A 120,175-nucleotide genomic window follows, 5' to 3' on the forward strand; every position below is an offset into this window, starting at 1 on the left:
AGCTTTGCTTCTCCCGCTGTCCCTTTCGGTCATGTGTATGAATATAAATGATGATGTATGCAGATGTTGATTACTTGTCATGCCCGAAATAAACGATTCATTCATTCAAACTCACTCTAATGTTCATAATATTTACTCTAAAAACACCAAAAAATACTCACACATTCAGGAAGTACTCTGCTCCCTTTTAGTCAGCTTCATTTTCTGATAGAAACTGTTTTTTCACCAAACATTGATTTGAGGTAAAGAAGAAAGGGGGATGCAGACAGAATCCACTGCGATGTTGATAATTAATAGTAAAATCTAAGCACTTAAAATCACCATGGCAACACCAGGTGTTTTATATCAGATCATTAGGGATATAGATTAGACTTGTTTGCCTTCCAAGGTCTACTTTAAATCTATTTTCAGCTATTGCTTCACCTATGTTAGCATCGCTACATCAATTTTCTTTAGCTGGCAGTTTACAGTTGATTGCAGCACATTTCAATTCTTCAACTGTTACACTTAAACGTGCAGGATTTTCAACATTTAACTTTTGAACATTTTAACTGCTTTTAACACTTTACAAGCCATTCCTTTCTCAGCTTATGAGTTATACTTTTCAGCATTGCTGCAGCAGTGGTGTTCAGCCTTCAGCATTCACACACATTTTCTACAGGAGATGCTCTTTCTAGTTCACATTCAAACTCAAAGAACTTTTGAAGTATTTGCAATTATTTAATTCTCCCGTCTTTGTCCATAGCCTATGACCAAGTCAGTTGAGAGACTTGTAGTCTTTCAAAAGGTAATTATAGTTAATTTATAGTTTTTATGATAATTTGTCTTGGTCTCATGTGTAAAAGTGGCTAAGAGGTGGATGAAACAAATTGCAGTCGAGTTTACGTAGGATGTAATGTTATTTTCTGACTTACTACTGTGTTTAATGTCCTTGTGTCAACCCCAGTCTTGCTGCAGTTTGGAAGAGCATCTTAGGAATCAGCAGAGCCAGCAGCCGTACCTCCTGGCTGTTGGGCGCCAGAAGAGGAAGATCGACAGCTTCTATGTCTCCATGGACAAGCGTCTCATCCCCTGCCAGGCCAACCGCTCCCTTGGGGCATTTGATGAGCTTTGTGAATTTTTACATTTTTCTGCAGACAACAGTCTACAATATCGATATGGGAAAAATGAAGGAGTCACCAAGAGTTCGAGACATGAGAGCCAAACTCCTTAACCAGGAAATACTTGTCACAACCTGAGTAAAAGTCAAGGCAATCTCTAAGAGGCATTGTGATCAAAATGCTTACATGTTTTATGTGTAAGAAAGTTTATCCCACCAGTCAGGAGTTGATTTCACATTTAAGAGGTGAACACGGTTATTATCCTGGACCTAAGTTTAAGCTGTTTTGTTGTCAGCCAAGCTGCAGGCTTATTTCCAAACTTATGCCGGCTTTAGGAAGCACCTCAATATTGTCCACAGCAATGTTGAGCAAATTGCTCAAACTTCAGCTGTTGCTTGTTCTTCTAGTGATCCAGTTTCACATGCTTTGGAGGACCAATTTAACTCCTGAAATTTTTCTCAGAGTTCTTCCAGTGTTCTTTCGGTGTCTAGATCGTCCAGTGTTCCAGAGAGCAGTGATTCAGGACTTACCAGGGACTTATCCAAAGAAATGTGTGCATCCATCATGGCCAAACTGCAGGGTAGTGGCATTTCAAACAGTTTGGTGTCCTCACTTGTAGGAGATTTTAAGGAATTAACAAGTGAGCTTCGCTCAGAAGCAAAGCAGGCCATTATTTCTGCTTTACCCATAGCTGATCCCAACATATCTGTAGTAAATGAATGTTTTGAAAAATTTAAAAACACTTTCACTCATCTTAATACAGAATGGAAACGAAATAAATATTTCAACCTAAAATGGGGAATTGTAGAGCCTAGAGAAATAACACTTGGATTGAGATATGACACCAGGCGCAATCAGAAATCTGGTACTTATGATCAAGTACCTGTGAAGGATACTTTTATATATGTACCTATTTTGGAATCCTTGAAGTTCATGTGTAGAAATCCAGAGATTTGTGATTTGCTAAAGACAGAGTGTAGCTCAGAGCCTGACACTTATCATGATTTTTGTGATGGAAGTAACTTTAAAACTCATCCCTTGTTTTCAGCCAAAACACTTGCATTACAAATTGAGCTATACTATGATGATTTTGAAACAGCCAATCCTCTTGGCTTAAAACGCAGAATTCACAAAATTGGTTGCATTTATTTCATTATCAGAAACCTGCCTCCAAAATTTAATTCGATTTTGATGAACATGCATTTAGTATCACCTTTTCACACATCAGATCTGCAAAAGTATGGTTTTGATGTTATACTGGAACCGCTCATGAATGATGTGAAACAACTGGAAAGCCAAGGGCTAAGTCTTCCATTTTCTGATGAGCAGGTATATGGTACACTCACAGATCACTGGAGCTAATCTAGGGATGCACTCAATTCTTGGTTTTAACGAGTCTTTCAGTAGCCGTCATTTCTGTCCCCTTTGTTTGATTGAGAAAAATTATTGTCAAACGGTGTACACTGATGATCCTAAAGTAATTTTTCGTGGGAAAGAAATGTTTGATATGCATTGCCAGTCTCTTCAGGAAAATTTTCAGTTGAAGTCACTGTATGGTTTGAAAAGAAATTCTGCACTTAGTTCATTGCAGTATTTCCATGTTTGCAATAACTACTCATTTGATATAATGCACGACCTTCTTGAAGGTGTGGCTCAGTATGAGATCAAATTGCTTTTTGAATATCTCACACGCCACTTCATATCAGAACAGAACTTGTTTCTAGGATTTATTTATATTATTTAGGATTATCGATTTTTAGAACGAAAGAACCGCCCCACGAAAATCATATTGGATAGTGCTGGCAATGGCATTGGCTTGAACGCAATACAGACATTCTGTCTCGTGAAAAACATCACACTTTTGTTTGGTGACATTATTACTGCGGAGAACAGACACTGGACTTTGTTACTTTTGTTACTTCAAATAATGAATATAGTTTTTTCACCTTCTATCACTCTGGGTATGACTGTATATTTAAAGAATTTGATTGTTGACCACCACAAACTATTTAAGTGCTTGTATCTACACAGAAACCTGATACCCAAGCATCATTTTATGCTCCATTATCCATCCTCTATTAGGAAAATTGGTCCTTTGTTGTATGTCTGGAGTATGAGGTTCGAGGCTAAGCATAAGTTGTTTAAAGATTATTTCAAAAATGGCCATTGCTTATCACTGGGAAACCTTCACTCTTAAACAGAAGGAATATGGGCCAATTAAAAAAATTTCTGTAAGAGATGAAAATGTGGTCAACAGTGAAATACTTGAAATGATGATGTCAAAAGTTGTTTTCTCGACAAGTTGGGTTAAAGTTGATGGTGTCGAGTACAAAGGTGGACTTGTTGTTCGCAGTTTAATGGAGGATGACATGCCAGTCTTTTTTCAAATAGTTGATAAACTTCTGGTTGAAGATGACATTTTTTTATTGACACAAAAGCTATTTACAGAGAACTTTGATGAATATCACCATGCCTTCAAAGTATTGCCAACTGAAGAAAGGTGTGTCATAAAAATAACTGAACTAAAATGTCACAAACTATTTGATATTCAAAGCTCATATGGTGCTGCAGATGAAAGTTTGTACATTGTACCTTCATTTATTATGTTTTAATTGACTGCATGGGGAAAAAAGGCCTCAAAATAAAAATGTATTGTTTCTTGGAATTAATTATTCTGTCATTTTAATTATTGTTGTATTATAAAGTTATTATTGTTCACACTATGTAGTGTTAATTGAACCTAGTTTAAAGAGTTAAAAATTCACTCTGACGTAGTGTTAATGTTAATCGCAAAGTGTTAATTTAACCCAGTTTAGTGAGTTAAAAAAGAACTCTGACATAGAGTTAATGTAAATCGCTCAGTGTTAATTTAACTCAGTTTAGTGAGTTACCCAAGGTAAATTTAGAACGTCCAATTACCTAATCCCCATGTTGCATGTTTTTGGACTGTGGTAGAACATGTCAACTATATGCAGTAAGGCCCTTGTTCTGACTGGGTCGCGAACCGGGGTCTTCTTGCTGCAAAGACAAGAGTTCTAACCACTACAACAACCATGTGGCCCTAAGCTATACAAAACTGTTTAAGTGGACCAGTTTGTTAATCAGAGTTCATGGATCTGTGCCAGAGACTACATGGGGGCATCGTTAGCTCAGTGGTAGAAGGAGTTGTCTTTAAACTTGAAAGTTGTGGGCTGGATTCCCAGCTCTGCTAGTCTACATGCCAATGTATCCTTGGGTAAGACACTTAACCCCACGTTGCTTGCTTAAAGCAGCTTTGAGTGGCCATCAAGATAAGCAAAGTGCTATATAAATACAGACCATTACAGACAGTTTATTTTTGGAGACAATTATGTGAAGCATCTAATGTGGATACACATCTGTTGAACACCTAAGTCACTGATATGACAGAATATAATCAAGAGGCGTTACACCAGATTTTACTGAGGCAACACCAATGTAATGATATAACATCAGGGTTGGAGATGGGAAATGTGAAACTAATTTTAAAAAGGTGAGATGTTGATGTGGAAAGATTTCATAAAGTGGAAGTCAAGTTATATACGTATATATATATATTTTTTTTTTTCATGACGTCAAAACGGTATTGTGTTTAAGCCATTATTAGTGTGTAAATGTTTATTGTTTTTGTTTTAATAAACAGGGAAGACATTTTTGGAAAGAAACGGGGCTTTAATGCAGACAGATGTGGTGAAACAGGTTTATAGCAAAGAGCCACTCCGGTTTCATATTTGTCCTGAAGATATGAATGGAAATATTCTCATTTAATTCCCTCTGAGATGAGACAGCTTTAACTTTCCAAAAGTCAAACTTTTTGTTTCAGAACACATCCCCCAGTAGACACACCAGCACCTTCAGCTGTTTTCTGATGCCAAGATTATTGTCCCACAGTTCTCTTGGACTCGATTGACAGTAGAACGTATGCACACATTTGCCTGGCCCTTGCAACAAAGTCTCAGATAGAATCCTGCAATAACTGGGTCTAGAAACCAATAAAGGAGTCTGAAAAACATAACTTAAATCAAAACCTCTTCACCTTCAGGACACTGGAGCATCGGCACAGCACTTTCACAAAATAAAACAAAATCAACAAAGAAGCATAAACACGTCTCTCTGTGTCTTTAAAAGAAACACACAAGTCTGCCACGAGACACCAAAACATCTCAGACTTCTACTTGAGAAATCTCAGTTCCTGAATTACATCACCTGACAAGAAAATGAGCTTAAGTTGAACACAAATCTGACACCGATCATATAGACTATAAGACACATTATCATTATTTTTCTGTGTATTACATAAAAACCAGTGATGATAAAAACAGCAGTTTCTTCACACATGAATGTGTATTTCCAAATACAACCAATTCAATTCCACGAGTCCAAATATCCCCGGCCTACATACACGAGTGCACCTTTAATCCAACAGCTTCCTCCACCGACACATGACAGCTGAACTTACAGGAAACACACCTGAGAAACCACAAATGGATATGAAAGCTATGTGGATTAACTGTTTGTTGATAGGATGGTTTTCACAACAAATTGATGACAGCTATCGCCGTTAGCTAATGATGATCCCAACTAACATGCAGTCACACTCTCCGTTATAAGGAGGAAATTAGACAGTAAGCGTAGCTTTTGTGTTTCTGTATGTGTAACTACCACAAGAAAAGAGGGGAGCTGCATGCTGAGATGTTTCCACATGACAAATAATCAATCTGGTCTATCTGCTCTTCTTGATCACCTTCTTACTTCATCACAGTGTTCACCACTGCCTCCACATTTTTAGAACAATTGTTACCTCTGTCCTGTTTCTGGTTTGCTCGTAGAGTGCCATTTAAAGGCCAACTGACCTTTTTGAGAATATGATGGATTTGCTGCCAGGGGTGACGGGAGGTGTGAGATGAAATCATTACTACAAGTAATTGCAGCGAGAGAGTGGCAGAAGATTTTGTCTCAGGGTGGTGTAGCAGACGGATGGTCACAGGCAGAAAAGGCGAGAGCCCTCCCTCCCCTCCTCTCCCTCTGCCTGGGGGATACGAGGAAGCATAGCAGACCGGGTCAGACCCCAGAAACGAGGTGGAGACAAGTTCTTCTGGGTGGCTGTGAACTTCCAACCCATGTGTGATCTGCAGTTTCGGCACTGAGCGATTGTCCAGGCGTACCTGAGCAAAGAGCAAAGCTTTGTTTTTTACAATCACTACCAAACACATTCAGGAAACTATAAAAATTCCTGTATCATCTAATATTATTTTATGTCAGCTAGCCATTACTAAGAGATATGCTGTCATAAATGTATTTCGAGTTTAAAGCCGAGTCCACAATGTGCACTTGTTTCTCATAATCATGAATTTAATCTGTTTCTTTTTATTTGTCTTCAGCTTGTGTTTTAACTGTGTAAATGTGTTACTGTGTCAAGTATGTTCTCCCTTGAAAAAGAGGTTCTTAATCTCTTTAATCTGGTTAAATAAAAATAAAAAAAAATAAAAAAGCATAGCACATGATGTTCTCAAAGCAACGCATCAAAATCTCCCCATCAAATTAATTTTTGGGAGGTGAAGAACTGCAGGTTGTTTTGGATCCTGCTCTTAGACGCCAAATCAAACAAAGGAGCAAACACAGTGAAATGCAATCTTCACAACTTCCTAATCATCTCTGACTGAATGTGCTTCTATAATGTTTCCGCATTGATATTATATGGATTATTGAATAGCAAGGAACATCGACACTAAAGCCTATCAAGTCTCTTCACTGGAAACCTATGAAAATGTTGAACAAGAAACTCCTTCTCCTTCCACCACTGTAACAGTGATTCTTTTAAATATCAATTGCTAAGCTTTTACGGTAGATGTGTAATGTATAAAACCGTACATGGCACCACCTACACTGAATGAATGCCCTCTAACAACAAGAGACATTGTAATACAATTTTCACCAGTCTATAAAGGTGCTTTAGAAATCAATAATGTGCAATAACAAACATTGCAATCTACACTGCACTATGGAGGGCAATGTTCAGTCCTTCCTGGTATTTTATAGTTGTTTATACTTTGTTTTATGGCTGTACTGTATACACATGGTAATGTGTAACTACTGTAGATGTATTTATTTTTATTTATTATAGTATTTTATTCAACGTGACAGGCACATTCAGATCAAACGAGTGTACAGTTACAATATGCCTCATCTTTATGTGATCGAAGTGTAAATAAAAGATGGATACTCTTCAGTTGTGATTTCTAAAAGCATTGAACGGCACAGTCTTTGGTCTAAGTCAGAGTCTATTTACTGAGTGTGTTGCTGTGTTGCATCATTAAAAGAGTTACCCGGGAAACCAGCTGTGCAGTGTGGATGGTCTGCCGAGCAGGTTGAGATTGTTGGCTTTGTAGACGGTCAGGGTTTCATGGACGTAACCATGAGGGTTGACATATGCTGCCATGGGGCCGTACAGAGACAAGCTGCAGAGAAAGACTGTATTTAAGACGCCATTAAGAGGTATAACATTTCCTAACAAAAGGCAAATACACTACCGGTCAAAAGTTTGGGGTCCCCTATACAATATTTTTTGTGTTTTCCATTAAAAGTCACACTTTTATTCATCAAAAGAGTTGCAAAATGAATAGAAAATATAGTTAAGACATTGACAAGATTAGAAATGATGATTTTTTATTGAAAATAACAATTTTGCCCTTCAAACTTTGCTTTCACCAAAGAACAGCTGTGCTAACATCATTGCACAAGAGTTTTCAAGGGCTTTCTAATCATCAATAGCCTTCTAACACAATTAGCAAACACAATGTACTATTAGAACACTGGAAATGGGCCTCTATACACCTATGCACATATTCCAATAAAAACCAGACGTTTGCAGCTTAACAATGTACAGAGTGTATTTCTGATGAATCTAATGTTATAGTCATTGAAAAAAAAAAATGCTTTTCCTTCAAAAATAAGGACATTTCCTAGTGACCCCAAACTTTTGAACAGTAGTGTAAATGATTTCAACTTAAGTTCCAGTGTGTAACTTCTATTACTATCAATAACTCATTTGTGTTACTTGTTGCTGAGATAATCTGGAAGTCCTCAAACAAAACTTAATCCACGTCTGTCATACATGTAAAGTGAGTCTCTGGACAGTTTTAAATGTGTTAAGGGTTTTGCAGTGAGTGTGGGACAAATGCATTACTCAGCACAGGTCACATATTACATTACAGTACAGTTTGTGAGTCTGTGTGCTGAGATGCAGCGCAGAGACACTTATGCTCATGCAGTTTTGTTGCTCATAGAATACAGGGGCTGCTCAGCTTCTCAACGATAAAAACAAACAAAAAACAAGAAAAATCAATGCAACCCAACATTAAATGATTTTCGTCCTTCGGTAAATAAAATAAACAGACTCTGTGTTGCAATAACATTTAAAGGGAGATCAATATCTCAGACAGGGAAATTAGTCATAAAATTAAAAATTGGATTCAGCTACATTCGTGACATTACTACCAAATCAAATGATTAATTGTGTGATGTGCTGCTTATTATGCGGAATGCAGCTCTCAGCTCTCTGTTTTAGTTACCTACCAGATGCAGGAGCAAATTTATGTGTCACTGTAAAAGGAATCAGTTTATGGAACTATAAACAGAACAGCCGAGCAGCCAGAACATTGACAGAACAGCCAAATAATCTAAATCACCTATTTTCCCCTCTCTGCTTTTCCCTCTCTCTGGGTCACCACAGCGGAACGGCCGCATGTTTGATTTGAGAGACACCGGATGTCCTTCCTGACACAATGTGCATAAATGCTTTATGGTTTTCACCGTCTTTTTTATGGAATTTATATGAGACATCACTAACCTGAAGATCTCGTTCTTCGTGGTGATTTCTGTGTCCTGGCACTGCTTACAGCACAGCGACGTGCACTGAGGAGGAAAGATGATAAGTGTAAACAGGTTACTGCATCTCATTGAAGATGCTATAATCACCCAAGAGTCACTCACACAGACATGAGATCAGATATTCAGTGTGAAATGGTAAGACTCTAAGGATTATGTTCCTAAAACTAGGTCATGTGCACTTCAAACATCCAGTGCAGCCTTGTTTATTTTTAGCTTAATGTGTGTGATGAGGTCAAAGTGACATTGGCCTGATGTTGTGGTTTCAGGACATAGGCTGAGCCCACAGCTCTAAAGCTGAGGACACACTACACAACTTTCAGTATTTACAGATTTTGAGAAGACTTGGAGTTCATACTAACTAACTGGTTTCAGTACGACTGAGAGACTGGGGATCACACATTTAACGACTAAACCCGAGTCTTGCACAAACTCACGTGAGAGTCTACAAGAGCAACGAAGGGTAAACATACATGGACAACAAGCAGGTCTGAGAAATCAAAGAAGAGTATGGGTGAAGTCATTGAGTCATGGAGGAGTCGACATTGGCATCATTGTTTAGATTTTCCCACTACTTCCTGTCGTCTTCTGATGCTATTTCCTGTGTCCCACTAACTCTCTTTCATTAGCCATTGGCAGCGTGTGTTTACAGTTGGGTCAGTAATCAGTACACACTACCCGATTGCGTCTAGAGTTGGCTCAAAAAAAGCAAACATGTTTGATTGACTGCGACTGAGGTCGGGCCTTTTACCCTCACACACTTGCAGAATTGAGTCTTTAACCAATCACACGCTAACAGATTTCTGTGCCAACTAGCCATACCCACTGTCCCCAACTAGTGCTGACTGGAGGAGACTCTGCCCAACTGTGAATTGTGGTAAAAAATCGGGGGACAGATCTGTAATTCCTTCAGGTTTAATTAAAGAACTCCGTGCTCACAATTGTTGTTTGTTATGGGTAATAACGTTTGAAACTAACCAGAGAGAATGAGCTTCCTGTTTCCCTTAATAGTCACATGATATAGGTTTTGAGGTGTGTTAAAGGCCCCATAATATACAAAATAAACTTTTTAAACATTTAAATCCTTATATTTGGGACTCTGGAGGTCCTATCAGTCGACAAAGTGTGAAAAAAGATAACTCACTTATGTTTTTGTGGTCCTCCTCAGTCTAAGTACAGGAAATAAATCACACGATGTTGACACTCATCGGGACGTCACAATGAGCTAAATTCCTGGAATTGTTGTCTCGCAGAAAACCGGAAGTCTGCGAAACGTTCTATTCTTGGCTCCACAGTGCAGCACAGAGTTCTACACCAGCCTCAGAGGATTTATCTGTCCAGTGGATACATGTTATATATGACAGCAATGTGCCTGCTAGAGCCTGCAAATGATCACTTTTCCAAATGCTAACTACTGTTAGCTCACAGTAGCCTCTGTGACTGAAGTCATTTTCCTGTTTCGTTTTACTTTTTTTTTTTTAAGATACTAAACCGAGCGTTCTGAACAGGGCTGTTTTGGCAGGGTGATTGAACTGCTATGGTGCTTCATCCTTCAACCAAAGCATGTCACAGACATTAGGACACCAGGGAACTAGGTTAACTTGGAGAAATAGGATATAATATGAGACCTTTAACATTGTCACAGAATAATTCTGATATGGATCTGGATGCAGATCGAGATTGTTTTTATCTTCAAATGAAGATGTAGTGCTATGAATGCAGCCAAAGACGACTAAAATGCAAGTGTGGTGGAGACGAGAGGTGGAGTGACTGGGAGATCTTTCTTTACCCGGTCCATGATGTCCAGTTCACAGCGGAGTCTCTGGATGGCACTGCCTATTTTCAGCAGCTGAAGGCGCAGAGTGTTGTCTATAGGCAGACAGGCCGCCACTCTGTAGGAAAAGTCTGACGATAACCAGATAAGAAAAAGGAGGGATGAAAGGAAGGAAGTACTAGGAACACAAACAAAGAGGTGAACATGTACGTGTGTGCATATGCGTCTGTGATCCATCCGTAATAAACTGAACAGAGGCTGACCTACGACGTTTGTAGGAAGAGAGTCATCCCTCAGATTCTCGTCCCATTCGTGGAGCTGTTTCTTCACTCTGTTCATGAGCGACTCCTGTGAGGTGGAACAAAGGAGGAGGGAATGGTTTACATTCACTTCTGTGCTGTGTTTATGTATAAAGGAAATTCCAGGCATCGCACACACACAGGCTGATGATTTACTCACAGAGTCATAGAGCGCATAGACCCAGGGTGGCCATGATGTCAGACTGGCACAGTGAAACTTCCTCTGTGATGAACATCAGTCAAGCCATCAGTGAATTAAATCCAACCTTAATGTGATCATTAATAAAACTACATGTACAATTACACCACATGTAATTTTACACCACATCTGTCCACAGCATGTGGACAGATGTGAGTAAAAGTAGCCCTAAGCAATATGGTCAAAAACTTTACCACAATGAAGATAATCAACTCTGTCGATTTTGATCATTATCGTGATGAATAACAGATACTTAAAAATAAATTTTTGCTCCTGAGAGAAAGGTAAAGAAACATGTTAATTTTGTTCATAAACATAAACGTTTTACACATCTGATGTAAAATATTCACAATAATTATGTATACATATATATATATATATATATAAATATAAATATATATATAAAAAAATATATATATATATAAATATAAATATATATATATATATATATATATATATCATTGTGCTGTATAGAGTTATTGAATTATTGCCCAGCCCGACGTCATCATCTGTATCAGTAAAGGCTTTTCCCTTGTTGCTGATTATCACTGTAGCTGCAAACATACCTTTTACAACATATACATTTTTACTTTGTTTGACAGTTCTGACAAATTACTCCTGTGTTTTTAGTTGCTCACTATGTAAATTAGGTTAAAAGGGCTATACGTAAGATATGAAACTGGAGTTGTAAAACAGGTATTACAATCCAGACCAAACAATCCTCCACAAACCAAATGATGTCATACACATGATGCAGGTCCCGCACGAGTATTTGAAACTGGGAATAAACTGAGTGCACTACTGGTGTCAATGAAGCCAGTCTTTGAATAAGACATGACTCCTTTATCTCTCATGACATATCATGTTAATTTTTACATATAGCTCCTTTAACTTTTAAATCTTTGATAAAGATGTTATTGTTTTCATTGGTAGAGCTGCATTAATTCATCGTGCATTTGTTTGATTCATTGTGATGTGAACATACTGTATATGGGCTTTACAATGATGTTGAAAAACACTGTCACATCAAGCTAGACCTTTCTTATGAAAATTGTGGAAAGACATATAAAGACATAATTTGATAAATAGAAAATAATAGTTGGAAATTGAATTTTTTTTTACATTGTGTGAACAAATACAAGTCTCCTATTCTGAAGTAGATAATGTTGCTCAGTGCTGTGTTTTCAGTGTTTAAGGAGTCTGACCTGTTGGTAGTTATTCCACCAGCACTGTGCCTGTTTGCAGGTCTGTGTCGGGGGTTTGGAGGACGGGTGCATGTGGAGCCTGGACAGAGGCGTTAGCTGCACGGCAGAGAGGGGATCTGGAAGGATTCTTTCTGGAAGGATCTGTACTTTGGCTTGTCTGATCCTGGAAGAGAACAACAATAATATTATGAGATTAATAAACAAACGGTGTGCTGGCTGAATGTGTTCAGGTGTATGACACAATAATTGTAAGATGCACATAAAAAGATGCAGTATTATAAATAAAATATTTTCCTATATCTGATTGGATGTTTTCATTTGAATGCAGTCAGCTGAGCATGGCTCCAGCTCCCTCTGACTCTTAAAGGATAAGCAGTAGACGTAGATGTTGTGATGCATCATCCTCCAGATAATTTCAATACGTGGGTAACTTTAAATAAGTGCACCACCAGATCAGAAATTCCAGCTAGCATTGGTAGTGAGCAGTATTTAATTCAACACATTCCACCCCACTCAATTATTTCTGTCTCAAAAATAATATTTTATACTCATTTGTATGGTATTGTATGTAAAAACAATATTTAATTTAATCTTTTTTTGCCTTAAAATGTCCTTCAGTGACAGTAGGTGTGTGACACAAAAAATAGCATCATTTCCCAACATGAAAATGTTGGTAAATGTGGAATTGCCAAGTTTTTAATCAGGATATGGTCACAATGGACACAGACAATGTATGGAAGAATTATGTGGTATTTATCTGCATTATTATTGTTTCTTTTATTCTATAATTCACTGAAACATGTATAACAACAATCACACCCTTGAACAACTTGCAATGAGTAAGCGTTTTTGGCAACAGGAAAAATGTGAAACAATTTACTGCATTTTAAATGTTGACAACAACATACAATAGCTGACTTCAGTTTTTGTGTTTTACAGTTACACCGCCATGTCACATCAAAAAACATTTAGACAATATTTCTGGGTAGCACCTGATTCCATTTGACTGAGTGGTAATTTGAGTGGTATCCTAAAAGCTACATTTATCAAGTCCAGGACAAGATCATTATGTCCAGCAATTTGTGTGCACCATATAATAACTTAATGTCAACTCACTTTTATAGACAATACAACCAAACCATTTCCTGAGCAACTGTTAATGTCGACTGATATGATCTATAACATGAGTTCAACAATTAGATCAGCAGCAATTTTGCTTCACATTTAATAGTAAAATGTATTTATTTAAGTTAAAAAAAAAACTTCTGCATAAACTTGCAACCATAAATCAATATAAACTTAAATGTATGTGTTTGTTGGAATAGCAGCTGCACTCCACAATAAATTATTTATTTTAGGAGTATTAACTCTATATTTTCAGTTCAGTCTCTGAAGTTGACCGTGTGAAGAGTTAGTCTGCCCTCTAGCTGTGATCTATGACCAATACCAGTACTGGTTTTTGAGCCATCTTGACCAACATCCAGACTTTATAATGGTCTCCAAGAAATGGCTGATGAGAAACAGGATCTAGTACAAAAGTATAGTACAAAAACATTATGCTAAAACTTACATCATATAACACAACACCTGAATTATCACATTGGTATCACATTGATCAAATTCTTGTTTGAATCAGTCCTTGAAGTGATAATGGAGGTGAAAACCTACACAACTCACATGAGTCATAATGTTTGGTTCACTAGTATGAGCTAATTTCTACTTACCCATCTGCTTGAGTTCTTATCTCGTGGACCTTGAATCTCTGCCTCCCCACAGCTTTCACTTTGACTGTTTCAATGCCGTACTCATGTTCTTCCCGGTATGCATAGATTTCAGCTGTCGTCCCAAACTCTGCCTCTGTCTCACCTGCATCACTGCAGATACAGATGTCACACCAAGCTATAAAAATTACACTTCAACATTTAAAAGCATACTCTGGTGGTTAAACACTGTAATTTCATGAGGTTATGGACTCACAGAAGACTTTAAACACAATATATATACATGCATACCAATATGTATTTCTGTGCCCGCATTGAAAGTACTGGATCTCACCACGGATTCCCGACCACACCAAGTGACAACCTCCGCACATACATATACATGGATGCGCGAATACACAGACATACAGATACACACACAGACACACTCTGGTTCATGATAGAACCAATATAAACTGATACAGCCGTTATAAACAAGATCACCTTCTCTATATGTGGTTGTTAACAAATTCCAATGGTACTGTACTTATGCAAATGCATATCAGTGTTGTTTATGTTGTGATGTTATCATTATTGCCTTAGTGTGTTGTGCTACTAACTTCTATCTAGTGTCTCTCTCTCTCCCTCCCTCTCTCTCGCTCTTTCCCCCCCCATCTCTCTCACACCTCCCTTGTCTGTCTAGTGCAGGGGTGGGCAACCCGCGGCTCCGGAGCCGCATGCGCTCTTCAGCCCCTCTGCAGTGGCTCCTTGGAGCTTTGAAAAAAAAAAATTGCTCACTAGAAAATAATTATTTATATCAGCGTCCGGGCGTCCTGGGGACATTAGACGCCCTACTTTTAGGCAGGAAGCCCTAAAGACGCCCTATTGTTCCCCCGGTAACCACCAAAACGATGTTGTGATGACGCGTGGGTATAGACAGACGAGTGCTGGATGTAGTTTTTGCCAGCACGCGCCTGTCTATACCCGCTTAGCCTTAACCCTATTTAAATTTTGGGGTCTGTGTTATCTTCATTTTAAGGGTCAAATAGGTTTTGCGGCTCCAGATGAATTTTATTTCGGGGAGAGGGGCCAAAAATGGCTCCTTTGATAGTAAAGGTTGCCGACCCCTGGTCTAGTGTCTAGCATCCTCGGATGTGAGGATGCAGGGCTCGGTCAGAAAGGATGTTAATACCAGGCAGGAATGTTATCAAAGAAGCTCCCTCAAGTGTCATGAAAGATAGGGATGGCTCTGCTACTACAGGCTGAGTAGAGGCCATCGTGATTAGAATAGATAAATGCATGTCTCTATTTAACAGATGCAATGTTTGCCATTCATTACATTAGTGCATGTTTTGATCAACATCTTCTACAGAGGTTATTTGCAACATGGCGGCTTACCTGTGTGCGAGCACTGCAAAGGTGCGGTCCCTCTGGATGACGCTCCTCATCATGCTAACCTCTTGTGGCATGAAGAGCTGTAGAGGAAGTGTCTGGCCTGGCACCAGCATCACCGCCGTGAGCGGCAGCACAGGAATTGTCTGACAACTGTCATCGTCATGGACTGTTCGGCCATGAAATTCCTCCATGTCTGAACCTAAGTACTGCAGAGGTCGTATTTGGCCAGAGGTTAATACAGCAGAATCACAAGCAGATTCATTGCCAAGTAGGTACGTACAGGGAATTTGCTTTGGTATGTTGGTGCAGAGCAAAGACAGATAGAAAATATAGACTAAAAATATTCAGGAACAATAGAAGTTAAAGCAGATTTCGGAAACAAGTTACATTTCAAGAATTAGAGAAATGACAATCCAATATAAAATGAAAACTTAAATATGTAAAAATAAGATTAGAATGTACAGAATCTGCTAAATGAACATCTCTGCAGGATATGCACATACTGTATGTACGGCAGTTGCAGTGCAGAACAGTTATGCACCGCATTAATGTCTATGAGGAGGATCTGAGTCAGTGGGGGACTCTGGTCTTGTTGATGAGCAGCAGAGGGGGAGAGACTATAACACAACATGACTATAGTTGCTGCACAAGACTCAGTGATACATTAACACACAACACAGCTAAATACACACACACACATTCTAGAACAGCATCCTTAGTGAAGGGTAAGACAGAGAAGAACTGAACTTTAATATCACACTTATATGTAACACACGTTACTTCACTTTACTGACCCCAAAACCAAGCCTGAACCCTCAGAGCCCTTTAAAGTTGTGTGCACCAGTCAGGATGTCCTCAAACAGATGATGGATGTTTGAATTAAAGTCTGTCTCACGCGCTCAGACACAAAGTGAGTGGTATTAAATGTGCAGAAAGCTATTATTACTCACAGCATGTGATGTGGGAAGACTGGGGTCAAAGGTAATTATGTTGGGCTTGTCTGCCTCGTCACTATCTCGGTCTTCAGTCTCCATGTCATTTTCCTCCTCCTCTTCCACATTATCTGTCATGGCACAAGCACAGAAAGGGCACTCAGAGAGGCCAGTTAGCCCCGCAGGCGTTCACTAACCAAAGCTAAACAAGTCACTCGAATACTAAAACGAAAAGAAAGGAAAAGAAAGCGAAACAACCAGGTTAAAAATGTGCCAGTCAGGACTATTGTTGACAGTGACTGGCCTGTGGTTTAGCCGTGTTAGCTGCCTGTGAAGCGGAGAAAGAGATAAACTCTCCGCTGGTGAAACTCGGGTTATGCTGCGTTGGTTAATTAAATTGATACCTGGTAAAACTTGTAACTGGTTCCCCATGTTATCGTTAATATTGTCCTCGCCTCCACCCCTGTCGTCAGCCATATCCCTGTGTTTACAATTCTGACTCTTCCTCTTCTTCTACACTGTATTCAGTGTTTGACGCTAAAGCGGCCCACAGCACCCCCTCTCTGTAACAAGCGTCAACTGCACAAACTACGGATTATTCGGTTATTAAAGAAATCCGCACTGTCAAAAAATGTACCAATGGAAATAATAATATAATACCCATAATAATCATGTAGTCCAAATTTGGAAAAAAAAAAATCATAGTTTAGAAAGACGTCTAAATAAAATAAAAATAATAAAATTCATAGTTTAGTCATCCATAATTTCACCTCATCAGGGTGACATTTGACATCACAGCCTCACACACACAAGTCTTACTCTAACAGAAGGAGCCACTGTGTGGCATAAAAACACTTTCTTCGATTAGAACTCATACCCTCAGAGAAAGTCATCTTCTGGTGGACTGAGATACTTCATAACCTTTGTCCCTGTTGTTGACTAATGTCAGCAAAGACAATGTGACAAGACAAAAAATAGTTTAGTATGTCGTCCAAAATGAGACAAAAAAGTCACACAATGTTTGTTCATTGTTTTCCATGCATCAGCACCTGTACTGGGTGTGTGTAACAAAGGACTCATGGTTTTGAATATGGAGTAAAAAAAAAAAAATAATGACCACATTAGAGCTAGCAGTGTTGACTGGTGTTTGCTGGTCAAATTGTTAAATCACACACAACTGGCATTTGAAATATTGTACAATATATGCAAAACGGCAGAAGATACATTTTATTGAGCTTTACACTGACTTCAAAAGCAAGGAATTCTATCTCATTAGTAAGGTTTGTTGGGTATGTATCATATGCATGGTGACTTTAGATATCAGAGATCTCTGAACTTATCAGGCTTATCGTTTTTTTTTGCCTAAGATGACAAAAACATTTTTTTATACATAGCTGTTTTTTTTATTCAAAATAATTTTGGGAGTTGGCAGTAAAAGTAAAATGACATTTCTATCATAAGCCTGGTGATGATGAACAGTATTGTATTGTCCTGTTAAAAAGGGAATTTGGTAAGCTGGAAGTGGCAGAGGAAATCTTGCACAACTTGGTGAGTGCTAGGGTAAACAGCCAGAAATGCTGAAGGAATAAGGATTTCCACAGTGACAATGCAAATAGGCAAACTTTTCACTAAACATTTAGCATAGTGACACCACTGGGGCACTTGCATGGGAGCCTCTAACTGCTCAGGTTCTTCGATGAGTGCCTCAAGCTGCTCATGCTCTTCATCAGGAGCCTCCAGTTGCTCATGCTCTTCAGCATGTGACTTAAGCTGGTCAAGCTCTGGCTCTACATTAGGTGCCTCAACCTGGTCAGGTTCTTCAGCAGGATCCTCCAGTTGCTCAGGCTCTGGCTCTTCAGTGAGTGCCTTAACTTCTTCAGCAGGAACCCTCAGCTGCTCAGGCCCAGGCTCCTCAGTGAGTGCCTCAGGCTGCTCAGGCTCTTCCACTGGAGCCTCCAGCTGCTGATGATCTTGTACCTGATGAGCAAGTACTTCTGTGTGTAATGGTTCCAACATCTCTACTCCCTGTTTAAGCTCTTGCTGGTTCTTCAAATCAGAAAGGCTTTTTAAAAATCACTTATAATTTCAATATGCTCAATATACATATTTATAACATGATCACAACCAATTTTACAATGCTTGGTGAGCAATGATTTAAAGAAAACGATTTAAAAGTACATTTCAGTGTGTCTGAAGAAACATTGTTAAAATACAGCAGTTAAGGTGAACAACAAAGGGGAACAGTGAGTATTTACCTAAGCAGACTTTTGAGTTGCTTGTATGTTTCAAATGTTCTTCATATAATTTCAGAGGCATATATTGTATTTTTCTTCCCCAAAGATTAATCTCTGACATAATAGTTACATGTGTGACGATGACACCCATGATGTCATCACATGGGTGATGACGTCACCGTGTAGATATATCGCAACTGTGTGGCTGTGTGTCAATAATTAGTATATATTAAAGTAAGGGCTCTTGACAAAATATTTGAAATAAAGACAGAAATGTTCAATACCTATGCATTTCTGTAATTTCAACAAAGTAATTGTTTGTCAGACCCAGATGAAAACATTTGAAATTCTTAACCACAAGTCAAAGTTCTTGGTTTCAACCGTTCTTCTTTTTCTGATAAATTCTTCAACGCAGATCCAAAGGGGGTCGTGCCTATGTTCCCGTACCTATGTTCCCCTGTTTTTTTAAAAAAGGGTCCGATGTTCACCGTTTTTCCCAATTAAATGTCCTATGTTCCCCACTTTGTATGTGACAGGGGAACATATTCCCCGCTTTTCTTTAACGGGTCGAAACGCAGACGGCGCAGTGATAGTTTGGCTGACCGGTGTGCAGTGCGCACGTCACCAAACCTCACAGGCAGGTTTCCAGACACATTTAACTGCAATTCAAAATCACAACAGCCACTATTTATTGTAACTATCTGAATTAGCACATAGATTTACATCTATATCGATTGTCCCGTCGCATCTGATGTCAGATCAAAGGCTGTGGGCACGCGTAATGGCACGCGAAATGGATACTCGGCCTGACTGGATTAACACAGATGAACCCAGGGACGGACTGGGACTAAAAAGCAGCCACCGCTGCCGTTACATTGTGATGATCCGCTTTCTTTCTTTCTTTCTTTCTTTCTTTCTTTCTTTCTTTCTTTCTTTCTTTCTTTCTTTCTTTCTTTCTTTCTTTCTTTACTTATTAAATTGCGGGGACCCTATAATCTCTCTCTCAGCCATGATTATAGCAGGTTTACGGTAACAACGTCTCAGAACTGGTTTCAAAATAAAAGCATCCGTCGGGTACATAGCGAAAGACCGTCAACGGAAATGTACGGACGTTGTGATATGTACTTTCAAAATAAAAACTCAAATAATTGACAATTGTAAGCTGTTGTGAAAACTCAAATAATTGTCAATTGTCAGCTTAAGCCAATAGTTTTTTTGTTTTTTGGGGGGGGGGGGGTGATAGTACATGACCCCCATAGTGTGACCCAGTAAGTATCAAGACATTAAATACGACACAAATTACAACTCCTGGTGGGGTGAAATGGTTTCTGCAAAGATGGGGCTGGACTGTAGAGTAATGGAGCTCAGGTGAGCCAGAACTTTGTCTTAGTCATCAAAATTATGATTCCTATACTCGCAAGACCGTATTATTGTCCTACACAAAACAAATGTGAAAAACAAAAAAAGGAATAACTACTTGTAATGATTTTAATCCAGTGATAGAATTTTGAAATTGCTTTAAAAAGGACTGCAAAAGATAAGTATTTATAATTTCATGTCACTACAAGAATTCTTATTAATACATAGAACATGTTGTACATCAGAAGTCTTTACATGGAGAGGGTTTAAAAAATAAACATGTATCAGAATGTCTTGATACTAACTGTGACACACTATAGGGTTCTATACTATAACCCTGAAGTGGAATTAGTCTGTGATAACTGGGTGTTTCCTCTGAAATTGGATCCAAAATCATATGTAATTTGTGTCATATTTGACGGGCTTTTATTCTGAAACTATACATCAGAATGTCTTGAAACTAACTGGGTCACACTATCAGGTCATATACTATCACCCTGAAGTGGAATTATTCTTTGATAACAAGGCGTTTCCTTTCAATTTGAATCCAAAATCATAATTAATTTGTGTCATATTCGACACTTTGACGGGCTTTTATTCTGAAACTATACATCAGAATGTCTTAAAACTAAGTGGGTCACACTATCAGGTCATATACTATCACCCTGGAGTGGAATTATTCTTTGATAACAGGGCGTTTCCTTTTAATTTGAATCCAAAATCATATGTAATTTGTGTCATATTCGACAGTTTGACAGGCTTTTATTCTGAAACTACACATCAGAATGTCTTTAAACTTAATGGGTCACACTACGGGGTCATGTACTATCACCCTGAAGTGGAATTAGTCTGTGATAACAGGGCGTTTCCTTTTAAATTGAATCCAAAATCATGTGCAATTTGTGTCATATTCGACAGTTTGACGGGCCTTTATTCTGAAACTATACATGAATACCCTGAAATTGAATTAGTCTGTGATAACAGGGCGTATTCCAATAAAAAAAGTAATGGCTTAAGCTTACAATTGTCAATTATATGAGCTTTTATTTTGAAAGTACATTTCTCAACGTTCGTACATTTCCGTTGCTAGTATTTGCTTTAGATGACAGTCTTTCGCTACGTACCCGAGGGATGCTTTTATTTTGAAAACAGTTCTGAGACGTTGTTACCGTAAACCTGCTATAATCACCCACAGCAAAAAACTGGGTTGGCTGGCTTGACTGTCGTGTTAATTTGGTGATGACAAAAAGTGTTGAGGACATGTCACACATCTATTGAAAAATCACTTGGCACACTTTCTTTCAAAAACATTATTTTAATGGTGAACTTGTAAAGAACCTCAGGAGGGGAACATCCTGCAAAATAATAGTAATAATAATACAAGTACGGGTCAAAAACTGAAAACTCGACTTAAAGCTCTCAATGAGCTGCAGGTGAGTCAGGAGGAGAGCAGCACTTTTTATTTTATTTTTTACGGCAACATCCATTGTCCATAGTTTTCTTTGTTTGATATGTCATTTAATGATGGAGCTGTCCATCATACTGACGCAGGATTGCAGGATTGGAGGATTGCCGACGCATGCTCACTTCGGTACTTTACATGAACAGCACAGTTATGTTACGTTTCCCTTTAAAGGGAAACGGTGAGAATGTAAGAGGAGTACCCGGATGCAGACAGGACAAAGGTAGGTATGTAAAAAGATGTTTATTAGCTACCAGGATACAAGCGCTAGCAGGAAATGAGCGTACGACAAAAAGAGAAAGTGAACGGACAGCAGCTGAGCCAGGATCCACAGCGACTCCTCCGTGGCAACACAGTTTGTATAAGCGTTCCTGACGGAACTCACTCACTCAGGGTGTAGTTGAGGAGTGTAGGTGTTCCCAGAGAGTCTGTCTGGTGGTGAAGTGGCTGCTTCGAAGGAGTGGAGATGACGAGGAGCTGGAGAACGACAGGAAGTGTGGAAATCCACAGGAGACTCCGTGTCTTTCTCTGCAGCAGGAGACGTGGTGACCTGAGAGGAAATTCAGGTGAGTGTTTGTCTTGAGTCAAAGTTTCAAGGAGCAAGGTAAGTGGAGACTTTACCAGCTGAGCGAAAACAAGGAACTGACGTCGGTGAGGAGCGCAACTCCGCCTTAAGAGACCTCGTGATCGCTGATCAGGAGCAGCTGGGGAGGAGCTGCGCAGGTGGAAGCAATCACCGACGTCATCGAAGCAGAGATGAGGGAATTATGGGCATTTTCGATCCATGGTAAAAAAGGAATTCCTCTGGATGGTGGGCGGCGACGCATCGGAGAGCCACCTCCATGTTCTGATTGGCCCGTTCTTTTTGTCCGTTAGATTGGGGAAGATAGCCGGAAGACAGGCTGGCAGAGGCCCCAAAGCTGAGCAGAATGCTTTCCATACCTGTGAGGCAAATTGTGGTCCACGGTCTGACACAATGTCTGTAGGAAAGCCGTGGATGCGAAAAACGTGTTGGACCAAAAGTTCGGCTGTCTCCATGGCAGAGGGAAGTCCAGGTAGGGAATGTAATGGACGGACTTGGAAAAACGGTCAATCACAGTTAGGGCGGTTGTATTATTATTGGAGGGGGGAAGTCTGGGTGTAGGAGACCAGAAGGAGGGCGATTGGAGGTCTTGCCCCTGGAGCAGGTGGGACAGGCAAAGACGAAGGTCACTGCTTCTTGGGACATGGTGGGCCACCAGAAACGCTGTTTAAGGAACTGGAGAGTACGAGCGGTCCCAGGATGACATGCCAACTTGGAAGAGTGACCCAATTTGAGAAGCTCAGAGCGTACAGCCGTAGGGACGAATAGGCGGTCGGGTGGTCCTCCTCCAGGGTCTGGGTCGGTTACCTGGGCCTGACGAACTCTCATCTCTACCGGCCATGTAGTTGCGCCAAGGATGCAGGAAGACGGCAGGATGGTTCCGGGTTCCGGCTCTGGGGGGTCGGGAAAGTAGAGTCGGGAGAGGGCATCAGGCTTCACGTTCCGGGTCCCAGGGCGAAACGTCAGGGTGAATTTAAAATGCCCCAGGAAGAGAGCCCACCGCGCCTGCCTTGAGTTGAGCCTCCTGGCGTTCTGCATATAGGCCAGATTTTGGTGGTCAGTCCAAACGATAAAAGGCTGGGTGGTCCCCTCTAGCCAGTGTCTCTCCATTCCTGGAGGGCCAAGACGACAGCCAGGAGCTCCTTATTACCGACGTCGTAATTTCTTTCGGCAGGAGAGACGACGGCTGAAGAAGGCGCAGGGATGGAGTTTCTGGTCGTCGAGGCTGCGCTGTGAGAGGACCGCCCCCACCCCGGTGTCTGAAGCGTCGACCTCAACCACAAATTGCAGTTCGGGATCAGGATGGGACAGGATAGGCGCAGAGGTGAACATCTCTTTGAGTCGGAGGAATGCAGACTCTGCGTCGCAGGACCACAGGAACGTCTGTTTTGGAGAGGTAAGTTTGGTGAGAGGTTCAACAATACGACTATAGTTCTTAATGAATCGTCTGTAAAAGTTAGCGAAACCCAAGAAGCTCTGTAACTGCTTCCGGGTGGTAGGAGTAGGCCAGTCCTTTACAGCGGAAATCTTAGACGGGTCGGGAGCGAGACTCCCCTGTTCGACAATGAATCCCAGGCAGGGAACAGACTAAGCGTGGAAGGAGCACTTCTCTGCTTTAACGAAAAGTTTGTTTTCTAAAAGTCTTTGTAACACAAGACGGACATGCTGGACATGTTCCTCCTCGGTCTCGGAAAATATGAGAATATCGTCCAAGTACACGAAGAGGAACCTGTCCAGCATGTCAGGTAGAACGTCATTCGCCAAGTGCTGGAAGACAGCAGGGGCGTTAGTGAGGCCGAAGGGCATGACCAAGTACTCAAAGTGGCCTATGGGTGCGTTGAATGCCGTCTACCACCGCCGGAACGCCAGTGAGGTCCGGAGGTTCGGGGTTGACATCGGGGGACTTCGACGGAGAAGGTCTAGCAGATCTGAGGCAGTGAGAGTGGCAGTGGACACTCTAACTGGAGAGTTGACCCATGGACCAATTGAAGACCGGGTTGTGACGAGCTAGCCAGGGTAGACCCAAAACGATCTACGCGGAGGAGGCAGGAATGAGGAACAGCTGGACCTCTTCCACGTGGTTGCCTGATAGGATCATGGTGATGGGGACGGCGCGATGAGTGACCTCAGCTAGAAGATTCCAGTTGATGAGAGTCAATGAAAATTGTCGTCGGCCCCCGAGTCAACTAGACAGGTGAGGGAGATCTTCTCTTGTAAGATAAGATAAGATAAGATAGTCCTTTATTAGTCCCGCAGTGGGGAAATTTCCAGTGTTACAACAGCAAGACAATAAAGATAAGGATAATAAATAATAAACATGCATTACCAAAAATAAATAGAATATATAAAGTACAATATATAAATATATTAAGGATGAATCCCAATTCCACCCCTTAGCCCTCCCCCTTCCCCCTACCCCTTTGTCGGAGTTCCCCTTGACCCTCAAAACAGAGTTGAGGGAGCTAGGGGTACGAACGTTCCCCTAAGAAATGAGACACACCTCCATTACGTCATCACGTCGTCTGGACTTGACGCTCGCGGACTGCTACATCAACAAGCCGATGCGATGCTTGTTGATGTAATAATCCAAAAATGCCGTCCTCACAAGTAATGTCTGTTGCCTGGGCTATTTTTAATTTTTTACGACTGTCAGCTGCTAACCAACAACATCGGTGGCGACGATGTGAGGAGTGTTCACACACACAGTTACAGCGACTGCAGACCCGCTGCATTACCATAGCCACACACACACACACGGTGCACAGGGAGAAAGCTGCTCGCAGACAGAGCGGAGGAGAGCGGGGACAGAATCTACTGTTCTGTCCTGAAGACGTAACTGTGCACTCCGGCACAATTTGTTAATGTTAAAAAAATAGCGATAGCAGCTAGCTAACCACTTACGAAAGGAACGCCGGGATAGCATCAGCTACGACTAGCTAGTAATTCAAAACAAACTTGACTAGTGATTCAGAAACACCGTTGACAATTGAAGAAGACCACAATACAATCATTACACATGACTGTCGTAATTAAAATACTGAAAATACATTTGTGCGAGTCTTTAACGGCCGGCTTTCAAACTTCGCTGACAGGTGACGCAGCGGAAGCTGGGAAATTCCTCAAAGCCCTCCGTTTCAAGTGTGGTCCTGAGGAAGCTTCGTTTCAAGGGCTACGTAGCCCTTCCGCTTGGCCCTACCCCTTATATTAACCCTTATGAGAAATGAGACAGCCCTACCCCTCACATGAACGCGCAAAAACAAGGGGTAGGGGGAAGGGGGAGGGCTAAGGGGTGGAATTGGGATTCAGCCTAACACTGACTATAAAAATAGGTTTAAAAATAGAATGTAGAATGTACATTATAACCGGTCTGCAGAATATACACAGTATGCACATGGTATTTACAGTGTAAGGAAACAAGGTTGAGCTATTAAATAAGGATATTAAATAAGGATAAGGATATTGCACTGATGAGAAAACTACAGTATAAAAAATTTGACAGTATGAAAAATGACAATATATTGCACTTAAAAAAACTTTACATTATGAAAAAATATATACAGTATATTACAGCAATGAAAAATTAACAGTATATTGCACATGGAGAGTGGAGTGTGTGTGTGTGGTCTACTTAGAGCAGTACTTGTTGTACAGTCTAACAGCTGCAGGGAGGAACGACCTGCGATAACGCTCCTTCAGACATTTTGGATGTTTTAGTCTGTGACTGAAGGAGCTGCCCAGTGCTGCGATGGTGTTCTGCAGGGGTCGGGAGAGATTGTCCATCAGAGATGATAGTTTGTTAGCCATTCTCCTCTCTCCCACCACCTCCACTGGTTCCAGGGGACATCCAAGGACAGAGCTGGCTTTTTTAATCAGCCTCTCCAGCCTCTTCCTGTCTGCGGCTGTGATGCCACTGCCCCAGCAGACCACTGTGTAAAAAATGGCTACCGAGTCATAGAAGGTCTTCAGGAGTGCTCCCTGCACTCCAAAGGACCTTAGTCTCCTCAACAGGTAGAGTCTGCTCTGACCCTTCCTGTAGAGCGCAGCAGCATGATCAGACCAGTCCAGTTTATTGTTTAGGTGAACACCCAGGTATTTGTAAGATGTCACCATCTCTATGTCCATTTCCTGGATGTTCACCGGTGTTGGAGGAGAGTGTCGTCTTCTGCGGAAATCCACCACCAGCTCCTTAGTTTTCCCCGCGTTGAGCTGGAGGCGGTTCCGCAGGGACCAGTCCACAAAATCCTGAACAAGTTCTCTGTACTCTCTGTCGTCATCGTCTGTGATGAGGCCGACAATGGCAGAGTCGTCAGAGAACTTCTGCAGGTGACAAGAGGGGGAGCTTTAGGAGAAGTCTGCAGTGTACAGGGAGAAGAGGAACAGAGCCAGAACTGTTCCCTGTGGTGCCCCTGTACTGCAGACAGCCATGTCAGACACCCAATCCCGAGTCCTCACATACTGGGGTCGATCAGTCAAATAATCCACAATCCAGGATGTGAGGTGAGGATCAACTCGTGCATGCTCCAGCTTGTCCTTCAGAAATGCTGGCTGGATGGTGTTGAAAGCACTGGAGAAATCAAAAAACATGATCCTCACAGTGCTCCCCGACTTCTCCAGTTGAGAAAGAGCCTGATCAAACCTATTAAAGAATAAGTTCAAGTCGTTAGCCCACCTCTGGTCCCCTACAGTCTGGGAGTCCAGCTTCTTGTGGCCGGAGATGGTTTTCAGGCCTCTCCAGACTCCGCTGACTCTGCTGCAGCTGCTCCTCCATCTTCCTCCTGTAACTGTCCTTCCCCTCCCTGATCTTTCTCCTCAGCTCCCTCTGAACAGTCTTCAGCTCCTCCTTGTTTCCTGACCTAAAAGCTCTCTTTTTCTCCTTAAGGAGAGCATTTATGTCAGGATTAATCCAGGGTTTGTTGTTAGAGAAACACCGTACTGTCCTGGTGCGTACAGTGCTCTCTACACAGAAGTTTATGTAGTCCGTAACGGTGTTTGTGAGACTGTTGATGTCCTCCCCATGTCCCTCACAGAGTTCGTCCCACACAGTAGACTCAAAACAGTCCATCAGAGCCTCATCGGTCTCCTCAGACGATACTTTCACTGTGCGGGTCACAGCTGGACCTTCGTCTTTTTTGAAAAAGGTCCTATGTTCCCCGGGTCCTTTTGGGTGAAAGCAGGGAACATAGGACCCTTTTTCTAAAAAAGGGTCCTATGTTCCCTGGTCACATACAAAGCGGGGAACATAGGTACGGCCCCATTCAAAGTCTCCCTTCACAGACCAACGTCTGTTTCTGTTGCTCGCTATTCTTACATCTAAACCAGTTACACGAAGAAATGGCCAAACTGCCTTAATGTCAAGGTGAAGATTCCTCTCAATATTGAACATTGATTTCAAGGAAAAACATAAAAGCCCTAGCTCAGCCAGTTCAATACATTGTTGCCATTCCACTTTGAATTGACCACAATAAAGAATGTCGAATTGTCTCTGGATGAGATTATCTGTGTATTTTTTTTCCCAAGATTTTCAGATAGCTGGCTAATCCACGAAGTCCCAACCTCATCCCTTCTTTCTTACTTTATTGAAAGCGACTTATTTCTAACAGAAAGTTGCACAGTGAGACTTCTGCCACTGTCTCACTGAATCCTTTCCTTGACAAATTTTCTAATTTCCTCCAACTCTTGAATGCCCATGGAACCACATAAATATTAGGCTACAACCAATTTTCTTAACCTTGTAATTGTTAAGTTTCCCTTTAAGGGGAAACGCCTGAGAGAGAAAATGGAGGACTCGAATGCAGACAAGACAAGGTAAGTATAATAAAACAACGGTTTTATTAGCTCTAGGGTACAACGAGCTAGGAGGAACGTAAGTGTGACAGAGATAGGTATGTGATGGGCAGCAGCGGGGTTGGAAGGCGTCAGCGACTCCATAGTGGCACAAAGTTCGTATTGTAGTTCCAGAGGAACGAACTCACTCGGGATGTTGAGAGAGGAGAAACAGGAGTTCCAGAGGAAGTGGCAGTGTGAGGAGTAGCGGCAGCTACGCTGGCGTAGAGGAGACGAGACGAGACGAGACAAGAGAAACAGCAGGAGGAAGTGATTCCGGAAGTGTTGGAATCCACGGGAGCCTCCGTGTCTTCTCGGCACAGGAGACGTGGCGACCGGCTAAGCGAAACAACGAACTAACGCTGGTGACGAGCGCAGCTCCGCCTTAAGAGTACTCTTGATCGCTGATCAGAAGCAGCTGGGGTGGAGCTGCGCAGGTGGAGGCAATCACCAGTGTCAGGGAAAGTGGGTCAACCACGCCTCCTGCAGGGAGAGAGAGAGACAGACACGGAGCAGCAGAGAACAACAACAAGATACTGGAAGAATGTGAGAATGTGGATCGTGACAGTACCTCCCCCTCAACGGGCGCCACCTGGCGCCAAGACGGTAGCCTCAGGATGGTCACGGTCGAAGTCCTGGATCAGAGTCTGGTCCAGGATGAAGCGATGGGGAATCCATGACCTCTCCTCCGGGCCATATCCCTCCCAGTCGACCAAATATTGGTACCCACGGCCACGTCGATGGATGTTAAGGATACGGTTTACGGTGAAAGCCGTGCCGCCATCGATGATCCTGGGGGGAGGAGGGGGTTCGGAGGGAGGGACCAGGTCAGATTCTACTACAGATTTGAGGAGGGATACATGGAAGGTGGGGTGAATGTTAAGGGATCGTGGGAGTTTGAGGTGAACGGAGGTGGGGTTGATGATCTTGTCAATGGGGAAAGGGCCGATAAATTTGGGTGCCAGCTTGCGGGATTCTACTTGGAGTGGGAGGTCCTTGGTCGAGAGCCAAACCTTTTGGCCAGGTAAGTAATCAGGATCGGGGGTTCGGTGACGATTAGCCTGCTTCTGGGATTGTTGGGAGGCTTTCAGGAGGGACGTTCGAACCTGCTGCCATACTGCTTGGCAGCGTTCCAGGTTGGCTTGTACGGAGGGAACTGCTACTTCTCTCTCCTGAAAGTTGAATAATGGGGGTTGGTAGCCCATGAATGCCATGAAGGGGGAGACGCCGGTGGAAGCAGATATGAGCGAGTTATGAGCATACTCTATCCAGGGGAGGAAGTAGCTCCATTTGGCTGGATGGCGAGCGGTGACACAACGGAGAGCCACCTCCATGCTCTGATTGGATCGTTCTGTTTGGCCATTGGACTGCGGATGGTAGCCAGACGAGAGGCTGGCAGAGGCCCCCAGAGCCGAACAGAACGCCTTCCAGACTTGAGAGGCGAATTCTGGTCCACGGTCTGAGACGATGTCTGCAGGGAAGCCGTGGAGGCGAAAAACGTGTTGGACTAGGAGTTTGGCGGTCTCCATGACTGAGGGCAGTTTAGGGAGTGGGATGTAGTGGACTGTCTTGAAAACCTGTCCACTACCGTCAGGACGGTGGTGTTGTTATTGGAAGGGGGAGACCAGTGACGAAGTCGACAGCGATGTGTGACCAAGGGCGGTGGGGGATGGATAGGGGGTGCAGGAGACCAGCCGGGGGACGGTTGGAGGATTTTCCTCGGGAGCAGGTGGGACAGGCAGAGACGAACGTGGCTCAGTCCTGGGCCATGGTTGGCCACCAAAAACGCTGTCTGAGGAAGTGGAGAGTGCGGGCGGCTCCAGGGTGACAAGCGAGTTTAGAAGAATGCTCCCACTGAAGAACCTCTGAGCGCATGGCAGCAGGCACAAACAGGCGGTCGGGAGGTCCCCCTCCAGGATCGGGTTCAGCCCGTTGAGCCTGGTGGACCCTTGTCTCCAGGCCAGGACGCCGCGCCCAGGATACAGGAAGGAGACAGGATGGATCCAGACTCTTGATCTGGAGTGTCGGGCGAGTAGAGTCGGGAGAGGGCGTCTGGTTTCACATTCCGAGTGCCTGGACGAAAAGTCAGGGTGAACTTGAAACGGCCCAGGAAAAGGGCCCATCGAGCCTGTTTCGAATTTAGTCTCTTAGCGTTTTGTAGATACGCCATTCTTGTGGTCGGTCCAGACGATGAATGGCTGGGTGGTCCCCTCCAGCCAATGCCTCCACTCTTCGAGCGCCAAGACGACTGCCAGGAGCTCCTTATTTCCAATGTCTTAGTTCTTTTCAGCGCAGGGATGGAGCTTCTGTTCATCGAGGTTACGCTGGGAGAGGACCGCCTCGACCCCGGTGTCCGATGCATCGACCTCCACGACGAACTGGCGTTCCAGATCAGGGTGAGAGAGGATAGGAGCAGAGGTGAACATCTCCTTAAGCTGCAGGAAGGCAGCTTCAGCATCACTGGACCAGAGGAACGTCTGTTTAGGAGAGGTAAGTTTAGTGAGGGGTTCTGCAATGCAACTATAGTTTTAAATAAAACGACTGTAGAAATTTGCAAATCCCAGGAAGCGTTGGAGCTGCTTCCGGGTGGTGGGGGTAGGCCAGTCTTTTACTGCAGAGATTTTGGTGGGGTCAGGGGCCAGGCTGCCTTGTTCCACGTTGAACCCCAAAAAGGGGACGGACTGCGTGTGAGCACTTTTCTGCCTTAACAAACAACTTGTTCTCTCAGAGCCTCTGCAGCACCAGGCGGACATGCTGGACATGTTCCTCTTCTGTCTCAGAGAATATCAGGATGTCATCCAGATAGACGAAGAGGAACCTGTCCAGCATGTCGCGCAGAATGTCATTAGCTAGATGCTGGAAGACGGCAGGGGCGTTGGTGAGGCCAAAGGGCATAACTAAATACTCGAAATGTCCACTTGGAGTATTAAAGGCTGTCTTCCATTCATCACCTTCTCTAATGCGGACAAGATGGTAAGCATTCTGCAGATCCAACTTGGAAAAAACACGTGGTCCCCTAAGTAAAGTGTTGGAATCCACAGGAGCCTCCGTGTCTTCTCGGCGCAGGAGACGTGGCGACCGGCTAAGCGAAACAACGAACTGACGCTGGTGACGAGCGCAGCTCCGCCTTAAGAGTCCTCTTGATCGCTGACCAGAAGCAGCTGGGGTGGAGCTGTGCCGGTGGAGGCAATCACCAGCGTCAGTGGGTCAACCACGCCTCCTGCAGGGAAAAAGAGAGACACGGAGCAGCAGAGAACAACAACAAGATACTGGAAGAATGTGAGAATGTGAATCGTGACGATTCACATTCAATGAAGTAAGATTTCAGAATCAGTAAGATTTCAATAACCAGGCCCTTGATTTCACATCCCTCAATGTCACATGTTTGTTTGCCTATGTGCCTGGAAATAAAACTCATTATTCATGATTTAAACAAAGGTCTAACACGTCTTTAATGACTTTTATTATCTGTGGTCTTTAAATCTTAACCCTAACCCCAACAGAAGATAAAACATAAAGAAGAAGAATGTGGACTTAGTCAGTGAATTTCACAGCCATACAGAAAGAAAATGTGTGTACAGGTGATTACAGATGGATTAAAAGACCACCGTGGTGGAAACTGCTTACCGATGGTTCAGCAAGTAGTGGTGTTCCTGTGAACTCCAGCTCATATGGGTACAGTGGGTAATGAACGAGGGGATAAACTGGCCAAACAAGCTGCCGAAACAGTAATTGTGCCATAGATGGCACAATTAGACTGTCCAAATCAGAGGGGGAACTGTTGTGTTGAAGGAAATTATGGACAGTGACAGACAGCAACTTTGGAATAGGGGGCTGAAAGGATGACATCTTAATGCAAACCAAAACAGTGTGGATTGATCCATCTACAGAGGATATAATATAACATGAACATGTCTTCATCAACAGATTAAGAATCAGACCCAGCAATTTCAAAGGAACAGGTAATGAATGAACAATGTGAATCTGAGAGAAAGGACATGCTAAAGGGACTAAGTTGAGTAGGGATGACAGAAAGAGATGTTATGTCTGTGCTAGAGTGTGGTCGGAATGGGCAACGTAGAAAGTGACAGTTTAACTGTCTTAGGTAACAAGACTGACAATAGAAAATAATATAATGGACTGGGTTGATTAGGAGATATATAACTCCAGAAGATGGCAGTGATGCAAAACCATGTGTGGCAAAACCAACGAGGCAAGCGAATCGAGTTGCTAAACAACGCCACCTGGGGAATTACACCCCAGGAAATACGATCACCACTCTTATTAGGAAGTTACACACAGATTCATAACACCGCTTAATTTAAAGAGGACATGAGAGACAGACTTCCAAGTACACAAATTTTATTAAATTTAAAACCAATATACTAGAGTTAAAAGAGCAGAAGGATGTCAATTACCCAATCAGAGTGCCAAAATAATAAAGCACTATAAATTGTGGTAACAAAAGGATAAATAAATGACAGGACCAGGGCTAAGGCTTTGCTTGGCGGACAGACAAAAAAACAAAAGAAATACAACTCAAAACCAAAAGAAAACCACTACCAACCACCACGTGCCACACCAACTTCAGGGAAGTGAAAGGGGAACCACCACCAGGGGAGTCTGCCACCCGCTGTACCCGCTCCTGTCCTGCACAAGAAAACAAAGAAAAAGAAAATACTGCTTTTAGTGGGACACTCAGGCAATTGGATCATGCAGTTAAAACAAGAGTCATACAAAACCACACACAGCAACAGACAACGAAATGAACCTAATAACTAATTATATAATAAAACCCAAATACAAATATATCAAGAAACAAAATAACATAACAAACACAAGACAACAACACTCAGCTGTGGACAAGGGCCAGCTTAAGATTCCCTTCGGCTAAATAAACAAACGACAGCTGAGTAAACTAAATAAACAAACAAAAATATTCAACCCAAAAGAATAAACCAAATAAGTCAACAGAGACAAAAAAAGAGAAAATTAATCAAGTAATAAGAGTTGTGGCGGTATTGAAAATCCGAAGCTGCGCGGGCGCACAGCAGGACTATAGTGTCCACTTTAATGGAGATGTTGAACCCGCAGCAGCAGAGGAAACGGTGGCGGAGACGAAGCGACCGCAGCAGGGCTGGGGACTGGGACAGCTTTACGATGCCCAGGCTGGCAGCCCGCGTCAGAGCCGTGCAGCGCAGCCCCACACCGAGTGCATGGCCAAATCAGTAGAATAGAAAGAATAGTAGTACTCACGCCGATCGTACAAATCCCAGCTCGGTGCAAACCACCGTAACACACCAGAATGAGCCCTCTCCTGCTGAACGCCAGGCAATAGTGTGCGCACCCGCCGAAGCCCGACCACTTAACAGGTGGCACCATTGCGCAATCAGGCACAGGTGACATCAACTGCGTAGAGGTGGAGCTACCCTCAACCTGCCACACATGGATGCAATCTGCAGTTAAACTCAGCTGAGGAAGCAGATGCGTCCCTTATCACAACTATAGCTGTGTTTCCATTTTGGTACAGTTCGATTTGGTACAGTAATATCGGTTTGGTAAAGCTCTGGGTCAGGGTTGCATTTCAACAAAGAATTGTACCTTTACTGGTAGGCGAGGTGAGGGCAGTGTCTGACGGGCGCATAACGTGATGTCGCACCGGGACAACGACAACAAACGACAGCAACACACAGTGATATTGAATGTGACACGAGACAACAATGGAAGACATCCAGCACACTTTTTCTTTCCTGTTCAGTCTGTGGCCGTTTGCTTTGACTTGGGATGTTTATACTGAATATTCTGTATTATAATGTACTGTCACCCAACCAATCAGTTGATTGTCATGGGTAGCGCTACCCTGAGCATACCATACCGTTTTACTTGTGTAACCCAAGGGAAGGGTACCAAAGAAGGGAATGTTTGGGCAGTTATTTGGTAATATTCCTAATGGAAACTGGAAAAAAATATGTACCACATTGTACCAAACCTTACCATTCCACTTGGTGGACACGGCTTAGATGATATGTTGACCTAAAAATGCACAATCGGCCACAAGAAGCATTTTGGGAAATTAATTGCGTAAAAAAGTACAATAATCAGGCAGCAGTATCCAAAGCACTGATCAAAGGCTTACTAATATGTAAAGAAAACCAGAACAAGCACTGGAATACTACATGAAAGTAAGGTGATCTGAGAACACAGGAAAAACTAAGTATACTGTATATGCATATATTGGGGAAGGGGAGACAATTAGACACAAGTGATCAAAGATCAAAGGGTGAGTATCAAAATAAAGTGAGTGACAGGAAATCGTTAGTCCAGTATAATATTCAAGGGATATTTATTACCTTGTCCAATTGATTAGACTAAACACTAGTCATTAGTCATTGCCAGAGGTTGGGACCTACAGATGGGTTGTGTAAAATTGTCTAAAGGGGGGCTGCTGAAGGCACTGGTGAGTCATCAATCGATGTTTTTAAAAATGCCGGGGAAAAAAATTCTGAACAGAACACAGGAAAGAAAGTGTTTTCATTCTTTATTCCATAATTCCTTACTCCAGTTGTATTTTTTTTTCTCTGTGTGCAGTACACTAGGCAGTGGCCAGAGATCCCCCAACATGTCCCCAGCATTTCACAGGTGTGAGAGAATGTTGCTGAATTTTATATGATTTGAAACCTACTACAAACAGCAAACTTAATCATTGAAATTTGGCTTAAAACACCTTTTCCCATGGGGTGACAGCAAAGTCAGAAGAGACATTGTATATAGATTTACAATGACTTTAAAGCAAGGAATCCTAACTCATTAGCACGATTTATTGTAAGTATCATATGCATGGTGCCTATAAACAATCAGATATCTTTAAACTCCACTTAAATGCATTTATTAGGTCTTGCAAGGTGCAGTTGTAGTTGTGATTCATTCACAGACCTCTTATGCATGGCTGGTTTTCTTATTCAAAATAATATTAGGAGTTGGCAGGAAAAATATACTGAAGCCTGGAGATGATGAACAGTATTAAAAAGGGAATTGGATTAGCTGGAAGTGGCAGAGGAAATCTCGCACAACTGGGTGAGTGCTGGGGTAAACAGCCAGGAATGCTGAAGGAATAAGGATTCCCACAGTGACAATGCAAATAGGCAAACCTTTATGGAGACATTTAGCATAGCGACACCACCGGGGCACTTGAATGGGAGCCTCAAGCTGCTCAGGCTCTTCAGCAAATGTATCAAGGTGCTCAGGCTTTTCAGTCACAAGCTGCTCAGGATCTTCAGCAGGTGCCTCAAGCTGCGTAGGACCTTCAGCAGGAGCTTCTAGCTGCTCAGGGTCTTCAGCAGGAGCTTCAAGGTGTTCAGGCTCTTCAGCAAATGGTTCAAGGTGCTCAGGCTCTTCAGTCACAAGCTGCTCGGGATCTTCAGCAGGTGCCTCAAGCTGCTTAGGGCCTTCAGCAGGAGCTTCAAGGTGTTCAGGCTCTTCAGCAAATGTTTCAAGGTGCTCAGGCTCTTCAGTCACAAGCTGCTCAGGATCCTCAGCAGGTGCTTCAAGCTGCTTAGGACCTTCGGCAGGATCTTCTAGCTGCTCAGGATCCTCAGCAGTTGCCTCAAGCTGCTTAGGACCTTCAGCAGGATCTTCTCGCTGATCAGGATCCTCAGCAGGTGCCTCAAGCTGCTTAGGACCTTCAGCAGGAGCTTCTAGCTGCTCAGGATCCTCAGCAGTTGCCTCAAGCTGCTTAGGACCTTCAGCAGGAGCTTCTAGCTGTTCAGGATCCTCAGCAGGTGCCTCAAGCTGCTTAGGACCTTCAGCAGGAGCTTCTAGCTGCTCAGGATCCTCAGCAGTTGCCTCAAGCTGCTTAGGACCTTCAGCAGGAGCTTCTAGCTGCTCAGGATCCTCAGCAGTTGCCTCAAGCTGCTTAGGACCTTCAGCAGGAGCTTCTAGCTGCTCAGGATCCTCAGCAGGTGCCTCAAGCTGCTTGGGACCTTCAGCAGGAGCTTCTAGCTGCTCAGGATCCTCAGCAGGTGCCTCAAGCTGCTTGGGACCTTCAGCAGGAGCTTCTAGCTGCTCAAGATCCTCAGCAGGTGCCTCAAGCTGCTTGGGACCTTCAGCAGGAGCTTCTAGCTGCTCAGGATCTTCAGCAGGTGCCTCAAGCTGCTTAGGACCTTCAGCAGGATCTTCTAGCTGCTCAGGATCTTCAGCAGGAGCTTTAAGGTGTTCAGGCTCTGATACTGGAGCCTCCACCTGCTGATGATCATGTGCATTACTGGTAAGTATTTTTGTGTGTAATGATTCCAACATCTCTTCCTCCTGCTTAATCTCTTGCTGGTTCAAATCAGAAAGTGTTTTTTTAAAATCACTTATAATTTCAACATGCTCCTCTATATTTTGCCATTTCTTAGCAATTTCAACAGTTATAGTTTCCAGAGCTTTGATGGCTTGGTCTTGAAGATCATGCATAGTTGCCAACAGCAAGTTGTTGTTCTCAGCTATACCCTCCTCAAGAGTACGGATCTCTGCCTGTGACTGATTTTTAAGCTCCTTTATCTCCTCAACTTTATGTGTGTGTGCTTCATAAGCCTCATCCAATTGTCCTCTCAAATCTTCAATCTCTCTTTGAACCACCAGTGTATGATGCTCTTGTGCATTGCTTATTTCTGTCCTTATTGATTCCTTCATCTCCTCCTGTTTTATGTCCTGGTTACTATTAAGAGTTTCGACAATTTCAATAGTTTTCTGCTTTATAATTTCAACATCTTTCATTACTTGGTCCTGAAGGACCTGCACAGCTGCCCTCAGGTCCTTGTTGTCCTGGAGGCTCTGGCCCTGAAGATGTTCCATAGCTACCCTCAGATTGTGATTGTCTTTGTACAGTTTCTCTAAGACATGCTTTACTTCAGTCAGATCTGCTGTGAGCACATTTTTTTGCTCATTCAGAACCTCTTCATGTTTCTGAAGATAAATCAGTGCTTCACTTAAGGACCTGATCTCTGTGTTTGACTGGTCGATTGGCTTCTGTATTTCCTCATCTTCGTGCGCAAGCGCTTCATGAGACTTGTCCACTTCAGACTTAAGAAAACACACTTGTGCTCTCAGACTTTCAATCTCACTTTGAGCCTCAAACTGCTGAGGTTCTTGTGCATGGGTTTTACGTATTTCTGCTTGTATTAATTCCCGCATCTCCTCCAGGTTTATCTCCTGTTGGCCTGTAAGTTCAGTCAGTGAATTTTTCAAATCTTTAATGATTTCATAATGCTCCTCTGTAAATTGTCTTTTCTCAGCAATTTCAGTGGTTTTCTGCATTATAATTTCAACATCTTGAATTACTTGATCTTGAAGAGTCTGCACAACTGCCCTCAGGTCCTTGTTGACCTGATGGCAATCTGTCTGCGATTGATTAATCAATTTCTGTATTTCCTCATCTTTATGTGCAAGTGCGTCATGAGCCTCGTTGACTTCAGACTGAAGACGAGACACTTGTGCTCTCCAATTGTCAATCTCTCTCTCAGCCTCCAATGGCTGATGCTCATGTGCATAGTTTCTACACATTTCTGTCTGTATTGATTCCAGCATCTTCTCCTGCTTTATCTCTTGCTGGCTCATAAAAACAGTAAATGATTCTTTCAAAGCACTTGTAATTTCATAAATTTCCTGTGTAATTTGCCTTTTCTCAGCAACTTCCATGGTTTTCTGCTTTATATTTTCCAGAGCTTTTATCTCTTGGTCTTGATGAACCTGCACAGCCATCAGGTCGTTGATGACCTGAAGGCTCTGGCCCTGAAGATCTTGCACAGCTTCCCTCAGGTTGTTAATGTGCTTAAGGCTCTGGTCCTGAAGAACTTGCACAGCTGCCCTCAGGTCCTTGTTTTCCTGAAGATCTTGCACAGCTGCTCTCAAGTCATTGTTGTCTTTGTACAGTTTATCTAGGACATTCTTTACTTCAGTCAGATCTGCCATGAGAATTGTTTTCTGTTCATTCAGAACTTCTTCATGTTTCTGACAACCAATCGGTTCTTCAGTCAAGGTGATCTCTGAATGCGATTGGGTGATCAGTTTCTGTATTTCCTCATCTTTATGTGCAAGTGTGTCATGTGCCTCGTTGACTTCAGACTGAAGACAAGACACTTGTGCTCTCCAATTGTCAATCTCTCTCTCAGCCTCCAATTGCTGATGATCTTGCGTATGAGTTTTACATAATTCTGTCTGTATTGATTCCAGCATCTTCTCCTGCTTTATCTCTTGCTGGGTCATAAAATCAGTAAATGATTCTTTCAAAGCACTTGTAATTTCATAAAGCTCATCTGTAATTTGCCTTTTCTCACCAATTTCGATGGTTTTCTGCTTTATAATTTCCAGAGCTTTTATCTCTTGGTCTTGATGAGCCTTCATGTCTGCCATCAGGTCATTGATGACCTGAAGGCTCTGGCCCTGAAGATCGTGCACAGCTTCCCTCAGGTTGTTAATGTCCTTAAGGCTCTGGTCCTGAAGAACTTGCACAGCTGCTCTCAGGTCTTTGTTTTCCTGAAGATCTTGCACAGCTGCTCTCAGGTCCTTGTTGTCTTTGTACAGTTGATCTAAGACTTTCTTTACTTCAGTCAGATCCGCAGTACAAATTGTTTTCTGCTCATTCAGACCTTCTTCGTGAGCTTCGTTCACTTGAGACTGAAGACATGGCACTTGTGCTCTCCAATCATCAATCCCTCTCTCAGTCTCCAATTGCTGATGCTCTTGTGTATGAGTTTTACATAGTTCTGTCTGTATTGATTCCAGCATCTTATCCTGCTTTATCTCCTGTTGAGTCGTAAAAACAGTAAATGATTCTTTCAGAGTACTTGTTATTTCATAAAGCTCCTCTGTAATTTTCCTTTTCTCAGCAACTTCCATGGTTTTCTGCTTTATAATTTCCAGAGTGTTTATCTCTTGATCTTGATGAACCTGCACAGCCACCCTCAGGTCATTGATGACACGAAGACTCTGGTCCTGAAGATCTTGCACAGCTTCCCTCAGGTTGTTAATGTCTTTAAGGCTCTGGTCCTGAAGATGTTGCACAGCTTCCCTCAAGTTGTTAATGTCTTTAAGGCTCTGGTCCTGAAGATCTTGCACATCTTCCCTCAGGTTGTTAATGTCCTTACGGCTCTGGTCCTGAAGAACTTGCACAGCTGCTCTCATGTCATTGTTGTCTTTGTTCTGTTTGTGTAAGACACTCTTTACGTTGGTCAATTCCACTATAAGCATGTTTTTTTGCTCGTTCCACTCCGGTATTTTGTCATCTTCAGACAAGAGCACGCTGTGAGCCTCGTTCTGTTGAGACTGAAGACAACACACTTGTGCTCTCAGATTTTCAATCTCGCTTTGAGCCTCTAATTGTTGTGCATGAGTTTTACATATTTCTGCCTGTAATGATGCTAGCATGTCCTCCTGCATTGTCTCCTGTTGGCTCTTAAGCTCAGTAAGGGACTTTTTCAAATCACTTATAATTTCATAATGCTCCTCCGGAGATTGCCTTTTCTCATCAATTTTGATGGTTTTCTCCATTATAATTTCCAGAGCTTTCATCACTTGGTCTTGAAGATCCTGTACAGCTGCCCTCAGTTCATTGTTGTCCTGAAGGCTCAGACACCGAAGATCCTGCACAGATGCCCTCAGGTCATTGTTGTCCTGAAGCCTCTGGTCATGGAGATCTTGCACAGATGCCCTTAGGTCATTTTTGCTCAGCTTCTGTAAAACAGTCTTTATTTCAGTCAGATCTGCCACAAGCATAATATTCTGCTCATTCAGAATCTCTACGTGTTTCTGATGTTCAGTCAGTGCTTCAGTCAAGGTCCTGATATCTGCCTGTGATTGATTTTTAAGCTCCTGTATTTCCTCATCTTTAAATGTGAGTGCTTTATGACCCTCGTCCACCTGGGAATGAAGACAATACACTTGTGCTCTCAGAGTTTCAATCTCTCTTAGTTTTTCCTCTGACAGATTTTCAAGCCTGCATACGTTTGGTAAACGATCATCATAGCCTGGCTCCGAATGACTGAGAGTTCTCTCTGTGTGTTCTAAGCTATATCTTAGCAACGTCTCAGAGTGCTGCAGTTGCTTTACTGTGTCCTTCAGTTCATCATTCTTTCGTTGCAGATTATAATTTTTTTGATGCAGTGTCTCGATCTCGTCTTTCAGTTTGTTGTTTTTCTGGTAACTATAATGAATGTTTTCCTCTTTATGGTTTTCCGATGAGGTGTCAGAGTCAGTATATTCCCTGACATTGTAGTCCTCAGGACTACTGTCACCGGAATCAAACACACCAAATCTACGCATAATCTCTCTTTTAAAACTAACGTGCAGTTTTTTTTTCTGATCTGCTATACTATGTCTTCAGTGTATCTGTGCATCCTGGAGATTTTGCAAAAGAGACAGGACAGATAAATGGATGGACAGGTTGGAGAAACTCCATTTTCTGGACATCTGACATCACCTTACAGCCAGGAAAACTTCCTTTGATGTTGCCTAGTTACAGGTTAGGCAAAATAGGCCAGATGAGCTTCAGCCTATTACGTTTTCGATCATTGATGTTGGGGAGGAAAAAGAATTAAAAACAAAACACTGATTCATTCATTCAGCTACATGTTACCATACACAATGTTATTTTACAGATTTTATATTTTAAATATACAGTATGTCTCAGATTTGTTTTTCTTATTTGTTTATTATTTCCTTCCCTTTTCTGCTTTTGGGGCAAGAAAACTCATGGAAATTCTGCTCAAAATTCAGAACCCCTATGAATTCATCAATTTTTTTTTTCCGTGCCATTCACCTTTTTTCTGCTTCCATTTTGCCCTATCCCTTGTGCCATCTTCATATCAAGCCAGATCAAATTTTGATCTGGCAAATGTTTTTTATGCCAGGAAGCAGCAGGCAATATCAAATGTTCTTTAATTTCTGCAGGACCTTTTTAGATGTGTGATTATCTCCATATCCTTTTACCTCAGAGGGTAGGCCTGTAATATCTAGATCTCTCAACACAGTTTTTCAATCTTGATTGAATATGTGCCACATAACTATATTTCAGTGATTTCACCAATTCCATTCAACTAAAGATCTCAAGACATTTATAACCTTTTAATATTCATCAATAATACTTTTAATGTGTTCAAATTAGTATTTAATGTCACTTGTGAAAAACATTAGTCTTTTCAACTCAAACCCCACTTATATACATTATGGTCAAACTCGTGTTTACTAGAAAACACAGTTTTACATGGATAGTTATTTTACCTAGTTTGATAATTTGGCCCCCAAACCCTGGCCTGGTCTTCCAAAGCATCTAATATAGAAAAAAAATATCACTACCATCTCAAAGAAGCAGCTAGTATTTCTTTATTCATTTGCGCTTTTCTCACTTCATTCTCCAAACATAATGTTGAATCCATACCTCTTCCTTTCCCAAACCCACTTTCCTGTTTCTCCAAAAGGTACATCAATATTTCATTAACTATCCATTCCATTAGTTTGCATGTGTGATATTAAGGCAACTGATGAATACTGTCCAGGGTAACTTGCATTTTGCATCTGTTAGAAACATTAGACAGTACAGCGCCTACTTACTTGAGTGTAAAAAAAAAAAAATGATTCAGAAAGAAAGGACATGTGGTGGAAATGGGCAGGGTAGAAAGTGGCTGTTCATCTTTCGTAGGGGAACAAGGCTGATAAGAATATCACAGACTGGGTTGTGTAGGAGTGTCTTAACTCCAGGGGAAAGCAGTAATACAACATCATGGATGCAAGCTGCCATTAAAGCTCACAGAAGTAATAACCATGATATGGAGGTAAAACAGTACAAACGATGATGTAAAGTTGTAGTTGTGCCTTAACTTCTGTCAACAGCAACATTTTTAAAGCAGATCAAACCTGGTTGTTTGGAAATTGTGCTTACTGACAATTGACATCCATAATGTCGCATTATGGATTCTTTTTTTATTCATGGAAGTTTCCATCCATGATGTTGCATTACTGCCATCTTCTGGAGTTAGGAAGCTCCTACACTACTCATCCTCGTCCTCCACGTTTTCCCCTATGGGATTCAATGTCTACAATCTTCTGGGGTTAGATATCTCCCACAATACCCAGTCCACTACATTCCAGTCACCAACTACGGAGGAAAACGTTTGTGACATCATCACACTGTCAAAAGAGCTTTCCTTTGTTGTGTCAAGTGATGTCAAAACTATGTCACATTCCACGATTGAGTAAGAGGTTCTTTTTATCCATCCAATAATCTGTACATCTTTTTTTCCAACAAATGAATAGAAAGTTTATACAAAGAACTAATGTGTCTGAAATCAGTGACAGTAATTCAAATGACGACGACAACATGGGGGAATTAACTGACACTAACACCTCTTTAGGAAACCTAAACAGGATTGAGACTCTGCAAAAAGAGAGCGATGATCTGAGGGATACAATAAATCAACTGCAGCATTCTGAGAAATTAATCAAATATAATTTAGAACAGACGCAGTGTGCCCTCCTCCAGTCTGAGACGGACTATTATGATCTACTACCAAAGGTACGCAAGCGGGAAAATCTGTTAAAAGAAAAGCTGAGACAGATTGAAAATCTGACAGCTCAAGTGTGTGATCTTCGGTCTCAAGTGGACAAGGCTCATGAAGCATACATAGGTAAAGATGAGGAAATGCAGGAGCTGACCAATCAATCACAGGCAGAGATCAGGACCTTGAATGAAGCACTGATTTTCCTTCAAAAACATGAAGACGTTCTGAATGAGCAGAAAGACATGCTTATGGCTGAGCTGACCAAAGTAAATAATGTCTTACAGGAACTCTACAAAGACAACGATGACCTGAGGGCAGTTGTGCAAGATCTTCAGGACCAAGTGATGAAAGATCACGAAATTATATCTCATCAAAACACTGAAATTGCTGCTAATCTGGGAATTATGGGTGAGATGAATGAAATGATAAGTGATTTAAAAAGGTCTCTCACTGACCTCAAGAGCCAGCAGGAGATAAAGCAGGAGGGGGAAATAATGGAATCAATACATGCAGAAATTCTTAAAAATCATGCACAGGAGCATCAGCAACTGGAAACTCATGGTGAGATTGAAAACCTGAAATCTCAAGTGTGTGATCTTCAATCACAAGTGAATGAGGCTCACCAAGTGCTCATACATAAAGTCAAGACCTTGAAAATAGAACTGACTGATCTTCAGAAACATGAAGAGGTTCAGAAAGAGAGGACTTACATGCTTCTGACTCAGCTGACCAAAGAAAACAATGTCTCACAGGAACTGTGCAAAGATGTCGAAGACCTGACGGCAGCTGTGCAAGATCTTCAAGACCAAGTGATGAGGAATCAGGAAACTATTATGCATCAAAGCGTTAAAATTGCTGGCAATCTTGGAATTATGGAGGTTAATGAAATGATTAGTGAATTTAAAAAGTCACTCTCTGACCTTAAGAGCCAACAGGAGATGAAGCAGCAGGAGGAGATGCTGGAATCGTTACAGACAGAAATGTTCAAAAGTCATGCACAGGAACATCAACAACTGGAGTTTCAAAGACAGATTGACAACCTCATAGCTCAAGTGTGTCATCTTCAGTCTCAAGGTAATGAGGCTCATAAAGCACTCATACATAAAGTCAAGACCTTAAAAACGGAACTGACTGATCTTCAGAAACAAGAAGAGGTTCAGAAAGAGAGGACTTGCATGCTTCTGACTGAGCTGACCAAAGAAAAAAGTGTCTCCCAGGAACTGTACAAAGATATCAAAGACCTGAGAGCAGCTGTGCAGGACCTCCAGGACCAAGTGACAAAAGATCAGGAGATTATAAAGCACCAAAGCTTTAAGATCTCTGCCAATCTGCAAATTATGGAGGGAATGTATGAAATTATTTATGATTTTAAAAAGTCACTTTCTGACCTCAAGAGCCAGCATGAAATGAAGCAGGAGGACGAGATACTGGAATCAATACATGCAGAAATTCTCAAAAGTCGTGCACAGGAGCATCAGCAACTGGAAGCTCAAAGAGAAATGAAGCACCTGAAAGCTCGACTGTGTGATCTTCAGTCTCAGGGTAATGAGGCCCATCAAGCACTCATACATAAAGTCAAGACCTTAAAAACAGAACTGATTGATCTTCAGAAACAAGAGCAGGTTCAGAGAGAGAGGACTTACACGCTTTTGGCTCAGTTGACCAATGAAAAAAATGTCTCACAGGAACTGTACAAAGAAATCAAAGACCTGAGGGCAGCTGTGCAATATCTTCAGGACCAAGTGACGAAAGATCAGGACATTGTAACGCAGCAAAGCATCAAAATTGCTGACAGTCAACAAATTATGATTTTTTCACAATGCTCCACCGTACGAGACGTGAAAAAGTCACTTACCAATCATACGATAGATCAGGAGATAAAGCAGGAGGTGGTTGAATCGTTACAGTCTGTACTAATGCAGACATTTTACAAAGACAAGAAGACATCTGTGCAGATTCTTCAAGACCCAGTGATAAAAGCTCCAGAAATGATTGTGCAGCAAGCCATTGAAATAGTCGAGAAAAGACAAATTACAGATGAACATTGTAAAGTGACTGTAAGTGATTTTCATACTGATCTAAAGATGCTGCAGGAGACAAAACAGGAGGAGATGCTGGAATCAATCCAGACAGAAATACTTCAAAATTATTTACAAGAGCAGCAGCAGCTTGAGGCACCTGCAAAACAACAGCAGCAGCTGGAAGTGCCTGCAAAACAGCAGCAGCAGCTAGAGGCTCAGGCAGACGAGTGTCAGCAGCTGGAGGCTCCCACACAAGCGCCCTGGTGGCGTCGCTATGCCAAATGTCTCCTTAAAGGTTTGCCTGCTGTGGGTATCCTGATTCCCTCAGCATTGCTGTCTGCTGACCCCAGCTTTCTCTATGTGCTGCTAGAGTTCCTCTGCCACTTCAACCAAATACCAGTCCCTTTTTAACAGGAAAGGCTGCTGAAGTCGTTTTTTATGTTGTGAAGTACCAGCTGTTGTCACAGGTCTGTACGAAGAAGTCAATTCAAGTGTCAGGGATATTCTGATGGAGAACAGAAAGAAAGACACAGACACTGATCAACAGTGAAGAATACGAATGAAGTAATTGTTCATCAATAAGAAGACAGGACTCGTGCAAAGATTCCGAGCAGAATCAAGATACAAAAGATACAGCCTTTGTAGGAAATGGAGTTTATCGACAAAACAACTTGAAGAAAAAGAACAGAGAAGTTGACCGAGCATGACATAAAACAAGGGTAAACAGTGGAGTGGCTTTTCAGAGATGCAGTCTCATTTCTGCAGGACCTGTTTTTGATTCATGTTTGTTTTAATCTCATACTTTCAAAACCTATAAACCTGTGGGTAACTATCATTTACATTCAGCGGGTTATGTCACGTTCCTTTGGTGTAGCAGTAATAAGAAGGCTAACGTGACAAGTTTACCCCTGTGTGATTACAGAGTTGTCAAGCACAGGTTTGCTGCACAGCATGAGTGGTTACTACAATTACACAGTGTTGTAATAAGATCAGGCCTTGCAGAAATGTTGAGCTGTCCGGGCAGTCATGTTGTTGGATCACTGTTTATCATCATATTTCAGTTTCCATAAGCTCTCAAACACTAACATTGTGCACAGCTTAGTGCTATTCACTGAATGTTTTGGTCTACCTTAATGGCGAAAAGGATCGCTGCAGCTCGATCAACAGGGGTTGTGTCCATCAGAGACTGCCGTGTTTTAATTATTCATAACCTATGCACAAATCATAGTGATCAAAATCAAGTTTATGAATAAAGCCATTAACAAGCATATGACTTTTACACATCATTGGTATGAAACAAAACTGTGTAGTATATGTATATTTATATTATTTCAATATAAAATCCACACACGTTTTTTGTTACTAATGGAGTCTGCATGTTCTCCCCGTCTCCGGGAACTCTGGTTTCATCCCACAGTCCAAAATCATGGAGGATGAAGCTGTAGAATGGATAGATGGATAAAGTAATTTTATTTTATTCCATGATAAAATTAAAGCAGTCTTTGTTTAACTTAACATTTATTTTTCTAGATTAATCACAACTGTAATCAAAAACTCTTAAAGATTAGTGCAAAAGATTAGGTTTTTGTTTTTTTAATATTGTGCCTTGGAGGAGAGCAGATGAAAACAGTGAGTCATGGAAGGGTTAATGCTTAGTTGGGAATCATACTTGGGGACCTCTGGCTTATAGATATCTACAAGAATTTGTTGAAATTTGAACACATAGAGTTTCAACATCTTAAGATCAGTATGTGACTTTTGAAAATCAGTTGTAATCACTTCATAAGTGGCTCACTGCATAATCATTTCTGGAGCTTTCATCACTTGTTGTTGAAGAATCTGCTCATTGTTATCTTTGTACAGGGTCTGCACTAACACAAACTGCAATGATTCATCCATCTCCTGCTCCCCGAGTATGGAGCTGCAAGGCACGAGGAAAAGAGGACTACAGAGAAGGATCATTGAAGTTGTGAAGTATGAGGACCGTTGGTGTAAATGAAGACACAGGGGATAGGGCAAGATGGGGGCAGATGATCCACTGTGACGACCCCTGAAGGGAGAAGCTGATAGACGAGGAAGAAGTCTGAAGAAGGGCACGCTGTCTGATCAAAATGATATATTATATTATATATTAATTATACTTTTCAGAATGATGCATTTGCTTTATTGTTACTCTCAGATCATCATTCTCTTTCTGCTGTCTCAATCCTGTCTTCAAATGTATCCATGCACTGTTAAATCCTATTGTCCAACCCCAAAAGTAAATGTTCCTCTTAGGTTTCCTAAAAGGGGTCATGGTCAAGTTATTCCCCACATCTTTTAGTCTTTTGGGTCATGAGCACACTCACACACAGCCCAAACATCTTTGTTCAAAGATCACCATCACAGATCAATGTCATCCTGCTGGGGGAAAAAGTTCTTATTTTACATATAGACCAGATTTGGTTGGATGAGAATTACACTACACACAATAAGTTAGGGGTATTGTGAGAGACTCAGTGGAGTTCATACATACAGTGTTTGATTCACTTCAGAGATTTTTGGCTGGTATTTGTCAGTAAGTCATTTCCAGTTCATCATTCAAACAGCACACAACGTCACTTAACGGACGAGCAGCGCCACCTAGCCGTAGCGAGCCTTCGGGTCGGTGGCAGGCAGTCAGATGCTGCTCGTGAACTTGGTGCGTCTCAAAGTGTCATCAGCAGACTTGCATCAAGACACAGAACAACTGGCAGAGTTTGTAACAGACCCAGGAGTGGAGCCCCACGAGTGACAGACCGCAACGATGACCAGTACCTAAGGACCTATGCACTCAGACATCGTTATGCAACTGCCACACAGCTGCAGGCCCGTTTAAGGGATGTGAGGAGAACTAGAGTTTCCAGACAAACCATTCGCAACCGACTCCATCACTTTAGCTTGAATGCCAGGCGACCGTTGCAGGTGACTCCACTGACACCAAGACACCGTTGTGAACGTTTGCAGTGGGCACAAGGCCATATGACCTGGAAAATGCAGCAGTGGTGTACCATCCTGTTCACTGATGTCGGGTAACCTTGTACAGAAATGATGGTCGTTAGCATTGCTGGAGAAGACGGGGTGAGAGATACGCCGAGGACAACATGGTCCCCAGGGTTCGCTTTGGTGGAGGAGGTGCAACAGTCTGGCAGAGGCGCAGCTTGTGAACAGGCAAGGCAGGCAACTGCTTGGGGACCCGAGCGGATAGGGGGCCCCCCCGACACTTGGAGCCTGAGGGCTGTTTTTACTGAAATGTGCAGTGACCAGCCGCCTCCCCGTCCCCCTTAAAAACAATGGGCGATTTGCAATGACATCAGAGTAGGAAACCTCCCTAAAGTGGCCCCACCTCACTTTAACCTCTGTGAAGTTATCGTTCTCCAAGTTGGAAAATGAAAAGGATTATTTGCATATCTATCATAGTATTTGCATTACATAAGGAAAGGGCCCCTGGGAATTTTTGCTTAGGGCCCCTACAGACTCAAGAATCACCTCTGCAGTCTGGGCAGGCATCACCAGTCAGCACAAAACAGATTTGTTTTTTGTAGATGGCTCAGTCACTGCACGTTCACACCTCAGAGACATAATAATTCCTCAATTCCGCCAGCACACCCCCCAACTTTCTGTTCATGGATGATAATGCTCCACTACGTCGTGCAAGAATTGTCACAGCTCGACTTCATGAGTGCCTCATATGGTATGGCCAGCAGTGTCCCCTGACCTGAACCCCATAGAGCACGTCTGGACCCAGCTGAAGCAGAGACTGGATGATCGTACCCCACCCTCACGTGACCTGGCAGAACTGTGTAGCACTTGTGGAAGAGTGGAACGCATTGCCTCAGAACAGCATCATGAGGTTAGGGAGGAGAATGAGACGTCGCTGTCAATACGGCAAATGGTGGAAACACCCGCTATCGACAGTCATTTTTTCGTTATTTGAGGCTATCCTTGTCTTAATTTTTGGGGTAATAAATAAACTAATGAAAATGGTGTTTCTTCCCATTCATTAACAGTAACATCAAAGAGAATGTTTATGCAACGAAAAACGTTCACGTAAATAATATCCCCAACTTATTGCGAGTAGTGCATTAGAGCAAGGATATCTTACTCAATGTGGAATGTGATAGTTTAAAATTAATGGACTCAAATTTTGCTGTAGTCAACGTGACAGCTGGACCGATGTAATCCTAGGTACATGCTCGTCTCCATTTCAGACAACTATTTAGATGTGCCCTTGTTTTCACTAGTTCAGCCTAAATTTATTGTACATAAAGAAATGTAATTTCTTGTTTGTTCCCCATGCCTAGCTCAGAATAAAACAGAGGGAACATTTTCTGTAAGAGCCTTCATAAAAAACATTAACTTTTTTGTATAGTTGGGATAGCTTCAGACGTTCAAGTTTCCCTTCAAACTATATTTGTAACTGCTATTTTAAGTGTGGCATCACAGAAAACCAGTTTTCAGCATTTGATCTAGTGCTGCGCTGGGTAAAGATGATTAAGTGGCAGACAAATTTGCCCGCCACTCATTTGCACAGCAACACGTTCAGATTGAACTCCCTTTTGGCCAAGTATGATGACCAAAAATGTAACTGGACACAGTTCACCAAGTTATTTTCATCTTTGGTACAAGTCATAGGAAATTAAGTTACATAGTGGTGCTAAATCTGAGCTATAGAATACTTTACACAATACAATGTTAGACACTCAAGCCAGTCATGTAATAAAGTTAATATTCTGGGACATGGTGAACTTTTAAACAGTGTTGGTTTATTACACCACATAACAGTTGTTGGTTAACAATATGTAAGATGGTCCATGAACACAGCAGCTGTCCATCTGATTTGAGATGCATCCAGCGTCTTTGCCATCGTCCAGTCAAACATCAGCTGGCTCGGTGTGATGTGCAGTCATCTGAAAGCAGAGGTCGTTTCCTCTGCTGATAGCGTTTACACATTCCACTTCAGCCACCTGCGTCAGTCACCTGGAGAAGTTCCGACAGCTGGTGGTGGTAGCGATAAGGGCTTACTTGGACCTCTGCCTCATCTTTCGCCTTTTACGCTTCAGCCTAATGAAAACAAACCACAGTCAAACCATACAAAAAGGCCCAGTGGAAATGTAAAAAATGCATTATACAGCTACAACATGCTTTAAAAACCCTTTAGTTGGATACATTTGAGACAGACAACTTCCTTCAAAAATACTCAAGTCACTGGAAATTATCCTACAAATATTTGTAGTCACCAGCCCATTTAACACCTGATGAGTAGTCTGCACATGCCGACATTTCAGGTCATCCTACTTTAACATGGATCAATTGGAATATAAAATGCCACAGGCATTTCATGAGGCACAGCCCGTCTCAGTGATACCATCACCAGACCGGTTTACAACACGTATTTCATGTCCAATCCCCTTAAGATGTTTACTTAAAATTTGAATAACCACACGACACGATAACAGATTAAAGTGAACTTCGCTTACCTGCGCATACGCTTCTTCCTCCACTGAAAGATAAAGAACATGTGTCAATGTCCAGCAATTACAAGTGAAGTAGACCTGTACTCTCCTTCTCACTGATAAACACCAAAGTGGACAATGAGATGACGATGTACACAAGGACCCTACCACATATTGACAATTTCCAGTTATTGCAATAGATGTTTAACATATTTAAAGAGCTTATACGGCAATGAATGCATAAGTTTAACTATACAGGAGATTGTTCCTCATGCTGGTTTTGTCTGGGCCAAGAGCTTGCCAGAAAGATAAATTTCCTTTGAATGCAGCACTTCCTCCCCCAATGGCAACCAGCATGATTAAATTAAACCTGCCCTTATACAGCACCACCCCTACATACAAAGTACTTGGTGGACAGAAGTAATGACAATTGCAATTACAATTGAAATGATGCATTCTTAGATATCATTTCAGATAGAAACGTGGGTTTCTGTTAAAAGTAGAAGAACGTGTTTTAATAGGGCAAGTGCCGTCATAAGATGATATCGTCGTTATCATTTAAGATGGCGTCATCGAATTTTCTTACAATTGCACAGCAATCCTGTGCATATAGATTTATATTTTGGCTGCAAAAACAATAAATAGTCAACTACTCACATTACACCTATTGTTGAAAAAAACATTCATGATTTCCACTACTACTGTAAGTCGTTTCTAGTTTGTTATCCTATAACATGAATCTAACTATATGGTTTAAGGACATTGTCAAATTAATTAGGTTAATAATTGACAATTTTAACTGTTCACGATATCCAATGAAATTAATACCTGTACTGTAAAGAAAATGGTCACATCAACCAAGAATAATCGATAATTACAGCCTCAGCAAATATACACACACATGTGGGGCGGTGCTAGTGCCGCAGCGTGCAATGCAGCAAACAGGGCCCAGACTAGCATTAGCATTTCCGCTACATTTCACTAATAATGCTGTGTCAATAGCGTATTTGCTGCACTTTCAGCGCTGGTACAGACAGTTAGATAAAAGTAGACAAACAACAACAGACAAACAACTGAAAACACAAGAAAATAACAAAAATAAGGTCACAACAGACAAAATAAGCTAGCTAGCAGCGCTGACTGAAGCGGGAGAGAACAGCAAACGCTTAAATACAGACAATGAAAAGTCACATTACCTTAGCTCTCATCGTGAGGAGAGGTTTCTGTAAAAGTGAAGTAAAAACAGTTATCAGATAATGCGGATGACAGAATAAAGTCAATGATTGCTTCGGATTGTTTCAGAGGAGAAACGGGTGCCAATACCTCAAAGGCGAGAAGAGCAACGGAAAGAGGATGTGACGATCAAAGATGGTAGCCTTTATAAAGCCACTGACGTCATCGCTCACTCCTCCGGCCGCTCATGGGAAATGTAGTCCACAGTAAAAGCACTCGTTAAAAAAGCTCAGCTGTGATTGACGCCATGTTGTTAATACGTCAGACGAGTAAACCAAGCGTTTCACAAGTCAGTCAAAATAGCGATAGTTAGAACTCATAACAGGTTTATAGTTTAATTGGCCAGTGTTTCAAAACCTACTGACAACAATGGACTCAAATACCTCCCAACATGAGACACTACAGCACCTTTATATTTTTACTGCAGTGTTATTGTTCAATATATTTGTTATTTAAAAGGAAAATTGACATTTTTAACTTAATTTCCTCTCTCAAATGTTGGCACTGGCTGAATAGTGGTGTTAATGAATGTACGTTGGAACGTGTGAATGTAGTTATTTATTGCTTACTGTATATGCTACTGACATGTCTTTTTTTCTAATGCTATTTAACCGTTGCACATATTTATAATGCTGTGTATTGCTTTGAAGCCAAGAGCCAATCAAACAATAAATAATTCTTGAATCGTATTTAATTTTAGTCAGTATCCTGACAGTGCACCTGAATGATGTGTATTCTTATGACAGTATCTTATCTAGATAGCAATATTTTAAACTTTTCCTGACATAAAATGTCTAACAACTCCAAGTTCTTCTTGATCACTATAATGTGAATCTGCAATGCTTGCTAAAGTACGGTGACGCTGATGTGCAAAACACAAACGCAAATCACAAAACACAAAAACATTAACTCAAAACGGAAACACAAATCACATAACACAAAAGCAGAAAACACGAAAAAACAACGAAAAACATTGTTTCCCGCGATCGACCAGTTGTTTTTTGAGTTGCGTTTCCGTTTTGACATCCATTTCCGTTGTGTTGTCAGCTTTTTTGTTTGCGTTTCCATTGTGAGATAATGTTATTGCGTTAAATGCTTTTGTGTTTGTGTTTTCTGCTTGGGGCGAGATTCGAACTTCGACGAATTATTCTGAACCATTAATGAAAGCCAAAAAAATTAATTAATCACTCTGGGAAACATTACCACTGCTCAGGCTCAGCTCATATCCAATCCTAACTGTTATTTTACCCTAACTTGATATTTTAAGGCAGTATTTTTGAAAACAAGACAAAAACCTTCAGTAACAAATGTATGAAAATGTTTTTATTTCATTAGATGTAAATATCCTTCAACCACCTGGCGACTGAGCAACAAAGCAGGATTTGACTTTTCTCAACATATTCACTTGTTGAAAAACATGACCCGACAGTTTGTGACTATCAAATTAAACTCAGGCCTTTAAGATCTGGTCCAACCCAACACAAGAAACATGTCTGCTTCAGTTCCCATGTTTCACGAGACTGATGTAAAGAGGCTTTTACAAAGAGAAAAGTATTTCAAAGTTGGAGCATGATTTTTACTTTTAAAGGGGTAAACGGTAATGGCAGTAAACGCAGCAGTTGGTTCCCTAAAGTCAAGATTACAATTGTTCCCCCCCCCCCACGTTTAAAACATACTGTTGTTCCACTCATGTTGTTGCCTTAGAAAACCTCAAAAACTACATCAAATACATGTAGTCGGGAAGTGAGGATTAAAAGGTTAACCATACATTTATCTCTGGAGGCAGAAAACAAACATCTTTTTAGAATTATTGTAACACTTGACAACTTAACCTTTGACTGCATGGTGTGATCCAAAAAAGATGAGTTTCCGTTGTCATAATGCAGTGGATGACAAACGGTGTCATCCTGACTGATTAATGAGGTGACAAGTATTTCAATCTTCCAAAAAACGAATGAGAAAACATTTTTTTTCATGATTATTTTTGTTTAAACAAAGACAAGTCCAGAAGCTTGCTTACATTTTGTTTCCAAAGGTTAACAATTGTAAAGTCACATCAAAACATCCCTTTTCTTTCCAATGTGATGACAAATATGAATAAAGAAACCGTTAACTAACTAACTAACCCTTTACTCTGTTAACACAAGTTTCACTTTTACCAATAAGAAATTTGCAATTTACCAAAACAGACACCAATTGTTGATCTACCATTTGGCAAAGTCTTTTGAAATGTGTTTAACTATTTGCAGACGGTGTTTTTTATTCCTGTGCAAATGTGACAACAGTAGAAATCCTTTCATGATACAACAGCAAAGGGTTAAAAGCATTTAGTCCACATTGGATCCTAGAATTATTCAACCATGTCCAGAAGTATCTTGAATTCAGTTTAATAGTGTGATATCATCATCTACTGGGGGCGATGGGCAGAGAATTTGGGGCACATTGTTGTCTTCTTTTGGTTCTCCGTGGTGTTACATGTGAGGAAAGGCAGTGTTGAATTATTTATCCGTTTATTCATTCATTTATCCTGCGGCTTCTGTGCCCTCAGCTGGCTGTCCAGTTGCATTTTCTGCTGTCTTTGAGGCCTGTAGGATGGGAAGAGAAAGGTAGTGACACATTAGTAAATTGAATACTCTCTTCTCTTAGACCCTGTCAAGACCTGATATTAACATCCGTCATTAGAAACATGATCACATGCAGACAGCCAAGACACAAACATGTCATCAAATTTCGCTTCTTTCACACACAATTCAAATACACAGCGACATCATGTCTGTCCACTGGAGCAAAATTATGTCCTCAACGAGTCTGACTGTACAGATATGTCTGTTCAGTGCTAGTGACAGGTAGAAAGGAGGAGATGAGTAAATCACAGAACGACACTCAGTGATGTATCGTTTAAAAAACAAAAAAACTTTTTAATATGAGAATACAGAAGTATGCTGAGGAATGTGGCTACATGTGTCCCAAAGCACCTTTAATGCATTCAAAAAAAAAATCTGATCTGAGGATGCACCATTAATGTACTTTGTTGGGTATAACTCTTGAGCAGCACTAAAAAAAAGGACAAACTTACTATGTTGTGAACTGTATTGCGAGTAGTGAGTGATTTCTGAAATATCTTCAGTGTGAAAATGGTCAAACGGTGAGATTTCAATGTCAACTTTTGTTAATGGTAAACACATGAGGCATATGAGCTGGAGATCATTTTTCTATTTATTATTAAAAAGAAAAAAAGTCACCTTCTTTTTCTTCTTCTTCTGTGTTTTACGGCTTGCAGAACTCTGGAGTAAAGTCTGGGGAAGAGAGGAGACGTTTCATTATTAAGTAAAATGATTAAAATGCTTAATTCAGCCACTTCCTGTGTGTGATAAAGGAGCTCGGTGTATGCCCGGTTATTTCAATGTCTCACCCTTAGATCTGGATCCTGGACTTCATGCTCCGACTTGTAGAGCTCTGGGTCGAAGGGGCCGCTGGTGATTCTGTGAGGCCCGTTGGCCATGAGCAGCACTGTGAACTTAAACTGAGCTACAAACTCCCCTGGGAACAAACACACAGATAGACTGAGGTGGTTAATATGCTGTGTTTCCATCATGGTATGGTTCAGTTTGGTACAGTGCAGTACAATTTCGAATGGTAAAGCCCTGGGTCCGGCTTGCGAGAACAGTACCTTTACTCGATTGCGAGACACGTAGCGTGACACCGAACATCGAACTCGACATAACAGATAACGAAGGACATGAGGACATCCAGCAGCCCTTTTTTTCCTGCTCAGTTTCTACGAGAATAGAATGCAGGCGAAACACCAGTCAAGGAAAGTCACATTTTTTCAGTTGCCCCATCGGCTGACTGACGTAGGTGGAGCCGGTCTTGTTCCACCCTGACCTAACGTTACAATGCTGGAATGTAATGGTTGAAGCTGATTGTTTTAGTAATATTCCCAATGAAAATGTAAATAAATATGCACCGTTCTGTACCAAACCAAACTGTTCCAATCAATAGAAAAATGGCTTAATATAAAGAGAATGGTCTATTTAAAAGCACTCGCCTTCTTTCTCATGTAGTACACTGAAGGGCTGTAACAATTCATGTTTGGCACACTCCACCACACCCAGACGAGCTTTGGCTTCATCCTCAAATGCCCTGTTGGAGAATGGAGAATAAAGCTAACATATTCAAGCTGCTGTAAACCTACACAAGACTTTCAGCATGGGGTGGACAATGTATTGTCATGACAACAAATGTAAGTGTGGCTTTCATACCTCAGAGTGAAGGGCATGACATCAAATCGTCGTTCCACTTCGCTGAAGAAAGTACGTGAAGTTTTCATTTTCAAGCCATACTGCTTACCAGGGTCCCTCTTGTAAATGGTGGTCCTCAGACCTCCATCTCTGGCCTAAGTGTTAATGAAAATTAGTTAATTACATTTTTTTTTTTTTTTATGATTTTTACAAAAATAAAATAAAAACATACACATTTTAGGAGAAGGTTCTGTGACCCCCAGAGCCAGTACTAGGGTGAATTCCAATTCCTTGCTTAACCCTCAATCTCAAAAATGCGCGCTCTCGCTAGTGCAAGTGCTGTCCCGATTCTCAGGAAAATTAAGTTGAGGGGCAAGTTTAAGGGCTGTAAAGCCCTCAATATTGAGATTTTCCAAGACCACCCTTGGGAGCAAGGGCTACCCAGAATGCATTGCGTGTTTTCACATGAGAAAGATGGCGTCGAAAGCAGCGAAGCGAGTGCGATACAAATTAAGCATTTTCTTTGTTAATAGAGATATAAAAATTAAGAAAACCATTGTATTACCCTAGTTTAGGCCCATATTATGGATTACTGACGTCATTGTTGTGTAACATTTATTTTTATTTTACGATCGTTTGTCAATAGCTGGCCGGCGCGCACACGCGATCGTTTGCTATCGGTAACCCTTCAATAAGCCGTGGTGTGTGGTAACTGTCAGCTGAATATATCCGTGGTTGTGGTATTTGTATGAGTTTCATCTTATAACTAACTGACAACCTAATAACTTGACTGAAATTAAATAATAAATAAATAAATAATCATGACGTAAATGTGTTTGTCTTCTTCTTTTTTGGAGTTGACAGACTGGACGCAGCTTTGACATTATTCTGCCCCTCGCAGTCTGAAGACGTATCTGCATTTAAGGGGTGTCCCATTTCTAAGTGACAAAATAACCCTCAACACTTGGTTTTGAGGGCCAGTTAAGATTAAGGGTTGAGCTTGAGGGTTAAGATTGAGGGTTAAGATATGAATTGGAATTGGCCCCAAGTCGGGGTGACAGGAGTTTAGCAACAGAGGGGTGGAGACTGAGGGATGTAGTGTGGAGGTGGAGTGTGTCAGAACTTTTATTAATATGCCATATTATACTGTTGCAGTCATCAATTATGGATGTGATAAGAGTATTTGCATCAGAAAGGGAGTGTAATTAATAGAAACTGGTGGTTCTGGTGATTTGACTGCCATGTTATTGGAAGAAGAGGACACTACTGCAAAAAGCTATGTAGCTATGGGTAGAGAGCAGGAAAAGACAAGAGAACACTGACCTTCCCTTCTCCGGTGCTAATCAAGACATCCACAGCATAGACTTCATGCACCTCAAATTCTGCTTTCTCATGGTCCTTCCTGAAAATTCAGTGTCAATAGCAGCCAGTCAGAGAAAGATGAGCACATACTTCATATACTGAGAAAGACATCCCTGCATATAGAAGTGTACAAGTCAGAACTTCCTCTTCCCTCTGCTGATTACTAAAAGGTAATGTTAGGTACCTTTGCTGGTCTGTTGGGTTTTGGATTATGGTCTTTTCTCCATCTATGACATGCTGTTTAAGCTGATGAGACAGCATACCTTTATAAAAACAAAGAGACAAAAAGAACAAAATAGCTTTAAAAACAGGTCAAATTAACCATTTCATTCATATTATAGTATAATTTTAATGGGCAACGGGGATCTTCCAGTTAAGTGAGATGTCTGAGATGACTCAAGAAGGAAATTTAAGTCCATCCAAACGTAAATGATGACACAGTGAGGGCCACTCACCCTCAATAGGTGTGCATTTGAACGACTGAGCGATCTTGCTCCAGGCTTCTGTCACTTGAGTGTTCTGACAGAAGGAGGAAAATAATTATTACTTTCACATGCAAAATACAACTTTGACTGAGCAGTAACAGTTTGAAAATGCTAACACAGCTAGCTGCTAGCACAGACATTTATTCATTTACTGTACAACAACATCCTACAGAGAGGAGCGGTAGAGCAAGTGCATTAGAGCGTCAGCAGTGAGTTGCATTATTACCTACAAATTAGGGGTGTCATAATTGTTCAAATCTTTGATTCAATTAGATTTTAGGTTCATGATTCAATTTTAACTTTTTCTCTATCTCTTTTAGACTTGTGTAGTTTAGTCTAGGACCAGGGGTCGGCAACCTTTACTATCAAAGGAGCCATTTTTGGCCCCTCTCCCCGAAATAAAATTCATCTGGAGCCGCAAAACCTATTTGACCCTTAAAATTAAGATAACACAGACCCCAACATTTAAATAGTCACCCCCCCCCCAAATGTGGAGCTTTTGAAAATTTCAGGTAAAAATGGGGCATCTGAGGTTCTTTGAAGGACCATTATGGTGACTCATGAAGTAAGGGCAAGTAACTCAAAATGGAAAGAAACTGAAAAACCGAAATTAATTATTGTGCCAATTTTGCAACATATATTTTATTTTATTTAAATCAAACTTTGTTATGGCTGGGACTGTGTGTACTGACATCACTAAAGTCAAGGCATTGCAATTATAGAGGGTGCCCCTCATCTGGTGCGGGCCTTTTTTCTATGCGCAATTTTATCCACACATCCATATATGACACATACATAATGATCTTTATGACGAGGATCGATTAAGAGCGCACTTTTCATTGTTTTTACTCCGTGGTCTCATTCTTTCTTTAGAAGATGCTTTAGCGCTGTAATTAAGGGAATAACGGATGCATCAGGTGAGCTGATCTCTTTAGTTAACTGCTCAAAGGGAGAGAGAGAAGAGAATGTCGCGGGGAGTTCCGAGCTGCGCTGCAGCCAAGTTTCGCTTTTGCGCAAAGAGACTTTCCAGCATTTAATAGGTGATGTTCCACCGTGTACTCTCATCTTGTTGGAAACTTGTGGTGTTCCAAACTGATCTTGGACAGACTCTAAGCGGGTATAGACAGGCGCAACAGGCGCAACAGGCGCGTGCTGGCAAAAACTACATCCAGCACGCGTCTGTCTATACCCGCCCGTCATCACAACATCGTTTCGGTGGTTACCGGGGGAACAATAGGGCGTCTTTAGGGCGTCCTGCCTAAAAGTAGGGCGTCTAATGTCCCCAGGACGCCCGGACGCCCTGCTGGCTAAAAGCCTGCTGTCCACACAGCTGTGACCATCACAAGTGGGGAAAAAGCTAAACCAGGCACGATTACGATTACAATTAAAGCTGCGCTGTCCACATGAGCGCAAAGTCAGAAACGTCACGGTGCGCGAGCCCCGACAGGAGCGGCAAGAGATGGGGAAGAGAAAGCAGTAATATGATTTGATATAAATAATTATTTTGTAGTGAGTTATAAATGAAAAATAATAATAAAAAAAATGTTTTCAAAGCTCCAGGGAGCCACTGCAGAGGGGCTTAAGAGCCGCATGCGGCTCCGGAGCCGCGGGTTGCAGACCCCTGGTCTAGGATCATTGGTTCTATGTCATAATACCTTATTGAATTTTTTAATTCCCAAATCTATTGTCTACATGTTGTCATGAGTGATTGTTTGCAATGTACAACTAAACAACATGAATGCACCAAATAAATCCAGGGTTTTCCACCACTGAATAAGGTCACATAGCACTAGTTATCGCTTTAGCGCAAGTCAAATTTTGACAGAGACTTGCCTGTGTTAACATAGTTGTTGTTGTAGTTACTATAGTTCTATGTCCCTATGACGCATGCGGACAACAACATAGCTTACAATGCGAATATTGTTGACAAAATATTTCCACACTGGTGATTTCAGAGAAGCAGGTGGGGGTTTGGTCGTTGTGTTGCCCAAATCAGCGGTTGTTAAAGGTATTACTACTGTTAGAGTTAAGAGCAATCTAAAAGCAGAGTAGAGAAGGTAACTCATTAAGGTTATCGGTGGTTAAATGTACCTGGTTACCAGGTTTAACAAGGCGAAGAGCTGCTTCTGCACACAGATGGGCTGCTTTGACTACATCAGCTTTACGGCCAGTGATGGGGCTCTCCTACAAAAGTAAGACACAAAGAGAAGAGGATTCAAATGATTGTCCTAACAAGAAGACACAGAAATCTGTATTTTAAAATTGTCTCCTTACCTTACTGGCTCCCACAAGAAAGCTGTGAGCAACGTTGGCAATAAAGCCATCGACATGAACCCCGAGATCTCTACAAAAAAATAAGAGAGCCTATGAATTAGTAGTGAAACAAAATGAACCATGAAAGTTAAACTGTCTCCCAGCTGTCAAGCTTACTAATGTTGATGCATGAGGCAATCAAATTAGTTTTAGAAGGACAAAAGGTCAACCATATTCCACTAAGGAAAATGAAACTAATAAAAGTCTATACAATAAGAGAAGTTCCAACAAAAAACTTAAATCTGTCATGGATCAGCAGATTTCACCCATAGAGATGTTCTCTGTGGCTATAAATCAGCTGGAAGACAGTGAATTCAAAGGAGCAGCACTACAGACAGTGATATGGTAACAGACATACCCAGCCAGACAGTTAGGCTGTGAATATTGAGAATCAGCCAAACCACCAGTGTATAACAACTTAACCATGAACTTTAACAAACATTTAAAACACATTTATGTGTAGCATGAACAACATTGACGACGACAAAGACACGAGAGTCAAACAACAAGTAACGTGAGCTGCTTTCCTCTTTTAATGATTAATCGATTATTCATCAATTACTTCATTAATCTCTAACTATTTTGATCACTTTGAGTGTTTTAACAATTAAAACATGTTCTCTGGTTTTACACCTTCTTAAATGTGACTATTTTCAGGCTTCTTTCTGGTTTCATATAACAAAGACTATATAACTAAAACTGAATCATTTTGGTTAATGGACAAAAGAAGACACATCATTCCAAGGTGTGGGAAGCATTTTTCAGAAATGTTATGGACCAAACAACTAAATCAACAGATTAAGTATGAAAATAATCCTTGGTTGCCAGATTAACTGCATTGGAAACATTTAAGAGTTGAAGTCTGCAAAAACATCTGTGCTAAAAACATCTAACCTTACTTGTTTGTTACACAGGACAGACAGAAAGACAAGATCATAGAGATGAAGCTGAGAAAAAAACTGACATGAAAGCCAAAATACCACAAGGGAATAAGGGAGGGCAACACACGGAGGGACTGAGCACACACGGACGAGGAAGGGGGTGACGTTATTGCAGATCGTGGTGCCTACATTTTGACCAGATCCCCATCTTTAAGTGCGTAGTCAGGGTCACTCTTCAGGGGAGAGAAGTGGCAAACACAGTTATTGACTGAGACGCTGGTGGGAAAGGCAATACCTAGAGGAGGGGAGAGAGAACCACCAAGTCTTCATTTGGAAATCACCCACATTTAGCAAGAAAAGATAGAAGGAAAGAGGGTGTGACAACTGGTTCACCAATTGGTTAGCGTTCATGTGTATGGCCACTGCATCTAGGGCTCTGTTCAGACGTGGAATTCAATTTCGATCACATGCGAATAGCCTTAAGTTCAGGTGGCACTAAAATGCATCCTAGATGCAACACAAGAGATCAGATGTGGCTTCCCACACCCTGTATGCAAATAAACAATGACATCATGTCTTTTGGGGATAAAAAATTAATTTAAAGAGTCCGAGTGTACAGATGTGTTTGATGTCAACCTGTTTGTTTCAGTGTGTGTGTGTGTGCCCACAGAAGAAGCCGATTAACTGAAAGCTCTCCTAACACTGCTGAAACATGACAATTATTTTTATCATTAGAAAACTTAAATCATCTGTGTGAATGAGTGAAAAACGTTTCTTTTTTTCTTTTTTTAAAGGAGAGGTCAAACCACAGTGGGTCAAAGGATGACAGCTGAGACGGCCATCTTTAATCCGTCATGAGGACAGATGTCCTGTGTTCATGCATGCCTGAAAACATGGCCACACGTGTCCTAAAACCTCCTCTAAATGTGTTTTTTTGTGATCAGATCTGAGGACAAACCCAGGACAAACTAGGAGTGTTTAGAACTGTACTTAGTGCTGTCCAATCACGTGACACGGATGTTAATACCAGGTCTGAACAGTCTAGGGATATTTCTTTTGGTGCAACGTATAATCTTTGCCTCACCTTTCTTCATTTCCTTTTCCTTCTTGAAGACCTTTCCTGTCTCAGTCATTATATAAGAGTCCCCTTTCTCACAGAGGCTGAGAACAGACACCCCAGGCTTGGCTGCTTCCACCACCAGACGAAGAGCCTCTGGGTGAGACAAGAAGCAAGGATTAAATTAAGCCAAGACACTAAGACAAGACTAGGTGGTGGATGTCTTATATTTTGTCTTAGATATTATGATCAGCACTTTGGTAACAGTTTGTTTGTTTAAACTTGTGCTTTATAAATAAAGTGGATTGGATTGGATCAAAACTGATATTATCCAAGATCTTTACATAAAATGGTGCATTACAGTTGAATGTTAAAAATATTTCAAAAATCGTCATAATGATAATATACAATGGATACTGCATAGACAGGCCTACAATACAAAGAGCATGAAGCAAGAAGTATGAAGTGTAGGTATTTGGAACAAGGGCATTTCTATGGAGTTTGCATGTTGTCCTTCTCTTGCATGTGTGTGTGGGTTTCCTCCCACAGTCCAAAAAACATTCAGACATTCTACATTGACTGTAGATTGGAGTGTGGATGGAGATTTATCTCTATGACAGGGGACAAATAGCCGTATGTAAGCTGGGATTGGCACCACGGTGTGTCCATGACCCTCATGTGGAGGATAAAGCTGTAGAAGATGAATGAGTGAGTGAGATTATCTGTGTGGAGAGTCTCATTTGTCCAGGTGACCGTTATCATAATGTGATTCACACCTCTAGAAAATGTATTAATGTATCATACTGATATTTGAAGTAATATTATCCAAAGGCATCCCTGCACCACCACTGGATAAATGACTCGGTGTGTAAAAACAGAGGTGACAAAGATATTGTGAGCATGCCCGCTCATTCAAGAAGACCCTATAGCAGACTTACTAATGTCACTTATTATAACTAAGACAAACTCTTAAGCTCGTCTGTGTGGACAACGAAATAAAAGTGAATTGACTTAATATCCGCAGCTTTAAATTTTTAGGCAATATACAGAGCTAACGGGTTAGTTAGCCTCCACCAGCAGTAAAGGGCAGGCAGCTCTATCTGTGAAGCAGCTAACAGATGAGCTAGCATCGGCTAAAAATGAACCAGCTGCACCTGCTAGCTAGCCTATTCAGTGTAGCATATGTGTGTCTCGCATGTAAACCACATGGCGGCGACGGCTGCTGATGTTGGGGAACTAACGAAGGGAGCTGACGGCGCCACGGGCCGACGCGGTATCTCGTCCTCGTCCGGTCACTGAAGGTTTACATCATTTACAACTGACTTACGGTTGGCGATGTCACCCCCCATCTTGTATTTGGTGACTACCAGGTCCTCAGCAACGGTCTGCTCTTGCTCATCGTCAGACATCTTGGCAGTGAAGTTTCGGTCGCTGCACTGTCTGGAACATCTACAGCTACCCTACGGTTCGGCTCAGCTCGGCTCTGGCCGCTTCTGCTGACAGGGGCCTCCCGCTTCTCCCCCCAAGCCTCGCCCACATTACGCTTTTGACGTCACAACAACCCAGCGCTGCCAAAATGCGGGGAAGCCACTGTGAAAGGTCTTGAATGAAGGTTGTATATGTCAGGTCTTTGTAACATTGAATCGCCTAGTTTTAATCTGTGACGTCATTTTCGAGTATTGTTTGTTGCTAGAATGAATTGCAGTTGTCGATATATGTGACGCCATTAGCACTACAGTCACAGATATCTGCCATTCAGTTTTTATTAGACAAAATGACGTCACCTTTGCCATTCATGTGTTTGTCATTATAGGTACGACTACTTCCTGTTTCAGCTACAATGTCATTATGACTAGTCATAATTCAAGTTCAAGATATCTTATATATTATCTACACTGTCCTTTATAGATATCTTAAATTAAGTTGTAGATGTCTGAAACTGGAATTCGAGATATCTACAATTCACTTACACATATTCACAACTGAATTGTAGATATCTATATCTGTCTGCTTAAGTCAGTATCATGAGAATATATGTGTTGCTTTATCTTGCCATTAGACAGCCTCTTCTGAAAGTGAACTGAAGTTTGTGTCACTTTGTAAACGTCCACTTTCCACACCAAAGTTCATACAAAGAAATTGTGATTTATTATCAGGGCACACATGAATTGTAGAGCCACTGCTGTTTTGACCCAACTGAAGAACATTACCAACTATGCATCAAAAGATATAGTCTCAAAAGTATATTTATTATGTAGAAAATGTACATCACATATAATCACACACAGAGGTCTCAGAGGATAAAGATAACTGAAAACAAATGGATTTGTTCTCAGAAACATGCTTTGTTCATTTATAAATGTAAACAAATAATAGCTTGTATTCTGTTCATTTCACGAGGCTAGTGTCTTCAACAATCAGTGCCAGTATTTCTGGAAATGTCCCAAATCAAAGGCCGACAAACAAGACAGATTGTAAGTCTGTAACAGACAACAAATCTCAAATGTGTTGGGCCGAGTATTTGGTGTCTTAGGCTACAATAAAGGCATGGCTCCTGTTACCATTTTCTTCTTCAGGTCCTTCAAAAATACATCTCAGAGCAAAGTTCATGAGATTTCAAATGTTCCTCATGTAGGCACTGCTTTGGGCTTGAGGAAAATTCTGCTGTGCCAGTAGTCTGGATTGTCAAAAGACCTGTCACCAGCTGCAGGTTCTCCAACTCTCACTCCAGCTCGCACTTTCACATACGGTTCAAATCCAGATCCAGATCGTGGTACCTCTGCTCCCTTTCCTCCTCTCTGCATGTTCTGGTACTCTACGGCATCTTCAGGCAGCACAGCATTGAAGCAGTCCATGTCTTCATATTCATATGCCTCGACATCATCCCTTCCCTGTATTTTCAGCTCCCTCTTGTCTTGAAGAGCTTGCCGCAGCTTTGGTTGCCTGTTTGTGTAATGATAGTTACTGTCCTCCACATATTCATCCTCCTCCTCCTCCTCCACATGTCCTCCAAGCTTTGCAGGTGTTGTCAGAGGAGGAGGAGGAGGAGGCTCAAGCACCGGAGGGCTCTCATCTCTGTCACCACCTCTGATGTCCATGTATTCATATTCAACTTGGTTCGACTGCTGCTGCTCTGAATCCGAATTGTCCTTGCTTCTCGTATCACCTGAGCACGGTGTCACCAATCTGGAGGAGGTTCTTTTTGTGTTTGGTTTCACCCACTGATTATTGTGCCTGTTCAACACAGGTGCCTGCTTGTTCATATACTCATATTCTTCATCATCTGGGTCATCACAGACACTTGATAAATGAGATCTTCCCATTCTGCTGGGTGGGGCTTGAGTGGAACTAAGAAGGGTATCTGAAAAAAAAAAAGAGAACGACGCAAAGTGAATAGTGAGACAAATATCTATTTTTCTTCTTTCTTTTTGCATTACATTACAAGACATAATCTTAAAATGTTCATTGTATAGGAACATTTCCTGAGACTGCTTTTGCCTTTTGGTCAACACACTAAGTAGTAGAGCAGCACAGGCGGCATTTGGAGGGTGACATGGAGCACTGTGACCTGTAACCAGGTAGCAAATTGCAGTTCCTCCACCCACTTGGCTATATGGCTATCTAGCAATTAAAGGAGGATATGGATGTTCGGTGATATCTGAAGCGTAAAATTACCACAATTAAACAAGAATCACCACACAGCTATCACCTGAGACGATAGTGGACATAGTTGCCCAAAGGCCAACCGTGTGGCCCCAGTTTTTGTGACATGGTGATTTTAAATTGTTGCTGCTGGCTTCAGTCTCACGGTGTTCTATAAGCTTCATGTTACTACGATTGCTTGCCTATAAAGTAGGAGTGCTGTTGTGAGGTTATTGCACAAAAATGCCTTTTGTCAAAGTCAGTGGTCATTTCAGCACCACAGTGACATTAGACAGCTCCTTGGCACTTTGACCAAGCGCTGTCCATGGTTCTGATCGCTTTCCATTTTGTCCTCACTACTTTCCTAATACAATAACCAAAGTTAAATTCAAGTTTAATATATACTGTGTACTCTCTCTCTCTCTCTGTGTGTGCTTTGTTATTAGTAATTAGCGTGCTTTGTTATTCGACTTTATCACAGTCTTCTTTTGCTGTCTGTAGTCGGCAGTCTCTGTGCATATCACGCCACAGTAGTAACACTGTGTAAAGTTTTTGCCCTCTCTACCGCAAAAGTCAAACTCCGCCCATGTAGGGCAGGCCAACATCCAAACGGACGGTCTAGTCTAGTCTACATGCAGATGTATCTCTGAGCTACATGTAACCCCACAGTGCTCCTGCGGGCTGTGACAGCAGCATGTGAATGGGTATGATTGATACCCAAAAAAAGATAAACAGGAAAAATGTGTAAAGCACTTTGAGTGGTCAATAAGAGCAGAAAAGTGCTGTATACAGACAATTTACATTTTATTTAATATTGGGATGTGCATGTAACACCTAAGTGCTTTAATGTAAACTATGTATGCCTTCAGACAGGGCTATGTGCCAAACTAAGTGAAACTTTGTGAACAAGCATATAACTTATGGTGGACTGGCGAACTGTCCAGGGTGTATGCCTATCGCCCTATGTCAGCTGAGAGGCACAGCACCCCCCGCGGAGGATAAAGCCATAGTTAATGGATGGATGGATGATCGCATACTCAGGCCAGTCCTATCATAATGTAACTGTTTTAGAAGTTGCTATGGACAAAAGTATAAAAATAGACAATTTGTAATCATTCTACAAAATGGTGGGTGGCTGTTTGTGTTCTTAGGGCCATGTAAGTGTTCTGTGCTCTGAGTATCACCTCTCTCTGGGCTGTCTCCAGGAAGCACATATCCATTTTGGTCTTCTTCTTCAATTTCTGGTGAAGGAGTCTCTGGTGGACCGCCAGATATGCTGTCCCTCTGTGACATGTAAGCACTGTCCTCACGGTGACGCCGTTTGAGGCTCCCAGCCAGAAGAAAGTCCTCATTTATATCGAGCTCCACTGCTATGCTACAGCCCTCTGAACTCTCTGACACAGTGCGGGCTGAGTCGAGGCGAGAGCGTGACTGCCACATAGCCTGCATGAGACAACACAAACAGACCTGTATTAGTAAACTGTCATAAACAAGGATGTGCAGTATTACGATCATTGTAAACTGACGAGAGTGAATCAAAATAACAGTTCCACACCACAGGGACAGTTTTACCTGCGCTGGGTTGTCAAACCCTGGGGTCATAGGTAGATATCCAGCCACACTTGATGGATTTGGAAGCACCTTAACAAGAAAGTGAAGTCAAATTTTGACAGAAAAAAGACATTTATACACTAGTCATAAAATTGATAGGAAATGGTGTCCCTTACTCTGTGAATGTCAATCCTGGAGAGGTGACTGAGGCTTTTAGACGGAGACATGTAGTGGGATGCTAGAGTCATGCCATCTTCAAAATCCTTTGCCTCCTGATCCTTCAGGTCAAGGTCTAGATCATCCAGATCATCCAGATCATCCAGGTCATCCAGGTCTGCATCTAGGTCTGCACTCCGCTGGGCAACTTCATCCACGGGAGAATCCTGTTGGCTGCAGTCCTCCTGGAGGACCATGGGAGACATGGATCAATGCACTACATGTAAAATTTTACTGGAGGTTCCAAGCTGAAACCCAAATTCATTCTTACTTTGATCACCAGGTAGCGAGGCGGGTCTCTGGCCATCCTGGTAAACTCATTCGCCAGCTCTTTGAATGTAGGACGTACATTTTCATCAATCATCCAACCTGGAAAATAAAGGAAAACAGTCAGACATGGCCACAAAACTCTAAAGTTGAATCAATACATGAATGGCTCTGTAGTGGGACTGTAGAAAAGAATAAGTAGGTTTCAGAATAATTCTAATAATGATGTTCTTACAACAAACTCTCTCCAAACACGGGGAATATTATTATTACAATTTTCTGGTCATAAACAGGCACAGCTAAATCATTTCATTGTATCTTAAGGTGGACATTAAAGGTTCTTGTACCCACTTTCAAGTGTCAAAATATTTCATAAAAAATGTATACATTTGCTTTTTCCTACTTCAGCCCAAATGCAAAAGAGACACAGAGGAGAGACACTCACACTTGACCATGACCATGTAGACATCAATGGTGCAAATCTGAGGCTGCGAGAGACGCTCGCCCTTTTCCAGGAGATCAGGAACCGCCTGTGGACGCATTGTTGAGTACGGCTCTGCTCCGTAGGACATCATTTCCCATATCGTCACACCTAAATGAGGACAAGAGTTGGATGAATCTCGAGTGGTACAGCTCAAACATCCTCACGTCTGCTGTTGGTTTCACGAGGGCTCAGTGTTAGCCAAACTCACCGTAACTCCAGACATCGCTCTGGTGTGTGTATCGACGAAACAAGATGCTCTCCAAGGCCATCCACTTGATTGGTGTCTAAAATGTTGGCAGAAAAAAAGTTGATTACTTCAGTGAAAACACTACAGTATGTGAATATGAAAAAATAAATGAATGTATATAAACTTGAGTTAATGAATTTCGTTCAGTTTCCATATCTTTTATCAAACTACGGACCTTAACCTCATTGTAAAAGTACTTCTTGTCATCAGGATAAAGCAGGTCGGGGATGCCGTAGTCGGAGATCTGGACGGTGTAATTACTCTTCAGGAGCACATTTCTAGCAGCAAGGTTCCTGTGGACCATCCTGTTCTCCTCCAGGTAATACATGCCCTGATCAGAAGGAGCAAGATTTTTTTTTGAAGTGTTCATTTTACTGGTGGAATAAGCCTTCACGTGAAACTTCACACACAATCAAAAGAAAATAGGCTGTTCATTTACCTTTGCAATTTGAACACACCAGTTGAGCAGCCTCTGCGGGCTGAGGTTCTTCTTGCAGTTACTGACGTGCTGCAGCAAGGAGCCTTGGCTGCTGAGCTGGGTGATGATCTGCAGGCTGGCTCCAGGACATATACCCAGGATCCTGACCACATTAATGTGTTCCAAGCTTCCCATCACTGCCATGTGCTGTAGTGAACATTTAAGGTGACTTAGTCAGAGCTGACACCATGAAAACAACACACAAAGTTCAAATCTGACTGGAGCTTTGTAAAGCAGATCCGAGCCGAGAGATTGTAGGGATGAGTAAAGAATAAAGAAAAACAATGAATTCGATATGATCCCCAACAACTGCAAATATCACATAAAGGCTTCACTAAGCACATTCTGTATAAAAGAGCATATCTGCTGCACTGTGGTGACCATGTGAGCTGTGTGGGCTTATTTTATGATAAAAGAATGACAGAAAGCAAGAAAACATATGGCTGTAATTTTGAGTGTAATTTTGACTGATGTCAGCATTGTATCAGACATGAAGAAAGTGGTATCAATCCTGACTGTGAGGATCCAGTGTCTCAACATAACATAAACCCTAATTGGGGGCTGGTACATATCATACTGGGTAGGGCTGAACGATTTTGAATACATATCAAGTTGCGATTATTTTGATTATTTTTGAATTTGCGATTGCATTACGATTTGCGATATCAAAGCAAATGGTAATTTCTACATTTTAATTTTAAAACATATTTAAAATGATAACTGTGATATTTGTGCAGATCTGTGAGAAACAAATATGTTTTTTTCAGACAAGACGGTAATTAATTTGACACAGGCCACACGGTTGGTGTGGTGGTTAGCGCTCTTGCCTTTGCAGCAAGAAGATCCAGGGTTGGAGACCCAGTCTGAACAAGGGCCTTTCTGCATGGAGTTTGCATGTTCTCCCCCTTTGTGCATGCACTTTCTCCGTGTTCTTCGGTTTACTCCCACAATCCAAAAACATGCAATATGGGGATTAGGTAAAGTGGTCACTCTAAATTGACCGTAAATGTGAAAGTGAATGGTTGTTTGTCTCTATCAGTCCATGTGAGTGATTATCGTCCTATGTCAGCTGAGATTGGCACAGCGACACTCATGTGGAGGATAAAGCGGCAGAGAATGGATGGAAATGGTAATTTGACACACATTTTGTCTTTAAGAAATATTGTGCCTCGCAATTTCAATACAATTTTGATTAAATGTTCAGCCCTGATACTAGGTATATATCAACACTAAAGAGAGGGAAAAACATCATGCTATAGGGTAAGAAATGTCTGTCCATGGTTTGATACATTTTGATATATTGGTCAAATCTTATGTAAAACCAAAACCTTTCAATCATACACACAGTGGACCCTTCTCACACCTCACACCATGTTTCTCCCTGAGGCCTAAGGATAGACATGTCACTTACTGAACAAGCTGTGAAGCCCTTCGATTTAAACTGTGTTTGTGATAGTGGGCTATATAAATAAAAGTGACTTTTCTTGTCACCTCAGATAGACTATATATACTGTATATTTTTATAGTTTCCTTACATCTGTCATCTCATAGAACGTCTGCCGACCAGTGCGATCATGGATTGTCTTTATGGCCACAGGAAGCTTCACTGTGTCGCCCTCAGGAATCCAAATACCCTGTGAAGCAGAAGAAGCAGACATAAATTGTTAAGCAAAATGTACTTTTGCAAGCAAAACATTGTACATGCAAAAGCAGTAAAATAAATACAACAAGTACCTTATGTACTGATCCAAACACTCCATTACCCAGCAGCTTGATCTTACGGAGCTCTGAGGGCTTCAGGGTTCGAGTACAGACTTTAGCTCCTTTCTCTCCAGGCTCCAACGGCTCAAAATTCTGTTGGCAAGTTGAGAATTCATTAACAAACATAGCCTAACAGAATGTTGATGCCCAAGTTTTAGACTGGCGCTGACCTCTCCACTCTCCATGTATCTCCGCATCGCTCGCTTACGACGAATAGCGATACCTCTGCGGTACAGAACGGTCAGCACAAAGATGGACAATGAAACGCAGATTAAGAGAATCACTCCCAGGGTAATGCCTGTGGTCAGTTGTCTGGGGAAGGAAATGAAAAGGAAGAACATTATTATCCCATGATACTGAATTAAAATGTGAAGCTATGCCAAAGTTAGAGGAGAAACGTACCCAGTATTGTACCTCGCAGACCCCACACAGTCTCCAATTCCAGGACCAAAACATCTGAACACAAAATACACATGGGGTCAGTTTAAAGCAGAAACCATGGCTTATGTGTCTATAAACACAGACCTCTCTTCATCCCTTACCCTTGGGTACAGTTGACATGGCATGATTCACAGTGGCCTTGCTTGTTGTGGTATTTAAAGATGACTTCCTCGCCTCCCATCACGCCCTCAGGACAAGAGGAGACACAGTGTGGACCGTCCTGCAACCTGGCACATGAAACACACTGGTCTGCTCCCTGGAAACAAGGAGGCAAGGAGTTTAGCAAACGGAGGCTGACAAAAACAACACACACAAAAACAAGATACAAGGGTGTTTCAAAAATTTCTCAGCCTCACCCTTAAACATGGGGTGTGCTATAAAGAGTTATATCGCTGTCCACAAAAACCCAAAAATCAGGTTTTTTGAAAATCAGTCATGTTGAGGAGAACCACAAAAAAAATTATGGTGGTGGAAAACTCAATGGCTCAATCTGACTCTTATCTGTTTATTAAACTTATTGGCTTATTGGCTTGACATGAATCAAACTAAACTGAAGTGCATTTAAAATGCCTTTTGGAGTATATTCAAGCCACTAGGTGGCAGCAGCACCACCCCCAGAGGTTTTGACAACAGGATCGCTGAACCTGAGGAACTTGTTTGGTTTGTGCAAATTAGCAAGTGAAAGCATGTGACAGTCAGTCGGGTGATCGGGGATCATCCCTATGTTCCCCGCTTTCCCCCAAAAGTCCTTTTTGGACCCGGGGAACATAGGACCCATAGGAGAGAGAGAGACAGAGACAAAATAACCTGTCGATATTATAGGCCTAATGAAATTAAATTGAATTAAATTAAATCATCAAAGGCACAATGAAGCAGTTATGGAAATTATGGTGGAAAAAAACAATCCCTATATATTATTGGACCCATTAAAGAAAAGCGGGGAACATAGGTACGCTCCCATAGTTTAGCAGTGGTTTGTCAGTGAGTAGAGAGAAGCATACCGGGCCTGTGCAGGTCTCCTTCCCCTCCTGGACCTTACACTCAGGGTGACAGGGCAAACACTCCCCTGACTGAGAAGCAAACTCACGCCTCTCCCTGCAGATAACACAGTGTTGAAAGAGCCACACCACATCAAACACGACTCACACACGACAAACATGAATATTAATCTGATTATCAGTTATTTTGTGGAGACTGACCCGGTTATGAACATGCAGCCTGGCACGCATGTTCCTCCCCTGCTGTATTTCTTACAGGACAGACACTGGTTTGGCCCTGGACCCCAGCAGCCTTCAGAGGAGCACAGGGGGTCGCACACGTGGCCCTCACTCACTACACACATAGGAAACAAACATCCTGTGTTATCAACAGCAATTAATACTAACAAGAAAGCTTAAAACAATCCAGTGACCCAACTTCACTCACCACACTGGTTTCTCAGCTGGTTCTCTTTGATGTCAATGAGCTTCTGCAGCTTCTGCTGCTTCAAACCACTGCTGAAGATACGCGTCCAGTTGACCGTATCGTGGTAGCACAGCTTCTTGTTCCCGGTGATATAGACGCCGCCATCGTTTATTTTCTGTAGTGAGCGTAACCCCAGAGAGGTCAAAGATGGGATCTTCATCACCAAGAGAGAGTAACTCCTGAAATACAAGATAAATGTTGTGAGAGACATCAACATTTGCACATATCAAATTAAAGGTCTGAAGATCATTTGAAATATAATCACTGCTGAATTTATAGCATCAAGATATGTTTTATCAATTTAACACAGCATTTTTACAAATTCCAACTGATAATACAAGATGCATAAGACAGTAATAAAGTTGATGAAGCAGTAAATACATTGCACAATTTCCAGAGGTGGAAGTAATGAATTACATTTATTCACGTTACTGTTGAGTGGGGTTTTTGTTTGTACTGTACTTTGCTATGTTTTCAATCAAATCCGTTATTGAGTAAAAAAAAGTTGTTTAACTTTAAATAATTAATACATTTTTAAAAAATTGCACTAATTAAGGAGAAAGTTAAAGCATGTGTGATCTTTGACCCATTTTGTCTCCATATTTTATTTTGTCAGAAATTTAATTTAAAACAATTCATGTGAGAGAACCACAACCTTCTTCAAAAAAGTAACTCAGAAACTTTTACTCTGAGTAAATTTATTATTTAACATTTTTAGACCAGTACTAAAAATGTCATCAAAATAGTAGTACTTTTATGTGACTATAATATTTCAGTACTCTCTCCACCTCTGGCAATTACTTCTTTATTTTGAAAAATGCAACCACTTTCTACTTTTCTAACCCAAATCCCTTTTGTAATCAACACTGAAAAGACGATGTAAAGAAAAAACCCGATGAATGCATTCAAAGTTGTGCCCACCATCAGGTCCACCAGAGCCTTAGCCCAAGAGAAAAAAATAATTTTACAGTGAAACCTCAGAGGCGGCCATGTGAGTTATTTACTGTACCTTCGAGCGCCTCCTCTAAATGGTGTAAACAAAAATGGAGGAGATAAAGAGATACAAAGACACAAAAACACAGTGAGATTCATGCCAGCAGAGGTGTAGTCTGCACAGTCAATAACAACAGCATGATTGCAACATCACCTTTGTCCACGTGAGACAATGTCAGGACAAAGAAAGAGACAGAAAACAAAGGTCTGCTCACTTGTAAAGGTTTCTGCCTTGAATTGTTTGGAGGTTAGAGAAAACGGACAGGTCAGACATGTTTGCAGGCCATGACTGGATACAGAGGAAATCTGAAAGAGGGAGACGTGTTGTTTCAGAGGCCTGAAGCAGATGCAAAACACAGTCGTGTGTCATTAAAAGCACGAGTTTCCTGCTCCCACCTGTAATCTCCCGCACTGTGTTGAATATTTTCAGTTTTTCTGGATCTAGGACTGGTACGCCATTGTATAAATCACTTTTAAGAAGACAAAAAAAGACACAACAATAAAGTGAAATACATGTATAATGTATGTTGTATTGCTAAAACAACAAAGAGCCTTGTTTACCCTTTGATTCCAGTCACCAGGAAGTGCAGACTGCCTTTTATCTTTGTGCAGTTAATGAAGCTATCGATGTTGTGAGCATCAACAGTTTGTCTGGTTGGACTTCCTGTGCCATGACAAGCTGGAGAGGAGAGGAAATGAAAATAAATCTAACCATGTCAATAGGTATCATTTAAACTCCACATATAGGTGTTAATGCATTTCCTCAACTACTTTGGAGAGCTGACATGTTGAGGAGCTTAATTATTACCATTTAATGCCACTTTATTTTCCTACAGTGCAATTAGGGAGCTATAGTAACAGAATCAAAGTGGCATAATTATTCATTGAAAGATATTTACACTGACAATCGAACCTGCATAGTTATGTCAATAACCACACACTCATGTAGCCAAAACTACTTTTGGGGGCATTATTATTTCCCAGTTTTAACATAGAATGCATGCTATTGCCCACATAAATGATTAAAATTGGAAAAAGAAATGAATAAATATGTCTTTCAGAAGGGGTATTTACCTGGTCAGAAGGTAAGGGCGTTTATGTCACACATAATTAACATTGTTTGTGTTAACTTAGCCCTTTAAAGTTTGTGAAACAACTGTGTTGAATACAGTGTTGTAATGTAAAAGTATCTGCACTTTACTTTGTTATTTATTTATCTTGCAACTTTTACTTTTACTCCACTACATAACTACTTCTTCTTACTTGTTACTACCAGATACAAATCAGAAGAAGAAGAATTGGTAAAAGCTCTGTATTTAGTGCATGGACATGCAGTGCATTTTCTATTACACATCTTTCATAGCCAGCATGTCTTGCCCAAGGACACATCGGCATGCAGACTAGTGGAGCTGGGAGTCTAACCTACAACCTACTACTCACTCAGATCCACTGTCGCTCAATTCTCCTCAACTTTTTTACTACTTTTATTTCCAAAGTACTTAAAATGACTTTTGCTACTTGTAAGTACAGTCATATACTCTAAGACTTTTACCTTTGGGACAGAGGCCTCCACAGGGCTCACACCTTTTCACTCCATTCTTCTCCACCTCCATTTTGTCAGATGGACAATTGCTCACACAGGAGCTGCCATCGACCACAAAGTTAGCTGTAAAAAAAATGACAAGAAAAACGACACGTTTTTGTTTTAATTGTGCTCCAAAAATGTGCATGAGCAGGTTGAGAATGGAGCTTTATGTGGAGTTTTGACAGAATGACTCACTGGGACACTGGGGCACACAGATGGAGCCATACTGGTACTTGGCATTAGGGTTAGGCTCCAGCTTGAATGTGTGCTTGTTGTAGATAAGGGTCTGAGGACACTGCGGCACACAAGAGCCCGAGTTGTTGAAGTTCCTGCACGCCTGTGAAGAGTCGGAAAATTACAGGTGTTACATAAAGTGTCACATTTGGTGATGTGTATTGTTGATGTTATTATTCGGCCCCTGTTTGGTCTTTAGGGACGAAATTGATTTGTTCATCACTTCCTGTGCTCAGTGTGAAAGTGTTGATGGGCGACCCAAAGATCTTAAAGGAGTCATAATCTACCCTATTTCTCCAAGTTAAGCTAGTTCCCTGGTGTCCTAATGAACATGTCTGTGACATGCTTTGGTCAAAATACCATAACGATGAAGCACCACAGCAGTTCAATCACCCTGCCAAAACAGCCCTGTTCAGAACACTCTATTTAGTAGTATCTCTTTAAAAAAAAAAAAAGTAAATGAATGACAAAAGACGTTACCCACAGAGGCTACTGGGCGCTAACAGCAGTTAGCATTTGGAAAAGTGATAATTTATAGGCTCTAGCAGGCACATTGTCATCATACATAACATGTATACATTATACAGATAAATCCTCTGAGGCTGGAAGCTTGTGTAGAACTCTGTGCTGCACTGTGAAGCCAAGAATAGAACTTTTCACGGACTTCCAGCTTTTGGATACTGTTGCCCCCGCCAGGGGGCCATACCTATGTTCCCCGCTTTGTATGTGACCGGGAAACATAGGACCCTTTTTTAGAAAAAGGGTCCTATGTTCCCAGCTTTCACCCAAAAGGACCCGGGGAACATAGGACCTTTTTTTTGAAAAAGGTCCTATGTTCCCCGCTGTTGCCGGTCGTGAACAAACCGGGAAACTCCCTCTCTCTCTCTCTCTTGCTCTCTGTCACTGCCTGTTTGGAGCAGCTGCTGACAGATGTGCAGCTGACAGTGACAGTTTTCCTCTCGTCTCTGAACAATCTGACTATATAAATGTTGAATCCAAATGTTTATTATTATTAATAATAATAATAATAATAATAATAATAATAATAATAATAACAACAATAATAATAATAATAATAATAATAATATATTAATAAAAGTATTTTTCATGTTTTCCCCTTTTTTTATCTGTAACCCCCATGTTCGTTTGTGGATGACCAGAGAATTCACAGATTTGCGCCGACATTATTTGGCTTGCTGCGCTCTTAACCAGTTTGCCCAGTCTGGATACTTCACACACCAACGCCTGGCGCAGAAATTAGTTTCCAGACTGGTAAAAATAATGTGGAAGAGGTGTAGCTGCATGCAGGGGAAACATATCAAGAATATATAATATCAAAAGAAAAAAAATGTGCTTTATATAGCCAGTATTTAGGAGCAAACTAATAAATAACTGTGCTGTTCATGTAAATCGCGAAGTGAGCATGCGTCGGCAATCCTCCAATCCTCCAATCCTCCAATCCTCCAATCCTGCAATCCTGCGTCGGTATGATGGACAGCTCCATCATTAAATGACATATCAAACAAAGAAAACTATGGACAATGGACGTTGCCGTAAAAAAATACAATTGTAAGTGCTGCTCTCCTCCTGACTCACCTGCAAGTCGAGTTTTCAGTTTTTGACCCGTAATTGTATTGTTATTATTATTATTATTATTATTGTTATTATTATAATAGGACCTCCAGAGTCCCAAATATAAGGATTTAAATGATTAAAAAGTTGATTTAGCATAATATGGGACCTTTAACCCTCACACCTTACTATTCATTCATAGTAGTTGGCTACACTGCCAAACTATATCTCCAATCACAAGAGTAACATGATGATGAAGATAGGGACACTGGGCCCTAAGAAACACAGAGAGTTGTGTGGAGGTGATACACAGGCATGTAACGGACATTTGTTTTAAAAGTTACACTAAGGTTTTTTAAGTAACATCTCTGTTCAACTGAGGAGTCTGAGACATGACACTGTTTATTATTTACCCACTGTGACCTATCAAAAACTGACTGCAGACTGTTCATAGGATGCCTGTCATAAAGTCTTGAAGCAGCAGACTCACAAAGCAATCTGTATCCAAGGGTCCAGTGCAGCCTCCAGCACACTCTATGTGACAACACTCGCTGGGATTTGTACCAAAGCATCTGCCGTTGCACTGAGGGGCGCACACCGACTTTGTCACTGAAAGAAATTTGACAGGAAGTTGATTTAGTTATTACAGCATTTTTAAAAGATTGTACTCATGAGGAGCATCAGTCATCTGCAGTTTAAGGTTAGTTTACTGTGTTTATTTCAACTGAAGATCATCCAACATAACTACACTGGTACATAACTGAAGGAGCATAATCCTTCAAATTTGATATTTAAAATGTAAAATGTTGTGTAATGTAAAGACACTCACAGATCTGACAGCTGTCATTTCCTGGACCCCAACATGGCACTTCTCCACACGACTGGTCACAAGATCCTGAAACAATTAATTGTAAATTTTAAAATTAGGTTCATATTTACACTGAAAAAGTTATTGGATGCTTTAAATATCCCAGCTGTGGAAATATTGGCTTAAATATTGTGTGTGTTAAAATACATCTCAGAGTTAAGGTGAATGCGAACATGAGCCTTCAGCAGTTACAGATGTTCCAGTGTTATTTTCCTTTAGTGTTTCCCTGTTTACTTTGGCCTGGAATTATGTTATTATTTAACCTTGATTTTTACTAGGAAGTCACATTGAAAGTTTCTCATGCGATACCAGGCCAGGACACGGTCAGTTAGACAATCACGTGAACAACAACTGCCACCAGAAAACAATATTACACACAATGAAACATGGTACAATGCAGCAATAGTTAGGTATTTATTAATCAGTTAAAGTCACTGCAGCTTGCAGTAATGACCTCTAAGTTTAGAATTATTTAAAAAGATGAACGATTTTCAGTTTGAGCTCAGAAGATAGAAGATAATTGCAGTTCCAGGAGTTCTAGGAAAATCTTGATTTGCCTGTTTCTGTTCTGACAAGAGAAAGTTAAAACTGAAGCCTGCTGTGAGAGCTGTAATTATACAGAGCCAACGTCTGTCTCAAGTAAGTAGAAGGCTTCCAAAAATTGACACTTAATGCCAATAAAGTTGTTTACATTAAGTTAAGGTCTTCACTACCAAGAGCCAACAGTGGGTTGAGGGACAACAGCAGAAGCTGCTCCCAACTCTCTTTTCTAAGTAGGAAACTTGAATTAGATAACTTTGTGATCGATGTTGAATGAAAGTCTTTGCAATGTCAGGGACGGCATGTATTAAGTACATAAAATGATTCTGAAAGCAGAGTTGATGATGTAACTCCAAATTTTATCCACGTGCTTTTACTCCACATGTCATTTCTGACACTGAATTTATTTATTTTAAGGAGGGAAACAATGAAAGTACTCATTACTACTTCAGAATAGAATAGAATGGAACAGAATTGGATAGAATAGAATAGCCTTTAACATAATTATAAACCCAGTTATACAAGGAAATTGGTGGGGCAACTCCCATCAGTGCACTCTAATAGCACAGTTTGTGATTGTATGTCCGTGGGCCACTATTATGACTTCAATAACCAAATCGCCCGTAAAGAAGTTACGGGCGATATTTAAGCATTTGTCTGACACTTAAAACTCCTGTACCTCCTCCAGAGCAGAAGGTTGAAGAGACTCGGACCAGAGTCAGAGAGTTCTGACAGGATCTTCTTTGCCCTGCTGAGACAGCGGGAGCTGGCGATGGCCTCCAGCGAGGGCAGGGAGTATTAAGAGGAATGAGCGACTGCTGGATGATTAAATCCAGTACAATGTGACATTGTGAATGCCAACTGCCGTTAAACAAATAAGAAGAACCCACTCTTGAGGTAATTGACACTCATGTCTAATTACATTCCACTGCACTCACTTTCAAGCCCGTTTCCGTCAATCGTAATTGTAGCCGTTCCATCCTTCACTATGTCCAACCAGTTCACCTGCGGAGCGTAGCTCAGGTACTTGTTCTGGATGATCTTGACTCCTCCCTCCAGTATCTCTGTGGGAGGAACACATGCATGCAGATGGAGAAAGACAATTAGCAGAGCAAGCCCAAACAGGCCTGTGACTCATCCTATCACACTCCGTCACTCACTGTTTACTACAGCACATTACAAACGCAGTATAATGTGCCGCAGCTCGTGTTACAGTGGCAGTTGAGAGGCTGAGCTCATGAGACATTCCATGGGCTTCACATCACAGCGAGCGCACACACACACCCACAGCGCCGCTCTCTGATGACCGGTACCCTGAAGGTGTGGCTGCGCTGTGTGGGTGTGGAAGCTCCAGTTGTAACATCCAAACCGGCACTGTTATCTGCTCCCTGCAGCCTCCCACACATACTGTATACTACAACTGCACGGCTTCTTGTGTACCTGTGAGGTGTGTCAGGCCCAGTTCCTGGAGGCCATACTGTCCTCCCTTCTGGTAGTTGACCATCACGGCCAAAGCATACTGGTTCTCGTAGAGCGTTGTGCCTCTGATAATACGCAGCTGGTCCAGAGGCAGGCGGCTGAACTCATTGACAGCGAACAAGATGTAGCCCGTCACCTCCCTGATGGACTGTGGCATTAAAAAATAACATACAGGTGTTTAGGGAAAGCTGTTTTATTATTCATAATGATGAAAAGTTGGCAGATGATGTGTGTTTTCATTGTGCACTAAGACACTGTGACTGTTGACATGATGATTAATAAAAGAACAGAGATGAGCTAACCAGTGAGACAGACACATCATCCAAGTTAGATTGCTAAAAGAGCTTTGTTTTGGTTTTTTAACGTTCTTGTCTGGACTAGCTGCTCGTTCTCAGTGACAAATGCAGTGACACATATAGTTTACAGTACTCTGTTGTCCTTTGAGATGATGCTCTTTGACGCCGCAGCGCGTGCAAAGCCTCACCTGCAGGAAGGAGAAGTCTCTGTTGTGCTCCATCATGGTGATCTCCAGGTTCCCCATCACGATCTCACAGCCGGTGTACATGTCCTTCATCAGGTTGTACTGATTCTCTGTGTTTCCTGTCATACTCAGGCTGTTCTGCGTACCGTCACAAAAGGCCACTGGAGGAATAAAGCGTGCACTTGGGTTAACAGGTGTCTTTGGTGTCACTGAGACAGATTATTTAAACACATGATATGTCATTACTGTCTCTGGAGGTTTGTCACTCCACAGAAATACAAGTCCGTTGACATTAGGAAGCAGGGTGGGATCATGGTCATTGTTGTCTCTTTTGGTTTTCGTCACGTTCCATTAGTGAAAAACACACAAAATTCAATTGAAAACAAAAGACAACACACAGGCTAACTAGTATTGTCTAGTAGTGATGCAATGAATATTTCATAAATTGATTATAAAGCGATTATTAAATTAATAATCAACTTTTTTGAGTATTGTTTCAACAATTAAAGGGTTTCAGATTTTTCAGCTTTTTAAATGTGAATATTTTCTGGTTTCTTTGCTCCATATAATAAATAAATAATTGAAGCAAAGACAAAACAAGACATTGCGGACCATCATCATTTCCAGCTTTGGTAAACATTTGGATCAACATTTTTCAACATTTTCTGACATTTTACAGACGTGAAGTGCTTGACTAATCGGGAAAATCATCGACAAAGTAATAGATTATGAAAAATATTGCTAGTACCCAGTATTCTGACTTGATAATGACATCATAGCGGGGTCATTTTTTCATAATTAGTTTTTTGACTTTAGATTCAAAAGATCAAAAAACTTGAACTGTGACTTCTTTATGACGTCACTCCTCATGTGAAGATGATCAATATAAGCTTTATTTTTTTTTTTTTTTTATTACAGTTGCATTGAGAGATACAATCCAAATTAATATTCCCACAATGTTTGGTAATAATCTGTCAGTATGTTGGTGACGCACACACACATACACACACAGAGAGACATGTACCCACTTGCACACTTCTGCCGGTTTGCAGCTAATTATCCTACAGAAAATCAAAATTTTAATGAGGCAACAGTGTAAAGTTTTTACAAAGATCGCTCTGTGCTTCTTACTACGAGCTTCTGTTCTGCTCGCACCAACTCAGTGAATGCGCTGCAACTGCGCGAGACAAACTGACAATTGTGCATGGGACGTGTTCCTCTGTGAGACAAACATACAGAGCTTTGTTTACCAGCTGTGGGAGTTCAGCGCTACAGCGTCACTCGAGAGCTACTTTGCTATTCAAATGTCACACACCAGGCCGTCCACATTTCAACTCCAGCACTGATGTCATGTAGAAACAAACACTTTGCGTACACACACACACACACAAACAAAATCAAACAAAACATGTGCTGTTTGGACTGATGCGAACACAACAGCACCAAAAATACAAGAGTGTGTAAAACACTTTTGTTTTTCATGGGATAAACAAACAAATTAAGATTTAATCACAATAAGGAAGATTTCAAATGATATAACATGTTGGTTTGTCACAGAGCGAGTTTACCAATGTTGAAGAAACCATTAAATGGAGGATTTTAAACTTCTTAATGGACAGAAAACAACAAACACTTTGCCAAATTGAAGCAAAACTCTAATAGAAATATTGTGTTGTGTCTGTATTGTATTGATATAAATACCTCTGCTATATTTATATTGAAGAGAATTATCTCACAACATAAACTGTTACTGCACTGTTACTACATACACTGCAAAGCCCTAACGCAGGATGAAAGAGTAGTTGTCATCAGCCATGCTATTATGCTAATGCTACTACTTTAATCACTGCAACCATGATTTTATAAAAGCCTTCTCAGAAAAGTAGAGGCCTTTCAAATGGATAATAATAATAATATATGATAGGAGACAAATGTGGTGTTTCTGTGATTTCACTCAGTACAAGGGAGTCAGTTTACAGAATTGTTTATTTAAGTATATTGTCTGTTTGAAATTAAATGTGTTTGTTCTTTACTATGAATAAGAAATATAGATATTCAGTAAACACACAACATACAGTTGTGTGTATATACATACATACACTACTTCAAAAGATTGGGGTCACTTTGTTTGTTTGAAATGTTTGAAGGAAAAGCACATTTTCTCAATGAATATAACATTAAATGAATCAGAAATACACTCTATTCATTGTTTATGTGGTAAACGACTATTCTATCTGCAAACGTGCAAATGGTACATTGTGTTTGCTAATCACGTTAGAAGGCTATTGATGATTAGAAAACCTTTGAAAACCATTGTGCAATGATGTTAGCACAGATGAAAACAGTTTTACTGGTTCTTTGACGAAAGGGCAAAATTATTATTTTGAATAAAAATCATTATTTCTAATCTTGTCAATGTCTTTACTATATTTTCTATTCATTCTGCAACTCTTTTGATGAATAAAAGTGTGAATTTTGATGGAAAACACAAAAAAACTTTTGAATGGTAGTGTACATTTACAAAGCCAGCTGACCCTGTTAAGGTTTTTTTATTTATTATTTTTTGCCTTTATTTAAAGGTCCATTGTGTAACATTTAAGATGATTTACTTCCATAAATCAAATGTACAAGCCATAAGTGTGTTTGCTTAAGTGTATAATAATTTTAAATAAAATTGAAACTCAACTTTCTGCTCAGTCAATGCCTGATACACATTTCTATGATAATGTGGTTGTTTGCAGCTTTAACTCATTTGTGCTACTGTTTGTTTACATGTAATAAAGCTGGTTCCATTCAAACTGTGCTGAATTCTCTATTAGCAGATTGGTGTAATAACAACTATCACTTGTTTTCTTAAATCCAGGAGAAACTTCCAAACTTTTTTCTCAAGTTCTACACTGACGGACCATTTCTTAACTCTGAACTTAACTTTCTTCAGAACACCAGCGTACACCTGTCCCTTTCACTCCACATCCCTAATAAACATGTATACACTGGAAAATCCACAGGTATAAGTGAATGTTTTTTGGGATCTGTGAACCATTTACTCGTTATCATGAATGTCACATGGAAAAACTCTTCAGCTTCGTCTTCTATCGGCTTTAATGTTGATGCTGTTACAAAGACCTTAGGAATGTGTGTTAAACAACATTCACACACAAGTTACCCACACTAATAATTATTAACCGCACAGCAAAGTGTGTGTGTGTGAGAGAGAGGGAGACGTGCAACGACCATGTCCTCCATCTATAAAGTCCTGATAAGAGTCATTTTATTGGATTTCTGAGAACACTGGGTACACTGGAACTCTGCTCCACTTCACACAAATGACAGAAATACATCTGCCCATTCATATAATGACGTTTTTTCCTCTGAGATATTTTCTCGATATCTTGTTATATCTTGACATTTCTAATCTCCGGCCATCTCTCTCGCTCTCTCCCCCTCTCTCTCTGATTAAATAGAAATAAATTCATCGCTAACTTGAAGTTTAAAAGGTGACATGAGTCACACTTAGTTTCACAATAGATACCTGTTGTTTCTAAACTCTTGTTGACGGGAGATGATTAGACACAATAAACTATGCTCTGCTCAAGGTCGTCTCCACTACCGTTCAAAAGTTTGGGCTCACTTAGAAATGTCCTTAATTTTGAGGGAAAAGCACTTTTTTTCAATGAATATAACATTAAATGAATCAGAAATACACTCTATACATTGTTAATGTGGTAAACGACTATTCTAGCTGCAAACGTCTGGTTTTTAATGGAATATGTACATAGGTGTATAGAGGCCCATTTCCAGGGTTCTAATGGGACATTGTGTTTGCTAATCGTGTTAGAAGGCTATTGATTATTAGAAAACCCTTGAAAACCCTTGTCATTATCATTATTTCTAATCTTGTCAATGTCTTGACTATATTTTCAATTAATTTTGCAACTCTTTTGATGAATAAAAGTGTGACTTTTAATGGAAAACACAAAAAAATTGTGTAGGTTAATCTCACATTTTTGAACGGAAGTGTATAGACAGTGGTGGAATTGAGAGCAAGTCATTCCAGAGACAGCCGGTGTCGTCCAGGTTCTAATGAAACACAGATAACTACATGTGTCAGCTCTGGTGAGCTGCTCGTCAAAATCTGGGGTGACAACTTTGAGCTAGCTTCAAAACTAAGTCATCACTGAGTCACAAAGTCTTCTTCACTAGTTTCCAAAGCCTGATAGAAATACTCTGTAGTAGCACAGTCTTGTTTGTCTAAATGAACGTCTGTGGATGATCGAGAATAACCAGGAAGTTGTTTCTGGGAATAATTTTTTAATATTTTTTTAATTAGTTGAGCAGCTGTGTTGTGTGTTGATCTTGCCTTTCTATCATTTTAAACCAGTCTGACTACTTTCCTCTAACCTCTGGAATCAACAAGGCATTCTGAGAACTGCTACCTTAGATATTTTCCCAGCAGATCAACACTTCATACCAGTCCATCGTGCACAAACAACAATGCCACATTCACAGTCACTAAACTCAGCTTTTCTCCTCCTCATTCTGATGTTTGAACTTCAGCAGGTGATGTTTTTACGTGTCTAAATGCAATGAGTTGCTGCCATGGTGTCCCATTTCTAAGTGACAAAATAACCCTCAACACTTGGTTTTGAGGGCCAGTTAAGATGGTTGAGCTTGAGGGTTAAGATTGAGGGTTAAGATAGGAATTGGAATTGGCCCTTAGTCTTTACTTTACTTTCAGGAAATTTTCTCATTCGTATCTGTTTGATCGATAACGTCTGATGACGGTTTATGAGCTGTTTTTTATCTACTCCACCTTAGTTAAATATTGAGAGCAGCTCAGTGCTATCAGTGGGCGACTCAAGCTGTTGACTCGTCTCTGTTTGAAGTGACTGTTGAGAAGTTGTCGTAAACACCTTTGCGTGTGATCTTAGACACACACACACACACAGCAGTATGTGGAGCTTGTATTGTTGAGGCAGACAATCCAGTATGAACACATTTATTAAAGTGTGTGAGTATGGTTGGTATGTCAACCTTACACATACATACATACACACATAGATTCATACACACATGTACATTCATACACATGTACATATGCTGAGCACAAGCTACACCTGTGGACGCTGCAAATCTCAACTGACTGAGTGGGTTTCCTCTGTCACAGGTAAACAGTGTTGACAGATGGATGATGGTTTAAAAAGGAATGGGGTGGAAGGTATGGAGTCAGAGTACACACACTTCTCTGCTCCAACACACCTGATTGAAATGAGTGGGTTGTGTCAGGCTTCTGTAGAGCTTGATGATGAGCTGACCATTTGAATCAGGTGTGTTGGAGAAGGGCAACATCTAAAACATGCAGGACAGGGAACCACCTAACTCTAAGCCTAAACCTAATTCTAACCCTAAAACCTGGCCCATAAATAGTCTTTTTAGGTGTGAAAGGATGTGAGGACCAGGCAAATAGTCCTCACTTTAACTTCCTGTTTTTTGGTCTTCACACAGGTGCATGCACAAGTGCACACACACACAAGTGCACACACACACACACACATGACTTCAGAGTCCATTGCATTGACTTACATTCATTTCCTGAAGACTTTCTCTAACCTTAACCCTTAGTGCTTACGTGGCACAGATCAGTGCCACAGGCGCATCCTTGGTAAATCGCTGTTTGAATAATGCTCCTTATAACTACCCTTAGTAACTTCTTATATGGACATCCTGGGGTGTGTGTTTATAGCTCACATCGTCTGGCTTTACAAAATGCATTTAGATGCTTATGTGTTGTTGAGTCAAAGTCACGATTACTTGTATATTTCATATTTTTAGTTAAAGGATAGCCATAATTACTACAGGTCCTAATCCTAACTCTTACCCTAACCTCAGCCTAACTTTAAAACATGTCTTCACCTTAAATGTAGTCATTTGCATTATGACGACACAATTTTTGTCCCCATAATGTGACTGTGAACAGATAAAAGTCCCCACAAGTACACACACACACAATCGCATTTAAACATTTAACAAATATAAAGAGTCTATAAGAATATAGAGTGTTTTGTATCCTTTTTTCAGCACAACCTATAGACAATCTGATGAAAAACATTTATATTTAATTTTCACCAACTTAATAAACACACCTGAGCAAAAAGTACTCCAAAAAAGGTTTTAATCAGATTGACGTCAAAGTTTAAAACTTTTCAAGATCGTTTTTATCGTTCTATTTTGTAACTTCTGCACAGTTAGTACTCCTGGTTTTTATTTTTATTTTTATTTTTTTTTAATATAAAATGAATCATAACTTTGACACATCAGAAGATGAAAACAATGCATTTTATAAGCCTGAAGATGTGACCTATAAGCACACACCCCAGGATGTCCATATACGGAGTTGTGTATTATGAATAATATGGCAATTTACCAAGGGTGCACCTGCAGCATTAATGGTTTTTAAAAAAAGTACAAAACAAGCATCAAGCTATAATCAGGCCTCTCACACACGTTGTCCTTACTCCTTACAAACACTGCACTATGGCAACCTTCCCAATCACTCTGTCACTAACGAATATCTCACACAGCCCATGAACTCACTGCTAAATGCTGTCATTGTCCTTGGCGCTAATGTGTAACCTATCTCACGATGAAAACATAACGTGGATCGGGTTATTTTTCATTGGTCTGTTACCAGGGTTCTAATACTCCAAAAGAAGAGAGGGAGAGAAAGAAAACAATGAAGGGAGGAGGAGATAAACAAGCTCAATAAAGCAGTTGAGACGATGACTGCAGTAAACAGAAACTTGGCACAGGATGGACAGAGATTACTGCATACCTCACAGGTGAGCACACGCACACGCACACACACACACACACACAAAAGATAGACACCTGAGCACATGAACTACTTTCTTTTCATGGCGCGTTCACTGATTCTCGGCCAGTGCTTGTGCACAAATGAGCTGGATTTATTTACAGCAGGGACATCTTCCTCCAACTTTACTGGACACACTGGAGCTCACACAGTCAGCATTGCTCAATGCCATGTTTTGGCAGCAGCAGCAGCAGGTGTGACAGCATATTTCCTCTTTGACGCATCAGTTATTGGTGTAAGTCACACCTGTATAAGCTCTGAAGCAACCGATTAATGCACAAGCCACTGTCTTAAAAGACAAGTCAATCAAATTAGACTCTAAAGTGTCGTGACATCACAAATCTGTCAACTGAGGCATGAATTAAATACTTTTTTTATGATGATAATGTTGTTTGTGGAGTAAAAAGTCACTTCTTCCTTTTGGCACATCAGCTGTGTTGTGTGAAAATGAAAGTGCTACAAGTTGGGACTGTTTCTGTTTTTCCTCATTTATTTATGTCACCATGTTGAGCCGTGTGATACTCTGTGGGTGCAAATGTCTCTTAATAATGAAGCCTTGTTTTCTTGAGAAAAGGCACTGGGCAGATCCAGCACACCATTAAACGTTCTTATCACTGACACAGTTAACCTGGTGTATTATGACTGATATGGTCATATCAAAGGTGGGAGTGCAGCCGACTCAGTAAAACAACAGCGACCTTCTTTCACAACTGCGTGGAAGGATTCTGCACAACTTCTCCACTGAATAAAATACCAGTGAGAAATTCAGTCACAGTGTTAGTCATCACCTGACCTCGCTGCATTAGTGGCTCTGTTACTGTAAGTCTCAACATTCACTTCTAGCTTTCTTCTGCTCTCTTCCAAAAGTCCCCATCAAATCACGTACACTGACTCTATGATACACAGCTCGTTCTTATCTTTGTCTTTGTCTCGTCTTGCTGTGATTGTCTGTTTGTTCTGTTTGGTTTGTTTACCTGTGGGTCTGTCCTGATATTTTAAATGTGTGTCATCACAGTGTTACTGTGACCAGACAGACAGACAGACAGACAGGCAGGCAGACAGGCAGACAGGCAGACAGACATGCAGGCAGCGAGAGGAAGACAGTCAGAGATTCAAATCACAACAACGTTGTCATCCTCAGCGTTGGACAGTAACCGACGACACTTGCTTTTACTGTCAGCTCATATTCCAGCTGTAGTCACATCAGATCACATCTGTGTTATGCGTGAGGACGTGTTGTTATTCTTTGACTCATATCTAAAAGAAATCACACAACTTAATCTAAATAATCTTTAATTGCAAGGCTGGTAACTTAAATGATTAAAATTAAGGTCAATTAAGGTGTTTAATTGACCTTAATTTTAATCATGAACACTTTTATTTATTTTATAATTAACTTATAACTAGGTCACATTATAGTAACCGCATTAAGAGTCTCACTGACTGATTTTTTACAATAAAACATTTGTGAATAGAGTGTTTTTTGTTTTTTTTACATTTACTAGAATAATAACTCTTCCCCTGGTGGTAAAAAAGTGTGATTTCACAACAAAAGGTTTCCAGTCATAAGAAAAGACCTCAGGGTGACTGTGGCTGTCAGTCAACAGGTGAAACATTGAGCAACTCTGTCACAAAACCTTGAAACAACAGCAAAGCACACACAGAAATATGGGATAGGTGCAGGTGACTCACAGCAAACAGGGCCGATGAGCGCAGAACAGGTTCTGGCCACAGGACAGGTGTCTTCTCTATGTGTGTGTGTGTGCGTGTGTGTGTTCTCATTTTATTACCTCTTTGGAACCTTTTTTTGGTGTTAACTTTCTCAGCACCACGGGACCAATACCTGGTCCTAATGAGGCATAATCTCATGTGTGATAAACTGGTAAAAGTTAGGTGTAAATGTGGTTAGTGTGTAAAATTGGGGTTAGAATGTCTTAGTCATAGACTGTCCAAAGGGAATTATAAGTCAAAGTATTGTCCAAACATGAAGAGCTGCACGTGTGTGTGTGTGTGTGTGTGTGTGTGTGTGTGTGTGTGTGTGTGTGTGTGTGTGTGTGTGTGTGTGTGAGAGAGAGAGAGAGAGAGAGCGAGAGAGCCCACCTCCTTGTGTCTGAGCGCTGCACAGTTGGCGCGCGCACATCAGCAGGACGCACAGCAGCACCTGCTGCGCCTTCCTCCTCAGGGCGACTGTCCTCATCATCCTCACTGAATTATCCAGGCTGGTGTGGAGACTCAAATAAACACCCCGTTCATGTCCACGAGAAGCGATGTCACCTCAGAAATTCACAAATCCATCCAGAATAGTCCACTTACACTGGTGTCATGTAAAAGAACCAAACCCAGCGTCTCCTCTCAAACCTCTCCCCACTAGAGCTTCACTCAGATTCCCTGTGGTGTAAAAACGTGTCTATATTTCCCCTCTTTTGACGTGAGGCACAAGTTGACGAGCCGCGGGTCCGGTCTGTCTGAGGGCAAATCACTACAGCGCAGTGATTGGAGCGCAGCGCGCAGCCAATCAGCGGCGGGAGCGTCTGTTTGTCTGCCACTGATTTATCTGGGAGGGACCTGCTTTCACACACTCTCTGTCAAGGTAACTGCCTCTAAAACCTGAACAACATATTGCAAAACATGAAAAACACCTCATGCACTACATGTAAAAAATATGACCATCTTCAAAAACAATTCACTCTTCAAATGGTTTAAGTCCATAGAGGTGATTCCCAAACACCCACGTGATGGATCAGGGAGATTTATTTGTGTACCCCAAATACATTTGCTGAATTTTTGTGGATATGTTTACAATAACAAGTATAAAAAGACAACATAAGTAATTTACTAAACATCTCTGAAATGATGTTTGCTGTTACAGTCGTGTCTGTGAATGAGCGGCCACATTATGCACTCATTTGCACTTGTCACAGTTGATATTATGATTTGGATTATGAACGATTGTTATCTTTAAAAGTGGGGCCTCTCACAGAAAGTTCTACAGACTCAGCAGAGGTGTGCACAGACATTTCAGGGAGCAGGAGCTCAAATGAAAAAGGGCACCCCCATGATGAACTTGATGAACTCTTGCTCTCAGATCATTTTATTTTCTGGAGAGACAGGAAATACATAAGTGTCGATACATGATCAATTTTTTTGGAGAGAGAGAAAATCAGAAAAAAAAGAAAAACTTCAGGTTTCCTCTTTTAAGTTCAGGCAGTAAAAAGAGCCTAACATGGCCGTGTCTGTCTATTCTGTATTGTTCAGGCTCCAGAGCAGAACAAGTCTGTTCACATTTCTTTGCTTTACCTCTATCATTGTAACTGTGGAGTGGGGGTTTAGCAGCTTTTGAACTATTATGTTTCATTAAAAAAGTTATTCAAAGGATAATTCACTTTGCTTTGAAGTGTTTATGAATGATAGTCACTGTATTGCAGACAGTAGACAGGAGGAAATGGGAGAACTGGAACAATATACATTGTGTTTATGTGATCAGTGACAGCGAGGAAAGAACAGTCTAAAATCCTCACTGTACACTAAATATTGTGAGGTTTGCTGTGCTGTCAGACTTTACATTATCTTATCAACAGATTCCTATGCACATATATACTGTATACAGCATACAGTGAGATTTGGATTGATGTTTTTCATTTGGGTTTTCTTTTACAGGAATACAGTGTGTGTTCATGTTCCGATTCACCCCTCTTCCTCTCCAAACACTGTCTACTGAATCTGAATCACAATCAGCTTTACTTAAAGTATGAATGTACTTGTTTTTCTTCCATTTCTCTGTGTATTTGTACATAAATAACCCCATAAGAAAACAAGGACAAAAACAGGATAAATAAGTGAATATTTTGCAGTCCAGACATATTTATTCAATCCACTCAGCATCAATACCTTATACACTCTCACTTCAAAATGGCCAACTATCCCTTTAATTTCAGTTCAGTGTCTAGTATCTGCATCAACTGTTCATGTGCAAATTTAAATAAATCTGTAGAGTTAGAACAGGTGAGTCATTTCCTGTGCGCCTACATAATCTGGCAACGTTCAACTAAACATATTTTACTCCCCTTTAAAATAAAACATTATATCCACTCATGTACTTGCACAAAATCCAAATAAACAACTGTAATCACATGATCTGATGTGGCCTAAGCGGTGAAACTTTGACCCCTCCACTCCTTTTGTGCTGATGCTGGAAATGTGAGGTTATTTTATTGTTGTTTTATTGTTCAATCTGCAGAAACAGGTCAAAGTGTGATCAAAGATCTCTTGCAGTGTTGAATAAATCACTTCATGCTGCAGAAGAGGACGTGTTTTTTGTTTTCCTCTTAAGATCTGGTTTGGTCTTATCTGCTGCCATCTTGTTTTTGTTTTGCTGTTGTCACTGACGGGCTTCACTCACACACTGTCTGCCCTGTAAGAGTGGGCGAGCCAGCTGAACTGCTCTGAAGAAACTGGCTCTGCCTGCAGCTCCAGTCTGAACGCTCACGTAGGAGAAAATGTCCTCTGTTCTGGACGACTCTTATTACACTGAATTATACATCAGACTGTCAAGTGTCTCCAGACAAAAATGTGAAACGTAAAAAGGGATGTTCAAAAACAAATGGAGCAGAAGGAATATGGGCCAATTAAATAATTTTCTGTAAGAGAAGAAAATGTGGTCAACAATGAAATACTTGAAATGATGATGTCAAAAGATGTTTTCTCGACAAGTTGGGTTAAAGTTGATGGTGTAGAGTACAAAGGTGGACTTGTTGTTTGCAGTTTAATGGAGGATGACATGCCAGTATTTTGTCAAATAGTTGACATACTTCTGGTTGAAGTTTGGTTTTTATTGACACAAAAGCTATTCCACCATGACCGGGAAGTCATTTCTTTTCCTCCTGCAGCAGGAGCACAAACACAGTTTTGGGAAACATATAAATGTTCCTGATTTATAATGTTGCACCACATCCTGCCAAGACGTTAGACATGCTGAGGTCATAGGTGCAAACAACTTTCCCCATTTAACTCAAATAAATGCATGCAATTAAATTAGCATTCATTGTTTGATTAATTAATCCATTATGCAAACTATTTTTTATTAACCACTAAAATCTGCCACAAAGTGGACCCACTCATGTAAGTGAGTGCTGTGATCGCACCAAATGAAGACATATTTCACATTTGATACAGCATGTAATGAGAGCTAATACATTCACAAAGATCACACATGCACAGTGTATGGTTTGGCCATCGCTGTGTAAACACAGATCTAAAATATAAATACATTTAAACTGCTTTGACTGTGGTTGAACAGGTGTGATGCATCCTTTTACGCAACACATTTCAGACTGAGAAAGCTGCCACATGTCACTGTGGATTGAGCCAAGTAGATACAGGAGTTTACAGAGAGTGTCGCTGAAGACTGCCCCCTTTTGGTCAAAGCGTGTTACAGCAGAGTGGCCTGTGCCCTCTGTGATGCTTGTCCTCATTCAAAAGCATGAATATGAATATATCAGTCACGCTCACGCACAGTTGATGAGACGGGTCATACAGAAAATGAGTTTATTTGTAATACAGCAGGATTTAGTTTGTCTTACATCGTCACATACAGATGTTCCCATGCATTCAGCAATGAGTCTTTTATCGTTTTTTTAATTTATTTTTATTTTAATCTACTTGTGTAACTGTAAAGGTACAGAATGAATAGTCAGAGGTACTTTTTTCCCCCCTTTTTTTTGTTCTTGTTTGCACTGATCATCGTCATTTCACAGAGACAGTCTACATCGAAGGTTCATTACACCCCAAAACAAACAAACAAAAATAACTATACCATCAAATATGAATCAAGTAAACAGGCAAAACAAAATATACTGTAAGACAAAAAATAAACCTTTGCCTAATTATCTTGAACTATAGTGCAAGAGAAACCATTCTTTATACCAAACTGTAGATAAATATCTGATAAATACTGTATGTGTGACTGAGTCAAAGCCAAACAAGCTGAGAGAAAATCAACGTGAAGTTGTTACTGAATATAAGGCCACAAAACCCAAATTTAAAAACTCACGATTTAACATAGAATAGATGGTGGATATAAACAATTCATTAATGAGTAGATAGAGTTGTTGTACTGTCACCACTGTGTGTGTGAGAGTACCCATGTATGGCACACAGATATGGTTTTATTGACAGAAATCTGTGGATTCTGCTGGTATCAGAGGTGACGCGGGAATTCCTTTGCTGTTCAGAGGTGAGTTTGTGGATGTGTGGGTGAATCTCTAAAAACTACACTACACTCACAGACCGGCCGCCGTACTCTGTTTCCTTTCACATAATTACACAAACATAGAGGAAAAACGCATGTCAAATAAATATCAGTACAGCAACTTAAAGACTCATCAACAATATTCACATTCAGGAACACAGATTGGCAACAGAAAAAACATGTACAGTGAGAGCAACTTGAGGCAGTTTGAATACTCATATACACACACAAGATGGCAGACAAGCAGCTTCTGTGCAGGTCATGTATGCTCTGCTGTTGTGCAGGTGGACTTATATACTGCTGAATTACACAGGAGTACTTTGAAAAGGTCTTGGCCTCACTGAGGAACAAGGGCAGAACTGTATATTATTAGAAGACGTCTCTCTTCCCCTTTAACCCTCCTGTTATATAGCTGTCTGTCTGTTTCTCTGCAGTCTGGCCAGAGAAACCCCTTTCTGTGGTTTCCCTCCAGCACACCTGCTGCAGATTACTCTGTTAGCAACATAACTCGAAAAGTCATGGACAGATTTGGATGAAATTTTCAGGAAATGTCGACCAGGAACAAGTGATTCAATTTTGTGTGATTCAACCTTTATTTCATTTTATGAAATTAAAGATGTTTTACTAGTTGTGTCTGTATTTGGGGTACTGTCAACAATCACTTGGGGAACAATCAGTTACTGTCCACATTCTTTGAAAATCTCTCAGTAAGTGAGAGACAAACTAAAACATGGATAAGAAGATGGCAGAAGTATCCAAATGTGGCTTTGAATTGTTTCCCAATGCACCTTTTTACCAATGTGTTTCCCTGTTTTCAGAGTGATAATGAAAACATGGACACTGTTAACACTGTAATCTGGAGCCATTCTACTACAGAGAGTGAAGCTTGGACATCGGTGGACAAGTTGCACTAAAGTTAAAGGAGGCCGATGGAAAGAACAATTGTTCTCCTGTGACGTTATCTGGGTGAGGCTGAGAACTGTTTGAAGTATCCTCATAAAGCTGACTACACTGTTACAAGCACATGTTGACAACTAATAAGCAGGATGTGTTGTGCGATTGGTTTCTGCACCAGAACATGATGATCATGCAGAGGAGGAAGGAGAACGAAGCCATGTTGGTGGCATCTATATCACGGTGCGCGTAATTCAGGCTGTCTAAGACAAAGTAATAGAACATGTGATTCACATTGTCTAAACTGATTGCACAAGCACAGTACACATGCACTCGCTGTATCTAAGTAACAATATGTCTCAGTGTTGCTCTCAAATTAAAAGGAAGAGCAAAGTGAATTACAGGACATGAGTCTGCCAGCTGTGATTGTTCTCAAACATGGCTCTGTTACCACACAAGAGACGGGGAATAAAACAAGAAGTGCAACTGACAGAACTGACAGCTAAAAAAACACACATCAACAAAAAAAAATCATATTGATTCACTGTCAACTCAGTGGAGGAACACATGAATCAGTGCAGCACCTAAAGACTAACATACAGTACAGCTATGGACAAGAGGTGGACACAAGCAAGTGTCTGCTGTGATTGCTTGTGGTTAGGGTTCCTTTGTGTGTGTGTGAGAGCATGTGTGTATGTAAGTGTGTGTGATGGATTAAATATAAAGTATGTGCAAATCTGTTTGTTGTAAGAGCTGGAAATTAAAAATTAACCTGAACAGACTGAAAATAAAACCCAAAACCTGCCTCACACTCTGAAATCTGCTTTGCACCTATCAACCAAAACCTTTGCCCCGATATCACTGCCCCACTCTGAAAACAATTAGAATGGTGGATGGATGTGGCTGCCAGCTGCTGTCTCCACGCTGTCTTCTTATTTTTTGTTCTTGAGTTGATTGGCCAGCCAATCAAGACCCTCATAGAGGCCGTCACCACTGGTGGCGCAGGTGGCCTGGATGTACCAGTTGCGGTGACGCAGGGAGTGTAAGCCCAACTTGTCTGTGATCTCTGCCGCGTTCATGGCATTTGGTAAGTCCTGTTAAAGAGGTCAGAGGTCAGTGAGGAGGAAGTGAAAGTTCGGCTCCGTGTGTTCGCAGGGCTATGCTAAAGCCCTTCATTCTGTCTGCGCATGTTTCCTGTAACTGGTGGAAAGCTCTTGTTTTGGTCAAAAGAAACGACAAAGAAAACGTAGAAGAGGTAACCATAGAAACTTGCCTCTCACATGACCTCAAGTCATGTGAGAGGCAAGTTTCTATGAGATGTACATGTGTGTCCACTGGTGCCCACACATGTACATCTCAGTGCTCAGAGAATACGAGACCATACAAATGAGGTCAAACTCCTGATGAGACATTACCGCTACAGGAATGGAATGTGAGGTTGAATATGCACTAGTATTGAACACACTGATGCGGACAATGCAGAAATGCAAAGTGTGTGCCACTGTTAAGGCTGGTGGGCTGGAAGACAGTTATAGGCTTGTTTTATGGTTTAGATCAGAGGTGTCAAACTGGCAGCGCATAGGCCACGTGCGGTCCACTGCTTTATGACATGAAAACATGACCCGCGGCTTCATCTTCCTCTAACACATCTCAAGGCACAGCTGCCAGTGAGGTGATAGAATATAGACAATATAATAACAATATAAAACAATAAATGTTTTTGAGCAATATTTTATAATAGTTACAATAAGACATTTGGTTGTTGTTATTATCACATTATTAAATGTATTACATTCAACATTATATTGTATATAAATAAGCTTGTTTGGTGTTTTAATTAGTTGTCCATATTATTATTTACTTAATTTAATTCTCTGTTTTTTATCTTATAGATGTATTTTGCAGCATAAATATGTTTGACATATATCAAAGCAGCTCTTTGAAATGATGTGAAATATCATCATGAATATCTTTATTGCGATATCATGATGGAATATTGTGTTTTGTTTTGTTTTTTAGCTCATACTGTTTTTTCCCACTCCCCCCCCCCACCCCCCGACCAGACTCCCAGGTCATTTGAGTTTGATCCCCCGCAGTTTAGATTATATAGTATGATACATGTATACTTTTACTGTGGATAAGTACACATAATATGTGATAATATATCATATAATATGTGTAAAACCTAATATGTAATATTATTAGATATTTTTAAAGATATTCTGGGCTATATGTGGCTTTATTTGAGTAGTTAGATGGTTCTCGATCAGCTGAGCCATCCAGCACCTCCAATTACATGATTCTAATAGACAGTAAATTCATCTGCTCAATCAAATCAAATGAGGTCTACAATATCTTAACAATACTTCTGCCATATTATCTCACTTTTCCAGCTATTTAAACCTCTCACTTCCACACCAAAGTCCACAGAGAAAATCTGCCTTTTTAATTTGCAGAGACACAGGAGCTGCTGGTTTACTGCTGCCTCGTCTGGTAAGTTTGTGTCACTCTGTTTAATATGAACAAAGAATTTGAAACTCCAGCCACAAAATAATACGTTTGAGCTCACTTTTTGAGGCATCAGTGCATACACCTGTATGTTAAATTGTTGATTTTCTCCATGGACTTTGGTGCTGGGAGTGAGCAGTTGACAAAACAACACAAATGTAAGTATCCTGTGAGGAAAGGCTGACTAATGAGTTTAAGTGTCGTACAAATTCTTAAGATATCATATATATAGGTTTTCTGAGTGATAGAACAGGAAGTAGGTTGTGAACACCAAACCAGCTGTGTATTATTTGTGTACTGTGTGTATGTGTGTGTATACAGTGGTCTCTTGCCTGTTTGTTGGCAAACACAAGGAGGACTGCATCCCTCAGCTCATCCTCAGCCAGCATCCTCATCAGCTCCTCCCGCGCTTCGTTCACACGCTCTCTGTCGTTACTGTCCACCACAAAGATTAGACCTGAAACAAACAAAATATTTTCTAAAGGCGTCAATAAGTGCTTTATTTTGGCTGACATCAACCCTTAATTAGCTCTGCTCACCCTGTGTGTTTTGAAAGTAGTGTCTCCAGAGAGGACGGATCTTGTCTTGCCCACCCACGTCCCACACAGTGAAGCTGATGTTCTTGTACTCCACCGTCTCCACGTTAAATCCTGGAATCAGGAGCAGGGTTATACAACATGTGAAGCAAACACTACTGAATTATGAGTGCGTGAGAAGACACTTCACTATTCTGTGTGCCTACCAATGGTTGGAATTGTGGTGACGATTTCACCCAGCTTGAGCTTGTAGAGGATTGTTGTTTTTCCTGCAGCATCGAGCCCAACCATCAAGATCCTCATCTCCTTCTTCCCGATGAGGCTCTTCAGCAAATTCCCAAATATGTTTCCCATGATTCAGATCTTGTCTCTGAACTTCAGAGTGCAGCTAATATTGCTAGATTCTGGTCTAAGATGATGAACTGGGGCAAATTACAAAGGAAGGCTGAAAAGAGGAAACAAACAAACAAAATGTTGTAAGGTTTTTTTGTGTGTGGAAAGCATTAAACAGTCTCACATATTACAGGATTAGAATATTCTCTCGACAACCTCCTTCACACTGTCTAAGTAACACCACTCCGACACAGTCTCACCTCTACATACAGTCTCAAAGACAGGTGCAAAGTTATGCTAACTACCCCCAGTCATCATGTCAGAGCCATGACTCCAGGCTACAGCACAATCTGTTCACATCCTTTTCTCCTCCTTTAAATCTTAAACTGCAACAACGCCAAGCCCTTGGAGCACACACAGAGATGGCCTACATAACCAGGCCTGTGCTAAACATTCAAACAGTCAAACTCTACCACAAAGCCAACTGGTCTGAGACAGAGACCAAGACAAAGGCAGACTAGAGTAACCCTGTAGTCCAGAGTGATGCTGAACACTACCTCTGAATATGTTCAAATGCTCGAATATATTAATATTGTCGTTCAAATCTTGTCAAGTTAAATGTGCAGAACAAATTCCAACTCAGTCTGAACACACTCATATACACCCTTAATATGGATCAGGACACGCCCTTAAACACTAAAAACAACTGAACAGATGTCAAGTATGAAGACTGTAATCAGAAAAAAAATTGCTGGAGAACCAAAAATCAGTGGACCTATAATAAAAATATATAACGGACAAAGAATGAATACATTAGGTGAATAAAGTGCATGTTTCAGGAACATGGATCATTGAAGAAATGTGTCGGTGAAAGCATCACTGTGTGGCCAGTATTGTGTGTGTATTAAAACCCCCCCAGACACACTCACAATTATTCTGAAAAACGGTTTTATTTTTGTAATGTGTGTGAAATGCCAGAATAATTTCAAGCCATGCATGAAGGTATGTTAATTTAATAATTCAATATATAGAATAAACTGGTAAAATAAGCTAATAAATTCAGTCATAGACTTTGGGTGGAAGGACTTCCTGTCATGGTTATCCTAAAAAAAAAAATTCACACTATTATTGTAAAAAATATCCTTAACATTGTTTTGGTTTTTTTATTCTCAAATGTAAATGATGGCGCCTCCTGTCTGTCATTTGGTTTCTGAATGTGTACACATTAAAGGTTCTGTGTGAACATTTAAGAAGGTTTATTTATTTATTATACAGAAAGCTAATGTAATACCCATGTAAGTATATTATTATAAGTGCAAAATCGCTGGTGAGCACTGTTGCCTCACAAGTCACCGGTTCAAATCCCAGTTCAACTAAGGAGGCTGCCATATTGTGACACTATTGGCGATTTCCACTTCACAGTTCTAACACGACTCAGCTCGGCACGGCTCCACTCTACACTGTTTGGGTACCAGGCGGTCATTTTCCATTACTTCGTAGTACCTCCTCAATGTGGGCGGGGTCATCATAGCAACGGCTGCACAAAACTGTCATGACAACGTTTTATACGTGACACAAACACACAAACAAATGATGAGTAAAGTGGTTGTTTTCAGTGTAACTGAATCATTAGAATCAGTTCATTAAAAAGATTAGTTTAATACTTCCTGCATGACCGGAGCACAGACTCCATCTGACACAGTCACTGAACTGAACTACGACTGAATGCTGTCACTAAATTCACCAGACTCCTGATAAATATTGAGATTTTAGACATTTCCTTGCTAAATGTTGGAGATTAGCCCAGTTTTAATGATATTTAATTATTTTTAACTGATTTACAGTTTGGCATTGTTCGGTTTGATTCTTGTGTCGGACATCGCACTCATGACTCTTCCAGTGACGACACTCTCTGACCAATCAGTGGCCGGCAGTCTGTTGACGTCACATTTTAGTATCGGCTCAGCTCGTTTGAAACCTTACCAGAGCAGGCATTAAAAAAGAACCAGGTACTATCACTAATGGAAAAGCAAAAAAAACAACAAAAAACATGAGCGAAGTCGAGCCAAGGCGAGTCGTGCGAAAACTATACAAGAAGAACAACATCCTTTCTGGCATCCAAAGGCCTGGCGCACCTGGCAGTTGTGAGTGGAGGAGTCATCCCTTTGTTACGATCTGCAGACACACCATAAGATGTTACTAATTCTTACACACATCACAAAATAAATCACAAGGTCTTGGAATACCTGGAAAGATGCAGGCTCCCCCTTGTGGCGCTTCAAAATAAATCACTGGGACTGTATGTTGGTGAGTGAGAGAGGTTTTTTTTTTTATCACTCACATGAAAATATGGAAATACGTTTTTTCCGATTCACAATTACCCTAATTATGGAAATTCACCAAGATGAACATATTGTGAGTGCTTTTAATCTCGATGATTTCACACACCGTCTCATCCCTGACAGATAATAGTGCAGGAGCAGCTTCCCTGTCCATGGTGCTGAAGAGGATTAACACACTGGCCTTCACTGATGCACCAGCTGTGATCAAGTGTCCAGTATGAGCTCATTAAAATGGTGATGTTGTGTGACAGCAGGGCCGCAGCGTGCCGGTCTCTCACTGCTCATTTAGCCCCGGTTTACTATGGTTGCGTTAGCCGCGGGTGCTACGGTCGATGACGACACCGCTAACCTGCCGTTATTAGCGGTGACGGCCCGCACATCCTTCCAACTCGAAAATAAACATTCAGGATTATTGTCGGACACAACGTTGATACATGTTTTATTATAATATCTGTTGTAAATCTATCTGACGGTTTGTTTTAGCAGTAACCGCTGTAATCGACGATTCAAAACGGCAGCTAGTGGCGAGTGGTATCCACCCTATACATCCATCCGTTCATCCGTCCTCAGCGGGCATCCTGCTGCCTCAGAGCCGCCCGCCGACGCTTTAACCCGGCGACAACGAGGCCACGCGACGGCCACGGGACACACATGGAGCACAACATGTTTCTTTTTTTATCAACTGCTAGCTTCAGACATGCGAGTATATATTATCCATTTGATGAAAAGTGCCGCTGTCCTCACTTACCTTAGCTGGGGAGTCCGCTACTCAATGTCTCACGATATTTTCAGGGGGACAACTCAGCATAAAATGAAATCTCGCGAGAGTCCACGTCAAAAACCAAATCAGAAGGACAGGGGTTCTGTTCATTGTTTTGACCCACTACAATGGGCCTTTTTACACTGTCACATCAGTCCCCTTTAGTTTAAATAACTCATATGAATATTTTATACAGCAAACAATGAGCTTTTACTATGTGCTTTTTGATTGTATTAACAAGGACAACTAAAACATTTCATAACAAGGTTTATTCATAATGTCACTACAGCAGTAGTATATTGTAATATAAGTGAGACAACAACTAGTAATTCATTAGAGACGCAAGTTAATTATCCATCAATATATAAAAATAAAATAACTATTGATGGTAAAAAAAACAAAACATTTCTCATATGACCAAAAAACATGCTAAGGATACATCTTTTAAAAAATATAATTATAGTTTCTTTAATGACCCACAGTTTCATTTCATAAAATATGTGTTATTATTCCTAACTTGAAGTAATTTTCAATATAGTCATTAAAATAAAACATTAAACTAAAATTATACCTTTATTTGTGGGAAGTGATTATATTTCCAACGATATAGTCTAACAGCTGTCTGAACAAATGAGTGTCGTAAAGCCTATGACAGACTGGCATCCCCTCTGCTACAGCTCCTCATAGAGAGGGTGCGAAAAGTTAGTCTGTATTTTTTACTTATCTAGTTCGGTGTCCACTTCTCCCCCACAGTATTAAAATGTCCTTGTCCTCTTTGAAAGTCTCAGTGCATCTTGATAGTGTAACTAACAAAGAGCCTGAAGCTCAAACAGCTAAATGGAATCCAGCTGTCATTAATTATAGTTATGCACACCTGCAGTTTTATCACAGTATGAGCACGAGCACAGTGCTTTATGGGAAAACTCAGATCTTAAAACAACTCAAACATAACCACCTCACAGAGCTGGAGTGAATATCAATCAGCCAGTGTATGCATTTTGCATTTTATATTATGACATCATTTCTGATATGCAAAACCCTCCATAGCTCCCTGACGTGCATGGGAAACAGAGGGGTGAATGTGAGATTCTTATGTTAGTGACAATCGGCAGTCTTAAGATAATCACTTATTCTTACTCACTGGGCCTTTTAGAATATTTGAAAGTGGTATAGTTGTTGGTGCCACACAATCTACTGGAATTTTCACACACAACCATCTCTAGGGTTAATAGAGAATGATTTGATAAAAGAGAAAATATCCAGTGAGCGGCAATTGTCTGGGAGAGATGATCAGAGGTCAGAGAAGAATGACCAGAACAGTTTGAAAGCAGCAGGAGAGCACACTGAAGACAATGCCACTCCTGTCTCTGTGTTAGAAGTGTTGCACTAATGTGTTACTATTACTGTAATCTATTATTACTTAATAGATTAAAGTAGAATATAATTGCCCACCAAAGTGAAATGTTGTCTCTTACCAACATAAAATAATATAAAGAAGGTGCAAACAGCACATAAATAAAAAACAACTGCTAAAGTAAGATAAGAGACACAGATATAGACAGGGTTAATTCACAAATCAGTTACATCAACTCTTTGTGTAGATGAAAAGCTCAGTGTTCACTTTGTGGAGTTGAGAATACTTCTTACACTTGGAATGAAGGATGTTTTTCTACAAAATTTTATTTATATTTTTATCTATGAAAGGTTAAAATACTTCATGAGATTCATTCACCAGTTCTAAGATCTGTTTACTTAGACCAGAGGTGTCAAACAGGTGGCCACCACTTAATATCATGTTTGAATGAACGACCTCCTCTTCCTTTAAACAAAGCACATGTTGCCAGTGAGGTGATAGATTATAGACAGAATATAATACTAAATAGTTTTCCTAGCAATATTTTTATTATTATTGTAATAATAAGACATTCAGTTGTAATTATCGCATGATAAAATGTATTACATTCAACATTAAATTACATACATAAAAGCTTCTTTGGTGTTTTAACTACAGTTGTCCACATTATTATTCACTTAATTTTAGATTTATTTCTCTATTTCTTTTAATAATATATTTACTTTGCAGCATAAATATGTTTGAAGACATACTCCAGTGTTTTTGCAGTTTGACCGCTAATTTTAAAAAGTGGTTTGAAGCCTCAAGATTTGCAATTAAGTTTGGTTTTGGAACCGGAAATTAACAGAAGTCACCAGCAACCAGGAACTTGTTGGATGAAACCAGCTGTCAATCAAACTGCTGTCCCACTTGTACCGTGTTTTATCATCTATTTTCTTACAAATGGAATGGAGCAGAATTTACAAAAATGTCCTATGACCTGAAACTACAGATCTGGACCATTATTTACATAAAATCAAATTAGAGGTAGGTTCACTTTCCCATAGATTTATATTCACAAGAATTCCTTTTGCAACCGGACGCCCCCTGGTGGCTATTCAGTATGTTGTTTCTTCCCGGTGAGCTTCAACTGGCAACCTGAACGGCCACTATTTAAATCAGGGGTCTCTCAAACTCAAATGACCTGGGGGCCAATGCATATCTATTGTGATCAAGAGGGGGCTGGAGAACAAAAAGTAGGGGAAAAAACTGGTCACAATATTGCATCAAAATATCACACTTATCCTTAATAATACTATTAAAGATGCACAATTAATGTATTAATATCAAAAACATACATTTATTTTAAATTACATCAATATTAGTGTGGACAACTGTATTTCAAATTCGTGTGACCCATCTGCAGTACCCTGAAGGCCCACCAGGGAGCCGCGGCCCACACTTTGGAATCAGTGTGGAGGAGGAGGAGCCTGTCTGTGACGTGGCATCTGTGCCGCTCAGCACTGCCCCCCAGCGGCTATGTACACACAGCGCAGCTTCCGCTTCCTCGGCCTGATGGGATGCTGCTGGCGGAATGTGTGAGGCGGGCTTTGAGGGGAGACCCAGGTGCTGGGACAACGTCCACGGACGGCGAATCCTTATCTCTAACAGTATTAGACACATCAGCGTTAGCTCGTGCTGAGCCATTTTGGACAGAAGAGTCGACTGTCCGCGAGCTCCTCTCCTCTGTTTTACTCACACATTAGCGAGAAACATCTGTGCTACAAGTTCACAATGAAGACCAGGATTGTTCTGCTCCTGCTCGCAGCAGCTTTCACGCGTGTATTCGCTCAGGGAGAGGACAGCGCTGCAGAGGACCTTCAGGTGGAAACCTTGGTGAGTGGGACACGCGTGTGTTGTATTATAACAGTATAACACAGTCCAGCAGCAGCTCTAAACAACAACAACAACAAGCCTCAAACTGCTGTAAATTAACGGTTCTGTTGTTTTCTCCTGGTCTAAGGTGAAACCTGAAAGTTGTTCTGTGCTGTCCACACTGGGAGACACGCTGCACATCCACTACACGGTGAGAGACTCAGCACGTCACTGTTACAGTTATGTACAGATGTGTGTCACACCTGGAACTGTACACGAGTGTGTTAGTGGAAGGATGAGAGGGAGTCAGCTGATGTGGCAACGTCTGCATGTGGAAACACACACACACACACACACACACACACACACACACACACACACACACACACACACACACACACACAGTTTGCATACCATAAATAAACTCAAACCACACACCGCAGACGTGTTTATTTATGATATGCAGACGGTGTATGTGTGTTTTTTTTTATTGTGATGCGAGTCGGTCGCTTCTGCAACTATGGAGAGATGAAGCGGCGCAACACGTCAGCACTAACTGCTCAGTGAGTGAGTGAGCAGCCCCACTTCACCCATGGTTTACCCAGAGGTGTCAAACTGGCAGCCTGCGGGCCACATGCTGTTCACTAAGGTTGCAATGATTATTTATCGACGACTGTATTAATCATCGACTATTTTGATTGATTTTGATTCAATGATGGGGGTAGATTTAATACTAATTGTAAAGGCCCTGCTATACTTGCGCACACAGAGCGCACTGGGTCCCAGACAGAACCAGAGCTGGTTTGGGTTCCCCTGCAGACTCAGAGCTCAGTGGCCCATCAGAACCCCATTGTCCCTGCCTGTCAGTCCAGGATTAACTGTGTATACACACTGGTCCATTACAGAACACACAGCGCACAAAATATCCTTTCATCTGATAGTCTTGTGCTTGCAGTTATTCAGAGGCTTTTGTGGCTTTAAAATGTTAGTGGATTATACTCTGAAGAGGTTCTGAACCTGTAATCCGTTTTCACTTAAACTTCAGTAACCATTTGTAGTTTCCCTTGTTTTAATTGTTAGGCTTAGGGTAAAAAAAACGATTGAACAGAATAAATGACTCAAAATAATACAATGATTATCAAATTAATAAACTTAAAATAATGAAAGCAGGTGTGATTCAAAGAGAAAAATAGAAATCATTTCTCAAAATGATTTTATATATTTATATTTTATTACCTGTTACACATGTTTAATTCACACACTTTTAAAAATAAAAGAAATGTAATGGAAAGTGCATGAAGAACACAAAAGTGAACACATGTAAAGAAAATTAACTGTTTATTTATTTGAGTGTTTTTCATGTTTTCTCTCTCAAGGGCAAACTGATGGACGGAAAGGTGATTGATTCGTCTCTGTCCAGGGATCCTCTTGTTGTTGAGCTGGGGAAGAGGACAGTCATCGCTGGTAAATGAACACATTCACTGACTCATGTGTTTCTTGGACTGTGAATGATGTCACATTCTCTGTGTGATTTTCTCACCAGGTCTGGAACAAAGTTTGATTGGCGTGTGTGAAGGGTGAGTGAAAAGTAAAAGGTTTAAACAGTCACATGGATTATACAAAATATCAAAGGTAATAAATAGGTATTGTGTTTTGTGTTTCTTGGTGTTTTCTTCAGGCAAAAAATCAAAACCACGATTCCCTCTCACCTTGCATATGGAAAAAAGGGTTACCCTCCCACAATTCCAGGTACTGAACACACACACACACACACACAGAAATCAGTGCACATTGACAGAAACTGCAGTATACTGAAGCGCAGGTCTGTGTGTGTGATACGTAGAGGTGGAAAAAGTACTAAAATATTGTACTCAAGTATAAGTACCAATACTTTGATGAAATATTACTCAAGTAGAAGTAAAGGTAGTCATCTGAAAATGTACTCAAGTAGAAGTAAAAAGTAGTTCATTTGAAATGTACTTTAAGTAAAAGTTACTTACCGTAGTTACTTTGTGTGGGGTGTGAGGGTAGTAGAAATATGACAAGGGGTCAGAAATCCAAAACTATTTTGGAGTTCATGCGCGACACAGGATATGGGAACGCGCCCTCTATGTTCACACGCCAGTGCTGGTGCTAATCACATCATCATTCGTCTGGTTCTGGTGTATATTTTCCCCCTGTAAGTCTTCATTGTGCTGAATTTTAATTTTACTCAGATAGGATTTATAAAGTAACTAAGTACAATACTTGAGTCAATACGTACTCAAGTAAAATACAAAATCCTGATTTTAAATCGTACTTAAAAATACAAAAAAAAAGTATTCAATACAGTAACGTGAGTAAATGTATTTCATTATGAGGCCTGACATATTAAATAAATAAATACAGGAATAAATAAATGCTTACATTTATTTCTACATTTCTGTATTTATTTATTTATTTATTTATTCCTGTATTTATTTATTTATTGATATGTCAGGTCTCGTCCTCCATAGTGTTCAGACTTAGAGACGTAGACGTAGAGAAATCTAGTTGCTGTTGAAGACAATAAACAGTGTACTTAACTCTACTCTATAGTACTGTATTGTACATTGTGTACTTTATTGCACTAAACTATATAGCATTGACTGGATTAGTACTGCATTTTACTGTATAGTACTATAGTAGTATATTGTATAGTACTGTACTTCTCTGCACTGCACTCTATTGCATGGCACTGTATAGTAAACCATATTATACTGTACTGTACTGTACTGTACTACACTGTAATGTACAGCCATGGTTCCCAACCTGGGGTACATGGGGGCACCAGAGCTATGTCTGCTCCGATTAAATTTGTATTTGTGCATATTAAATTGAGAAAATCGCACACTCTGTATCACCCAAATTAAAACCCATTTTTTCAGTCCAACTTAAAATGTATGCAGCTATTTATTACCAACACCTCTGTGACCTCTGAACTTCCATGACCATTACTGCATAAGCAAGTCTCATCACTTCAGTTAGTGGCTAAACCTGATCATGTTCCTGTTGCCAGCGTTTGGGAAGCACTGCTGTACAGCCATATATAACTAAACAATGAATTCAACCTGGATCTGTCCAAGGTGATGCTGTTCTTCAGTTCGAGGTGGAGGTGATGTCTTTGACGCAGCAGACACCGTGGCAGAAAATGGTCAATGACGTGTTCCCCCTCCTGTGTTTGGCTCTGGTGCCCACTCTGCTCGGCTTGGTTGGACTTTACCTCTACAAAAAGGCCAGCGTAGAGAAGCCAAGCAAGAAGAAGGCAAAGGATAAGAAGAAGAAGAAATGAGGACAAGGCACAGAACTATTTAAATAAATTTTTCAAAATTGTATTTACTCTTCTTTGTGCTCTCATTTAGCGATGACATTCATGAAGTGGAATGATGGTGTGTTCCAGATCAGTGTGTGTCATACCCTTAACAGATTTGTCACAGTGACAATCCTCATCACTGAGACTGATTTGTGTGTTATTTTGTGTTAAGCCTCATCCATCCAACTTCTACCACTTTGTCCTCCACATGAGGGTCGTGGTGGGTGCTGTGGCAATCTCAGCTGACATAGGGCGATAGGCAGGGTAAACCCTGGACAGATCGCCAGTCCATCACAGGGCCACAATCCCCAAATCTGTGTGTTTTTGGACAGTGGGAGGAACCCGGAGTACCCAGAGAAAGTGTTAAACCTCAGTCATTCTTTTACAAAAAACTATTTTACCAAAACCTACATCCTAAAATCACCCAAAATCACTTTTTGAGTTTAACTGCACACAAAACAGACGAACAAAAAATATTTGTGAAGGTAATAATCTCAAGTATTCACAAGCACATTGAAGCTACACATCACAGGAAGACAGACCTTTAAATGTCTCCCGCTTCTTTAGATGGTTGACGTTGTGTAACACATCACCTTAGAAGGTAATTCGTGGAAGAATCTTCTGAGAGTCAATTCAGATTACAGTAGTGTCACTCAATGACAAATAACAAGGTGACAACTCTTTAGAGCTGCATCAACTGGGATTTGAATGAACAAATATATTTATTTAAAACATGTAAGATAAGTAAAACGTGAAAATATGTATACAAATTAAGGACAAAAATTATACAAAACAAAATAAAGAGAGACAGACTTGTGTTTGCTGGGATTGTTTTACAGTTCTGTGGGGGGTCTGGGTCACAACGACACAGAAGGCTTCAGAGTACAAATAATGAATTGATATATTTAAAAAAAAAAATATATATATATATATATATATATATATATATATATACATATATATATGTATATATATACGTACGTGAAAACAAGGACTTTAACCTATCTATTTTTCTTAGTTATTATTATTTTATCGAGTGTCTACGCATCTTTTTTAACACGGTTTCAATAATTGTATGTTATTTTAACACACTGTCCATATCACTGGAACTAAAAAGCACGGATGTGCTATATAAAGGCGTTGCCTTAAACCGATGTATTTCACAAAGACTAAACTCCGCTCGCTCCGTGAGGCTTGGTTCCAATCATCTATTCACTGATATTACTCCGCGAATAAAACTCTGTTAATGAGCCATAGTTAATACTTTATTGTAATTATTAATAGTTTTTAATATACTTGATAGAAAACAATAAAAATGACGCTGATAAGATTGGTGGTTGTACATAAATACATTTTGAGGGCGGAGCGCTGCGTTCTACTTCTCGCGGCACAACCTCTTCCGGTCCTCTTTCCAGCTTCCCGTGCAACATGGTGAGTGTGTTTCGATGCGGCCGTGTCGCAAAAACGAAACAAAATGATATTTAACTCGAACATTCACACACAATTGTTTATTGTAAGGGGTTATAAACACATAGAGAACACACAGTGTAGAGAATTATTGAAAGATTTTGGTCGAAGTGGACAGAAAAAGAGTCGGGGCCCAATGCTAGCTGATAGCAGGCTAGCCTTTCTGGTGCATGTGTTCGTGTGAGCGCCGGTGATACAGTGTGGCCAGGCGGCGTGAGGGAACATGGGCGAACTAAACGTCTCCGTAACGTTATCGTTAAAATTGTGCAGTTCACTGTCGCTTTCGTGACACGATGCCAACCGTTCGTTTGATGAGTTGGTAGGATATTCATTAAAAAAAACACGCTGATATGTATTGTGATCAACATTAAATGTATCCGATTCCTGTGAGGGTTGTTAAAAAAAAAAAATTTCCTATATATTTAACAGGTTGAATTCAAATTACGGTTGACTAAATTAATTTGAATCACGGAAGTGATTTGTTCATTGACAGTTAATCCTGGGTTTTGCTGCATAAAACATACAACTGCGTACAGATACACTGGTTAATATCTTGTAAAAATGTTACTTTACTGTTCATTCATTGTTGTACAAAAAAATCGTGAGAGTGGAAAAACAAAGACCCTGCCATACTATTTCATGTATTACACTCGAATGTATAAATGTATATTTAAGCTTCTGGCTTTTTGTGGAACATAATACCACAAGCTTAACATCCCTATTGAATTATGAATATGTGAATTAACTAGTTAGTAACATGATAATTTATATCAGTCTTTATCCACATTTACATATTTTTTAAAGAAACGCATACATTCTCAGTTCTCATTTTCCCAGTGTGCCCAAGTTGTCATGTGACAAACATTTATGGATACAAATTACCTCTGATGCAGAGTTATAATGCTCACCACAAAGCAGATCAGTTTAACTGGAAATGCTTTTTTATTTTTCCCTTCAAATAATACTGCAAGTGCAACCCTGAGCTTGTTATTAATGTGTCCGGTATTTTTGACAGACTAAGAAAAGGAGGAATAACGGTCGTGCCAAGAAGGGCCGTGGGCACGTGCAGCCCATCCGCTGCACCAACTGTGCCCGCTGTGTCCCCAAGGACAAAGCTATCAAGAAGTTTGTCATCAGGAACATCGTGGAGGCGGCTGCCGTGAGGGACATCACAGAAGCCAGTGTCTTTGACTGTGAGTTACATTCATTTGGTTTTTCTTTTCACATATGGCCACACTTTGTGAACCCAGGCAGCATAACTTCATCTTTCCTGTTTGTGTCTTGTTTGCAGCTTATGTTCTGCCCAAGCTCTATGTGAAGCTGCACTACTGTGTCAGCTGTGCCATCCACAGTAAAGTGGTAAGGAACCGCTCCTGTGAGGCCAGGAAAGACCGTACCCCACCACCCAGATTCAGGCCCGCTGTGAGTACCATTCACAACACTGGACTCTGTTTACTATATACGTTAAAGCTATATTATATGTTGCTTTGCGATTGATGGGACTAGTTGTAGAAGGGTTTTGGTTTACTATAAATAGTTGCATACATTGTACTAAAGCACCGTGACTAATATACCTATTTCAACACACTAACTTTAATTAATGTAATTATATGGCAACAATTAAGCTGTATGAATCTAAATAGTCTCTTTTTTGTTCCGACAGGCTGGCGCACCAAGAGCTCCTCAGAAGCCCATGTAAAACTGAATTTGAAGATGCTCTTCACCTGAAGAATAAAGTGAAAAATCTTTACAAAAACTTCACTGCGAAGCACATTCTTTCCATCTGACCATGTGTTGTATTGCCACAGGAAAGAGGCCTGTCAAGTGTTTTTATTTGGAATAGACTCTTACAGTACAAAATTTACAGTAGTTTAAGATCAGCTTATGCAAATGCATAATTACATATGATACATTTGAAAAGACTCTGCAGTTACTTAAAGCAATATCAGCCCATTTACAGGAGGGGAATGTTGAACAGTAAAACCGAAGAGAGCAAATGGTGCAAGAAGGAAAAACATTTAAACACAAAATACCACAAAACTAGGCTTGGTTTCTTTTTGCTTTAGTCTTGAATTGGAGCAGTTTATTTGGTTGTCCTTCAGAAAGCAAGGGTGCACGGTGAGGAGCAAAGAGCATTGGTACCACATGCATTGGATTGACAAGCGCATAACTGTCCAGTGTAGCACAGAGAAAAATAGCACTACATCCAAACTCGCAGTTTGTGAAGAGGAAAGATATCCAGGGCAGAAAAATCAACCTGCTTTGCAGAAAACCTGTGATATTAACACATTTCAACAGGGGGTCAGTTGAATTGAGGGACTCAAATATTCTACATCATAAACCACTCTGAATTTCAACATAATAGCCTTGGGCTCGGGTGCATAGAAATGTTTGCAACCTTTTGTGTTTGTAAATTTAGCTCCTCATCTTTGGCTACTAGCTTCCCACATTATCTAACTAATGCATCACTGGTCGTCTAGTTGTGGCCAAGGTCACTGATGATTCCTGGTGAATTAAGTGATTTCTACAAATGTTTAAGAATAAATATCCCAAGATGACCAAAAAAGGCTGCAGCCAGAAAATGAGAATTCAAACAACTAGAAATGAAATGGAGACAGAATCCAGGCCAAAGGCACAACAGCCAACAACTTGCACCAGAAATCACCTAAAGCTTGAATGAGTTTTGTAAATCAGAATATACAGTCCACGTAAAGTGAATGAAAAAGCCAACGGCTTATTTTTCTTGCTGCTGAAGACACTTGCGTCTCGGATCAAAAGCTTTGACATAAAAGCTTATGTTAATTTTGAAAAAAAAATCAGAATTTGTCTGGAGCCTAGTGTTTTAAGAAAGAATGTTTTAGCACATAACATACAACCGTGACAGACTAGTCTTAGTTTGAGATCTGGGATTCACATGTGAGCCCTGTTGATGAAATTGAACCAATATGAAGACTTTTATGTAGGTCTTCTAACATCTCACAGGAAATGTAAACGTGAAATTCAGAACTCTTCTAAAAACCATCTTTAAATCTTAACGACTCAAATCTCTTCAGCAAGCAACAAAAACAAACATAAATGTTACTGCTGCGACACAAAGCAGAGTGTGTGGTGTTCATGATGCATCAAAGCATTTTTGTCCCGTGTAAACTCGACAAATTCAGTTTAATTTACAATGAAAACAATGTTGTCACATCATTTACATTTAAGTCACATCATGATTTCTAGTTCAGGCTGCAGAATAATCACATCTCAGGCTTCCGTGTTGTACAGTTAGTTGTAGTAATACAACTCTACACCTACCATGACCTAACAGTCTGTTCATACATTAAGGCGTGATCCTCTGATTTTCAAACAGACATTATAATCACTTTTAAGGTTTCTGATTACGAGACAAAAAAAGAATCTCATTGTGCCAACGAATGACTTTTCCTTTTTTACTAGAAGTCTTGCAGAGATGAATAACAAACTTTTCTCACAAACGTCAAACAATACAGAACTGAACTCAGTTTAAACTTTTCACTACTTACAAATGGAAATTCCAAATTATAATTTGGGAGACATTTTTTGTGTGAATGTCGTCTGCCAAACCAAGATCATTTTAATATCATAGTTCGTACATACAGTGTGTTCATTTAATGTTTTCATGATTCTGCTCTTATAAAGTGCTCAACAGAGAAGACACGGTAGTTCTATGCCTTAGCCACACAGAAAAAACCCATAATTTGGTGAGTTTTTACATGTTTAGACCACTAATTAAAAGCATTTAGCACATGACAGAATGAACCTTGGATAAATTAGTGGTTTCTGTTAAGCCTGCAAGTAATATCTAAAAAGCAATGTTGATAAAAGCTGGATACATCTATGCTATGATGAAACATCCAAATATCAGTTTGGACAACTATAAAAGGGGCATTTTGTTCAAAAACGTTGATGGGATTAAGTTGGCTGATGATTTTGTTGATTGTCATATATATTTTTTTTTAAAACCTTTTGATCAGAGCTTCCATGAATATCCAAAACTTTCTTTTTGAGGTAATTTATAACGGGAAACTCATTTATTGCACTGAATTCGGTGGTGTAAACTTTGCAAATGACAGAACAACTTATTGTGCTCAAGTTGTGTTCAGTGATAAATATTAACGGGAAACTGTTAAAACGCTGCATCTATGTTGTCTTAACGTGTAAATAGCCAGCAGTTCAAAGCCGACAATGACCGTGGAATCAGCAAGTTTCTTCTGATATTATATCTCTGTACAATCTTACCAAGACTGTGCCTGGTGATTCTTGAGTCTCAAATGTGTCCAAAGACAAAGCAAACACACAGACATTTTTGGGAGGAGGGTTATTAACTGCTACATCACTCATTCATGTCATAGCAGCATGAGCCAAATGCAGTGTTACATTAAGTCTTTGATAAATTAGCAGAACTGGTTCTTTGCCAACACGATACAATACAAACATCGAGGATAAACAGATGTGCAAACTGCAAAGCCATAAGCCAGAGACTTGACAGTGTCTAAAAACAATTTGACTGCTTCATTTGTTTTATAAATCACCCAGAATTAACGCTTTCAAGATGAGACTTCGTGTCCTTCAGTCCGAACAAGGTGTGAACAGGGTGAAGAAAGGCACAATACAATGAGATAAAATGATGTTTAAACATGGAACTAAAAGATGATGAAAGGGAAAATGTCAGGGACTGGTAAAGACCCAATAACCTCTTGTCTCTTGAGTAATCTCTAAAGCTGTGGCAGTGATACTCCTTTCCTAGTGAGAAGAACAATTAATCAGTTTTCCTCAAATTTTAGAGAAATGTGCAGTCATTAATGTATTCTACAAAATAGTTTAATATATTCATAGTATTCTGGCAAGTATCAGTGCAACAAAAGCAGTCATAGAAAAAACATTTCACACAAAGCCTCTTAGGCATTCACACAAGTAAAGGCCTTCATTTTCCACGTTTACTCAACTGACTTTCAAAACAACACACAGGGTCCCTCACATTCTGTTACACACAGTCACAGACAGACACACGCACTCAGACCTGTCAACCAAACCTCCACTATAACCAAAAGTGCATTTCCAGGTCTTGAACTCCTTTAACATATCCTTTCAGCTTGGACCTTGTGTTTGAGTTTGGTCTGCACTTCACTTTTTGTTTAAAAAGAACACTGTTTCACACAATCAAAAACATGATGAAGTAATGATTGTTAGGAAATCGTTTATATAAAGAGGTGTTAAAAACGCAATAGATTCCATTGTCGGTTTTTAAAATGTTATTAATGTTAAAGTGCACAAGGAGGAAACATGTTCATGTTATGGAAAATCAGATTTGTCGGAGCAAGGCACGTCTGGATGAAAAAGTGAATAAGCTTTTCATCTACTTTAGAATACCTTCAATTAAAACTGGATTTTAAATGGATTTTTGTTCGAGGTGCATTTAAGTAAGGATCACAATTGTAATTTTAAAAACATGCATGCAAAATTTCTATTACTGCTGCTGGTACATGCTTACTGAACCAGTTTAACCCCTTTAATGTGTGCAGACCAAACTCTGCCAGGTCCTCGTCTGAGTGTTAAAAATAGGTTTAGGTTGTTCACCCTTTATCCTCAGTCAAGGATGTGCTCTCCACGGACGATGTGAGAAGAAAATTCATAGCGATCCTGGCTGCGGTGGCCACAGATGTTGCACTCGAAAGGCTGACGAAAACCATGACAGCCCATGTGGATGGTGAACATGACATGATCCAGGAAAAGAACACGGCAGTGTTCACAACGAAAAGAGCGCACAGCCCGCCCTTCACCATCTACAACCCGAAAAGCCTCCCTAGAGGTGGAGGAGGGTGCTGGAGGTGAGCTGGGAGTGGGAGCGAGGGCAGGAGGTGGTGGGGCTGTGTGGCCTCCATCCTCTCTTTCCACCTCTCTTTCTTTGGCGTGGCTGGGACTATGTCTGTCCCGACTCCTGTGGTGTACGACGGGAGGAGGCACTGGGTTATGGTTGTTAGAATAGAGGAGGTGGTGACCATTGTTACTGTGCAGAACTGGGGTCACAGCAGTACTGTTGCATGGCTCATCTGGCATGCTCTCTGTGTCTGTAGAGTCCTGGCAACCATTGCTAGGTGAAGGTGCGTGACTTCGACCGACGGGCAGGTCTTCATGACCCTCTGCTGCCTCCCTTCCCCCTAAACCCGCTGTTCCCAGCCCAGTCACTGTCCCTGAACAATCCAGCCTCGGCCCTAAAGCAATGGGGGTGTGAGAGGAGCTGTGGATCGGCCGGAGTTCTGGCAGACATGAAGGGTGAGTGGTGGGAAGGTGAAGAGGTCTCAGTGTGTCTGATACCGCTCCTCCATTACCTGCTATGCCTGTGTATTCTCCTCCCAGACCAGTAAAGTGCTGAGCTTCGAGGTCTACGTGCATTTCACCATCTTTATCCAAACCGGCGCTGAGCTCATAAGGTGCATCTCCAAGATTGAGTCGTATGTGCTTCTGTCCTGCAGTGGAGAGAGACAATCTCATAATATTGTAAAATGGAAAACATGTAGAAGATGTCAAAGTCTGCATTAAAATTTTTTTTTTTTTGAAAACTCAAGTCAAATTTAACACTGTTCCCAGTACAGTCCCGCAGCTATAGGTGAAATCAGGCCTCATCAGACTCAATAATTGGTGGCAAGTTGAATAAATCATGCAACTTGGAAAAAACAAAAAAAATAATATCCTGAAAATGCTGGTGTTCACATCTAAAAAAAAATAAGCCCTTAAGCGTGCGCTATTCAATTCAAGCAATTAATGCGACCCTCTACGTTTCCCAGAACCCATCCACACTGAGACCAAATGCTCACCTACAAATTTTTGTGGTGTGGATCTCTTGCGTTTGGTGATGCTGTTTGCCAGCCGATCAATAAATGTCATCTTGTCTGCAGAGGGTTGCAGTACAGAGTCTGTTATAAACTCTAGCTCTTTCATCTCCTCTCCTGCACAAAGTACAAACAAATTGTAATGTTATTATATTTGGGGTTTTCTTATTACCGAGACAGCATTCCGAAGGTTTAAGATGTATTTAATTCTGATCCAAATTTTGGGTATATAATAAAAACTGGGAGAGGTAAACTATGTTTGTTCAATGGATACAACAGTAGTCCATTTGGATATGGATAGTTGCAGCACAATCATCTGATTTGATTTTCTGTCTTATGGGAAACTGTTCTTTATTTCTGATATGCAAAAGAAAACACGTACCTGGATTCTGTGCACTGGATGGCTGCTGGGACTCCAGACTCTGTGCGTAACTGTGGCAACGCTCACGGTGCTCCTCCAAGGTGCTCTGCTGTTTGTAACTCCGACCACAATAACTGCACTTATACGGTTTCCCAACAGTTGGAGAAGACACTGGGGACAATGTTGGAATTATTGTTTATACAAGTCAAATGTTTTATTTTAAAAAGTCAATCAATAGGCTTGATCTTTTCTTTTTTTTTTTACCTGCATGAGTGCGAAGGTGGCCAGTAAGTGCATCTCGTCTTCGACAGGCGTAGTTGCAGAAGGGACATTTAAAGGGCTTCTCCCCTGAGTGTAGCTTGATGTGTCGGAGTAGATTACCCTTTTGAGTGAAGGAGGCACCGCACTGATTGCACTGGAATGGTCGCTCACCTAGATACAGATTGGCACATTGTTTTAAACTCGGATACATCTGTTAAATCAGTGGTTCTCAAACATTTTATATGAAGTACCATCTGAGAAAATACTGAGCTCTCACAGTAACATTATTGGCATCATTAAAACACAGTGGTGTAAATAGGTTGAGCAAAGTCAGCTATAGGCTTTTCACACAAGGAAGATAACAAATAAGTATATTATACTTGTATATAGCGAGACAATGGTATAGTGAAATTAGATGAAGATGGAGCGAGATATAAGGTGATTCTAATCATTCGGAATATTTTTGTTTCTTTTTCTCTGTGGTCAAAATTCCTCAGCTCCACTCCGATCACATACCCTGTTATATACAGTAGAACAGTATTTCTGATTTTCCTCCAAGTACCACCAGGGGAAGCTACCACAGTTTGAGAATCATGGTGTTAAATAATTCATCTTGATTATCAAGCAGAAATTTAAACAAGCACAATGTCAAGATGATATTCGTCCCCGTATAGTGCTTGATTCAATGGTATAGCTCCACAAGTCCAAAGGACAAAATGTCTCGGGAGGCCTAATGAAAAATGTATGATCCAATTAGAAGCCAAAAGACATATTTTATATCTGTCCTATTTAATTTAATAAAAAAAATTAATGTTTTCTCACAGTCACCTGTATGGCTGCGTTTGTGCACCATGAGCACATTTGGCCCAATGCAGATCATTCCACACACGTCACACTTGAGCTTTCCATTTGGCAGCCTGGTGGCTCCAGTTGGGGTGGGTTCAGGATTGGTGAGCTCCCTGTAGCTGCCAACAACCTCACATCCCGGCTCTGACCCCCCTCCTTCTACCCGCTCCCCCCTTTCATCTTCAGTACTGCGACCGGGGTCTTCATCACTGTACAACTCCACTTTAATGGAGTTTGCTAGAGGTGCAAGAGCAACAATAATGTCTTAGATGAGGCTGGTACCTCGCAAGATATCAGACTGAAAAAAGATACAGAGATTTATGTGATTGGGGTGGGGCTTTCTCAGTATCATGATCTCAAATTGATGTGTAATCTAAATGGTGAAACAAATATGCATATACAGTACTCTGTATTCATACTCTAAAAATAATCTCAAATTTGACATGGCAGGTTGTTACAGTTTAGATAGATTGGAAACCAATCAAAAGATGGATGCAAAATAAATGAGATTTTTCTCTGACCACTGAGGGAGCGACTGGGAGAGGTCTCCTTGCTGTTTGGGGTGCTCACAGTAGGACCTCCAAGGGCCCCAGAAAACTCTCTTTCCATTGAAGAGTCTCCACTAGCTGCAACAAACATGGAAACACACAAGCACGATCTGTCACACGATATGTCAACACTTAGAAGATAAGTATATTTGTGCTGCAAAATAGCAGAGTACTACCTGATATGTAAGACCGGCCATTACAGTCATCAACATCCATACTAGTTCAAGCAGAATACTGAAATTACAGTTTTGTCAGAGATTAAGATTAGGGCTGCAACAATGAATGGACTACGACATTAATCGTTAACTACATTAACTGCCTGGCCAAAAAAAAGTTGCCACCTGCACCCATAATGCCAAGTGCCTCATGTACAAGCCTGTGGGGGAAGTGCTTTGATCTGGGGTTGCTGCAGTTGGTCAGGTCTAGGTTCAGCAACATTGTGTGCTCAAAGAATGAGGTCAGCTGACTACCTGAATATACTGAATGACCAGATTATTCCATCAATGGATTTATTCTTCCCTGATGGCACGGGCATATTCCAAGATGACAATGCCAGGATTCATCGGGGTCAAATTGTGAAAGAGTGGTTCAGGGAGCATGAGACATCATTTTCACACATAGATTGGACAGACCTCAACTCCATTGAGAATTTTTGGGATGTGCTGGAGAAGGCTTTGCGCAGTGGGCCGACTCTCCCATGATTAATACAAGAGTTTGGTGAAAAATGAATGCAATACTGGATGGAAATAAATCGTGTGACATTGCAGAAGCTTATCAAAACAATGCCACAGCGAATGAGTGCCATAATCAAAGCTAAAGCCGGTCCAACAAAATATTAGTGTACCCTTTTTTTTTTTAGGTGGTGACTTTTGTTTATGCCCAGGCAGTGAAGTTTGAAAATTAACAGGTTTAAGTATATTTTCATCATTAAAACCTGCTCTTACAAAGCAAGACATTACAGAACATCATCATTTTAAGTCTGGGAAACAACAATGCAGAAACATTTTCTGACATTTTATGGACCAAACAGCTAACTGAGACAGATCAATCAATTATGTAAATAATCTTTGGTTGCAGCCCTAGTTAAGATCAAACTCATTCATTACTTCACTCAAACATAAACACAGTGCAACCTTCTTTAAAATGACTGGAAATATTAATGCAGTGGTTTGGGGCGGAGGTCAAATTTGACATCACACAAGGACATGGATTTTAAACTGCACCATAATTTCAGAGTGATATTAGCTGACGGTAAATGTTATGAAGACTAACAGGTGATGGTAAAGTATTTGCACTAACTGTACCAGCGGCTAAGTTAGCGTTAACTTTAGCCTGGGCAACTGCAGATCAGCTGTTTGACTCGGTACAAATTGTGCTGACTAATGACAACACTGAGAAAATGATTTTGTGATGAGAAGCTATTACATTAAGCTCATTTGAGAACAATTAGTCATATATCCAGTTTGCAGAACAGAAGGACACCGTTTCGTCGAGGCACACCTCGGCCTAGGTGGCTAACGTTAGCTTAGGGCATGTGATGGACCGTTAGCCACTTTAGCGCGACACAACACTGTAACATAACAGCCTCTCATCACTGACAGCTCACTAAAACGCACAAAGTCCAATGACAGCGAATGGATTGGTGCGGTGACACATGGTGGATGATGCTGACTAACTGCAACTCATCGCTTTTATGGAACTGAAATCTCGGCGCCTTTTCAATAGTAGCGTAACAAACCACCCTTAGCCCGTGCTACTGTAAGCTAGCTAGCATCACAGCCAATGTTTCCTAAACCGTTGCTATGGTACCCACCGCCGCTCGTCGTGATATGGCTAACTTAGCTAGTGGTTAGCACGCTAGCTGGCCTGTTCTCTCTGAATCCCGAGGCTGACAACGACAAGTCAACACAGTGGAGGCAGGCGTATACACAAGTGATTTAAATATTTCCTATGAACTGTTGGATTACCTGTCCCTCTTTGGTAGGGCCGTGTCAGTGAGCGTTTTTTGTATTTTCATCTGCCTGTTTATGGCCGCTTCTCCCGGCAGCAGTTACCTTCTGCCCTAAGCCATTTCCGGTGTCTCCCGAGAGCAAGCAGCAGCGAACAGAGCATACAAATTCGAATGACAACACAAGAAATATACTCAAAGATCGCAGTGATATTTAATAAAAATAGTCAGGATGTTGTTAGTCGCGAATTTAGTTGTCGTGGTTAAAGGTGCCGCTGTAAGAAATGGTGACACCTAATGGTGAAACTGTAAATTACACCAAAATTCTTCACTCCCTTAGCAGTCGTGTAAACTACCTAAAAAGGGATACTTGAGTAAAAGTACTGGTCTTATCAGAAAATGGCTTTGAAGTTGAAGTCACCTTTTACAATGTTACTTGAGTAAACTTCTTAAAGCATATGACATTAACTGTACTGTAGTGTCAAAAGTGATTTTCTGAGATAAAATTAACTTAAGTTTGAGAAGTAAATGTATTAAAATAGTGAGGAGTTATAATTAAGCGATGGTTGCGCAGTGTTAGAGCAAGTTGTCTTTCAACTGGAAGGTTGTAGGTTAATTTCCCAGCTTCACTTTTCTATATGAATGTGTGAGTGAATGGACGTGAATGAGTGAATATCAAAACTGTAGTATAAAGCAGCTTTGAGGTCATCAAGACTAGAAAACCACTATGTAAATCAGGGGTTTCAAACTCACGGCCATAAACTTTTGAAAAATTATAATGAAAACAGTGAACAATATTTTTTTAATGATAATAATAATACTACATTAGGTTATATTTATCACGTTATTAAATGAAACATTTACTTATATATACACTTGTCTAGTGTTTTAAATACAATGGCCTACGTATTATTTTGATTTCATATTTTTTATTCTATTTCATGTTTTTTTAATGTCTGTTTATGTCTGCATAAATGTTTTTTGTT

General features: G+C 40.7%; 7 protein-coding genes and 1 long non-coding RNA gene across 10 annotated transcripts; 2 read left to right on the forward strand and 6 right to left on the reverse strand.

Annotated features, from left to right (window-relative positions):
• Positions 1-4,728: 4,728 nt before the first annotated feature.
• On the reverse strand, positions 4,729-17,001 carry crbn (cereblon). 2 transcript variants are annotated; one of them, XM_083891898.1, is made up of 11 exons: positions 16,914-17,001; positions 16,528-16,640; positions 15,581-15,783; positions 14,207-14,356; positions 12,483-12,645; positions 11,239-11,301; positions 11,043-11,127; positions 10,795-10,910; positions 8,968-9,032; positions 7,445-7,576; positions 4,729-6,283 (listed from the first exon to the last, which is right to left on the reverse strand). In XM_083891898.1, the coding sequence occupies exons 1-11, from the start codon at positions 16,984-16,986 to the stop codon at positions 6,100-6,102; spliced, it is 1,347 nt and encodes a 448-aa protein (XP_083748024.1). In that variant the 5' UTR covers positions 16,987-17,001; the 3' UTR covers positions 4,729-6,099. The 2 variants fall into 2 exon arrangements, with proteins under 2 accessions (XP_083748024.1, XP_083748025.1); XM_083891899.1 differs by lacking the exon at positions 4,729-6,283 and adding an exon at positions 8,807-8,894 and having other exon boundaries at positions 7,496-7,576.
• Positions 17,002-49,289: 32,288 nt separating this feature from the next.
• LOC310930104 lies at positions 49,290-51,399 on the reverse strand. Its single transcript, XR_014592890.1, has 4 exons — positions 51,323-51,399; positions 51,196-51,222; positions 50,024-50,046; positions 49,290-49,607 (listed from the first exon to the last, which is right to left on the reverse strand). It is a non-coding gene; the product is annotated as an uncharacterized lncRNA (long non-coding RNA).
• Positions 51,400-52,574: 1,175 nt separating this feature from the next.
• Positions 52,575-63,079, reverse strand: pa2g4a (proliferation-associated 2G4, a). The gene is made up of 13 exons (XM_083892453.1): positions 62,899-63,079; positions 61,599-61,727; positions 60,704-60,809; positions 59,595-59,664; positions 59,412-59,504; positions 57,291-57,354; positions 57,020-57,098; positions 56,797-56,875; positions 55,495-55,628; positions 55,281-55,375; positions 54,645-54,772; positions 54,475-54,528; positions 52,575-53,817 (listed from the first exon to the last, which is right to left on the reverse strand). The coding sequence occupies exons 1-13, from the start codon at positions 62,978-62,980 to the stop codon at positions 53,755-53,757; spliced, it is 1,176 nt and encodes a 391-aa protein (XP_083748579.1). The 5' UTR covers positions 62,981-63,079; the 3' UTR covers positions 52,575-53,754.
• Positions 63,080-63,862: 783 nt separating this feature from the next.
• erbb3a (erb-b2 receptor tyrosine kinase 3a) lies at positions 63,863-88,942 on the reverse strand (the record flags this gene model as incomplete). Its single annotated transcript, XM_083892331.1, has 28 exons — positions 63,863-64,932; positions 66,398-66,656; positions 66,786-66,854; positions 66,941-67,165; positions 67,252-67,349; positions 67,693-67,839; positions 67,940-68,015; positions 68,154-68,309; positions 68,418-68,603; positions 69,992-70,090; positions 70,191-70,310; positions 70,388-70,529; positions 70,620-70,673; positions 70,760-70,914; positions 71,660-71,753; positions 71,858-71,990; positions 72,084-72,301; positions 73,331-73,421; positions 73,512-73,585; positions 73,677-73,794; positions 74,668-74,781; positions 74,896-75,037; positions 76,997-77,115; positions 77,336-77,401; positions 78,853-78,978; positions 79,355-79,541; positions 79,878-80,035; positions 88,846-88,942. The coding sequence occupies 28 exons, from the start codon at positions 88,940-88,942 to the stop codon at positions 64,199-64,201; spliced, it is 4,257 nt and encodes a 1,418-aa protein (XP_083748457.1). The 3' UTR covers positions 63,863-64,198.
• Positions 88,943-94,818: 5,876 nt separating this feature from the next.
• LOC310930119 (ADP-ribosylation factor 3) lies at positions 94,819-97,284 on the reverse strand (the record flags this gene model as incomplete). Of its 2 annotated transcripts, XM_083893041.1 has the most annotated exons (4): positions 94,819-94,980; positions 96,727-96,851; positions 96,934-97,044; positions 97,137-97,284. In XM_083893041.1, 4 exons carry the CDS (start codon positions 97,282-97,284, stop codon positions 94,819-94,821), a joined length of 546 nt encoding a protein of 181 aa, XP_083749167.1. The 2 variants fall into 2 exon arrangements, with proteins under 2 accessions (XP_083749167.1, XP_083749168.1); XM_083893042.1 differs by lacking the exon at positions 96,934-97,044.
• A 6,041-nt stretch (positions 97,285-103,325) lies between these two features.
• fkbp11 (FKBP prolyl isomerase 11) lies at positions 103,326-106,883 on the forward strand (the record flags this gene model as incomplete). The annotated part of the gene is made up of 6 exons (XM_083892479.1): positions 103,326-103,594; positions 103,722-103,784; positions 104,950-105,037; positions 105,117-105,150; positions 105,252-105,322; positions 106,678-106,883. Exons 1-6 carry the CDS (start codon positions 103,493-103,495, stop codon positions 106,881-106,883), a joined length of 564 nt encoding a protein of 187 aa, XP_083748605.1. The 5' UTR covers positions 103,326-103,492.
• A 1,417-nt stretch (positions 106,884-108,300) lies between these two features.
• On the forward strand, positions 108,301-110,132 carry LOC310929672 (small ribosomal subunit protein eS26). Its single transcript, XM_083892492.1, has 4 exons — positions 108,301-108,335; positions 109,387-109,564; positions 109,663-109,793; positions 110,035-110,132. The coding sequence occupies exons 1-4, from the start codon at positions 108,333-108,335 to the stop codon at positions 110,068-110,070; spliced, it is 348 nt and encodes a 115-aa protein (XP_083748618.1). The 5' UTR covers positions 108,301-108,332; the 3' UTR covers positions 110,071-110,132.
• Positions 110,133-113,981: 3,849 nt separating this feature from the next.
• LOC310929898 (zinc finger protein Eos-like) lies at positions 113,982-117,457 on the reverse strand (the record flags this gene model as incomplete). The annotated part of the gene is made up of 7 exons (XM_083892760.1): positions 113,982-114,862; positions 115,211-115,342; positions 115,608-115,757; positions 115,851-116,018; positions 116,676-116,930; positions 117,215-117,319; positions 117,418-117,457. 7 exons carry the CDS (start codon positions 117,455-117,457, stop codon positions 113,982-113,984), a joined length of 1,731 nt encoding a protein of 576 aa, XP_083748886.1.
• Positions 117,458-120,175: the final 2,718 nt, after the last annotated feature.

Source organism: Microchirus variegatus (genome assembly GCF_963457635.1).
Source record: "Microchirus variegatus genome assembly, chromosome: 7".
In the NCBI taxonomy this organism is placed as follows: Eukaryota; Metazoa; Chordata; class Actinopteri; order Pleuronectiformes; family Soleidae; genus Microchirus; species Microchirus variegatus.

Coding starts and splice junctions, on each gene's coding strand:
- crbn (XM_083891898.1), bottom strand. CDS start 16,986: ATGGCTGACGACAGGGGTGGAGGCGAGGACAATATTAACGATAACATG. Junction 10,911..11,042: donor TCTTCCTACAAACGTCGTAG/GTCAGCCTCTGT, acceptor GGTTATCGTCAG/ACTTTTCCTACAGAGTGGCG. Junction 6,284..7,444: donor CTGCACAGCTGGTTTCCCGG/GTAACTCTTTTA, acceptor CTCTTTGCTCAG/GTACGCCTGGACAATCGCTC.
- pa2g4a (XM_083892453.1), bottom strand. CDS start 62,980: ATGTCTGACGATGAGCAAGAGCAGACCGTTGCTGAGGACCTGGTAGTC. Junction 60,810..61,598: donor GGAAAAGGAAATGAAGAAAG/GTGAGGCAAAGA, acceptor CCCCTCCTCTAG/GTATTGCCTTTCCCACCAGC. Junction 59,505..59,594: donor TTCTTGTGGGAGCCAGTAAG/GTAAGGAGACAA, acceptor TTACTTTTGTAG/GAGAGCCCCATCACTGGCCG.
- LOC310929672 (XM_083892492.1), top strand. Junction 109,565..109,662: donor AGAAGCCAGTGTCTTTGACT/GTGAGTTACATT, acceptor TCTTGTTTGCAG/CTTATGTTCTGCCCAAGCTC. Junction 109,794..110,034: donor CACCCAGATTCAGGCCCGCT/GTGAGTACCATT, acceptor TTGTTCCGACAG/GCTGGCGCACCAAGAGCTCC.